Here is a 144179-nt window from a genome sequence, read left to right as displayed (position 1 = left end):
GAGCTCTTCTTCAGGTCATCATCATCATTAGACAATGACATGACAGAGAGTGAGTGACAAGTAGCTAATATTTAAATTGACTATTTTAAGTAACTTCCATATCTTTTTCCCTCAGTGACTCTACAAGGAATTGACAATTCCACTTTTAAAGGATTTTTACTGCAGGCCCGAGCAGTTAGCGGAGATGGTATTGTTGGTACTTTTCAAATCATAGATCCAAACACGCAAGGTCTTTTGTGTAACCAAGTTCAGGTATGTGGTCACATTTTAAACTAGTTTGTTGAACTCATAAATTATTTTCCTTGCATTGTGTAAAAGACATGATAAATATTTTGTTTTTGCATTAGAGGTGACACTAAATGTGATCTGGAGGCAGCTTCATGTTTTCTAAAAAGTGTTTAATTGTGCTAAATCACTTTAAAAATAAAAGATATATGCTAGTTTTTCTGTGATGTAGACTAATGTCTGTGAAAGTAATAACAAATAGGGCTGGTTTGCAAAGGTAACAATTTTTGTGGGAAATACTTTTTAAATGTTTTCAAAATATTTCAAAATTTTAAAACAGAAATTTCAGTTTTTGAAAAGCAGGAAAGTTTCTGGGTTTGAGTGCTCCCCCACTCCTCTTTCTTGGTTTCCCCCTCTCCCTTTTTGGTTTCCCCTATAAGAGGAAAAAAGGGGACAGGAGAGAAAACAAACTAACAAAAAAACTGATGGGAGGAGGGTTGAAAATGAAACCAAAGTACAAAACTATTTGATTTAAAACAAGACTAATTTTTTTTCATTTAATCAAAAAATTCTTTTGGTATTTGCCTTTGAAAAGCCTGAAAATTCTTTTGGTATTTGCCTTTGTCATTGTTGAAAAAACTTGACCCGTGGACTTTTTCAGGAATAATTACTCTATGGGCTAGTCCACACTAACCCCCCAGTTCGAACTAAGATATGCAACTTCAGCTACGTGAATAACATAGCTGAAGTCGAAGTATCTTAGTTCAAACTACAAGGTACTTACCGCGGGTCCACATGCAGCAGGCAGGCTTCCCCGTCGACTCCGCGTACTCCTCTCGCAGACCAGGAGTACCAGTGTCGACGGCAAGCACTTCCAGGATCGATTTATCGCGTCTAGACAAGACGCGATAAATCGATCCCAGAAGATCGATTGCTTACCGCTGAACCCGGAGGTAAGTATAGATGTACCCTAAGTGTAGACAAGCCCTGAGAACTGCATCTTGGGGATCCAGATTTGTGTCTCAGTGATTTCTGCATCAAATGTGCCTAGTTTGTTCTAACAGCCAGCTTTGCAAATCATCTGGGCCCAGAGAACCAAGCGGAGTATTTTTTTTTTTTGTCATGTTTCAGAGTGAGTGTAAACAATTGCACATGTTATTTTCTATTTCTGTGAAAAAACACAATTACTAGGTATGTAGCTAGTCTTGTTTTCTAGCACTGTGGCCTCCATTCAGATTCAAAGTGCTTCTTTGAACTTAGCTACCAGATATAGGTGTTACAGCATTAATGGGGAACATACCCCTGTGATTCCACCTACTTATCTTTGATTTCAGGCAATTGCAATTGAAAGAGTTTAAGGATTATCTTCAAAGAGAAGGCAGTTTGGGTGAGATGTTTTTACTGTCAAGGGAGGAGATAAATGTTTGGGAGCCACTGTAGGATTCTTGCCCCTCTGGCCATTGGACAGGGGACTTCGTATTTTTCTTTCCAGCCCAATAGCTGCTGGTCACTCAGCAATATAATGGTGTCAGAGGAAACTGCCTGCCTTCCCCCTCCCCCCATCCCGATTTTTCATACTTGCTGTCTGGTCACCCTATGGGAAGAACACTGTACTGTTCAAAGGGAATAGCTGGCTCAGAATGAAAGGATGAGTGGAAGCTCTAAAAGTCAGCCAGCTTGAACTAGTTAATATCCTGGATCACTGCTTCAATGAGAGGAGGACCTCATGATATTTCAGAGGGAAAAGTGCATTACTTTCTTTCACTTGAGCATTCACCTTGGTTTTTAATTGCAGAATTCTTCAGTGAGTCACACAGATCGCAACAGCAAGAAAAATGTAACAGCAATTTGGGTAGCACCATCAGGCACAGGAAATGTACAATTCAGGTACATTTATGATTCCTAATATACTAACATTTCATAAACAAATTAATTTGCAGAAGGAATAAAATCTGTTTGATTTTGCAAAGGATTTACCCTTAGCAATATTGTACTGACAGTGATTTGAGATTTGCCCATCATTTTTAGTACCTCCTGGCCTTTATGTTTCATTTCTAATACTTTTAAGATATGCTGGCAAGATGAGGTTTCATCTTTTCATAGTTTTGTCTTATCATAAATAGTTACTGAACAATGTTTTCCCGAACAATGAACACCCTTAAAATTAAATCCCACTTCCATCTCTGAAGGTAAATGCCTCTATCTATTTGAAAAAGTCAGTATTGATTACTGCCAGCAAGATGTCTATCATATATCTAGAAACATTACTAGTGCCTTATCAGAACATTTCCCCAAATAATGGTTCAAAACGATGTGTTTGGTGTTTGTTTTGTTTCCAGAGCAACTGTTGTTCAGAATGTGAGTGTTTTCTGGACTAATGTCAGAAGTCAAACTCTTGTGTCTTCCAGTTCCTCTGTTGACTCAGTAAGTTGTTTCATTTTGATATTATTGTGAATATATTGTTTCACAAATATACATAACAGTGAATCATATGAATGAATTTGGGGCAATTTTTCCAGGAAACTTTTGGTGAGAGGTTTTATTAGAGCTAAACTCCTTCAAAGATTATTATGTTTTCTAATCAAATACTGTAAACTAAATTTAAACTTAGATGTTTAATTTGCTTTTAGTCCATTTTAAATACCTTTATGATAATGATGGTAGTATTACTTAATTGTAAATATAACTATTATAGCAGTTGCCTCTTGGGCAAAATCTGCAATTGTCGGTCTTAATTTAAGAGAGACCGAGAAGGGTAATAGCAAAGATGTTGTAGACCAGGATTGAGGTAATTTGATAGAGTTGCATGAGGAAAGATTGTATAGCCTCTGTCTGAAACAGACCTATCTCAAACCAATTAAATTAGCTTCTCATGTACAGAAACCCTCCTGTCTGCACTCATGGCATTCCCTCAGATTTCTGTTGCTGTCACAGTCCACCTGGAGGGTCTATTCTTTAAACTGCTGCCTTAATACTCAGAGCTGATGTGCGGAACCTCCGGTCCATTTCTACCAATGCCATCCATCCAATACAGAACTAGATTAGCGGGCCCTGCTAAAGGCTCTTCTCTCTCTACTCTCTAATCCTCAGAAGGCAATCAAACATACAGGACTTAGTGTGACCATATAGTCACACAAGCTGAATTTTAAAGCTTCAAGTCATCTGTCTCCATTGCTTTTTTTTTAATGCAGCATGTCCTGGGTAATTCTGAAGGTAGGGGGTTGCATCTCACCATTGACATGTGGACCGGTGTTCAGGCAACTGACTATGTTAGCAGAAGCAGCAGCAGCACAGGCAACAGGTATGCCCTCAGTCAGCAGCATACCTCACTGTAGGGGGGTGATTTTGAACAGCCGCACACTTGCAGGGACATGGAGAACCTGTGTGCTCTCTCAGAGGAGTGGCTAAGGCCCCTCGCTCTCTCTGCTGAAGTTGTGGCAGCAAACAGTGAATTAAATATCACAAAGGCTGTGCATGTTTGTAGTTTCCAGCATGTTCCTTGCCTTGCTCTCTGCCTCAGTCTGGTTTGTAAGGGAATTTCTGAAAGGGGATGCCCAGTCCAGGCACTGCTCTCAACAACCAGGAAGATCTGCAGCCACATCAGCTGATTCTGGGAAGTGTGACACAACCTTACACAGCCACAGGCTCACTCTTTCTGCCAGGCCACCAGATGAAGCAGGAGGTGATGACCAGATGGAACACCATCTTTTACCTGCTGGAATGTCTGTACGGGCAGAGAGAAAAGCCATGCTAAAAGTGGGGAGTCATCACAATCTTGGGGGCAGCAGTTTTGGTAAGACTGTGCTTCAAGTGGCCTGGCTCAATTTGTATTTACTTATTTATTTTTGGCCGAGGGACTGACCCCTGGCAAACTCCCCCAACTTTTAAGCACTGAGAAGCTGTGCAAGTGTTGTACATCCGTGGGCCCACACAAGCATAGACAGACACCAGCCTCCACTTGTCACCCTTCTGCTGACTACTCTAGAAGCTAATCAACATCCAATGGCATTTTGGTGAGGCTATAAAGCTGGTCAGAGGGAGTGATGTGGGAATCAACCAAGAAATTCCCTTGCTGTGCCTGCTGGAGAGAGAACTGACACATGGAGACCCTCTTCCATCAACAGAGCAAAAGCACTGGGGAGTCGTGCTGTCTGCTCTTCTGGGTAATTGACATCTCCAAGCCATCAAAAAAAAGCAGCAGTATTTGATGGCAACATGTCTCAACCCCTGATTGAAAGCACCATGGCTTCCTTCATCTCAGATAACAGGGATGCTGAGGCAGCCATAACCTACTTTAAAAATCACCTGGGAAGCATGGTGGCTGAAGTCATTGCTTGTGGCTCTCCAAAACATAGGCCACAGCATCATCCCCACCAGGAGGCTCCGACACTCTTCACTGCTGGCAGTTGAAGAGGGATGTGTGACCAACATTGCATCAGCTGGCTGTCGCCCACCTCTCCTATCCACCATCACGCTGGCATTTGGAGCACCTCTTTAGTGCACCAGGCAGTATAGTCTCTGACAGGTACACGACTCTCCCCAGGGAATGAGGAGAGACTATCATTCATCCAAGTGAATAGAAACTGGCTTCCCAAGAAGCACATCCTGATGGGAAGACCCTGAGGGAAAAGAGCCACTTCTCTCCGGCCGCTGGCTGTGTGGCTGCCCCTGCTCCTCCTGAGTCCTCTGGCCCGTGCTTGCAGGGCTGCATTCCGAAAGGGGTTTTAGAGCTGCAGGCCGGGGCCCCGGGGCCCCCTTAGCCCAGGGCCCTGCAGCCCCTAAAGCCCCTGCATTCTGGGTGGCCCTGCCTGACAGGGAGGAGGGGACAGCTCCCAGAATCATGGCCATGGGAGCGGTGCTGCTGCGCTGTGCAGAGCCATCTGCACACCACCTGCACCAAACAGGAGCTGCCCCAGGTAAGTGCTCTGCACCTCCTGCCTGCTCCAGCCCTGAGCCTCCTCCCGCACCCCCACCCTGAGCGCCCTCCTGCACCCTAACTCCCTCCCAGATCCTGCACTCCCAGCCCTGAGCCCCAGGGGTAAGCCAGGGGCACCTCCCCACCACAGTATAGTATATAATGCCTTTTGTCTGCCCCCCAAAAATTTCCTTGGAACCTCACCCCCTGCATTTACATTCAATCTTATGGGAAAATTGGATTAGTTTAACATCGTTTCACTTAAAGTTGCATTTTTCAGGAACATAACTACAATGTTAAGTGAGGAGTTACTGTATTTAAAAAACAAAGTGAATGTGAAAACCACATATGGGTCGGATCCCACTAGATTAGATTTGTTAATTAGTCAGTGAGTGCCTGTCATAGAACAAGTCAGCACAGTTTTTTTTTAAATTTCTCTCACATCTGGTCTGGCACTGGTTTCAGTGTAGAAACCCCAGAGTAGGTGGGTGCAATGTACTGGGAGGATTTTGGATCACCTGTACGAGCCCATGATCAATAGTAGAATTTATGGTTGAAATTTCCTATTTGTTGTTTTAGAAATCAGTTTCCTAAATAAAACAAAGGTGTGTTTAAAATGAGAGGTTGGCTCTAGAACAGTTTCATTAAGTTGTTTTTGGGGGCATAATGAAGGAGTGATGAGCAGGGATTGGGAACACTTGCCCCCGAGGGCCAAAGCAGGAGGAAAAGACTCTAAACAAAGTGTAGTAGTTGTGGGTGTCAGTAATATCACACACACAATGCAAGTGAATACTGTATGCAGTCAGGAGTCAGCAGCAGCATCACACAGTGTTAGGGAGCAGAAAGGAGGCCCCTGCAGGACGCTAAATGAGCCATGTGGCAGCAGTGTTGTTTATACATGGAAGCCACACAGAGTTGTAACGTGTGTGGCTAAGAGCCATCTTCATACTCCAGTAATGCAGGGCAATTATGTTGGAGATGGTGTTCTAGGCCCAGTGTTGCCAACTCTCATGATTTTGTCAAGTCTCATGATAATTATTTTCTTTAAAGCCCCAGTTCTGATTATTTCAGCATTCATCCTTAAAGAAAAAGTAAGCTTCTAGACCGGGCTGGTGCAAGGAAGTTTCGCCCCCTAGACGAAACTTCCACCTTGCGCCCTCCCCCTCAGCCCCGCAGCAGCCCCCTGCCCCCCCCCCCCCCCCCCCCCCCCCCGCGGTACCCCCCCCCCCTGCCGAGGGCCCCCCCCCGTGGCAGCTCCCCTCCCCAGCCTGGGGAGCCATGCGGCAGCTTCCCACCCCCCAGTCCGGGGACCCGTGCAGCAGCTCTGACTCGGGGAACCCCTGGGCTGCCGGCGGCACGCTGACCCAGGGGAACCCCTGGGCTGCCTGCCGGCGGCTCAGACTCCCTCTCCCTCCCAGTGCAGCAGCCACTGTAAAAAAAAAAAAATGGGGGCACCGCTTTTTGGCACCCCCAAATCTTGGCGCCCTAGGCAACCACCTAGTTGGTCTAAATGGTTGCACCGGCCCTGCTTCTAGCTCTTTTGGCTATGGAGTAATGTGATCCCAGTGCACCCTAAAGACTCAAAAAGCAGAAGGAAAATAAAAAGAACTCCAGATCTATCATTTTTATGTAATCTTGTGATTTTAAAGCCAATCTCATGATTTTTGATGAGCCTGATTCATGATTTTTGAACATTTGGGGTTGGTAATACTGTAGGCCCCAAAGAACAGCAGACAAATAAAACTAACATGAATATTCACATTACTATTTAACAACTTTTTATGTTTATACTTTTTAAAATAAGAAATAAAAATTAAGGAAGGGAGTGGGGAACCATCTCCCCTGGATCCATTAGCCTTCCTCATTTAAAGGAGGACTAGAACCATTCCCCTCTACCAGGGCAGGGGGTAGATGGGTTCCAGAGGATGTAGCCTGGCTTAGCAGCTGGTCCATAGGCTCTGCCTTCTATTTCAGGAACCCCTTCAATCCTGCAGGCATTGGGCATGGAGGTGCTCTTGAGCCTCCATTGCTCTTTGGCAGGCTGTGACAGCCTGTTCCTGGCCCATGCCTGCTCCTTGCCAAGACTGAAATCTATAGCATAAACTAAAAGGTGAATCAAAACCACTTCTAGTGTGTTAAAGTCTTGTCTAAAAATTATTTGTTTTAGGGGTTACGGATAGAATGTAGGAACCTGTGAAGGAGCAATCATCTCCCATCAGGCATGTCCCCAGGTAGCAATTAGGGGAACATCCTGTAGATGCAGGACAGCTGCAAATATCCAATAAGAAGTTGCAGACCAACTGGCAGCATCTCTGAACAGGGTGTGGTGGGATGGCTGGTGCTGGGGCTACCGCTATAAAATGCCACAGAGGTCCCATGACGAAGACATCAAGGCAAATAAAGACTGCCTGAAAACAAGTCTTGCTGGGGCAAGTGGAGTTTGGTAGGCAGCTCACCTAGGAGCAGGGAAACTCCAGTTTCATACCAAGGGTGTCAGCCTTGAACAGCCAACCTGGAAAGCTTGTCCAATAGATATGGTCACGCCAACCCTGAATAAGGAAGTGGCAAGGAAGAAGAAGAAGATAAAAGAGGAAAATGTTCCAAAACAGCTGCAGAGTTACAGGCAATCCAAAAGCCAGCATCTCCCCAGAGTTACAACAACAAAATATCTGAGATACACAGTTACTCCCTATTCTAAGCATAGGGAAATATGGTTGTGTGACGGATTTGGTCACAGAGACCCCCTTGGGACTGTCACTTGTTGTGCTGAAGTTACCTCTGAGCCTGTTTCCCCTGCCAGCTTGGGACTCCGGAACCCTGCCTTGTTGAGCCAGACACACTAGCCTGCTGCAACACAGATCCAGGTCTGATCCACGCACCCAAAACTGCAGACTTTAACCAAAAACTGCTCAGCAAGTCACCTATCTCCAGCACCCAGACACCCAGTTTCCAATGGGATCCAAACCCCAAATAAATCCATTTTACTCTATATAAAGCTTATACAGGGTAAACTCATAAATTGTCCGCCCTCTATAGCACTGAGAGAGAGAGAGAGATGTACAGCTGTTTGCTCCCCCAGGTATTACCGTATTTTCCGGCGTATAAGACGACTGGGCGTATAAGACGACCCCCAACTTAAATTAGTTCCTAGAACATATCATTTAGAAAAACATTCCATCTTGATTTAAAAGATGTCAATGATGAAGAATCCGCCATGACACTTGGTAAATTGTTCCAGTGGTTAATTAACCTAAAATGNCCATTGATTTATGCAGTAAAACTTAAATCAAGTAATAGTCTGCTAAATATTTAAATACCGTATTTTCCGGCGTATAAGACGACTGGGCGTATAAGACGACTCCCAACTTTTCCAGTTAAAATATAGAGTTTGGGATATACTCGCCGTATAAGACTACCCCTCTTCCAACGCACACCAAAAAAAAATTAAAAAAACATCAGATTTGATTTCAATATGGTAATTTTAATTCAAATGCTTATGACATGCAGGTACTTAGCAGGAAAACTGTCACTTATAAACATAAGGCTGTTTGTCATCAAACATGTAAACATAAAACAGTGCAAGTGGATTAAACTTTTCCTAATTCACTCTAAAGCTGAAAGGAAGGATAAGACAATAAACCCATGGGAGCTGCCATGCTGTTTGTTTTCTAAGCTGTCAACCAAACTGGAACTGATGATGATAGGAGGAAGATAACAAACAAGAGAGAGAGAGCAAGTGCCGGGCAAGTCCCTGGCGAGTTAGCAACGCCCATCATAACTGCAAGCTACGGTATTTTTACAGGTTTTGCTGGCGTGACAGTTTCCCTTTAAAAGCCTTCAAAATCCTCCTGTTCGTCATCTGATATCATAAGTACATCAATGACATCTTTTGATACATTTGTAAGGCAGTCATCGTATGGATCGAATTCCGTATCAGATGGTGTGGTCTCAGCTTCGGCTTCCTCTTCATCTTGCCACAAGTAGTCGTCCTCCATACCATCTAATGAATTTGATATGCCACACTTCTTGAAAGACTTGATTAATGTTTCTGCATCAATATCATTCCAGGCTTTTATGACAAACTTGCACAAAACATCCAACTGTGGAGCACGCATGTTTCCTCCTTTTGTGAATGACTTTTCGCCGCTAACCATCCATTCATTCCACTGTTCTTGAATGCGATCTTTAAATGGCTTGTTTAGGCACACATCCAGTGGCTGTACCAACGATGTCAATCCTGCAGGAATAACTGCCGCATCTGTGTTTAGTCTTGCAAGCATTTGCTTGGTGCTGGGAGTTAAATGAGCCCTGAACATATCCCACACCAGTAGACTACATTTTTGAATAAGTCCACCTGGTCGCCTGCTCCATACATTATCAAGCCATAGCTTTACCCCTTCTTCATCCATCCAGCCTTTTTCATTCACATGTACAAAACAACCAACAGGGAACTTGAATTTCGGCATTGTTTTTCTTTTAAAAATAATCATTGGTCTCAGTTTGGCGCCATCAGCTGTGCATCCTAGTACCACTGTAAAACTGGACTTCTCATGTCCTGTTGTTTTAATTAAAATTGTTTTTTCACCTTTTTGATGGACAGTTTTATTTCCAACCATATCAAAATTCATTGGAGTTTCATCCATATTTCCAATACTACTTAACGCATAGCCATGTTTAGTGCGCTGTTGTATTACGTATCGATGGAAACTATTTACTTTGCTATCAAGATCTGCAGGTAATTTTGGGGCGATTTTCATCTTTTGCCTCAGTACCATATTATGCCTTCCCATGAATCTAGTACACCAGGATACAGTGGCCTTAAATCTGTTGCTGTGATCTGGGTTAGATTTGGCCCACTGAAGTGCAAACAAATGTATTTTATTTCGTGTCACTACATAACCGTTTTGGCGATGCTCATTCACCATGTCTGCTACATGTTTTTCGAGTTCTGGCCAATGTGGAGTGCCTCTTCTTAATGCACACTTACCCCTTGGCATACTCTTTAATGCTTTTTCATTTGCTTTCCAGTCCCGAACCATCTTTTCTGTTACTCCATATTGTCTTGCAGCAGCGCAGTTATTATGTTCCATGGCAAAGTTTACAACTTTAAGTTTGAAACTGGCTTCATATTTCTTTCTTCTTGCCGGTGGAGCCATGATGGGGTTTTGACTGTTGGACATTTGTATACTGTACTGTATGTACTGGTGCTATACTGTATGAACAGGTACAGATACTGGTGCTGTACTGTATGCGGTACCCAGTATACAACAACCACCCAATCACGGCAAGCGATGTACCTTACCGGCGATTGGCTGGTTGTTGTATACAAAGCCTGCTTGGATTGGTCAGCTCTCCCTGCCTGCCCAGCCCTCCCTGTCTCCAAGACTATCAGAGCGGTAGCGCAAACACGCCTCTTTCACCTGTCTGGCCCGCCCTTGTATCCTATTACCTCCTTCTCTGCCTCTCAGATCTCGCACATGCACGCCTGCGCTGCTTCACTGCAGTCCTCAGGAGCGAGATCTGAGAGGCAGAGAAGGAGGTACGGTAATAGGATACAAGGGCGGGCCAGACGGGTGAAAGAGGCGTGTTTTTCTGGGCACAGCGCCGCTCTCTCTCTTTTTTCCATACCCCGGGCGTCCCGGACGCTTGCAGCTTGCTCCGCCCTTCACTTACACCTTCCCGGTGACGCTCCCCCTCACCTCATCATCGGGCGGGGATGCGGCCGCGGCCGTTTTTGAGCTCCCCCCACCATATGCGGCGACCGCAGATTCTCCAGTCTGGCTCGGAAGTTTCAGCACCCGCCCTATAAGACGACACCCGGCGTATAAGACGACCCCCGACTTCTGAGAAGATTTTCCTGGGTTAAAAAGTAGTCTTATATGCCAGAAAATACAGTAATCAAAAATGTAAGCCTAGTAAACAGAATCATGTTGTTTATGCCTCCTGCAGCAGAGTGGGAAAAAGTACATTAAAAAAAAATTAAGACAAGTGTATAAATGTTGGTTTTACTTTTTTAGTACTTATATCAGAAAAAAATTATTAGCAAAGGAATAATCAATATATCTTCTGGAATAGGCTACATCAGAGATTTCATGCTTTTGTATATCAGTTATGAATATCTACTATTAACTATACTCTAGTTGACCCCACTGACTTCTTTCTAGTTATTCCTAATTTACATTGATATGAGTGTCCAGGGGAATGAGACCCTAAGCCAGTGGTGGGCAGCCCACGGGCGCACATGGCCCATCAGGGTAATCTGCTAGCAGACCGCGAGACAGTTTGTTTACATTGACCATCCGCAGGCATGGCCACCTGCAGCTCCCAGTTGCCATGGTTCACCATTCCCAGCCAATGGGAGCTGCGGGAAGCAGCGGCCAGCATGCCCCTGCAGCCCACGCCGCTTCCCGCAGCTCCCATTGGCTGGGACTGACGAACCACAGCCATTGGGAACTGCGGGCGGCCGTGCCTGTGGATGGTCAATGGAAACAAATTGTCTTGCGGCCCGCCAGTCGATTACCCAGATGGGCCATCTGCGGACCATGGGCCGCAGGTTGCCCGCCACTGCTCTAAGCTCTGATGTCATAGTTAACACACTGGGGAAGAGCAATATACATATTTTATTTGTGTCAAGTTAAAGAAATGACACATTTTAACTAAATGATCATAGTTTTGGGTCTAATCCTGCACATATTTGTGCATGTGAATACCTGCTCACATGAGTAATCCCATATTCACATGGGTATTTCCAATGAAGAGAATGGGATTTCTCCCTTGATTAAAATTTCTCAGGTGCATGTATTCAGAATAAGGCCCTTGAGCACTAGTAAAGAAAAACTAAAAGCCCAGCATTGTTGAATCACTGTTTACTTAAAGTTGTAACGTGGTGCAAATCCATAAACGACTCTTTACTAATAGCACATAATTTTGTAATTAGCAATTGATGAGGTAGATGCTATTTCTGCTGAACATAGAATCATAGAATATCACAGTTGGAAGGGACCTCAGGAGGTCATCTAGTCCAACCCCCTACTCAAAGCAGGACCTAATCCCCAACTAAATCATCCCAGCCAGTGCTTTGTCAAGCCTGACCTTAAAAACCTTTAAGAAAGGAGATTCCACCACCTCCCTAGATAACCCATTCCAGTGCTTCACCACCTTCCTAGATGAAGTTTTTCCTAAACCTCTCCCACTGCAACTTGAGACCATTACTCCTTGTTCTATCATCTGGTACCACTGAGAACAGTCTAGATCCATCCTCTTTGGAACCCCCTTTCAGGTAGTTGAAAGCAGCTATCATATCCCCCCTCATTCTTCTCTTCTGCAGACTAAATAATCCCAGTTCCCTCAGCCGCTCCTCATAAATCATGTGCTCCAGTCCCCTAATCATTTTGTTGCCCTCCGCTGGACTCTTTCCAATTTTTCCACATCCTCCTTGTAGTGTGGGGCCCAAAACTGGACACAGTACTCCAGATGAGGCCTCACCAATGCCGAATAGAGGGGAATGATCACATCACTCAATCTGCTGGCAATGCCCCTACTTATACAGCCCAAAATGCCAATAGCCTTTTTGGCAACAAGGGCACACTGTTGTCTCATATCCAGCTTCTCGTCCACCATAACCCCTAGGTCCTTTTCTGCAGAACTGCTGCCTAGCCACTAGGTCCCTAGTCTGTAGCAGTGCATGCGATTCTTCCATCCTAAGTGCAGGACTCTGCACTTGTCAGATTTATTTTGGCCCAATCCTCTAATTTATCTAGGTCCCTCTGTATCCTATCCCTACCTTCCAGCATATCTACCACTCCTCTCAGTTTAGTGTCATCTGCAACCTTGCTGAGGGTGCAATCCACGCCATCCTCCAGATCATTAATGAAGATATTGAACAAAACCGGCCCCAGGACTGACCCTCGGGGCACTCCGCTTGATACCGGCTGCCAACTAGACATGGAGCCATTGATCACTACCCATTGAGCCCGATGATCTAGCCAGCTTTCTATCCACCTTACAGTCCATTCATCCAGCCCATACTTCTTTAACTTGCTGGCAAGAATACTGTTTGTTTATTGCTGTATGATGAATGTTCTATGTTGGGGTCGGCAACCTTTAGCACACGGCTCGCCAGGGTAAGCACCCTGACGTTGCTCGCCAGTTTGTTTACCTGCTGCGTCCTCAGGTTCAGCCAATCGTGGCTCTCACTGGCCACGGTTTGCTGCTCTAGGCCAATGGGGGTGGCGGGAAGTGGCAGCCAGCACATCCCTTGGCCTGCGCCGCTTCCCGCAGCCCCCAGTGCCTGGGACGGCGAACCGCGATCAGCCGAACCTGTGGACACGGCCGGTAAACAAACCGGCCTGGTCCGCCAGGGTGCTTACCCTGGTGAGCCATGTGCCAAAGGTTGCCGACCCCTGTTCTATGTAATAATTACAGATATTCTGGTTTTAGGGTGATGTTCAGAGCATAATGACTTCCTTTAACAATGGAATCATCAACTGCTCTTTCATTACAAGAAATCCCATATCGACTCAGTCAAAAGCTGCCAGCAATTTGTACTTCATATTTCTGGCCCAGGGACCATCATCAGCTGGTGAGTGTTGCCTTATCATGCAATGTCCAAATGGAAGACTAACAATTGAGGTGGTGTGCGCATATATACATACATACACACACACACACATATTTTGTGGAGGTTTGAAATGTGATCAGGATAACAGATTTTTTTTGGTCTGAGAAGATAACATGCTGACATGATGGCAGCAGCTTGATACATGTGAAGCTTACACTATTGGAAAAAAATATATTCTTTCCAAGTGTATTTGTCTTTTTTTTTTATTGCTTGTATAAGAGCAACACAAAGAGACCACCTGCAAGATGACAGCCCCATGGTGATAGGCATTGTACAGACAGTCTCTGCACCAAAGAGCTTACAGTCTAAATAAACAAGAGAGGGTGGGAGAGAAAATAGAAGTTGGTAGCTTACCAAAGGTCACACAGAAATCAGTGGCAGAGCTAGGAATAGAACCCAGGACTCCTGAGTCCCATTCCCTGGCCGTACTTAATGGGTCATGCTACTGAGTTAAAATATGTACAAAAATATAAAGAAATATTAATTTAATTTATTTAAAGAGCCAACAGCTTGAATAATGGTTGCTTAATGTTTTCAGGAAAGATACAGAAGCATCCTAGGACACCCTTTATCACTCCTCAGAAAGTGAACATTTCAAGCTATGAAGCAGTAGGTGGCACCAGTTCTACACCTTCTATTATTAAGGCTCATGGTAAGAATATTTTAAAGAAAGTAACTGGATGAATCAACTATCCATTCCTTCCTTGTAAGGGGGAAAGTGTATGGTTTTTCATAGATATGCTAACACTCACATCCTTTCTTATGAAATAAGGCTCCCATTTCTAGTCCTGCAGCTTCAAATCATATTGGACTTTAAAGTCATTTATTTTTATGTATAGAAAATCGGTCACTGCTGCTGAATTTCACCCATCTTAGAGGGGTGCGATGGGGAAATTCCACATTTGGGAGAAGGAGGACATCAAACCGCTGCCATTTTTTAAAGTTGCTCAGTGGATTGGACTACTAGAATAAGTCTTAGAGTAGATGGATTACTGAGTTAGGGGGAAGGGGATAGGAGAGGAAGCCAAAGGTGCACGATGAATTTATTTATTATATTGTTCTGCAAGTGATCAGATGATTCTCTAATTTGTCACATGGGTATTTATCTCCACATGTTGGGGCGGGGGAGGGGGGGCGTATAAACTGCACACACACACACACACTGAACCAGATCCTGAGCAGATGTAAATTAGCATGGCTTTATTGAAGGTCTGTGTCTATATTATGGGAAGTAATTATCTTCTGTAGCTGACACAGTAAAAAAGGCTAAATAATAATAAAGTTGAGCAGGAACTCGTACAAGAAACTTAGAGTAAAGAATTCATATTATATAGTTGATAATCCTCTGTATCAGTTATGAGTTATTTTACAGTGATCTAGACAATTTTAAAATTGATTTTCCACCACACAACAAATTACCTTTAATTTTCCAGAGCTCATTCATAATCTGATCTTTCTTGTGTGATCTTTCAAAAATAACATGATAGTTTTAGTTCTGGGAGAAGTATTTTGAAATATAGAGCACAGTAGTTTTTAAAGGGTGTTTATAATACACTTCCAGTCTGTTTCAAGGAAGATCAGTTGCAGTCATTAAAGATAAAAAGAAGATTAATCTTTAACTAAACGATACAAAATAGAAATATATGGATTTTAGATATTCCAAAATCTATTTGAACATTTGTTTTTTCTGGTTTATGCTCCACAGAGAGCTTTGATCTTGACAACTTGGATTTCTCTATACAGAATATCTTCAATATGTTACAAAATATGACAATAACAGATTTACAACAAAGGATATCTAACTGTTTCCTAGGAATGGCACAGTTCTAGACATTAACTGTACAGCTGGATTAAAATTCAGGAAAATTATATGGTTCTTTCATGATAATGTACCTGGTCATATTAATCACCTCGATTTTTGTTATTAAATCTTCATTTTTACAGAGTAACAAAGAGACACATTTTGTGACATTGTCAAGTAAAAATCACTGCTGTGTATGTCTAGTGTAGGAAAGAAGATGGCTATAAAGAGAGGCTTAGAAAAGAAGAGAGTACCAGGGAGAGGAGAGAGATCCCCCTACAGAGACTCAGGCTCAGAAACAGGTTTAGAGAAAAGAACTGAGAGAGAGAGAAAGAGAGGTTAGAAATGTATAATGACCCAGTGGGTGACTCATTTATCACTTATACTTGTTACTCCTGGGGGCATTGTGCACCCAAAAATTAAAAGTTCTGTGTGAAAAAATTAAAAATTCTGCAAATTTTATTTGTCAAAATAATGCTACATAATATTTATCTTGGTAAATTATTTCAAAATACCTGTCAACAAGTATGTCTGTAACAATGCAGAAATACATAAAAATTCCCCCAGGAGTAGACACTTAAAGAAACCCCTATGACAACTCCTGTTTCTCTGCCCTTTTCACCCCACCCCCACAGCCCAGCTAGGGGGCCAGACACCCACAACTCCTCCCCCCCAGAGCCCAGCCATGGAACACCCCCCCGCAGCCAATAAACCCGAATCCCCTCCTCATCCAAGCCCAGTCACGGGGGCCTCCCAGGCCAGATACCCGCATCCCCCCCCCCACACACAGAGCCCAGCCATGGGCCCCCCCTTTGCCCAGATATCCACACACCACAGAGCCCAGCCAAGGCCCCCCAGCCCAGACACTCACCCTCCTCACCGCCACCCTCCAGAGCCCAGGGATCCAGAGGGAGAAACAGCCTGATGCTCGGTCCCAGGCTTGCACGGAGTTTCCTGTGCACCGCTCTCTCCTTCCCTCAGGACATGCTGGGAACTGCAGCTGTCAGGAACCCTCTAGCTCTCTCCCCCTCTCCCTGGCAGTGTCTTCTACATGCCAGCTGGGCTCTGCTGGGTCCAGTAATCCCTAGTGGCAGCCAGCAGCACTGCAGCCCATTTCTACATACACAACCTTAATTTCTGCAAAATCCTGCATTGCGCAGTGGCGCAGAATTCCCCCAGCAGCAAAGACTTGTATATAAAATACAATTACATAGCAAAGTCTGTAACTAAAAGAAAGTTGCATCAATCCTGCAACTTTTTGAGTTCTTACCATTTGTATGAGTTTTTCAAGGGCTGCAATTTCTGATAAGTTTTATACCAGTCTCTGACTCCTAGAGACAAACTGTGTTTCCACTTTTGCAAAATAAGCCATTTGGCTACAAGTGCAGCCTAAAGGAGCTAGAGTTTTTGACAATTTGTAAAGCCTCATTTCTATCTGCATCTGACCTCTGGCTTGTCTATGCAAATGTTTAGTTCACTCCAAGCTGGGGTGAGACATTAGCTGCACTAGCCTGCTGCAGTGTAACTGTTCGTGTGCACCCTGCTGATGTGAACTAACAATCTGCCCATGTGCTTTGATTTAGTTCTGTTTCAAAGAAGACTAGATCAAAGCACTCTAACAAATTGTTAACATGCCTCCCCAGAGTAGACGAAGTTACACTGTAGTAGGTTAGTGAGGGCTAGAGTCAAACCACAGCTTTCTGAAGTCTAATTGTTTGTTTAGATAACCCCTAGCGTGAGAGTTTCAGTGTTAAAGGAATATTATTAACATTTAAAATAAAGTTTGTTCTATTACACACCTCTCTCTAACAGCCTTAATAATACACCTCTACCCCAATATAACGCTGTCTTCAAGAGCCAAAAAAAATCTTACCATGTGTAACAGGGTGGTTCCCCTGCTCCTGCCTGAGGGGTTTAAATAGGGTTACCATATGTAACAAATAAAAAAAGAGGACCCTCCACGGGGCCCTGGCCCCACCCATTTCCCCACCCCCGGCCCCGCCCCAGCCCCGCCCTAACTCCGCCCTCCTCCCTCCAGATATACCGTGTTATATCTGAATTCGTGTTATATTTGGAGCGCGTTATATCAGGGGAGAGGCGTACTGTCATGTTATTGCTGGAAGAAACAGAACTGTGGAGCTTCCCTCTTAGCAATGAAAAACAAGTGTTTATTATTTAGTTTGAAAGAAAGAGAGAATGTTAGCACACTAGCTTAATTACACTAAAAGAGAGAATCCTTTAGGGAAAGACCTAAGTAGTCTGGCTTCTATCCAACAAAGCACTTGAAAACTTGAGCAGTCTCATTGAAGTCAATGGAATTACCTATATGCTCCTAGTTAAGCACATTCTTGAGGCTTTGCTGGATTGTGGCAAGAGTGCTCAGCACCTTGTAAGCTTGAAGTGCAGCATTATTGTTGTGCTAACACATACACTTGCCCGTGTTTTCTACTTGCTTAGTACTGCCTGAAGGTATGATTTCAATTTTTTTTTAATTAGGAGTGGATTGGAATTACTGTTTAGAATTTGAACATATCATCTATTCATTGTCTTGGTTTTTCATAAGGGGCCCTGATGCTGATAGCCTGGATGACCACAGGAAGTATAGGAATGATATTTGCTAGGTATTTGAAGAATGCTATCGGAAAAACTCTCCTTGGCAAAGATATTTGGTTTCAGGTATGTAAATAAATGGAACAAAAACTATCAATTACTAGTTTCAGAGTGTATTTTTCACTTCATTCATCTGATGAAGTGGGTTCTGGCCCACGAAAACTTATGCCCAAATAAATTTGTTAGTCTCTAAGGTGCCACAAGGACGCCTCGTTGTTTTTATCAATGACTATAACACCATCACTGGCAAAATGAAATGATACAATGGGCAAACGAGTAAAAAGAAACTCTGATAAGATTGTTTTCTCTATTTCTTCTATCATTTTGCAGTGGAACTGGAGAAGCCATTTCTAAACAATAACTGATCAAAGGGAAGTATGTGTGTACACACACTCTCAAAATGCATAGGTCATCCCATTTATTAGAAAAAAACATCTGGAACCTTTGTATTCCGTAAATGGTTATGAACAATGACTATATTAACAAAAACCAGGGTTGGTAGCACTCAAAACAAAGTAGAATGATTCACTAGCCTACAAAGAGACTAAATGTGTAGCAAATATTATTATAGTTTGACCAGCTCTAATGTTTGAAGAGAGTATTTAAACAATGTTGAATACCACAGAACATCACAATCATATGCATGACATTGTTTTGGTTAACAAGAAGGAGAAAATGAGATCAGTGTGCTATAGGAAATAAAAGACCAACACAGGAAAGTTCTTGCATGATATAAAGAATGCCAGGTTACACCTCTTGCTCTCCTCTTTTTGTAGGGTTTATTCCAGACTAAGGAATAGGCATGTCAATAGTGTGAGGGGGTAGAGCTGGATGACAGTGCACTCTAGTACCTCTGTGGCAGCTCTAATTTTTGCCGGGGAACCATTTTTGCACCCATATGCTCTCAGGGTTAGAGAAGGTATAACAGGTGGCTTAGAACCACCTTTGCCTCCCCTTCCTGCAGTGGTGCCAAGCTTGGATCTAAAGTTGTAAAATAATCACTCTTAACAAAAATTTTGTTTGAATTTCCACACTATTACTAAAGAAATTAAAGAGGGTCATCATAGACACATGACTTGTAATGCCTCATCGCAAGCATGGAAGTTAAGAACAAGCTCTGAATTTATTGCCTTAATTTGGTGGTTCGACCACAGCTATTAGCTGAATTGTTATAAGTTCTTTTGTATTTCATGTGTCTAAGTTATGGCTATTCACAACTGTTCAATGGAAGGTACTGCTATCAAAAGATTGTCACACACTTCTATGGGAAGTCTCATTGAAAGTTTCCTTCTCGGTGCAATAGACCTCTGTGTAGTAAAATTAATACACAGTGACTGTGCTGCCCGGAGTGTTCAGAGTGATGCATTTACTTGACATGATTCACAAGAAGCTGTTATCCTGGAGGATCTCTTAATCCCAGGGGTGTTGGTCAGACTCTTGACCATTAAATGTATTTATTTGATGTTCATGGTAGATTCAGGTTCTTGAGAAAGGAAGCTTTCATTGAAAAATCCCAGGTTATGAACTTTTTTTAAAGGAGTCTATGGAAGTCCTAGCCCAAGTCCATGTGGTTGAGAAGATAGCCTTCCCAATGCAGAACAATGTAGTGCTGTTCTTCTCAGCCTGAAATGGCAGCTAAGACAGGCATGAACTGCCTTATTTATTTAACTTATGTTGATTCTGAAGCTTAACAATGGCACTTAAGGGCCATATTTTTCAAATGTAGCCATTCCCTCTCATGCCTAATTTGGACATGTAGTTACCATGATTGTCATAGAAATTGAGCAATTGCACACCCAAGTGGTCAGTTGTCATCAGTGGGAGTTCTGCCATGAGTCAAGGCCAATATATCACCCTAAATTTGTAGGCTCTTGCTGTGGAGCACAGTTAAACATAATTCAGCCTTCTTCGTATAATGAATGTGACACTCCCATTTTACATGCTATTACTGTGTATTGGAACCAGATTTTTCCCTTTTTTGGAAAATGGTGCAGACAGAAATATGCTTATTTTCGTGCAGTTGACATAGCAGTCAAAAAGTGTTTCTCTGGTTAGAAAACCATACACATCTTGAAACCATAAAGGTGCCCAATGCATTGCTTGGGTTATATATGTATGACATGATGTGAACAGGGAGATGAAGATAATTTGAACATTGTATGGCAGAGGTGGGCAAACTACGGCCTGCAGGCCACATCCAGCACACAGGACTTTCCTGCCCGGCCCCTGAGCTCCTGGCCCGGGAGGCTAGCCCTCAGGCCCTCACCCTCAGCCTACCACACCGCTGGCGCAATGCTCTGGGTGGCCGGGCAGCGCAGCTGCAGACCCCAGCCTGACCCGGTGCTCTGTGTTGCGCTGTGGCGTGGCTGGCTCCAGCCAGGTGGTGTGGCTGTAGCACCGCCAGCCACCGGTGCTCCAGGCAGCGCGGTAAGGGGGCAGGGAGCAGGGGAGTTTGGGGTGTGGATAGGGGTTGGGGTGGTCAGGGAACAGTGGGGTTGAATGGGGGCAGGGATTCCGGGGGGCAGTCAGGAAGGAGGGGGGGATTGGATGGGGTGGTGGGGGGCAGTCAGGGGACAAGGAGCGGGGGGGGGTTGGATAGAGGGCAGGGAAGTTTGGGGTGGGGGTGTGGATAAGGGTCGGTGGTCAGAGGGCGGGGAACAGGGGGTTGAATGGGTGCAGGGGTCCCCAGGGGCAATCAGGAAGGGGGGGGTTGGATGGGGCAGCAGGGGGCAGTCAGGGGTGGGTGTTTCAGGGGCAGTCAGGGGATGGAGCGGGAGGGATGGATGAGGCAGGGGTCCTGGGTGGGGGGGACCATCAGGGAACAGGGGGGTTGGATGGAGCAGGAGTCCCAGGGGGTGCTGTCAGGGGGCAAGAAGCGGGAGAGGGGATAGGGAGCAGGGGTCGGGCCATGCCTGGTTGTTGCAGGAGGCACAGCCTCCCCTAACCAGCCTTCCATACTATTTCCAAAACCCGATGTGGCCCTCAGGCCAAAAAGTTTGCCCACCCCTGTTGTATAGCGTCATTAGCTATGTTTTTTGCTGAGTAGACTGAATTGCCTCAGAACCTGATATGCTAACCAAGGGTGGTGTTACATAGTGCTACCAGCAGATGGAGACAGAGAATATATAAACTTTACAAAGAGTACCATAGCAGCTGAACTGTACCCCATTCCTCCCTGTCTCCCAGCTGCTGGGATTATCTTCTCACCAGCTGGACTAAGCTGTTTGGTTTCTCACACTACAGTTTTCAGTTTCACAGAGATCACTTAAAGCAAAATGTTCTAATTTGGGGCTAGATTGTACAACCCTTACTCACCCAGGAAAGCACCAACCCAGATGGTCCCAGTGACTTTGGCATGAGGGTATACAATCTGTGAGGCCCTTTGGTACCCAGAGTTGGACATCTTGGGGCAGTTCTTCAGCTGGTGAAAATTATCAGAGCTCCACTGAAATCAAAGGAGCTGCGACAATTTACACCAGCTATGGATCTATTGCATAATTACTGACCCAATTTTCAGAGGTTCAAAATTGATCTTCCACAGCTCCCATTGATCTGAAAATGTTGACCTTAGTTTTGAATGTAACATACTCCATGGCATAGTTTTATTTTCTTTTCCCCTTTGCTCATAATGGAAGTCTCCATAGAAAGTAGGCTGACCATTTTTAGTATCTTTACTTCCTCGTCAGAGGCAAAATTCTCTCCTTTTGCTTTATGTAGATTTCTGAAATTATTAATTAAATGTAAGCCCTTGGTTTGATAAGTATGTTAGTTACAGATATTTTAATAGTTTGGGATAGGCTGGTAAACCCAAGAATTCAATTTCTGCTACTTAATCATGTGACCTGCTGTATGGGAGTTTTTTAGAAATTCAAATATTGGCAATAAAAGGAGTTAATTCATTGACCTGCAGAGAGACATTTTGCAAACTGTTTATAAAGAAGCTAGTTGTCAAACACTAACTAATACACTGTCTTTTGGTGGTGCCATTAAAAATGAAAGAAATTCTATGTTCAGACAAGACACACAGATAGGTGAAGCTGCATTAATCAATGGATAATCAAAGGCAGAAGTAGAATAATATTTTTCACCTCTTTAAGTGAACCTTAACCAACTTTGTCTCTAACCATACATATTAAGGTTAACAGGCTTACAACCTCTTACAAATTTCCAATATCTAACCAACTGAACTTTTTCAGTTATATACTAACATAAAAATTCTTCAACTTGTACTATTGCAACAAAATAACAAACACATTAATATATACTATGGATGAGTTTAATAACCTGTAATCTGTTTTTACTTAGATTCATTTGTCTCTGATGGTGATAACTGTCGCAGAAACAATAACTGCCTTTGTACTGGCCTTTGTAGCAGTAATGGGATGGGCTAATGTAAGTTTTACCCAGTTTCTCCCCACCAACTTTCTTGGTTAACACATTATAGAAAATATTTTCTTCTCATTTTTGTGTCTTCAAATGTAAATACAGAACTGAGTGTTCACTAAAGACCTTCCAGTGTACAACCCACTGCTGTTAGATTGTTATGCCCTTTTGCTAGTTTAAGAAAATTGTTCTTATGCAATATAATCTCTCGTCATGTTAGTCATATTCTAGACACAACACATCCTGCAGTTTGGCCGGGGGTTAGACTAGATGACCCTGGTGGTACCTTCTAACCCTATGATTCCCTTTATTTCTTGCCATTATGATGTACTGAGTAACTGATAAAGTAATTTCTCTATCTGTTCTGTCTTCAACATTTCACCTCTTAGCTCTCCTTGTTTGTTTCACATCTCAGCTATATACATGCCTTCTTTCCCTATCATGGAAATCTGCTTACCTTATTCTTGTCAGAGATCAGCCTGAATCAGAGGCTTAGAGCCAAACCCTCTGAAGCCCTGAAACTTTTGGAAAGTTTGTGTCCAAACATCACATCTATGACGGGGCTATCTATGTAATTACCCTGAATCAGAACTTCTCACAACCTGGTGAAGCTTCAGCTCTGGAATCCAGGTTGTGTAATTCATGTTGCAATTACAGGTCCTGATCCTGCAAAGGGATTACTTCACTCCTTTCTCCTGAGCAGAGTGCCACTGTTGGCAATGGGACTGCTGTGGGAGTAAAGGTGTGCACGTGCAGATCCCTTTACAGGATCAGGGCCATATAGCTACTTACCTAACTCCCTGTCTGTAATGTGTTTCTTATCTCACCATGTAACATACTGTAACACATGACCCTATTTTTACTTTTTCCTATCAAAACACAGTTTTCCTTTAACAAAAAATGCTGCTCAGCATAACCAGTATTACCTAAAGTTTGGAGGAAAAGGGTTAGGATAAGAGATTCTGATTATTATTATTCTTACTTGCATTATCAGTCTGCTTTGTTTCCCCATCTTTGTGGGGGAGTGTGGAACTTATTTCAATACTTTACATAATGTGGAGCTAAAACTATAGATTTCTGCAAGGAAAAATAAATTTAAAGATTCATTACTATACACTGGCCCTTTGATGGATTTACAGTGAAATTTAAGGGCCAGATTCTACTTCCAGTTGGACCAGAATAAATCTGGAGTGACTTCTTTGACTTCAGTGGAGTCATTCCAGTTTTATTCTGGTATAACTGAGAGCGTGATTCGGCCCTAAGTTGTCAGGAAGCATCTTTAAAAGTAGCGATTAAGAAACCAAATCCCAGACATCAATGCTATGTGCTGATCTCTTCCATAGGATGCAGAAGCCCATGCTGTCATCGGATGCATTGTCATGATTCTTTCTTTCTTTCAACCAGTGATAGCTTTTTTTCGGCCTTCTCCTCAAAGTAAAAGGTATGTACATCTAAGTGATCCAATAGAATGGACTTTTAAACCTGGGCATTTATTAAAAAGACTTACAAAGTTGGAGCGCACATTGTATATAGGATTTTTAAAGCCAAATCATGAAGTGATGATTTGCTGGAAGTTAGTTGGAGCAAAGAAGCGTGCAACGTCATGAGGAGACAGTCCTTTAAATCCAGCTGCTCACTTCTGGGATTTACGCAGGGCTTCTTTGCAACAAAATAGAAAAATAAGTGTTGTCACTATGGCTTTCACTCCCTTTTAAAGGTAATCTACATAAGAGTTTTGTATGCTTGGAGTTTGGGTGTTTTCTGCTACTTTTTGCTATTAGAAATTCACATCCTGTCTATGCTGGAAGACTGAATGGAGAACTAGTGGAATGGTGCTATCACAAGAGTCAATGAGGAAAGGAAGAGATTTTCACTGAGACTGTTTAAAACTCTTATTGTTTGGTTTTGTGAAGACCTACAGAACTCAACAACTAATTCACTATTCTGGAGAAAGAGACTTTGTTAAAGATGCAACAATCCAATCCTTTCCATATACAGCCTGGAGGTCCTCCAGCAAACTAGGGGGGCAAGCTAGACTTAGCACATGGTAAACAAACAAAATAACCCTAAAAGCCAAGCAGCAGAAACAAATACTAAGTCTTACCAGCCTTCTTCCTATATTAAAAAGAAGGGAAAGGAAACTAGTCCAATTAAAAATATCCTCCCTGCTCCACCCAGGGTCTGTGTGGTGGCAATAAGATACTTCCCCCTATTTGAGGATGATCTTCCTCTCCACCACACTGTCTGGTGAGTGTGGCTTGTCCCATTCTGTGTACCTTTCCGCTCCTCAATGCCTGCTTGCTTATCAATATCAGAAGGCTTGCCCTGCCCCCCCCCCCAACTCCAATGTGGCCAGAGTCTCAATATGACAGAGGATTAAGGTGGGTCTGACACTCCTTCACCCTTCTACATGACCAGATAAGAGCTGTGGGAACATAACCCCTAAACCCAGATTGCTACTACAGTGGCCTCTCCCTAGAACAAGTGGCATACTTTGACAAGCTGGTGCACATGATCTGCCCATGGCCGCCTTCTGATAAATCCAACCCATGCAGAATTAACAAGCTATTGCATGACTGATGATTGCTTTTGGATGTTAGGAAAGCAGCTTACCCAAGATTTTGCTGTCACTGTTTTAAGCAATGCTAATAGGTGGTAGCTGAAGTAGTCATCGGTGTACCTACCTTTGGATACAAGGTCATATTAGTTTTCATTTAGACCAAAGAGCTCTGTGAGCCTTTTAGGATCTGCAACAACTTATTTGTTATCCATAAAAGATTTTGACTCAAGTGTGTTGTTTGGCTCGTTCACTTAAACCACAAATTGGAATGATAGCTCAGATTCATCAGCTCTTGTATTTTCACTTACAAAAAATTGACATCTCACTTCATTGCATAGCTCTCTTCCAGTCCACTCTTGATAATACATCTTTCTACTACAGATGAGTCAGAGCCAAAACTCCGTATTCAGACACCCTTGAAATTTGGGGAGTGTTAATTATATTTTTCATGCATTTGAGAGAACAATGAATCTTGAAGTTTTAGGGTCACAACAAGTAATATGTGATGGATTTATCAGACTCTGGACATTCTCTACTGGTACCTACCAGATAAGAACTATAATTTGGAATTGGATTGTAAAAGGCAAGTGGGCAATCTTTGGGAGGTAAAGAGTGTGAGTGTCTAGAAGGATGAGGAGGGCAGCAGGAGGAAACTGCAAAAAGTGGGAGAAGATGAGAGGATCTTGAAAAGGCTACTTCTTGTGTACAGCATAATAAGCATTCAGTAACAGACTGCAAAAACAATTGTGTTTTGTTTTTTTTTAATGAGAAGTGCCTTTTGCAGTTCTCTACAGGGAAATCCCTCCTATGTGAGCCATCTGCCATTTCTTTCCTGGCGTTCAGTTGAAAAATGATCTAAAGGCATCTAACACCCTTAAGAACCTACAGTGTTTCCCTGAGGGATTTATTATCTCAAGAGTTTTGAAAAACTAGTCTGGCATATTATTCACTGTCTGTGTTTTTGAAATAAAATTTTACTATGTCACACTACTGTCTCATAAAAGAATAATATTTAACACATCATTTCTATTGTACCAACAGGAGATTTATTTTTAACTGGTTTCATGCTCTAAATGCTTTTGTCATAAAAGTCCTGGCCGGTGAGTTGTTTTAATATTTAAATAATGTTCATATAACTACTATAGATTCCCCTTTGGAGTGCCCATATATTCAGACTAGAACTATTGAACTGAGTTTATAATTCCATTTTTAATATTCATCTTATTGATCAATTTTTCAGAGGAGGCAGGTCTGGGAGTCAGGATAAGGACTGGTTGAAAAAATTTCATCAAAACTGTGTTTGACAAAATTGTTTTTTATTAAACTACTTTTCACAAAAAAGTAGTTTAATAAAAAAACATCTGCTTCCTACAGAATTTTTCATTTAAACACTTTGAAAGTTTTCAGTTGTCAGTTTTGGCTAAAATATGAAATAATTCAATTGAGAAATGCTACTGCAGTTCTCATCAGAGTTGTAGTTCAGTTACCTAATGTCCCCATTTTCCTCTTTCAGCTAAGCTCCCAAACTTGACTGCATCTCCCATGGTACACCAGACATGGGACTCCACTGATGCATCAAGATGAGAGATTTTTGGTGCATCACAGTAGATGCAGTCTGACCAAAGACTCCTGTCTGGAGAGGAGAATGGGGACATGAACTTAAACTACAACTTCAATGAGGTGTGCATTTCCAAATTAAAGTATTGTGGTTTTCAGCCAGTTTTCACCAGTAGGTCAAAACTATTAGTGGAAAATTTCAACAAAAACAATTTTTGTCATTTACATTGACATTTTCCATGGGGGAGGAGGGATGTCCATTTGTCAGGATTCCTGCATTCTGTTCCCAGCTCTCCCACCAATTTGCTGTGTTACCTTGAGCAAGTGTCTTAATTTCTCTGTTCTCAGTTGCCCCACTGCAAATTGCTTAAAATATTACAAAGATCCTGATTCAGAGTCCACTGAGGTCAATTGAAAGACAATGGGTGCTATATCAAGCTCTTACTTCACAAGTATTTAAACTTAATTAGCATTGAAAGGTCTTCCGATGTAAAGTGCAATAATAGTGAAGATGATGATGATTATAATTATGACTAATAATTAACGTGGGTTCTTGTGTCATCTAAAGTTAATTCTTAGCGTTCTCTATTTTGTTTGCCTTAATTATATTTTGAACATACAGGTAATGCACGGATTCAACTTGAGTCATGAATTTTTAAGCATAAAAAACGCAGCAAAAGTAAAGAAATTATAACACCTTACACATTTTTAGAACATTTAATTGAATTTGTTTTACCAAATGTTGCATTGGCATGAAACTGGAGCATATGGATGCTTTTACATATGGAAGTGATTACTTTTCTAACAGTAACCAGTACACATCATCCTCACAGGGCCATTAGAGTCAGGAGTGGCAGGGAGTGCCATGAACTGGAGATAGAAGAGTCATTAGTATCTGTGTGTGACAGGGGGGCCTCTAGGCACTTCTGAATTGCTGAATAAGCACCCATCCTACTCCCCAAGCCCTGGCTCCACATGCTGCACTTAGTGGTTAAGTGCTTTCCTGAATGAAGAAGACTCTCATCAGCTCTTCTCTCTTTCTTCCAAGTGCAATGCCCTGCTACTCCACTTGTGGCATTCACTTACCCAATCTCCATAGGATCAGAGCACTGAGGTCAGGAGCTAACTATCTGCTTTTACGGCATATCATCTTGGCTGACACACAGGGAATTAAATGGGGGCCAGGGGCAGAAGTTTCTACAGCTTGAGCTGTACCTGATTCATATCCTCTGTAGGTTGGGCACAGAGGATCTGTAAAATACACCTACTAGTAGGTTACATCACCATTATTAATGCTGCTTTCCAAGCTTCTGAATAGTATTTCCAGATCAAACAATCACACGTAAAAAATTAAAATGTCTATTGAAATTGTGAATGGAGTCCATAATGATCAGTGGTTTTATATCAAGTGTGTGTTTTGTTTTGTTGCTCTTTAGTTGCTGTCATATTTCTGGGACTACAGATGCTTGACTCATCTCCCAGCCGATGGATGGTCAAAACTATGGGAGGATTTGTAGGATGGGAGGCATTAGTGTACATAATGCTTGATGCAAATGCTTGGTTGAAAAAGAAAGGTAAAGCTCAGCCACAATTCATATGAAGAAATGTTTTTCTTTTAGCAAAGGCAAGAAGTAAAATGAAGACTCGTAATTTTCTTGGTTATATTTTTCAGAGAAATATGAAGATTCACATAGGAAGGTAATGTTGATATCACATTTTAAAACACTAATGAGGTGTAAAATGTTTTATTTTTCATACCACTGAAAATACATTTTGCATCACTTTGGGATGTGATCTTGTCAGATCTCTTGAGTTAACTGGAGTTAAGCTGAGTTAATACTCAAATGGGAAACCACCACACAAAACCCAGGTTGCTGCAGGAAGATGAATTCATAGATTTATTTTTTTTAAGGCCTGAATTATGATCACCTAGTTTAGCCTCCTATGTCAGGCCCTTAGTGCATATTTTCAAAAGACCTCCAATCTTGATTTAACGACTTCAAGTGATGTAGAATCCTTCACGTCACTTGGTAAGTTGCTCCATTGATTAATTACAATCGCTTTTACAAATTTGCACCTTATTTTCAGTCTTAATGTGTCTAGCTTTACATTTCAACCATTGGATCTTATATCTTTTCTGCTAGACTAAAGAGCACTCTACTATCATAAATCTTCTCCATATAGGTACTTAGACTGTGGTCAGGTCACCTCTTAACTTTCTCTTTGGGTTGAGTTTTCAATTGGTGGCAGTGAAGTGGCACTGCATAAGTGACAGTGAGAGCTGGGGACACTGTTGCTAGAGGTGCTGTCTTTCAGATGAGAGGCAAACTGTGATATGATCCCAAAATATCCCCTGAAACTTTTTGCAAGTGTAGAGTTTCTAACCCCAGTACCCTGTTCAAATTCTAATTTGGATAATTACAATCTGGTTACCTGTACTTAAAACCCTCAAGCATTTTCAATTAGACACACAGCTTATGCTCTTTTCTCTTTTCCCAGTCTTCTTCAGAGTGACTCCTTCTCTAAATTCCTTCTAGTGTTGCCAAGTGTGTATTGAACTTATCAATTCTATTTAATTATCAACAAACAGAAAACTGATACAGCTGCTTAGTACATACTTGGGCTGTTACTAAAACTGATGTACAAATAGAATTTAATTTTATATTTCTTTTAATAATTCTCTTTTAATGTTTTTATCCTTTCTAGGTAAAAAATGAAATGGTTCTATTTTTAATATATACATGTGGAAACCTGGCATTTTTAATAGCACTGCTTGTGGGAATTGGAAAATCCTAAAATGGACAGAACTTATCTTGGAGGAATGAAGATTATTCCGATCTTGAGACACTTCTAGAGTAAATACAAAAAAAATGAACACTGAATAGATGTGTTAGCAAGTTTTTAATTGTTTATAAATAATATTTTATGTTCTCTAATTGACACATTATCATTTTCTACACAATAATTGAAAATAATTTTTATAAATGAGATTCCATTAGCTACTTATTGGAGATGTTCTACACAGTATAGTATGATGCAGATAATTATTTCTGACATGAAAGGTAAGAAGGCAATATATAAATGCTAGGTGTTCACAGTTGTTTCATATTACACTCCTTTCTAACCTTTGTCGATGTTTCCATCTTTAACAAGAGAGGATTTGTTTGTGTAGAGAAAAAGTTGAGGACCTGATTTTCATATGACTAACTTAGACTGAACTGCACAGGCAAATCTCTGTGCCCATCAGAGTCCTGTTGGCTTCAGGATTTCAGTGAGGCTCAGTGCAGGCTCAGAGGTCCATCGGCAAGGTTCCCAGTACAAGGTCAGGGCCACAGAGCATGTCTACACAGGAGCTGGAAGGTGTAATTCCAGCTCAAGGAGATAGACCTGTGCTGTCTCTGATCAAGTTAGCACTCAAAAAAACAGAAGCATCATCATGGCTGCACAAGCAGCAGAACAAGGTAGCTACACTGAGTACATACATATGGTCTTGGACAGGATCGTACTTGGGGCCCTAGCCCATGCTGCTCTCATGCCACAGTGGCCATACTTCTTTTTTTTTTTTTTAGCATGCTAGCTTACTCAGAGCTAGTTTAGCTAAGTCTCCTCAAGCTGGAATTTAAACCTTCCAGCTCCTGTGCAGACCTATTCCCAGACTACTGTAGGCTTCTGTTCCCAGTGATATCAACCAAAAAACTCCCTCTGACTTACATGGTGCAGGATCCGACCTATAGTCAGTGCCTGGCTGTGTTCATGCTTGTTCAGATTTAATGGGTATTTCTAATATAATTCCTTGTTTTCAAATGCTCATAACTTTCTTTTTTAGTCTGAAAACAGGAACATGAGATTTAAAATGCAGCTATGTTTTGAAAATTGTAAAGGTCCCAGAACCCATGATGTACTCTATATAAGCTTCTTTTTTATTAATTGATTGTAGTTTTTATAATGCAATGTACATATGATGAATAATAAAGCAGGTCTCAAAACAGGCTAACTAGTCCATAACCTTCAGTTGTGTAGCCATATTATATAGTCATCTACTGGATAGAAAGTATATAGGGCCCAAATCCTGCTCACCTGCCTCATATGAATGGTCCCACTGAACTTCAATGGGATTTGGCCCATGATGGTTACTTTTGAATTTTTGCTGAAATATATTTATAACACTTAAGATATTAAAAACAGTGTTCAAAAGAATGACACAATGTACCTTAAACTTAGAAGAACCCATTGATTATTATGCTATAGGCCTTTGGATGAAAAATGGCTTTATGGAATTTATAGGATTGCAGCTTTTATGCAATAATATATTATCCCTTTTGTCACTGCTGAGATAATAAAGCAATATCACTGCATACAACTGTTTTATGCAGTGTTGTAGCCATGTTGGTCCTAGGATATGAGAGAGACAAGGTGGATGATGTATTATCCTTTATTGGACCAACTTCTGTTGAGAGAAACAAGCTTTTGAGTTTACACAGAGCTCTGGGTAAGGTTGAAAGCTTCTCTCTTACCAACAGAAGCTGGTCCAATAAAAGAAAATTTTACCTCCCCCATCTTGTGTCTCTACCCCTGTATTATTTTTTTAGCCAAATAGTAGGTTTGTGGTGTTATCCAAATATCTAAAGAACATGTTTATAATGTGTAATTCTTTAAAAACAAAAGCACTGTACTTCTAATTTCCATGCCAAGAAAACATGAATTTTTAAATGATCCCAAATGATGTTGCTTTATGCCTACAATCAGGGGAAAGGAATAGAACTATGAAGGTGACAGTGGCCTAAAATCTAAGAAGTAAGATGCCTTTCCACTAACCCAAATCTGAATTGAATGCAGCTGATCCCAAAGCTGAGTTCTCAGGAATACTAACCTATGGGACAGGTGCACATTTTCATCCACTTCTTTCTTACATGAAACACAGAATTATATTCAGTTTTTTCTTTGAGAATTCTGGTACTGTTTTGGGAGAAGTACAGATAGTAATTTTTCTACATATCCAGTAATCTGGCCCACATTTGCATGATATAGATGCGTTTGTCATGCCCCTCGTCTCAGACTTATGGCTACAGTTATAATTGCTGCTGTTTTTTCCATCCAGTTGTGGTACTCTATTTGAATGAATGATTGCAATAACCCATGCTGAGCCACACCTACTCATAGTCTGGACTGTGTAAGTCACCATTGTTTGATCCTTTGAAAATATAATAAGTGCCAAAACATCCTTAGATGTAGGCTATGCAAACAATACTATTATATTGTTGTGGCCAATATGGTAACAAAATGTATTTTCTGGAGTTATTGCAATGGTTCCCAAACCCCTGGTCTGTGAATCACAGAGGGTCAACAGCATACTTGGTGGTGGTTGCCAGCTGGTCACTTGGGTTTTAGGTCTCCAACTTGTTTCCAGCTGCTAATTCTAATTAAAAGATGCATTAGTTATTTTCCTAATACTGTTTTTCAGTATAAGTTATTGCTGTGGTTACATTATGTACTCATGAATGGGAGGGGAGGTGTCCACAAATAACCTTTCTTTCATAGTGCAGATCGCATTAAAGTTTGAGCCATTGACTTGATGTATTAGATGAATAGTTGGTATGAAGTGCTCCATAAAAGGGTTTGATAAGCTTACCTCAGAATCAAGATGACCTGGCCACAACAGTCATCAAGGGGGTCATTCAGGGTACTGGGTGGAGTGCTTGTTACTTGTATTAATGGCCAAACCTATTGGCAAAAATATGTACAAAGGCCTTTATGTTGGATGGCTCTGACTAGGCTACATTGCTTGCCAGAACAATCCCCACTTTTGCTACCACCATTTGAGCTCCCTGAATAAGCCCTGTTAGATACATGTTATCTAGACCTGCTCTGAATGGTATTCGATGGTATGGTGATATAATGGCAGCTTCTTGTTTACACTAGTTCAAGTCATAGTAACAGTAGGAAATTCAGGAGGAAAAGGCTAGTGCAGGCAGTGCCTTAAAGATTGACATGGGTCCTTCTTTGTCAGCAAGAGGACCTAGGCAGGGCCAGCTCCAGGGTTTTGACCGCCCCAAGCAGCCCAAAAAAAAAGGCCACAATCGCGATCTGCGGCGGCAATTCGGCAGGAGGTCCTTTGCTTCCAGCGGGAGTGAGGGACCGTCCACCAAATTGCCGCCGAATATCTGGACCTGCCGCCCCTCTCCAGAGCGCACGCCCCAAGCATCTGCTTGCCAGGCTGGTGCCTGGAGCCGGCCCTGGACCTTAGGTGAACCAGCACTGACCTAGGAGAACTGGGAAAACCAATTTACATAACACATCCATGACCCTATGTGAAAATTAAGTGCTAGGCCAGATAGTTTCCTTAGCGTGTGTGTATTTGGTGGTGACTGAGATACAGACAAGTAAGACACAGGATCAAAAATATTGGAAGCAGGATCCAGACCCAGAATCAGATTGTGAAGCTGCTGATGAAGGGTTGGGATATAGGTGTTTTGGCTGGATTAGAAAGTAGAACAGCTGGTGTGCAGATTTGCTGCTGTTTGCCATCTTTGTGCAGGGTGAACAGAATGTGTTCATTATTTTTTTTAATAAGTGATGCCCAGACACAGGAGATTTCTTATCAGTCTCTGCCCTAAAGGACAGACCCATTGTAAAGTTCCACCTTCCACCCATGAAAATGAGATAGTGATTATTTTATTTGTATTATTAGCCTTTCTAAGGTTGTCAAGGCTCCTTTCCCACTCTGAACTTTAGGGTATAGATGTGGGGGCCTGCATGAAGACTTCTAAGCTTAACTACCAGCTTAGATCTGGTCTACTACCACCACTCCCAATGTGCTAATTCCCTTCCCTGAGTAGCCTTGAGAGACTCTTCACCAATTCCCTGGTGAATACAGATCTTAAAACAAGGAGAAATTAACCATCTCTTCCCCCCCCCCTTCTCCTACCAACTCCTGGTGGATCAAGATCCAACCCCCTTGGATTTAAAACAAGGAAAAATCAATCAGGTTCTCAAAAAGAAGGCTTTTAATTAAAGAAAAAGGTAAAAATCCTCTGTAAAAATCAGGATGGAAAATAACTTTACAGACTAATCAAACTTAAAGAGCCCAGAGGACACCCCCCCCCCCCACCTTAGGTTCAAAGTTACAGCAAACAGCGGTAAACACCCTAGTACATTTACAAGCTGAGAAAACAAAAATAAAGATAAACAAAGATAACACGCCTTGCCTGGCTGTTTACTTACAAGTTTGAAATATGAGAGACTTGTTCAGAAAGATTTGGAGAGCATGGATTGATGTCTAGTCCCTCTTAGTCCCAAGAGCGAACAACCACCAAAACAAAGAGCACAAACAAAAGCCTTCCCCCTACCAAGATTTGAAAGTATCTTGTCCCCTTATTGGTCCTTTGGGTTAGGTGTCAGCCAGGTTACCTGAGCTTTTTAACCCTTTACAGGTAAAAGGATTTTGGAGTCTCTGGCCAGGAGGGATTTTATAGTATTGTACACAGGAGGGCTGTTACCGTTCCCTTTATAGTTATGACAAAGGTGCCTACTGTCATAGTCTCAGGATAACTGCATGTGTATCGCCCGACCCCCTCCATGGTCCACTCCACAAATGCCATTCAGATCTCCAGCATCACCTGTCTCTGGGCAGGGACCCTTGTCCCATTCCCTTCTAACTGGCTGCATAGCACCTTGCCTTACACGGTGATATCCCCAGAAAGCCAGTCTACCGAACACCTAGTGCCTGTGCATTGCTTTCTATCTCGAAGGGCTATGACCAGTGTATTGCCAGAAGTCAGGAGTTACTAAGCAAGCATATTTATTCTTAAGGTAAAAGCGTTACACAGAAAACATAAAAACAATAAACAGATTTAAACACACACTCAACATAGCAAGAGTTGACCATCAGTCTTATGGGGGCCGAGTAGGCCAAAGTCTTTGCAACCCTTCCACAAGAAGGTACTATCCATTTGCTGGATTAGAAAGAAGATCCTGAGTCAATTTAACTCCAGCCTTTTTATATCAAAATCCCTTTCTTTTTGTGTGGGTCTCCAGAAGACCCAATTTGAACCAGAATATGCAAGCCTTCCCAGGGATGGTACCTCTCTAGAGAGGAATACAACTTAAGCGATTCACCTTAATCATCCCCCCCACTGTTTTTGGTTCTTAGAGGAGCTGTGGTAACCCTCCCCGCTGGAACTGCATACAATCCCTGGCCCACAGTGATACATAAACCATTCATAAAGTGAATGCAATACAGTCCCCAAAGATATTGCACAGGGTTGCAATATCTGTCACACCTATATCAATGTGTGGAGGTACCATTACATAGCTTTAGAAAAACAACACTTCCTTATAGGGAGGGAAGCAACAAGTAACTATCATGGGGGTGTGTAGCATCCAGCCATGAGTTTACAAATATTAATCAGAAAATGGAAGGAAATCTTGGCTTGAGCAACTCTTCTGAGAATACCAAAGTCCACTCTAGAACACAGGACCTCAAGTGTGTTATGGGACGCAATTAACTTGTGCCAGTTACTGTCTTCATTATCTCATTATGTACAGCTCTTACAAACATTGTATGAGGGCTGTATGTACAACTCCTACAGCAGGGGGATGCTGTAATCTGGCTTTCAGATCTTGCCCTGCCACTTTCTCTTCCCTTACCTATGGAGAGCTTTTCATTCCCCCACTCAATAGTTAGCAACATCTGGCTGCCTCTGTCTTCACTCTTCCAATAGGAATCTGCAGCTGGGCCAACTGTTCTCTCACCCAGCCATCTCCTCCTCCCTCTCCTCTGGCTAAACAGAGGAGGAGGGAGAAGGATTATTACCTGTGGAATGTAGCAGATCAAACCTTCTGGTTTGGTAATAATTGCTGCATGCCAAGGAGGTTAGCAATAAAAGTTTCCTGGTGTGTGTTACTGTAGCACTGCTTGAAACAGGGTACCACCCTCCTGAATCTTCTGCAGTACTTTCCCCTTTCTTGGCATTATTACTAGTTGAGTAGTGCTCAAAAGCCCCACGCAGGATTGGTGCCCTGTTGTGCTAGACATTGTACAAAAACACAGGTAGATAGGCATCTTTTTTTTCATTTTAAATCTAAATAAATAAAATATGACATATGTCTTCTCAGACTGTAAGCTCTTTGGGCAAAGACCCTATCTAAGACTCAAGGCACCCAAACACATTCATTAATTATACAATTCAATTAATCCTAGTGTTATTCAAATAATAATGTCAACAGGAACCCGCCAGCCAGACACCTACAGAAATTCCCTTCTGCCCATTCATCCTGGTGGGGAGCACACTCTCAACCCTCTCCAAAAACCTATCAATCAGGTGTCTTTTGGAGCATGCCCAAATTCGGCCTACTTCAGAACAAGGGAGGTAGTTTGTTCCAGAATCTCAGAGCCCTCATAGAGACTATGAAGGGGTGTTCCCATTTATATAAAATATGTATATGTGAATCCTATGCACAAGTCTCTCCAACATTTTCTGATGGATTTCTTATAGGAATGATAACAGAAGTGTGTCTTGGGCATAGGATTGCCAGGTGTCTGGTTTTTGACTGGAACGCCCAGTCAAAAAGGGACCTGGTGGCTCCAGTCAGCACAGCTGAGCGGGCTATTAAAAGTCTGGTCAGTGGTGCAGCAGGGCTAAGGCAGGCTCCGTGCTGCTCCCAGAAGCAGCGGCATGTACCCACTCTGGCTCCTATGTGGAGCGGCAGCCAGGGGACTCTGCCAATGGAACCATGGCCAATGGGAGCTGCAGGGGCAGTGCTGAGGATGGAGCAGTGCACACATCCACCTGGCCACGCCTCCGCATGTCGCTGCTTCCAGGAGCTGCTTGAGGTAAGTGCCTCCCAGAGCCTGCACCCCTGATCCCCTCCCATCCCCCATCCCCCAACCCCCTATCCCAGCCCTGATCCCCTGACAGCCCTCCGAACCCAGTCCCAGCCTGGAGCACCCTCCTGCACCTCAAACCCCTCATCCTCAGCCCCACTACAAAGCCCGCATCCCCAGCTAGAGCCCTCACCCCCTCCTACACCTCAACCCCCTGAGCCAGCCCAGTGAAAATGAGCGAGTGAGTGAGGGTGGGGAGAACGAGCGACAGAGCGAGAGGGGGTGGGGCCTCGGACAAGGGGCTGGGCCTCAGGGGAGGGGCAGAGCAGGGGGCGGTGCAAGGTGTTTGGTTTTGTGCAAGTAGAAAGTTGGCAACCCTACTTGAGCAGGGATTTAAGGGAGGAGAGGTTAGTGGCTTAGGGCTCAATTCAGGGTTTGAGAGGGGTGAGGGTTGGGGAAGGAGGCATGAAGAGAGATGTGGGCAGGGCCGGCTTCCAAACAGGTGCTTGGGGCGGCAATCTACAAGGGGCGGCAGTCTGTGTGTTTTTGCTGCCCCAAGGAGTGCGCCAAATTGCCGCCGTGGAGGGCGGGGGCAGTCCGTGTGCCATTAGGGCGGCACATGCGTTTCCGCGGCGGTGGCAATTCGGCGGCAGCTTCTACGTTCAGCTGCCCACGGCGGCAATTCGGCAGCAGCTTCTGTCTTCCGGCTGTAGCTACAATTCACTGTTCATAAACATTTCCTTGTTCATTATAGGAAACATGTATCCATGGTTAAGCCACAGGACTGGAAATTAGGATGTCTATCATAGAATCATAGAATATCAGGGTTGGAAGGGACTCAGGAGGTCATCTAGTCCAACTCCCTGCTCAGAGCAGGACCTAATCCCCAACTAACTCATCCCAGCCAGGACTTTGTCAACCCTGACCTTAAAAACCTCTAAGGAAGGAGATTCCACCACCTCCCTAGGTAACCCATTTCAGTGCTTCACCACCCTCCTAGTGAAAAAGTTTTTCCTAATATCCAACCTAAACCTCCCCCACTGCAACTTGAGACCATTACTTTTTGTTCTATCATCTGGTACCACTGAGAACAATCTAGATCCATCCTCTTTGGAACCTCCTTTCAGGTAGTTGAAAGCAGCTATCAAATCCCCCCTCATTTTTCTCTTCTGCAGACTAAATAATCCCCGTTCCCTCAGCTTCTCCTCATAAGCGACCTGATGGCCTATCCTCCCTACACAATCTTCTCCAAAGACAAAATCACCCTGAGACCACATCCTAAATTTCTCCCTAAGGTGGTGTTCACCTTAACCAACCAATATACTTACCTACTTTCTATCCCAAACCTCACAAGACTCCGCACGAGACAACTCTGCATACTCTCGACATCAGGAGAGCAATCACCTTTTATTTAGACAGGACTAAACCATTTCGTAAGTCCCCATGACTCTTTGTCTCCATTACCAAAAGATCGAAAGGAACGGCTATTTCTAGGCAATGCCTGTCCAAGTGGATCTCTGACTGCATCAGATCCTGTTACCGCATCCAAAATATTCAACCGCCCGAAGGCATTAGAACTCATTCCACTCGAGCCATGTCAACATCCATTGCCTTCCTACATAACGTACCCATTCCTGACATCTGTAAAGCAGCTACATGGTCATCTGAACACGTTTGCCAAACACTATGCTATCACGCAGGATAACATGGCAGACACCATAGTTGGTCATACAGTACTCTCTATAGTACTCACTGCCGCATCTCCAAAGTCCCACCAACCATAGTGGGTACTGCTCCACATTCACCTAGAGTGGAGCACCCACAGAGACAGCACTTGAAGAAGAAGTGAAAGTTACTCACCTTGCAGTAACTGAGGTTCTTCAAGATGTGTGTCCCTGTGGGTGCTCCACTCCTCACCCTCCTCCCCTCTACTTTGAAGTACTAGTATGATTTCTCCACGGTAGAGAAGGAACTGAGGGGGGCGCGGGACACGTGCGCTCAGGCAGATTCTAACAAAACTGCGAGACACCAGCTGAGCGCATCCATCCCAACCAGGCACTGCTACCGAAGATCTCTGATCAACGGCGCCAGGACGCACCATCATGTAGAGTGGAGCACCCACAGGGACACACATCTCGAACAACCTCAGTTACTGCAAGGTGAGTAACTTTCTCTTCTTTCTACGCATCAGGATGGTTTGTTCCAGCAACCCCAATAAGAATTCTTTAAAATACAGCCAGCTCTCCTGGACTCCTTTCCCCTTCATGTTATTCGGCCAGGGGATCCTGCCCATCAGTTCCCTGAGGGAGTCAAAGTCTGCTTTTCTGAAGTCCAGAGTCCGTATTCTGCTGCTCTCCTTTCTTCCTTAACCCTGGTTCCCTTGTATGGGGCTTAAACACCATATGCATTTTATGCTTCCTGTATTATTTTACTTTTATTGACCAGTGTTGTTGGATAGCCAGAAAATGGCCTAATAACTGCAAGAGGGTAAGAGCAAAAGGAATTACAATCTTGAAACTAGGAGAGCAGGGGGTTGCCTCATTAGAGTCTGAAAATTGGGAAGAGACGAGAAAGCCTGAGAAAGAAGCAGAATAAGACATTTCCTCCAAATCCGCTGTTGCACATTGGTAAGTATTAATTTGTCTTACACTGAGGTCACTGGTGAATACTCTTTGATTAAATACATTATTAGACATGGAGTCAGACAAGCCTTAACCTAAATTACTGTAAAATGAACAGCCCAATCAACTTAATATGTGAAGTGTCTCTTTGCCTCAGTCCATTCATTTATTTTAACTTGATGTGTTGGTTTGATCATGATTAGATCTAATTAGAAAATGGGTGTCTTTTCACAATTTTTTTGACTTGTTGAAAAACAAACTTTATGGCTGAAAATCAAAAGTTTGGGGCTGAAAGTTTTCAGTTATTGCCAAAAAAAATTTATAGTCTTAATTTTTTAAACAAAAAAATTGGTTAAAAAACACTTTTAGTTAAAAAATGTGTTGTTAAAAAACTATTTAGGTGGACATTTTTCACCCAGCCCTACAGTTAGGATCTTATTCTTATGTAGACCAACTTTGGGATGTAGTTGATATTATTCCTTTTTCCAGACAGTGATCAACAGCAGCCTTTTATTGAAGACCCAGAGGTGGTTTAAGCTCTTCTCCACCTTCTCTAGGGATGGTTGGAACTTGAAGAAATTTTGCATTTTGGAAAGTTAAAAAATGTATGACTTTCTCTCTCTCCATCCTTAAAAGAGGAAGCAAACTTCAACAATGGGTGAGAATCCTCCAACTCATAACATACTAAAACAAGCAATTTACAGTGTCGTCGTAGCTGTGTTTGTCTCAGAATATGAGAGAGACAGGGTGGGTGGACCAACTTCAGTTGGTGGAAGGTACAAGCTTTTGAGGTAAACAGAGCTCTGGGAAAGGAAGCAGAGTGGCTGAGCTAAATACAAGATGATACATATTGTTAAGTAGAAGGGGTAACACATGTTGGAACTTGGAGGCAGTCACTTGAAATGAAGTGGGCAATTGGGGTCTATGCATAACATCTAACCCGCAATTTCCCACTTCATTTCAAGTGACCACCTCCAACATGTGTTACCCCTTCTGCTTCACAATGTGTCCCAACTTGCATTTAGCTCAGTTTCCTTCACCGGATCAGAAGAGCTCTGTGTAGCTCAGTAAAAGGTATTACCTCACCTACTTTGTCTCTCTCTTCAAAACAAGTGATGACTTTAATTAGGTGATGAATTGTTGTTTCTCCCATCCCTAACTTTATGCCAAGCAGAACAAGCATGTTAGAAGAAAACTGCATTAGCACAGAGACTAAACGGTCTCTCTAGATGCTGAATATCTCTGTCATTTTTTTTATAGTAAATAAGTCTTTGACTATTTTTTCCGGTCCTATTATTCAGTGTGTCCCACTGAAAACTGTTTCCTTGAGGATACCGAAACTAGAGAGGTTTAACCATATCTACTGGAAATAATCAGAATACTACAGTAGTTAGGCTTTTTCTAGAAACATTGGCCTTTTCCAGAAGCTATCGTTTTTTGCTAAATAAACATATTAGCATGCCAAGGCTGGAATGTTTCTCTTACAGAAGGAACAACATAAAGTATTCATTTATATTTATGGTTTACTCAGTCCTTGTCTCTTATGTTTCCAGCTGTTCAGCTACCCAAATTGGCCTCTTAAAAGGGAGCAACACAGTGGACAGAAAAGGGAAATGGACAGCAGCCATGAAACAGAGGGCTCGCTGTTTGTCTATCTGATTTACCAGGAGACTGTGTACTCTACGTGGGGAATACGTGTGACTTGGCAGGTAGGAATGGTGGAAAGAAACAAGAGTTTAAGGAAAACATAGATCTCCGCAATGCAACATAACACAACTTTATTCTATATAGCCATACAATCCTGTATTCCAACGCATTTTGCAGAGTTAAATATAACAAGATTAAACAATAAATAAGGGCCAAGGGAACATGAGAAATACACAAGAAACATGTTTTTTTCAGGTAAGATTTGAAAAAATGAATCTAGTCAATAAGGTGGACTTATAAAGTTGATTAAATGAAAACAACAGATTGTTTTAAAAAATCCGCAGAAAAGTCCTGTATGAAATTGTGTAGAATCTTTCTAAGTGAATATAGTTGTGAGCTGAAATAGAAAAGGTTAAACAATACAACATCACTTGTTCATTCACTATTATTTCAGTGCAGCATTTACTACATGGTGTAAGTTTGCTGTAGCTTCAGCAGACATTGGTATGGCTAAACATCTAACCAAACTGCATAATTTGCAGATTTTCTTTAATACACATGCACACACGCACACTCCTGTTCTACCTCACTAAGAAAGCTTTTCGACTTTTTATAGAGGTGACTGAGGAAACTGTATAAGGGGTTCCTTGTTTAGTAGCTGGTAACGTCACATAACACTTTCCATTAACATATTTGAAATATTTGTACAGGGCTTCATTTAAATCAATGGGACTATTTGTGGAGTATGGGACTATTTAACCTGAAAATGGATGGCTCAATCTGGCCCATAATATTCTTCGGGGGATTGGAGGAGAGCCATTTTTATGTCAGACCAATACAGAATCAGCCAGGCAATGAGCTCCATGCATGACCAAATCTTATTTTATAATGATCTTAATATCAAATTATAGTGGTTCTTGGAAGGTCACACAGCCCATGCAGCTGATTCTATTTTGCACGCACAAGAAGCATATATTTCTTCTAAAGGATACTGCTGTTGTTCAGCCATTCTACTTAATTGTCCAGCTCACAACAAGAGGAAGATCCAACCACGAACATCAAGGTATGGGACTGACTAATTACAAGGGCCAGATTTTCAAAGGTATTTAGTCATCCAAATATGTAGCTAAGCACTTCCCTGGATTTTCAAAAGAGCCTAAGCAGGTTAGGCCTCTAATGTCCATTGATTTTCATGGCAATCAGGTGCCGAACCAACTTAAGTGCTTTTGAAAATCCAAGTAGGCACCTAAATCCCTTTGACAATCTGGCCCTAAACAATCAGGGGAAGTTAATTTATTTTGAATAATGTACTTTTAACCTGCGGAGTTATTAATACTCAGAGAAGGTTTGTATGTGTATGAGGCCTGGTCTACACTACAGAGTTAGGTTGAAGGAAGCCGACTTAAGTTGACCTGTTAATGTATGTGTCTACTCAACACCATTGAAAATTATCCCTTTTGGTTTATGTACTCTTTGGCAAGGTGTTCTGGTGCCGAGATGGAGATATGCGTGCCATCTATCTCCCCACCGCAATTAGGGAACCCCATCATGGCAAAACCATCCACTATGTCCTGCACATTTCCCAGACTCTCTACCTTTCATAGCAGAAGTCGATTAATGGTCCCTTCTGACCTTAAAGTCTATGAGTCTATGAAAAGCCCTGCCAACTTGGAGCACAGCAACTCCCACAGTTGATTTTACCTACTCCAAATTGATTCCCCACTGACCGGTAACTGTCTGGCATTGCAAGCTTCCAAATAGTGATTGCTACTCGCTTCTCCACTGTCAGAGCAGCTCTCAATATGGGGTTCCTGAACTGAAGGGAAAGGGAGAGCTCTGAACAAAGTTCCTGGAAGGTGGCCTTCCGCATTTGAAAGTTCTGCAACCACTGCTTCTTGTCATTCCATACCTGCAAAATGATGCTGTCCCACCAGTCAACGCTTGTTTCATAGGACCAGAAATGGCGCTTAACAGAGAGCAGCTGCTCTGTGACTGCCAGCAGCAACTATGAATTGCTTTTTGCAATAGCTTGCAGCAGGGCTGTTCTCAGGACATTGCTACGTTCCATGCGGCAAACCCTACTTCAGCTCTGGAAATACTGCAGGAGAAGGCGCGAGGTGTTTGAGATGCTCACAGCAAGAGTGCACAACTGAGCAGGCTCCATGCTTCTGAGGTTATGGCGTTCACTTGGCAGTTTTAAGGCACGAAAACCACTGGGTTGTTTGCCATTGATATGAGGGAGGGAGGACAGTACATCATGGGATGCTGAAGCAAGGTTCCATTCTCCCCTGCGATGATGTTTTGTCCATGAGGCATTGCACAAACTTCCCAAAACACACTGCAGCAAGTTGCACTTTGGGATAGCTATCCATGATGTAGGTGCATCCAGGCAGGTGCTGCTAGTGAGGACACACTCCTTCAAGACAATAAGCATGGTGTAGCCCTGCACAAACGACTTAATTAATTCGGAGGCTCAAGGTCGAATTAGACAAAGTCGACTTAATTTTGTAGTGTACACAAGCCCTTAGTCTAATTTTTTTAGAACTTTTTTTAGAACTCATGTCAGCAGGTAGCAAATTTCCAAATATCTTTGTGATTTCTGTCTTTTTTCCCCTGAGTTTGTATACTGAGTGTCAATTTTACTATGTTACTGGTATTGCGGTAGGGCCTAGGGGCCCCAATAATGGACTAGGCCCCACTGTGCTGTCCAATTATAACCAGTTCGTGTATATTTGAATCTTAATGAACATTTGCTTGACTAAGTTGAGAACTTGGCCAGACTTTCTATGGGTATAGTTAGGGCCCTACTAAATCCGCGGCCATGAAAAACGCATCGCGGACCGTGAAATCTGGTCTCCCCCCGTGAAATCTGGTCTTTTGTGTGTTTTTACCCTATACTATACCAATTTCATGGAGGAGACCAGAGTCTTGACCCAAAAGGGAGTTGCAGGGGTCACAAGGTTATTTGGGGGGGAGGGTTGTGTATTGCCACCCTCACTTCTGCTCTGCCTTCAGAACTGGGCAGCTGGAGAGCGGCAGCTGTTGGCCAGGCTCCCAGCTCTGTAGGCAGCACCCTGCCAGCAGTAGCACAGAAGTAAGGGTGGCAATACACACGCCCTTACGTCTATGCTGCTGCCTTCAGAGCTGGGTAGCCGGAGAGTGGTGACTACTGACTGAGGACCCAGCTCTGCAGGCAGCAGTGCATAAGTAAGGATGGCAATACCATACCATGCCATCTTTACTTCTGCGCTGCTGGTGGTGGTGGCTCTGCCTTCAGAGCTGGGTTCTTGGCCAGCAGCCACCGCTCTCCAGATGCCCAGCTCTGAAGGCAGCACCGCCGCCTGCAGTAGTGCAGAAGTAAGGGTAGCAGTACCACAACTCCCCCACAATAACCTTGCGATCCCCTCACAATTCCTTTTTGGGTCAGGACCCCTACAATTACAACACTGTGAAATTTCAGATTTAAATAGCTGAAATCATGAAAATTACTATTTTTAAAATCCTATGACCATGAAATTGACCAAAATAGACATGAATTTGTTAGGGCCTTAGGTATAGTGTTTCAAGAACACACTTTTGAATTAACATGGTTTCTTAACAGAAGTATAGACAGAAGAGTGCTGTCTGGAAATATAAGCTAAAATTAAATTCTATTATATGCCATTCATTGGCTATAAATAATCCCTAAAAATGTAATAATCAGTTATAAATAAACATAAGTGAAATTACAAAAGTTCAATTACATTTTAGTTCATTGAGCACCAAAAGGGTCTAAATCAAATTTACCAGCTATTGGCTTGATCCTCAATGACATCAATTGCTATAGTCTATTTTGTTACTTAATAGTTTCTCATGCATATTTCTCATACACAGGTCATCACAATAGGGGTGGAATGCCCCATGGCTCTTCCATGAAATATGCCATCTTGGTTCTCCTGTGAAATGACCAAACTACAGAAATGTTCAGGTGGCAGATAAGAGATAAGCAGTCACTGTATAAAATAATACTTGAAGGTAAGATACACCAGCAATAGCCATGGACTCCTCATCCTGATCTGACATTCCCAAAAGAACTTCAACCAAAAGAGTGAGCTTTCATAAGACATGAAATGTGATGACCATGCCAGTAAATCAGTATTCCTGGTACTGTAAGGTTATTGGAGAAGACAAAGCCTCCTAATATGGCAGTTTCCCTGTGGATAAACAAATGTATGAGTACTAAAAGAATTGTCCTTCCAGCAACCTAGTAAATTCTGCCATCTCTGCAGGTAGCTAAATCTCATGGGAGCACCTATGATATAATCTGTGTAAAGTATGTATAGCCAGATTTATTTAATCCCATTAGATGTTTCTTTGTAACAATGATTCCAGGGGTGACCCAATAATAATTATTCTAAACCATTCAGAACTTCTAAAATATGTAAATGAATTGGCAAAGACAAGACACCAACCATCTTTTCTACTGCTGTCCCCACCAGGACAATGGATATTTGGGGATAGAGAAGGTTATCATTCAGCTGTATAGCTGATTAGAGCACACATTCAGTTCTTTGATATACATAAGTAGCATTTGGTAATTTTTCAATAGAGAATACGTGCATTGTATGTTGTCATATGGTGCTACCTTTTGATTAGTTCCACCCTTTTTTCCCAGCACACCTCCATACCCTTTCTCCCCAGGCCTTTTCTCAAAAGTACAGTTCCTGCCCTTGTATAACTGCCAAGCTCTTTGAGATGAACTCTCTATTAGAAGCAGCAGAATATGACTTGGATGTGAAGTAGAAAACAAAGCCAAGAAAAGTGCTCCCACTGTGCAAAGCCCTTAGAAACAATGAGTTGCTATCACATAAGAGATTGCAAAATAGTCTGACAACCTATAGAGAGATAATAGGTATCATTAATGCCTGGCACACCCAACTTTTCATTTCACACGCCAGGTGAATAAGATTCTTCTTTGCAACTGTAAGCAAAGCCACACCTCTACTATTCCATTTGAGTGTAGGAGGGGGCTTCCTTTTAGAAATATTACACCATATTTGGAAGCTGACACCCTCCAAATGATATGATTAGTCACTTAGAAATCCCAGTGTTGTTGTTACTAGTTTCTAAGCTCCATTTTTAGGAATCTGGTCTTAGATGGTCCCAGAGACAAGAACTGCTTCAATCCTCAATTCAGTTTGTTTTCTCTCATATTCTGTTTATTTTTACTTTCTTTTAATTTTATCAATTTTTATGCATAGTCTCATTATGGAATAACATTTCAAACATGTTTTTCTATCTCCTGAACTTCACTTATTCTTAAAAATTTTCTTTCTAGACTTTCTGAACTCATTTCACTGAGGTTTTATCACCAGCTACTTTCTTGTGTTTTTTAATCTCACTAATAAAAAATCCAGGTTAGGCCATTTTAGAGTTTGTATGTTGTGCTTTCCCTCCTGACTCAACTGTGGGGAATTAATTTTCTAAAATCCATTTGCTTTCTGTATGTTTGGCAGACAACTGCTTCAAAGAGTCCCCTTTGTGTGTGCGTGGCTTTGGGGTGTTTTTGGATTAGGGTTCAAAGTTAAAAAACTGTAAATGGTTTAGGAAGTAACTCAGAGCCGCATAGTAGAGTCAAGTGTGTGTCTCAAGCTTGCTGCTTTGTTCAGTGGCTTGGGAATGCTGCAGACAGAGCCGGCTCCAGGCACCAGCTGAGCAAGCTGCTGCTTGGGGGAGCAGATTGTTGGAGGCGGCATTCCGCCCAATCCTAGGGTGGCACAGCCGCTTTTTTTGTTGTTGTTGTTCTTGTTCCGCTCCGGCCGCCCTGTAGGGGGCGGCGGCGCAGAGAACCAGAGCACCCTGCAGGGCAGTCCTCTTCCTTCCCTCCCCACCAACCGAAGCGGAGCCCTCATGGTAGGCGGCAGGAGGCGGCACAGCAGGATGGGCCGCGTAGCCCTAGCCACCCCCTTCTCTCTCTCTCTCTCCCGCCCGCTCCCCCCTCCCCCCGAGCCGGTCCCCCTGCACCCGCGCTCCAGCTGCGCCGCAGGGGTTTTTTTTTGTTTGTTTCTTTTGCTTGGGGCGGCCAAAAAGCCAGAGCCGGCCTTGGCTGCAGAACAGCTCTCCTCTGACCTCTGAGCAAACTTGAGGGTAGCTGGAAGAGGCCCAGGGCTCCATGGCTAGAAGAATTGTTGATTCAGTGTGGGGTTATTAAGAGCAAAATGGGGGAAAGAGTGAAAGAGTGAATATCCTTGGGGTGCTGTGAGATCTACTCCTAAAAATAATTATAGGTTAAGCCTGATGAAACAGTTCAAAACAGGATGTGCTGAAGCACAGCCTTCCCTCTGCAGCTCTCCCACACGTACCTGGTGTTTGGCAAAGCTCTATCTACACCTGCATCAGGATAAACAGCTGCAAGTCCTTGGTATGAGAACACCACAAATGCTACACATTCCTTTTTAGAGTCCAGTGGTGGTTGTCATTGTTCTAAATATTGGCTATTGAGAGTTATCGTGTGAGTGTGGTGTTTCTCTCTCTCTCTCTCTCTCATATCTCCATTCTCCTCTCCCCTGTAGACCTATCAGTTGTGTACCCATAACCCTGGTAATTACACTCATGCAGCTGATAGGATAGTCAAATAACAGAAGTTAGCCCATTCTTTGAACTGAGTGTGAACTTTGCCCCCGCACTTCCTGTTTTAGTGGTTACCGGAGAAGAAATAATTATTTACTATTGTTAGCATTTCTAAAGCACTCATGGTCATAGTGTCTAGCACTATTATGTAACTTTAGGAAAGAGACAAGTTCTTTCACTTTCCCCCTTGAATTAAAGCTGTTTACTTTGGAGAAGTTAAGTCCAGGTTGTTATTTCCAGGAGTAGCATGGCCAGTTTGCAGCAATTTAATGGTTCATATTCAGGGCCGGCTCTAGGTTTTTTGCTGCCCCAAGGAAAAAAAAATTTGGCTCCCCTCCCATCCCCCCGCCCACCAGAGCCCCCCCCACCCGCACTCCCTGCTGCCCCAGCACTGGGCTCTCTCTTTCCCCCCTCCCCCACCTCCCCAAATGTGGGATCCGCTACCAGCACACGGCGGCCGAGCCCTGGCCCAGCCACGACTCTGTCCCCATGCGGGTGGAGCTGCTGGGCGGCGTGGAGCAGGAGTACTTCCAGGTGGCGGTGCGGCTGTGGGGTGGTGCGGAGAACACGGCCCCCTCCCTGGGCTTTGCAGCGCTGCTGGTGGCCAAGGTGGATCAGTTCATGCTCACCGCCCTCACCCCCGACATGCTGGCGGCCGAGGACCTGGAGAGCCCCCGGACCTGCTGCTCTTCAGCCTCACTGCACCCTGGCCCAGCCCCGGCGGGTGGGAAGGCGAGGATCTCTGGCTGCGGGGCTACCTGCTCAGCACTGACAAGCCCAGCCAGCCGTTCACCTCCTCACACACTCCGGGAGCCCCTCTCACTGCCACAGCCCGGGCTCAGCTCCAGGGGACCCCACTTCCCTCCCTCCCCAGCTCTTCACACACTCTGGGAGCCCCTCTTGCCGCCGCTGCAGCCTGGGCTCGGCTACCGGGACCCCGCTTCCCTCCCTCCCCGGCTCCTCACACACTCTGGGATCCCGGGTGCGGCGGCAGGGAGGGAGGAGGGGTCCTGCTGCCGCTCCAAGTCTCCCCAGGGCGGCACAGCATTTCCCCGAATGGGCTGTGCAGGGCGCTGCCGGGCTGGGCAGGGGGTGCGGATCCCGGCTTGCGCTGACAGGGTGAGTGCCAGGGCCGGCTCCTGGCAATGCTGCCCCAAACTAAAAAATAAAAAAAGGGGGGCCGGAGTGCCACCCCTTAGAAAGTGCCACCCCAAGCACATGTTTGGAGGGCTGGTGCCTAGAGCCAGCCCTGTTCATATTCTAGGAGCAAGCCTGACGAATAAAGCCAAGGTGGCAAGAACTCTTGGTCAGCCTCAATTCTGTTGACAGTTTGTTACACAGCTGAGAACACTTTCCTTTTCTAACCACCAAAACAGCAGAGCTAGTTGCAGTGTTGCCAAACACAACATTCAAAAGTCATGAGATTAAAAAAAAAGCTCTTTTTCTTTGCCTTCTAGTTTCTGAGTCTTTAGGGTGCACTCAGGTCAAATTTTCCAACTTGTCTTTGCAAGCATGAGGGCTAGAAACAAACTGTTTTTAAAAATGAAAGCTGAGACTCTCATATAACTGCTTGACTCTAGGATGTGGGGCTTAAAGAAAAGCACACGAAATGGTGAGATACCTGATTAAATCTTGAGAGCTGGCAACAGAGGTTTCCATTAAACAAGAGAACAGAGAAACTTGTGATGTGCACCAGCCAGGGCCATGATAAAATGGGAAACACCCAGATTCCCTACAGGTTCAAATCATCACCACACAGGTCTATGTCACACCTAGTTCCTCATGCTGCATGCCAGCAACAGTCCCCTGCAATTGCAGGTTTAACCGCACTGCTAGTCTGGGCTTGTCAAACAATGTACCATTAAAGAAGCTGCTCTCGCTGTCTTTCAAGCTGGCCCATTACAGGACCAGAGAGAACTCTCTATATATATTTTGCAGGATGGAAGGACATGGGCTTTTGTGTATGTGTGTTGAGGGAGTGGGGTTGTGCTCATTTAGTGCAGCATCTTCACCATTCAGGTGGAGTAGAGTATCCAGGAATACCATATTTGATAGGAAACTTGAAGCCCCGACAACATAAAACCAGCTACCTCCCCCTAGATCCTCTAAGTGATCTTTAGATTCTGAATCACGATAACACTGTTTACTGGGCATAGGCACACACCAGGAAAGAAGTGGGGGGAAATGAAAGGGTAAGCCACAACCTTATACCTCAGTCATACAGCACACAATTGCTAAAAATTGCCCTGAACATCCCTCTTGCTGGGCACATGGGGTAAAAAAGAACTTGAGCCCACATCCTTAAGAATTTCTTCTGGCCATTTTTGTGTGACAGGATATTACCACATGTCATGCAAGATAGAGGAGTGGGGAAGACATATGACATAGGAAAGCTGCTCTTGTTCCCAGGCCTATTAAAACCATTCCCTTTCAAGGGGTAGGAGTTGTTTTCAGGGGACCACTAAGCATGCTGTCACAACAGGGCAGAGCTTTTGCCTCTCAATGGTAGAATATTGGACCTTGAAGGTGTATCACTGAGTCCCATCAAGTCCAATAAATTCACAGATACTTTGACTGATTGGATTTTCTCAAGGAGAAATCTTCTGCCAACAGTGATTTTAAATTCAGAATGAATAGGAGACTTTGGGAGAAACATGGAGTGAAGTTCTAATATCATCACTATCAACTCCAGACCAATTGGCTGATTTTCAAGGGGTTGGAATGATTAATAATATTTGAAATTATTAATATTAATATGGGAAACCACCAAACACTAATTTAACCATAAATTCCTTTATTAAATCCAAAGGCCAAATGGTACTTATACAATTGCTCTAAACATGCCTAAAAAGCCTAAATAATAAGCAATTTGCTACATCTAAACAGTAACAAAACATGTATAAGTATTTCATCAAACAAGTGATGTCATTGTCAATTACTGACCAGCTAAAAACCAATTTGAGACAGTTCACCCTTATTTCCAGTCTTAATCCAGATAAGACTTACAATCGTCTCTCTTCCCAAGGCCTTTCCTTCCTTCCTCCTTGCTGTCCAACAGTTTTCCATTGCACCTGGGGTCACGTAGGCTTTTACACTGGTGTGTGGGTTGGGAAAGGGCCGTGTTGGCTCATTTTAAGACACATTCTCATTGTTTCATTTAAAACCATCTGCAGGCACCCCTGTCGATCAGAGGCCTTGTTTTTAGAAACTTCCCTTTATCTCAATAGTTATTCTTTGAACCAGACATCCTCTCTACTTCATTCCTTCTGGCCTTATAACTTATTATTTCAAGGCCTGCCTTCTACTTACTAGTCAGGGCCTTTCTTTATAACATATGTATTTCTTTAACCAAACTTAAGCTAACTTTAATTCTTTAATTTTATACTTATCCTACACAAGTTTTCATTAAATCCTTTTGCAAACTTCACTAGAGCAGCACAGCAAATGGGATAAGTCATTCACAGCTATTTCTCACTGACCAAGGGTATGTCTACACGGCAATGTAAGCACACGATTAGGGGGATTTGAGTCAGCTGACCTGTATTCGAGAACCCGGGGCTTGAGAGTCTGCACTGATTCTTAACCCTACTTTAAAACTTTTCTAACCCGGGCTCAAACCTGGGACTCTGGAATCCATACTGCAGCATGCAGACCCAAGTGAAACCAATCATATCCCAGACTCCCTAGGACCGTCACAAAATATTGCTGCACTCTTCAAAATCTTTGTGGAGCCAGAGGTGAGCCATTTCCTCCTGGGTTCAGTGCTTGGGAGGGGCGGGGGCTTGATTGCCAGGCAATGTAGTTGTGAATGGTTTAGGAAAAGGAGGGCAGGGGTGATTCGCAGTAAGATTCATATAAGGAAGTGATTGAAGTGTGGATTGCTGTACCTTACTGTATAGAGCAATAGTATTTGCTTACTAATTCCTAATTGTTCCTGATCATATTCCTTATTATTGCAAATCATGATTGTAGGATAGCAAATTTTCTTGATGCTGACTGTGGCAGGCCTGGCACCGCAGCGCCTCTTTGTGGCAGGGGTAGAATGGGGTGTCGGCGGCTCACCACTCTCGAGTCCTTGCGTCCGCCTCTCTGCAGGCGGTCGGTTACGGCCTCTTGGCCTTCTTCCCCACTATCATCCCTGTCTGGCGGGGTAATGCAGCCTAGCGGCCCAAGTCCCTACAACCCCCCCTTACGAGCGGGGTAGCGCGGCCTAGCAGCCCGAGTCCCTACAACCCCCCCTTACTGGCAGGGTAGCGCAGCCTAGCAGCCCGAGACCCTACAACCCCTCTCACGAGTGGGGTAGCGTGGCCTAGCAGCCGGGGTCCATATAACCCCCCTTACGAGCGGGGTAGCGCAGCCTAACGGCCGGGGTCTCTAGTATTCCTCACGGTTCAGGGGTGAGGTGGTAGGGGGACTCGGGCCCGCCCTCTCCACCGAGCCCCAACCCAGGGCCCTGGTAGTGGCAAGCTCCTCTCACCACTTGCTCGGCAGGGATCCGCCCGCAACATGTCGAGCGTCAATGCAGCTCTAATGCCGTTTGTCTATAAAGTTATACTTCCTATCATGAATGCCAGTTCATCTGCTGCGGGGGGTCCTCTGGTCTGTTCCCCTCCTGGGACATCCGCCGTCGGGGTCTCAGGGAGTGTCTCGGCTTGGCTGACTCCCGGATCCTGGCGCGCAGGTTCTCCCTCCTCCAGAGCTAGCAGCATGTGTCCTCCTCCAATGGTCAGCCCGAGTGAGCTGGCCTGCAGGCTTTTATACCAGTTCTCCCCTTGGAGCATGCCCAGCAGAGCTTCCGGGGTGTGGCTTCCTCTGCTAGGAAGGAAGGGTTAACCCCAACGGTATCAGTGCGGGGCCACTCTGTCCCATCACACTGATGTAAAAGACTTTATTTATAAACCTGTGTTAAAACAGTACAACAGTCACCTGTTGCCAGGCAGGCCAGCTGCCATCACAACAACCAAACACCGGTTACAAAAGAACATTTCCAAAACAAACAAAAGTGCATCAGCAAGTACAAACAAGACAGAAACCCCCTAGCATTCATGTCCCCAGACCCCTCATTCTCCTTTCCCTTCCTTCCCCATTTTCTGTGCACTTCGCGGTTGGGGGTGGAGATATCCACTGGAAAGGAGGTCAAGGCAGAGGGTTGCATGGGGTTTAGTTGTCCTGCCCAGACACTCAGAGGGTCTGATTGCATTGGCCACCCAGACATGGAGTTTTCCAAGCTGTTTCTGGACTGAGGGTACGTTGCAGGGGAATCAGGCTGCGGGGTGAAAGAGACAGCAGAATCTTGCAGCCATGATTGAGATGAGCTGCTCAAACAGTTCTCTCTTCAGAGCTCTATCCTTCTCCCTGAGCCACCATTCCTGTCTAGGAACTCCCTAGCAAGGGCCTGCTCCCATGCTGAAACCTTGTCCTCCAGCTGTGCAGCAAGCCTTAGACTGCCCTCCTGCCTGTGAACATGCCTTTCCTCCAGTCTTAAGTCTCTCTGCTCCTGGTACGGGACCTGCTTGTTGGCCTGCTCAAGAACCTCAACCATCAGTTCATCACAGAAACACTTCCTCTTGGAACAGTCTGTGAAGAAACATTGTGCCAAGCCTGTGGCTGAATACATGGAAACTGGAGTGCAAATCACATGAATACCAAGGACTTAGGACATTAAACTGATGATCAGTCATGAAATCTTATAATACTAAATTATGAGGGAAAATTTGCCTCTTGTCTTTCTGTTTCTATCTTCTACATTGTAAGCCTTCTGGGACAAGGACTGTTTTTATATTTGTATCTTGTACAGTGCTGAGTACAGGCTGTCACCTGACAAATAATAATAGCTGGCATAACTCAGCTAGGGTCACTGAGCCATCAAAAGGCCCCTGGCTTCTCTAGTCCTAATTCTGAAACCAGATGGATACACCTGTTTTGTAGGGGTTACCATAAAAGGAATAGTCATTGTGGCAGATGCCTTTCCAATACCCAGAATAGATTATTTAAAGGAGAAGCTGGGGCTGGTCTAGAATGTGACCATAATTGACTTAACAAAGATAGGGGGACTGGCTAGAGTCTGCTATTGTAAAATTAAACTAGATCACATGGGTTCCTGATGTTGTCTGTCAGCATGAAGAATGCGCTAGCTACATTGTGGAGGCTGATTAATGGAGTGCTGACAGGTCTGGACAAATTTGCAGTGGCCTATAACAACAACATACCCATGTACAGTCAGAGACTGGACGCTTTCTTATAACACACAAGGACAGTGCTTATCAGCAGGACTTGATGCTCAAGATAGAAAAACGTGAGTTTGGCATGGCTGAGATAGCACATATAGGACACACCGTGGGGAGTGGATAATCTAAACTGGAACCAGGAAGGTAGAGACTCTTAAAAACTGGCCCATACCCACCACTAAATGCCAGATGAAGGTTTGCGCAGGGACAGCAGCTTCTACTGCAGTTTTGTGAGTAATGCTGTCTTTATTACTGCTCCTCAAATGTGAGGAAGAAGAAAATGCTCTACAAGTCTGGATGGAAGGACAAATATGAGCAAGCATTTAAAATCCTCAAAGAAGAACTTGCAGATTTCCAATGTTCATGCTCTCAAGTTTGATCTAGAGAAGTGTTCAGGTGGATGAAGAAAGGCAGAACATCCTATCTGCTAGCAGTCAGCTCGTTCTCAGCCCGGATCCCCAGGTTGATTGCTGTTCTCCCAGTCCAATTTGCATCCTTGTGGAATTATAAAGAAGATAGTAGCTACCTGAGTGTGCATCTTATGACATCCTCAGAACCTATGAGGCCAAAGTTTGTCTCAGAATTATTGTGTATCTCCTAAGCTGAACAAGCTATTAAGTCTGGTTAAGAAGGTGGAAACTGTGAAGCACATAACAGCTGAGTTGGGAATGGTAGTAGAGGTGGTAGGGAAGCTGTAGAACTCCCAACTAGCCCAGTGCACTGAGGCCCAAGTGTGAGCAAGGAGCTACAGATGGAATGCAGCTCCTAATCCAGTGTTTCCAAACTAGCAATACCCTTTAGGGACCACAGATTACCCTAGGTGGGGTGCAGAACCGAGAAAATCAGCCATTCTCCCTAATGCCTTCTCCCTTGCAGCTGCGGGTAAAGCATCAAGTGACTACCTGAAAGTCTCCTGCCTTCCATCCCTGCTCCTACAGAAGCCCCTAATGCAGCCAGACACAGGAGCAGCTCACAGGTACTCGGTTACTGGCTTATATAGCACAGCAGCCGTCAGTCTGAAGCTTCTCCCCTCTGTTCCTGTAGCACTCAGCTCAGCCGCCAGGGCATATGTGATCTAGCCCAATGCTGCCACCAATAGATGCTCCAAATCCCAGTGGTGTGTAACCTTCTGCTATGCAGGAAACAGAGAGGGTGAGTCATAAAACAAGTCTATGTTCTCCAGGTCACAATTCTTTGCTTGCCAGTGTCCCCCTTCTCCTTCAGGTGCCCCTGCTATTCTAGTCTATTTCACATAACTTCTAATTTATTTTAAGTGAGAAATAGGTACCTGTATCAATGGTAAATACCTAATTAGGTTGTGTAATGGGCAAATAGTTAATAATTGAAGTGTTGGTATTCTTTCATTATAAGTCATATGTGGAAATAACCTTGCAGGGCAGTGTTCATATACTTAGCTGCAAGGGCGCTGGAGTTTCATATGTTGGTAATTTATACTTTGAAATTATTTTAAGTCTTTTTTAATTACCTTGTGTGAATGGAGACATAAAGTGTTGTGTCCTGTGAGTCAGTGTTATGGTTGTTTGGTGAATGCCTTGTATGCATTTGTATACATCTGGATTTATTTAAATACCAGCAAAGTAGGAATTGGATATTTTGGGCCAGATCCTCAGTTGGTGTAAATTGGCAGAGCTCTATTTATATCAGTTGATGATCTAGCCCAGTAATCTGAGGGAGCAGAAATAGATCAATGTGTTGTCGCTTGCTGTGTATATCATCCTAGAGGGTTCAGGGAAACAATGCGGGAGAGACCTGGGCACTTTATACAAATGAGACGGACATTATTGTGATAGAAACAGAAAATATTAAGCTCTCCCCTGAAAATAAACGAGTCTATAGGAGATGATCTTGACAGTGTTTATATATAATGTATATGGATATGTTAGGTTGGTGCTAGGGCTGTGTGACTAGTAGCTACATCGGTCAGGGGTGTGAAAACCTCCCATCCCAACCGACATAGCTCTGCTGACAAAACCCCCAGCAAAGACACAGCTATGCCTATGGCAGAGTGCTTCTGTGAACGTAGCTAACATCACTCAGGGAGGTGGTGTTCCTACACTGAGGCCTGGTCTACACTAGGAAATTAGGTCAGTATTACTATATCACTCAGGGGTATGAAAAATCCACACCCCTGAGCAATGCTGGAGATAGCGTTGGGAAAAATTCTCCTGTCAACCTAGCTACAGCCTCCCGGGTAGGTGGAGTACCTACGCTGAGGGGAGAAGCCCTCCTGTCAGCGTAGGTAGCATTGTCACTGTGCCGCCATAGCAGTTTATGTGTAGACAAGTCCTTACAGAAAAACTCCTGTTGGTGTACACTGCCTCTACACTGGGGGATACGCTGCAACAGCTATGCCAGAACAGGCTCCATAATGTAGACGGAGCCATATACTCATTTAGGCTCACTCAATTTTAGTGAATTGAGGTCTATTTACACCTCTTGCAAACACATTTACTACAATGGGATTGCATAGGAAATAGGTCAGAACAGAATTTGGCCCTTAAAGTCCCACCCACTTGCCAACATAAAAGTTACACCCCCTTCCCCACCCGACACCTCTCTTGTCTGCATGAGGACATGCAGGAACATTAATCCAAATTAACTAAAGATGGGAATTTAAACTGGATTGGTTAAACTGCATTAAACCCCTGTGTGGACATCTCACTCAGAATTGAAGTGGCTTTAAGTTGGTTTATTTTGCTTTGTTTCCACATAGAGGTTTAATGCGGTTTAATTAGTCCACTTTAAAAAATAATTTGGTTTAACTTTCCTGAGTGCTCCCAAGTAGACCAGCTTAATTGGGTGTAAGGAAGTCCAAATGTGTCCAAGCTGGTGTAACCACACACCAAGAGGCCAGAAGGGAGCAAAAGAAGCAACTCCTGGACCTAAAGCCTGGTCTATGTGGGAACAGTTACCACCCAAGATGACCTAGAGTCTGAACACAGTTTAACAGTCAGTGTGGGCCAGGACAAATCATGTACATCATCATGTCAGCTAATTGTGGTCAGACTCTGAGATTTGCTGACATGATTTGTCCTGATACACAGTGTGCCCCTGAATTATCTAATATGATTATTGACAACTGTATTCAAATGTGTCAACAGTTCATAGAAGGGACCAGACCTTACATGCTTTTCTCTCTTCCTTTCTGGCCCCTTAGTATGTGCTTACATCAATTTAGATTCATTTTAGAGCATGCTTCACAAGTAGGTGTAGGAAGGTTCAAGTTAAAGTAGGCTGTACACTATTTAAACTTACATCATCATCCTGCTGCTTGGCCTATAGGTTATACCGTCTTGAACTCCCTTCCACTCACACTCTCATCAGTAAAAGGCTGCAAGGAGGATTAAGGGTATGTCTACACTTGCCGGTAGATCGGCACTGCTGAAATCAATGCAGCGAGTGTTGATTTAGCAGGTCTGGTGAAGACATGCTAAATCAATGGGAGAGCACTCTCCCATCTATTTGTGTACTCCACCTCCCTGAGAAAGCGTAAGGGATGTTTGTGTACGTTAGATTGATTTACTGTGGTAGTGTAGACCAGCCCTAAGGTACTAATTGTACAGAAGTCTGCATTATTGCATAGGCATCTAACTTGTGTGTAACCTTTTATATCACCTCTGAAACTGAGCCAGTGAATCCAAAACCAAAACCAAAACCAAATTCAAACCTAGTTTTGGTTTTACAAAAACATGCCCCGCCCAATGATGATCTGCAAAAACAGAAACATATCCAATGCTGACAATTTCAGATTCCCAAGTGATTGTGCTAGGGAGACATTTGCTTTACTCTCACATAGACAGAGGCAAAGAGGGAGGAGTCACTCATGTACAGTGTCTTCATCCTAAAGTAGGCAGTGAGATACCTTTTTGCTGGCTATACTCTGATTATACATTGGGTGACTTGACTCATCTTTAGGTAGCCAACTGGTTTACAGTCTCCTGGTCAGCCTCAAATGGGGGGTGAGAGTAAAACAGAATTGGATGCTTTTTTCTCTATATATCCAGGATCATAAAGGTGTCTGTGTACATAGACAGCAACCCATAGCAGAAAAGCATGGCACTACATTCCTGAACTGAAGGTACAGATACAATTCCCTTCTGAGCCTACAGAAGAAACCCTTTATACATGAGCATCACTTCTGTTTTGTCTGGACTTAATTTCAGACAGCTCCTTGCATCCAGGTCCAAACCTCTGTTAGGCACAGAGAAAGCACCAAAACAACAGAATCCATTATTCAGTAAAACTAAATTAGCATTAGGTTCAACATCTGCAGGGTCTCATGTAATTATAGGCCTACATAAATTGCTCCTTAGTTGCCCTTCTTTCTGAAATTGCCACATAATTGTGCTCCAGAATTTAATATTTAATGTATCAAAATGATTCTAGTCCTTATGGTGGCAAATAAAACCTATTAAAATGTGAATGATATCTGCCTGAGTCTGCAGATAGCCTGAAACAAGAACTCTAAGGATAGGAAGTGCCCCTTTCATCTCAGTGGAGTGTTAAATCTGAAGCCTAATGATCCTAATTTAAATGTTAGCATTGACCATTTCACTGCTGATCATTTTAGAAAAAGCAATAAGCTAATGTGCTTCGCTACCATGGTTGGTGTGATGACAGAGCGTGAGGCAGGGTGACAGGTACTTGCTGTCAAATGTTGCTAGGTGCAGAAAGAAGAGAACCTTTCGCTGCTTTTTGTTTCTGTCATGGAGCAAAGCAGTCAGAAAGCAAGCTTCCCCAGATACTTGGGAATTCTTCTGGCATAAGAGAAATCTTGGATGGCAGAGAACTAGCTACACTCCTCCTGATCCCTGGCACAAGAGGTATTCTGGGGAAAGGTACACAGTCAGGGCACCTGTCCACTCTGGTTTCCTTTGGCTGTTGGTTGGAATGGCCCCTTGGGGTTGTAGGCAGCCAGAAGTAGATTAGAGCAATGTTTGGGTGCTTTTTGTTTTGTTTTGTTTTGTTTTTTTACTCCAGGGACTGGAGCATTCCCAGCCAGTACCCAGATCCAGGGCCATAAAGCTCCCCTGTGTCTCCACAGGTCCTGCACTGAGCACAGCTGTGACAGACCAGAGGCTCTGGCTCAATGCTTTCATAACAAAGTATCTATTTTACTAGTTCACTGTCTGTGTCTCAATTATAGGAAAAATACAATGACACACCCTCTAGAGGTGCAGCTAGCAATTCCCAGAGCCTCCCTCCTCTCACATCCTGCGTCATCTTCCCGTTTTCTCAGGTCCTCCAGTGCCAAACACTTATTTTTAAAAGCAATAGCAATAATTACCCTAATATTGGAGCTTTAGTGGACTCTCTAGATATGGCTTGAGGGATGTTGTGAGGAAACCTCCCATGTGATTGCTTCCTGTAGTGTGTCTGTCCGGTGGCTTAAAAGAAGACTAACGTTACCTGAGCTGTCAGCCTAACCTCTTTCTGAAGCATTACATTCCATTTTAAAGAAAAAAGAGAAACATCTCCCTTTTTCATTGAACAGGGAGTGAGGTTTAGATGCAGGTGTGGAAGAAGAGATGATGCCACATTCTCTTCCGAATTAAAGCAATGGAAGCCCAAATAAAGTAAAACAAAGAGTGGGACCAGAGAAGGCAATGCTCATGAAAGCCAAAATTATCAAACTTGTGTGTCTGTAGGCACATACATCCATAAAGAGTGATCTGAAAAGTGCCCAGATTTGATGCTGAGATGCTGAGCAACTGCAGCTTCAAGTAATTTCATCGATCTCAGTAACTAAATTTGGTCATTCAAGTTTGACAATTTTGGGCGAAATCTCTAGGTTTGATGCCATACAGGGGCATGGGATTGACAGAGTTCCTTCAAGACCCAACATTTTCTGAAACAGTCATAAAAAAGGGCAACAGGGAAGTAACATCAATCTGTACTATGCTACCCACAATGAATCTGACTGTCCACAGGGAGGAGCATGTGATGTAAGGGGGCACAGCGCCCTATGCCAATGCTTGAAAATTCCACTATGGACTCCCATCCTTTTTGCATGGGAGCTTCCAGAGGAGAGAAAAAGTCCTCTAGGGAAGGTGCTAGGAGTTAAATCATCAGCCCAGAGACAGGAAGTGCCAATCTGAGGGTATGTCTATACTTGACACCAGGGCCTCCCCTCCCCCTCCTTTTTTGGCTTTTACACATGTTTGCACTTTGCAATGTTTTTTGCTTTGTTTTTCGTTTTGGCTCCCCAGGGATTCCACTCGCCCCCCAACCCAAACAAACAGGAGCCCCCCTTGTTCCTTTTTTGTCTCTCTTCAAGCTTTGCTCTGTGCTGGGAGGCAGGGGTGGGGGTACTCTGGAAGGGGGGGGCAGAAGTGATGTGCCTGGGTCAGGGGCTGGGATTCTGGATCGGGGGTGTGCCTGGGGCGGAGGTCAGGACCCGACGAAGTGGGCATTCACCCACAAAAGCTTATGCTCCAATACATCTGTTAGTCTTAAAGGTGCCACAGGACTCTCTGTTGCTTTTTACAGATCCAGACTAACACGGCTACCCCTCTGATACTGGAGTAGCAAAGCAGTGGCACAGGCGAGCTGTAACTCAACTCAAGGGATTCAAGCGGGTTTGTACTCAGGGCAGCTAGCCTGAGGCACTGCTTGCTGCTGCCCATGCTACCGTGGCTACATTACTATTTTTAGTGTGCTAGCTCAATGACAGCTAGCACGAATATGTCTGTGCCAGCTGGGAATCTCACCCCTAGCTCTTAGCATAGGCATAACCTTAGAAAGATGAAGGTATCACTTTCCACCGAGCTAGGTGTTTACCAGGGAGGGTGTGATGGGGTATGCTCCCCACACTGCCCTGCAAGAGTTGGGCCACGTGAGCTGAATATCTAATTAGGCTGCAAAGAATGGGGGGAGCTTGAGGCTGTAGGCAGCTAATTAGATAGAGGCTCATCTGTGGGTGTTGGGCGGGGCTTCTACAAAAGACAGGACATTGGAAGTTGAGGGGCCTGCCGAGATGAGTTGCCTAAACTTGCTCCCTGGGAGGAGGGAATGAAGAGATTGGCAAACCCAGAGGAGTGAGGAGGGCCAGGAACAGTGCCTAATTTGTGCACCTCTAGGCTTGTCAGTTCATAGCCCCAGCACCTCTGGGCTTGCTGCATCAGGTATGAATGTAAAAAAATTGCTTGAGCTCTGGCACCTGTTTAATTACAAATTAAGGAGGTATGGCAGCAGCTCAGGAGAAGGCAGCAAGGTGCAAGGAATGGAGCATTAAAGCATCTCTGTGTAGAGGGTCCCTGAGCCAGAACCCAGAGTACAGGGTGGGCCTGGGTTCCCTTGCCAGCCACTATGGGAATGGCAGTGAAGTAGAAGACTGCCGGAGGCTGCTGGAAAGCAGGAACCTTGATGCTCCCCTCCGGAAGGGGAAACCACAACAGTGACCTGGCCAGAGGGCTGAATCACGAAGAGGGAGCAGCAGTCATGGAGCAAGAGAGGGGCTGCAGACTGGCAGAGAGAGACAAAGTGATGGTGTGCAACCATGGGATGGGGTGTTGAGCTGGCAAGCTATTCCCCAGAGTGACCAGGAGGAGGTGCCATCCTAACGTCTCCTGGGTGCTGGCAGACATGGGACTGCATTGCTACACAGCAGCAACTCATTGCCTTTTGGCAGCAGACGGTGCATTACGACTGGTATCCGTCATCGTCGTACTCCTGGGTGCTCTTTTAGCCAACCTCGGTGAGGTCGGTCAGGGGCACCTGGGCAGACATGGGAGTGACTCAGCCAGGTCATTCCCATCTTCTGCCAAGCACCCAGGAGATGACAATGGCTAGCAGTTGTAATGCAGCATCTTCTGCCGAGCACCCAGGAGATGACAATGGCTAGCAGTTATACTGCACCGTCTGCTGCCAGCCTAAGATGTAAAAGATAGATGGAGTGGATCAAAACAAGAAATAGACCCGATTTGTTTTGTATTCATTTGCTCCCCCCTCCATCCCTCCCTCCCTCCGTGAAATCAACGGCCTGCTAAATCCAGGGTTTTTAGTTCAATCCTTGAGGGGGCCATTCTGTGTGACAGTTGTTTGTGTTTCTCCTTGATGCAAAGCCACCCCCTTTGTTGATTTTAATTCCCTGTAAGCCATGTCGTCAGTTGACCCTCCCTCCATCAGAGCAACAGCAGACAATCGTTTTGCACCTTTTTTCAGCGCAGACGCCATAGGACTGGGATCATGGAGCCTGCTCAGATCACCGCGACAATTATGAGCACTGTAAACACCATGCGCATTATCCTGGAGTATATGCAGAACCAGAACCTGCAAAACCAAAGCAAAAACCAGGCGAGGATGCGACGGCAGCGTGGTGATGAGAGTGATGAGGACATAGACATGGGCATAGACTTCTCACAAAGTACAGGCCCTGGCAATGTGCAAATCATGGTGTTAATGGGGCGGGTTCATGCCATGGAACGCCGATTCTGGGCCCGGGAAACAAGCACAGACTGGTGGGACTGCATAGTGTTGCAGGTCTGGGACGATTCCCAGTGGCTGTGAAACTTCTGCATGCGTAAAGGCACTTTCATGGAACTTTGTGACTTGCTTTCCCCTGCCCTGAAGCGCCAGAATACCAAGATGAGAACAGCCCTCACAGCTGAGAAGCGAATGGTGATATCCCTCTGGAAGCTTGCAATGCCAGACAGCTACCAGTCAGTCAGGCATCAATTTGGAGTGGGCAAATATACTGTGGGGGCTGCTGTGATCCAAGTAGCCAACGCAATCAAAGAGCTGCCGATATCAAGGGTAGTGACACTGAGAAATGTGCAGGTCATAGCAGATGGCTTTGCTGCAATGGGATTCCTTAACTGTGGTGGGGCGATAGATGGAACCCATATCCCTATCTTGGCACCGGAGCACCAAGCCAGCAAGTACATAAACCGAAAGGGATACTTTTCAATGGTGCTGCAAGCCCTGGTGGATCACAAGGGACGTTTCACCAACATCAACATGGAATGGCCGGGAAAGGTACATGACGCTCGCATCTTCAGGAACTCTGGTTTGTTTCAAAAGCTGCAGGAAGGGACCTTCTTCCCAGACCAGAAAATAACTGTTGGGGATGTTGAAATGTCTATAGTTATCCTTGGGGACCCAGCCTACCCCTTAATGCCATGGCTCATGAAGCCATACACAGGCAGCCTGGACAATAGTCAGGAGCTGTTCAACTATAGGCTGAGCAAGTGCAGAATGGTGGTAGAATGTGCATTTGGACGTTTAAAAGGACGCTGGTGCAGTTTACTGACTCGGATAGACCTCAGCGAAACCAAGAGAGTAAGGGGGAGAAGTTTATGGCGGGGTGGGAGGTTTAGGCAAATCGCCTGGCCACTGATTACGCGCAGCCAGACACCAGGGCGGTTAGAAGAGTACAGGAGGGTGCGGTGCGCATTAGAGAAGCTTTGAAAACCAGTTTCATGACTGGCCAGGCTACGGTGTGAAAGTTATTTGTTTCTCCTTGATGAACACACACACCCCTTGGTTCACTCTACTTTCCTGTAAGCTAACCACCCTTCCCTCCCCCCACTTCGATCACCACTTGCAGAGGCAATAAAGTCATTGTTGCTTCACATTCATGCATTCTTTATTAATTCATCACACAAATAGGGGGATAACTGCCAAGGTAGCCCGGGAGGGGTGGGGGAGGAGGGAAGCACTGGGTGGGGTGGGGGAGGAGGGAAGGACAAGGGCACACTGCACTTTAAAACTTTAAAACTTAAAATCTTTAAAACTTATTGAATGCCAGCCTTCTGCTGCTTGGACAATCCTCTGTGGTGGAGTGACTGGGTGGCCGGAGGCCCCGCCACTGCGTTCTTGGGCGTCTGGGTGAGGAGGCTATGGAACTTGGGGAGGAGGGCAGTTGGTTACACAGGGCTGTAGCGGCGGTCTGTGCTCTTGCTGCCTTTCCTGCAGCTCAACCATATGCTGGAGCATATGAGTTTGATGCTCCAGCAGCTTGAGCATTGACTTCTGCCTTCTGTCAGCAAGCTGATGCCACCTATCATCTTCAGCCCATCACTTACTCTCTTCAGCCTGCCACCTCTCCTCACGTTCATATTGAGCTTTCCTGCACTCTGACATTGTCTGCCTCCATGCATTCTAATGTGCTCTGTCAGTGTGGGAGGAGAGCATGAGCTCAGAGAACATTTCATCCTGACTGCATTTTTTCCGCCTTCTAATCTTCGCTAGCCTCTGGGAAGGAGAAATATATGCAGCTGGTGGAGGGGAAAAAAAGGGAGAGTGGTAGTTAAAAAGACACATTTTATAGAACAATAGATACATTCTTTCACGATAAACCTTGCTGTTAACATTACATAGCACATGTGTTTTGTTACAAGGTCTCATTTTGATGGCTTCACCCCTCCCCCCGTTGAGTGGCTAACAGAGGGGAACATTTCTGTTCAGCCACGGGCAAACAGCCCAGCAGGAACGGGCACCTCTGAATGTCCTCTGTTAATAAAACCTCTGTTAATAAAACCACCCTATTTCAACCAGGTGACCATGATTGATATCACTCTCCTAAGGATAACACAGAGAGATAAAGAATGGATGTTGTTTGAATGCCAGCAAACACCGGAACCATACACTGCAAAGCTTTGTTCTGCAATGATTCCCGACTATGTGCTGCTGGCCTGGCGTGGTAAAGTGTCCTACCGTGGAGGACGGAATAAGGCTGCCCTCCCCAGAAAACTTTTACAAAGGCTTTGGGAGTACATCCAGGAGAGCTTTCTGGAGATGTCCCTGGAGGATTTCCGCTCCATCCCCAGACACGTTAACAGACTTTTTCCAGTAGTTGTACGGCCACGAATGCCAGGGCAAATTAATCATTAAACACGCTTGCTTTTAAACCATGTTTACAAAGGTACACTCACCAGAGGTCCCTTCTCCGCCTGGCGGGTCTGGGAGGCAGCCTTGGGTGGGTTTGGGGGTTACTCAGGTCCAGGGTGAGAAACAGATCCTGGCTGTTGGGGAAACTGGTTTCTCTGCTTCCTTGCTGTGAGCGATCTTCAACCTCCTCCTCCTCATCTTCCTCGTCCCCAAAACCCGCTTCCGTGTTGCGTTCTACTCCATTAACGGAGTCAAAGCACAGGGTTAGGGTATTGGTGGCTGCATCCCCTAGAATGGCATCATCATAGAAGCGGCATGTTTGGGGCTGTGACCCAGAGCGGCCGTTTGCCTCTGTTTTTTTGGTAGGCTTGCCTGAGCTCCTTAATTTTCATGCGGCACTGCCGCGAGTCCCTGTTATAGCCTCTGTCCTTCATGCCCTTGGAGACTTTTTCAAATGTTTTGGCATTTTGTTTACTGGAACGGAGTTCAGCTAGCACGGATTCATCTCCCCATACAGCGACGAGATCCCGTACCTCCCGTTCGGTCCATTCTGGAGTTCTTTTGTGATTCTGGGACTCCATGGTCACCTCTGCTGATGAGCTCTGCATGGTCACCTGTGCTGATCAGCTCGCCACGCTGGCCAAACAGGAAATGAAATTCAAAAGTTCGCGGGCCTTTTCCTGTCTACCTGACCAGTGCCTCTGAGTTGAGAGCGCTGTCCAGCGTAGTCACAATGGAGCACTCTGGGATTGCTCCCGGAGGACAATACCGTCGAATTGCATCCACACTACCCCAAATTCAACCCGGCAAAGCCGATTTCAGTGCTAATTCCCTTGTCGGAGGTGGAGTAAAGAAATCGATTTAAAGAGTCCTTTAAGTCGAAAAAAAAGAGCTTCGTCGTGTGGACGGGTCCAGGGTTAAAGCGAGGTAACGCTGCTAAATTCGACCTAAAATCATAGTGTAGACTAGGCCCACGCTTCCCTGCATGATGCAGACAGGGCTGTGATAGTGATGCCACAGTGACTCTTCAAAAACCTTCACAGTCAACACAATAATCAGGCAATTACTGTGCACTCATACCTCACCTTCTATCTGAGAAGCTCAAGTACTTCACAACCAGTCATTAAGCCTCCCACCATTCTATGAGTTGGGTATGGATCATCATCCCTATTTTACAGATGAGGAAACTGAGGCACGGAGAGATTAAGTGACTTATCCCAACTCACCCCGGAAGTGGGTGGTAGAACAGGGAATATAACTCCACTCCCTGACTCCCAGTCCTCCGTCTTAACCATAATACCATCTTTTCTCCCCATAACCATAATCACTACTGGTGTCTGACCACCAACAGTAATGCCACATACTGAAAGAGGGAGACAGTTACTGAGTGGGATTTTCAAAAGTGCTAAGCATTAGCCAAATTCTACTCCTGTTGAAGTCAGCTAATTCCTATTGACTTCAATGAGGTCAAAGTTAAGCCAGTTGAACACTGTTTAAAAATTCCACCTAAAATTTCCATCTCTGAATGAAAAAGAGCTTGTTTGGGTCTTTCTGTTTCATCTTTAGCTAATAGCTTCCTTGCAGCCTCTCCCGTGTCCTCACAGGAATACTCCTGCAGTATTTTCCTTGTCTTCCTGCACTGTGTATTCCTCAGCTTTGAACTGCCTACAATGGAAAAAATCAAAGAGGAACATTTGGTGATCTAGGCACCCCTCTATGATGAGATATCTTCTTTGGCAGCTGGAACAAATATTTCTCTTGTCTTCTTTAGATATATTTCTTTCTCCTGCTGTAGAGCTAAATAGCAGAAACTGTACTAAAAGAGAATATGAGACTGGAGGATGAAAAATGTCTCTTGTTTTACATTGTCACAACACAGCTGCATCCTCTGGACCAAATTCAGAGATGATGTGTTAGACCTCCATACACCAACCTCATATGCCCCCTTCTGCTCAGAATCCCTTAGAGCAGGGGTCTCAAACATGCGGCCCGTGGAGCTCTTCCCTGCGGCCCGCCAAGCTCCCCACGCCCCCCCACCCCGTTACTTCCTGTCACCACCAAACTCCTCTCACCCCCGCCCCTCCCGAGTTATTTTATGTGGCAGCTAAGCTTCCTGCTTGCTGCTCCCCAATGTTTGGGGGCCGGGTCTCTCCCCCGGCCCCGCCTGTCACCCCCACACGCCTCCCAAGTGTCCCCCGGGCTCACTTGCTGCCCCCTCACAGCCCCGGAGCCTGCAGCTCACGCTGACTCCGCTCTGCTCTGCCAGCTTCCGGCATCACCTGCTGCCGCAGGGTCCTAGTGCCCCCCTCCACTAGGGCCAGGGCAGGCTGCCCTTCCTCTGCCCTTCTGCCCTAGTCCTGATCCTCTCCAATGCCCCGAGCCCCTCATCACCAGCCCCACAGCCCTCACCCCTGCACCCCCTCCTATCCCCAAACTCCATCCCAGAGTCTGCACCCCCACTACCTGCCCCAGCCCAGAGCCTGCACTCAGCACCCAAATTCCCTCCCAGAGCCTGCACCCCAGACCCCCTCCCCCACCCAAACTCCCTCCCAGAGCCTTAGGCAGGTGGGGGCGGAGTTGGGAGGGGGCAGGTTCTGGGCACCACCAAAATTTCTACAAACCTGCCACCCCTGGAAGAGCCAGAGCAGGGGTGGAGTGGTGGTGCAGCCCAGAGCAGTGGTGGGGGGGGGTTTAACAGAAGTAAATCAAACTAAGTGCGTATTTTGTCCTTTGAGTGAGGTGCATTACTGAGTGTATATATTTTATTAAAACCGCTTGGAAATGACTTGTTGTAGGAGCAGCATTGATCTGTATGCTCTGTATAACGCTTAGCACTTTCCAGGAGGGAGGGGGGGAGGAGGTGGAGAAGAAATGGGGTAGGGGCGGGGCCTCATGGAAGGGGTGGAGTGGGGGCGGGGCGGGGCAGGGGCAGCGAGGGGGGGGGGTGTCGGTGATCCGGCCCTCTGGCCAATGCATTAGTCCTCATGTGGCCCTCGTGGTCATTTGAGTTTGAGACTCCTGCCTTAGAGCTACTTATATCCACTCTACTGATCTCTAAAGGTGTGTAAATTGCCATAATTTGCAGGCTGAGGAGTCAAAAGAAAAGTGTATGCTAAGGTAGGTTGAGAGCTATTATTAAGTTAAACCTTCCACCACTTTCTTTCAGCTACACAGGATGCAAGTTACACCAACTAAACTCCCTTAAATATTGATACATTAGATGAAAAGAAGTCTACTTGAGTGTAAGGGGATCTAAGTTAATGGAAGGGGACCTAATTTACACATTACCTCTGAATTAGGACATCTGTCTTTACTGTCATGCAGGTGTCAACTATTAGAAACACAATATATCCATCATCACCACCTCCAAGTAATAATGTACTGCTTCCCACATTCTCATGTTACACATCTGGTCAGTTTAGTAAAGAATAGGTTTTAAATGCCTTTATAGTCTTTTTTCTTAGTAGTCATGCATAAGTCATGGGCATAACCAATTCTTCATTTCCATGACAGTCTCTGGGTATATTCAGAGTATGCCTGCTTCCATTGTGAGCAGCATCTGTGTCAGCTACCCTGTTAACCGACACACCAATTGAACCAGAACTAAAAGCATAAACTGCTACAGATTGAGCTAAAGCCCCCTAACTGGGGGCCGAAACAACTCCGATCTAGCAGGCTACACATGCACATATACACTTTACATCAACATCATATACACAATTGTGTCTGAGTCCCCTTGGCCACAACACTGATTCAGCACTTGTGCTATTTTTCAAATGGCCTTTCCCACCCATACACTGTGGTTACAGTATCCTAGACATGATATAAAATACTTGCAAACACAAACATGCAGTGATTCTAATAGGTGTTTTGTGTAAGAAAAACCCTATAGATTGCCTATGAATGCAAAATTAATGATACCGTACGTCAATATTATGGCTTTCCTGTCTCATGGGTATAACCTTATAATCACATCCCAGTTCTGTTTCATACCCTGAGCATGGTGAATGGATGTTTAAATTGTGTATCTATGGCTGGGTGTAAAATAATCTACTGTGGTGAGGCATGGTAAATCACCTGTAAATGGTAGTTAATTAGATGTGACTTTGCCTTGCAAGACATATTACATGTGTTAGCAGTTACACCCAAATACCTAGCTTAAAAGTATGCAGAAACTACGTCAGGTCTTGAGCTGCATTATATTGCACAATGCATAAGATAAAAATGAAACAAATATCATCACCCTTACACATGCTACTCATGTCCCTTGACATCTTAGGCAGCATGTAAATATACAGCAGCAATAAGCCACAGCAGGGTGTGGTTTGGAGGGATACTGATGCATATCTCAGGTGCACCCATAGCTTTCTCATGACGCTGTTAGCATAAATTATTCCTATTAGTGTATGGCTCCTTCATTTTCAATTTAATATTTTTAAACGTTTTTAAATGAATCTTCAGAGGAATTTGTGCAGTGTGCCTTTCTACTGGGGAAAGTATATTGCAGTAGAACTAACTGAGTGCATTGTCCATTTCTATTCATTCACACTCGTGTGAAAGTTCCACTGGCATGACCTGAGTAAGAACTTTAGGATGTGGCCCATTATTATTTATATAGTGCCATAGGTGTGCATAGCACTTTAGAAAGGGAAAAGAAGAGAAGAAATGAGGATTCAATCAGTTAGACTCCCATACATTATTATCATGCATTGGCCAAAGGACTTCACCTGTGCTTTGAGCTCTTTGAAAAAACACTAGGCTCCTTGAATCGATTAAGCAACATCAGCCGTGAAACCTTGTGACATCTGATCGGTTATCAAAGAATACTACAGTTCATCTCCCACCACTGTCCTACTACCAAGGTCCTTTGTATTCCACAGAAAATAGGACCTAAATTTTGCTGCAAAGTCCCTAGATTATTTGGCGCTTTTCTGCTGTGGACTGAAAACTGAGCAGCAGCTTCATGTGGATACTAAACACTGATGTTTTTAAATGATAACCGCAGCTTTCGCCCTGTGTTTATTTTAAACAGAATTTATCTTATGCTTTCTGTTTTCAATTTTCAGTACACCAAAGATTATTTTTAATGGACAATACATGATAGCATCACAGAAGTTGTCAGAAGAATGCTGGAGGTTTTGGCAGTTGGGTAGGGGCTTTTGGCACCAGGAGCGGGGGAGGGAGAGTTTGGGAATGTATGGTAAGCACATTAGCTGGATATTTCTGCTAAAATGATCAGCAGTAACATAATTAAATGCTGACAGTTAAATTGTCATCTTTCATTAATAACCCAGTGAGAATGAAGAATTTCATGCCTCTCTTAGAACTTTTGTTTCAGACTCTCTGCAGACTCAGGAGGACAACACTATAGCAATTTACATTCTGTTTATGTTTTCAAGGTTGTCTGTACAAAGATCAGAAACAAAAAAACCCAAACCAAAAGCCTAGATTCTACATTTGGGGTGGAATACATGAAGGCCTGTCTATGACTCAGATCAAACACAAGTTCCTCTGAAATAAATCAGAAGAAGAGAGAGACAATATTCCTTATAGGATCAAGGTACTAGGTTTACAGTCACTGCCTCATGACCTAATGGCCTAAGTCTCCCCTAGCTGCCTTTGTACAATGTCTTACCAATATTATAGCAAACACAAACATGTAACTAGCCTTATCAGTATTGCTTTATAACTGATCGTGCACTGTAGTGACACTGCTAGCATTACAACTTCCCACAAAACTTTTTTTAAATATTAGATGGCACAATCCAGCTTCATTTGGCTCTTTGGGAGAAGGAGGATGCAAGGGGTACTTACTAGCATCCCCCTGATTTGAATGTTCCGTGCTGTAATACTGGGGTGAAACAGTAAAAAGCTGAACACAGGAGTCATGGAGCTAAAGTGAAATAGAATAGAATATACTGTACTTTCACTTGAGATCCTTATGAAATATTGATGTCTCTTGTATGTGTATTTTCCCATAGATTTTAGCCAATAAATGTTGCTTTAAGCCATCACCCCTCAAAAGTTTTATGTATCCCAATAGCAGTAATGGCTTTAAGGTCAGAGAAGGCATGACTCATTTGTGATCAGTATGCGTTGTTATTGCCCCATCTGGATGGGAGAATTCCATCTGTTGTGTCCTAATTTCCACAGTGGAGATGCCAGTGTCACTGATTGGCTGCTTGTCTTTCCCCACCCTGTCTGTGATTGGTGGATCCTCCCACTTCTGCCTTGATTTCTGTCTCTTTCCTTGCTCAGGTTCTTGCACTTCAGAGCTGCAGCTGTTCTACACTGACCACAGAAGGACCAGGGGTTGCTCACTGATCAGGACTCAACCAATAAGGTACATTGCTGGGATTTTGGAGGGAAGATGTACTCTGATCAGATGCTATTTGTTCTCAAAGGCTTAAGAGCAGTGGTGGGCCACCTGTGGCCTACTACTGCTTTAGAGTGTATTTATGGCTAATGAACAGGATTTAGGACTAACAAGGGAAGGAGAAGGATGTTTGAAAAGAATGAGTCTGTGAAGAGGGTGTCTGTTGGGTTTAGGGGATGCAGGATTTACCCCTAAATTGCAAGCATGGAAGGGGTCATCCAGGCTATATTTCAAAGGGAAATATTTAGATTTAATTAAAGTGACATTGTTCATTATATTTTAAGGCTTTGTTTTTAAACAATTTTAGTCTTCATTTAAGGGTTTGCCCAAGATTCTATGGGACAATGGGAATCAAGTCACCAAATTGTCTGTATCTGAACCCCCCCAGATTTAGGACAGGGGAAGGGTCAATACTGAAATAATTAAATATATCTACAAGAACTTATGTTGGTGTGAAGTTATGCTAAATTAAATGTGGCTGGAGGTTTTGAAGGCAAGGGATTAGAGACTACAGTGATGAGGGCATGTAAGTATTTAGAAGAGAATGTATCCAGAATGGGGATAGCAAAGAAAAGAATTAGAACTTTGCCATTAGATATGCGTGGTATAGATCACTGCAATCAGTGGGGGCTGACTACATGTATCTGAGGGCACAGTTAATGTTTTGTATATTAAAAAATATAGAAGCACAAAAATAACATTTTTCCCTAAAAATTTTGCCTGTTTGCATTTGACAAATATTAATTTTTAGATTTGTGTCAGAAGGATGTTTTCATGGAGAAAATTATAGCTTTATGCCAGCAAGAAATTATAATTACACTGGAATCTCTGTACTAAAACAAAATTTCCATGGGAGTTATTTTTTTTATTGGGATCTTCTGCACTTATCTCTAGTCCAGACTCAAAATTTAATAAGGTGTTAAGATAGCCACCATTTTTGCTCATTTTTAACCTAGTTCCCCAAGATGCCATGTCACAGATATATCTCCTGGCCAGAATGAATGGGCTTCCTTTTACAAGTTGCATTGCTTTTCATCTGAAGGATCAGAGGGCTGATGCAGACAGAAGTCCCTATCACTCATGGCTCAGCATGCTGCCTTTGGTCCTCTGTCTCCCTACCATCCAGAAATTGAGAACATAAGAAACTTAAGGCCAGTTTTCTTGCATGACAGACCAGAGTACATCTAACTACAAAATAGCTCCAGACAACAAATATTTTAGGGTGAATTTTCTAGTCTTAGCTAATTTAAATGCCAGGGATGCTATGCTTAAAAATAAAGCAACTAATTAGAAACCAAAACACTTCTACCTATGATATGAGTCAAACAGAAGAATCTCAACAAGACAAAGACTAGTGATTTAATAAGAACAGCTTATCGCAGCAGTTAATACAGTAGCACCACATGCTATACTTAAATTTTAATTAGAAGTGGGCTATGTCAAAATTTTCACAGGGAAGTTTGTAACCACACCCACCCCCTGAACATAATATATGCCTATCTCATAGAACAGGAAGGAACCATGAAAGGTCATTGAGTCCAGCCCCCTGCCTTCACTAGCAGGACCAAGTACTGATTTTTTTTGCTCTAGATCCCTAAGTGGCCCCCTCAAGGATTGAGCTCACAACCCTGGGTTTAGCAGACCAATGCTCAAACCACTGAGCTATCCCTCCCCCCTTAACATAATACTTACAAGATTTCCATTTAAATGGCATTTTGGGGGAGAGAGTCTCTTCTTTAAAAGACATGGTTATTTGTTTAGACATCTTCCTGGTTGCTCACCACACTTATTGATTGTGGCATTTCACAAACGTTCATTGGCTTCTCCTCATGGGATGGATTATGATGCAGACCTCACAACTGTCCATTTTGTTATCTGCTGACGGTGCCTTGTTGGCAAGGCGTTCAATTTCAGTTAAAAGTTAACCCAGTATGTTCTTGGTCCCTTGCACCAGCTTTTTATATTTTTCTTACATCTGATTCTGCCTTCCCCTTTTTACAAGGTAGTTTACTCTTTTTTCCACACATGTACAAAATCAAATATTCCTCTATTCTAAATGTCGATGCAGAAATATGGCTCAATGGAAAAAGGACAGGCATCCCTAGTAGACAGTGTTCGAAGTCCTTTAAGAAATCTTGAGCCAATTTCTCCTTTTTGATTTATTCTGTAGCCTAACATGTCACCACAAGACAACCCACCAACAAGCAGACATGAAAAATAGGGAAGGCTTTTGCATTCTGAAATCCCAAACAGTATTTATCAGCACAATTATTACTGGGACAAAGTAGAATATTCACAAGGTTTAATGACCTTATCTAATTATGTGGTGGCATGGCTCAATATTAAGATTGCTTAGACAGCTGGTCAATAAAATCTAATTTTACAGGCTTTAGCAAAATTTTGGAAAATGTCCTCTCTGTACTATTTGTGCCACCACTGGAGTGAATTACAAGAATACTTCCTTCTCCCTGAACTTTTTATCTCATTGAAGTTCTCTGCAGCATGGATGTATTTTCACTCCTGCTTCCCATCATTATTTTTTGTGAAGTTGCACGTCTGAGTGACATTTAGTCTTAACTTATCTGAGATATACACAGTAACAAAAAATCAAGCTAAGAGTTTAACAGGGGATTTAACAATAAATTTCCTGGCAACCATTTGGCAGTGGAAGGGATGGGAAGAGCCCCCACCAGTCATGATTTTTCTTAACAAGAAGCATGCTGAGGGACAGGGGCTTTTAAATTGACTATAGAGGGGCCTGAACCAAAACTCTGGAGCCACAGACCTAGGGGTTTAGTAAATGCCTCTTTCTAGTTTTGAGAGGCCATCATGAAACCAAAGAATTGGAGCCTTCAATTGAAGGAAGCTCATTGTTTAAGAAAAATATTGGTTAGGATCATTTACTGCACCTAAAAGGTTTGTTCTATTTTCTAGTCTGGGGAACAGGAACAAGTATGACAGCTGTTGATAGTGGCTGGTCTACAGTGAAAAGTTACATCAGCATAGTTACAGCTCTCAGGTGTGTGAAAAATCCACACCCCTGGAGAAGTAGTTAGGCCAGCCTAACCCCAGGTGTAGACAGCACTTAGGTTGACAAAAGAAGGGCTGGCCTGTGCTAGAAAATTAGATCACCCCAGCTACATTGCTCAGGGGTGTCAAAAATCCACTCCCCTAAGTGACATGGTTAAGCTGACCTAAGACCCTGTGTAGAATTCTTCCATTGATTTAGCTACTGCCTCTCTGGGAGGTGGACAATTACAGCGACGGGAGAACGTCTCCTGTTGCTCTTGTAAGTGTCTATGCTGAAGCGCTACAGTGGCACAGCTGCACCACTGTTCCATTTTAAGTGTAGATATAGCCATGGCAACTTCTCTATGCTTTCTGTTTTTCCACAGATGGACAGATATCCTTTCTTCGTGTTTGTGTTGTGTGGGGTATTTTTGCCAAGAATCCTTTGTTTTCCACATGAAAACTCTACAATAGATTGTGATACTATGCTACCGCACCATGGAGGTGAACCACAAAAATCCACTCCACCATATGTTATTGCTGTATCTTTTGATAAATATGATCCAGGAAACGAAATCCAAGGTAAACTATTTAACTCATTTAAAAACTGTCTCCGTGTAAAGGTGCAGGCAGTCCTTGAGCGCCCTCTTGCAGCCTGGTGTGGCCCTACAGGTGTGCCCTTCCTTAATTTCCCTAAGTGGAGCAGCAGTAGATTTCAGTTCAACAGCGCTGGGGCAAGGAGGAGCTGCCACAGATTAACAAAATGCCCTCGCATTTTAATCAGGTTTCAGGCTAGGAATCTTTACAACAAACAGTTCATCAGGACCCAGGTTCAGGGCATCCAAATTTATAGTCCTCCACACCCAAGTCTCTGAATCAGGTTAAACTTGTCTCCAAGTGCCTGAGAGAGAAACCACCAGCCAGCTTGCTTGTTTGCTGACTCCCCTGTTCTGCTTCTAGTCCTGTTCCTGTTTATATGGCTCAGCCCTCAAGATGGGTAGGGCCTCCTTAATTATCCCCAGGCTGCAGGTTGTGGGCTCTTGCCAGTCAATTAAAGGGCTAGTACCCTTTTCCCCATACACTCTTTCACTCTCCTTCTCCTACTGAATTCAGGCTGCACCAAAATTCCACCTGATTTCCTTCTGCAGCATCCCCAAAATATAGCCCTTTCTTTCATCCCCACTCATCCATACTCAGTTCATATCTTGCCGCTCCACGTGGGAAGATGTTTTTCCCTTGCCTATTGGGCAAATATGAATTCATCCCATTACACAATGTCTGTGATGAAACTAAAGTCAACTGGCAAAACTGAGCTATGCTATTATTTATTTGATTTCATTTCATTTGTTGAATACTGGTTGTGTGCTGAGCGCTGTACAGAAGAAAGGGGAACTACCCTCAACTTGCTACACTACTGCAGGAGCGTAAAATTTGCCTACAAAACTCAATATGTTAGAACTCCAAGGGTGGCTTTGTATGTTGTGCCTTTCAGAGGCTCAGCATAGAATTAGCAGCCTAGGCTTTATATCACCTTTGCACCTGCCCAGTCGTGGGCTGGGGCAGCACCTAGTGTAATTTACACATCCCTGTTTAGGTTACAGCAGCTTCCTGCTGCCATGTGAACAACAGCACTGCTCAGATTCTCACTATTACCAGCCTGAAGCATTCAACACGCATGAGTCAGACCCCGAAATTTCATGAGATTGGATGAAAAGTCATGAGATTTCTAAAAATAATACATTTTGGGTGCTTTTTATTTGCCTTCTGGTTTCTGAGTCTCTAGATCATGCTCACTTCATGTTTTCAAGCTTTTCTGAGCAACTGTGAGAGGGCTAGAAATTTTCACTTAGTTGTGGGTTTTTTTGTTTTTTGTTTTTTTTTTTCTTTCTGAGAGTTGGCAACACAATGTCCACAGTTCTGCATGCTACAGCCCCACCCCAACACATTCTTCCCGCCACCATTCCTGACCTCAGCATACCTTCTATGCCGAGGTTTGAAAGGGGATCCTCAGAAGGAGCACAATTCTGGCTCTTTCAAGGGGACAGAGCAGGGGTGAGAGTCTCTCTCTGAAGCCACAAGAAACTGGGGGCCCAGCTTAACACATCTCAAGCCTGCTCCCCAGTGCTGATCTGTGGGCCCCTCTCAGCTTGGTGGCAAGGCTCCTAAAGCAACTTCATGACTATTGACTAACTCCAACAACAAGCCTGCAACAAGCCCCCACTAAGATGAGCAGGCGGTGTGAAGGGGAGTTAGTCAGGTCAGTTTCCACTTTGAAATCCAGGCAGCTCAAAATGGAGAACAGAGCACCTGCTGTCCTACTGTGCCCCTAGAATGCCTTTGGAATCCCAGGGACTCAGTCCCATGGAGTTGAGATGGAGGGGCTTTCATGGGGGACAGGATACCAGGGGCAACATGTAGAAGAAGGGGAACATGTGGCTCATTGTGACTGGAAACATCAGGCAGAATCCATGAAGCTCTAAAAAGAGGTTTTGTTAATAGCTCTTCCAAAGATGGCAGGGCTGTTAGACTACTCAAAAGTGCTTGTGAGTTTTAAAATAATTCTCAACAACAAAATGATGGTGGATTTTAAAGGAACATTTAGGTGTGGGAGAACATTCCCATCACATTATAACATTAAGAAAGAGTAAAACAAGGAATGGGCCTTAGCAGCTACTAAGATCTTCCTTTCCTGTCTCTCTGGCCTTGCCCTTTGTTAAATCCTGCCACTGGCTCCCTATTTTCCATTACTTCAGGTTTTAAGGTTCCTACACTTGCCTTCAAGACCCTGCATAATTCTGCCTCTCCCTGCTCATCTGCTCTTATCTCTTTTTACATTGTCCCCAGCTCCACCAATGACATACTCTTTATCTGCTTCTTTTACATCCACTTCTGTGCCTTAGTCCACACTGCCCCCCCCCCCAGTGTATGGAATGCCTTCACCTGAACTGGCCTCTAGGCCACTACTCTTTCCTCCTTCAAATCCCTCTTCTACCATGACACCTACAAGAAAGTAGTTGACTAATTATGGGCAGGTTGAGGATTAATTGGAGATATAGTAAACTATGTTTTTTAATGTTTGCCCAAGTACAGTATTATCAATCACTACCTTAACCTGGACTTGTATGTTGTTCCCTGGGTCCTCTATCATTCCTCTGGCTATCTTTGTTTTTAAGACAAGTTCTTTGGGAAAGGGACCAGGCTTTCTATTATATTTGGGAAAACACCTAGTACTTTGTTGGCATTACCCAAATACATTTATTATAATAAAAACTTGTCTGTGTCCCTTTAAAGTATGGTTTCACGTTGCAAAGTGACTCTTCAAAAATGACATTGTGCAGTTCTCTGTTTACTGTCTCTCGATTCTTTCAATAAGAGTTAATGAGTAAATCAGTGTGTTTCCTAACTTGCAACTCTGCATACTCAGCAGCTTGGTATCTGAGAGCCAAGTTGGTTTTTTTCACTGAAAATAAGATTCTGCAGTTGGAACTTAGCTAACAAAACACCGGCCGCCCTACTTCTGGAACTCAGACAGAAGAGAAACCATCTCTCTCTCTCTCTCTCTCTCTCTCAATACCTCCTAGCCCCCTACACTGTAGGCTCTGCAGGCCTAACAATTAAAAGTAGAAAATCTTTGTCACTAAAGCCAGTATGTAGGACTCTGAATACACACAAGGAGCAGGTTGGATGAATAAGAAGATTTTGATTTTACAGTTCACTGTGTAGAGCATCTGTATTGCATTTTAAAGTTGTTCAAAGTTGTTTGTAAATTATATGGAGTGTTAAGTTACTTCACAAATGTATTTAGTAATATGTCACACAGATGCCTATGCTACCTTTGTTTCTTTTCCTCCTTGTCAGTGTCAGTATTGCTAATAAAAACTGCAGTTAGCCATAACATTTAAATATATATATGGAGCATAAGGCATTTCTGTAGATGCAGGATGCTTTGATCCATGGGAAATGTGATGTTAAGTATTATTTAAGACAGCTCCACAGCATGTGAAACTTACATTTCTTTAAATGACTGTTTTTTCAGTGACTCTAGAGGGAACTGCAGAGCGTGGTTTTCAAGGATTTCATCTACAGGCTCGAGAACTTGAAGGAGATACTCCTGTTGGTTCCTTTAAAATTACAGATCCAAGCACGCAAGCCCTTGCATGTCATAATGTTTCGGTATGTGCTCACTCGTTCAGATTAGTTACTTAGCTTGGTTAACTTTTACATACTTGTATTGATACTGATCAAAAGAAACATACATTTTTCATTTTGCAATACATGTAAAATTATATCAGAACTCCAGGGTTCTGGCTCGCAGAAAGAAAAGGACTCTTGTTCAGACAAATCATTAGAACTGTTCACCTGTTTATGGCCTATGATTTCCAAGCCTGTTTGCTATATGATATGTCGGACTTCATAGTGACTAGAATTCAATGTCTAGAAGACACATTTGGATGCAGATCAGTACCCTTGGATTTTTATGCACAATATTGCAGAGGATCAACTGCAAAATCAGAGTAAAATGTTTGTGGTGCATGGCCCAATTCTTAGTACTGAACTAATGTTCCAGCATGGCGCTAGGGGGCTCTGCTGTGCTGCTAGATGTGCTGTCTTTTGGATGAAGTATAGATCAAAAGTCCTGACCTCTTGTGGTGGTGAAAGATCATTTGTCATGGCTTTTTTTTTTTTTTAACAAAAATAATACAGCAGTCATGATAAATTTAGTAAAAAACCATGGGCTTAAGGGGAAATGGTGTGTAAAATCATGGGTATGGACGGAGAAGGGGGATGGATTCTGTGCACAACCCTGTGCACCAGGTCACCACGCCACTTACTCAAGTTTGGTCCGGCCACCCTCCATCATGACAGAGGGGCATCTGGGCCAAATCTGAGTGGAGCTGTGACCCCATGTACCAGGTCAGAAATCCTGGAGTGGGAAGCTAGGCCCAATCCTGCGGGACGGGAGCTGCTGCTGTGGGGTGAGTGCCAGTAGGGTTCATTCTCCAAACCCTCTTCTTCTCCCCACACCCTGGAGTCTCCCCTCTGTATGGGTGCTTTATTAAAATCATGGGCAGAAAGAAAAGTCATGGACAGAGAAATCACTCTATCTTTTCAACCACCGTGACAAATCTGCAGCCCTACCCATTGTGTTGTAGCCAAATTCCTTTACTAATATATGCAAGCACATATAGATAAAAAATGCTTTTGCATTTCATTTTTTTTTTTTTTATTACAGAATTCAGCAGTAAGCCACACAAATTCAGAGGTGAAGCACAAAGTTACAACAACTTGGATTGCACCTTCAGACACCAAGAGTATTCAATTTAGGTATATATTTGATTTTTTTGCTTTGATATTTTATTTTCATGGGACAGTTCAATATGGTTTCCTTGGGTGTACACTTTCATTCTGGCATAACCAGTCTATGCTCTCCATATATTTTCCCTGGTATTGTTTTGTTTCATTGTTTGCATTATCTTCACATTGTATTAGTATAATAAAACCACTACCATTTTTATGTAAACTTTGTTAAAAGTAACTACTGTATATGTTGCCCAGTCCTACAAACCTCTACTCACACAAATAGTTCCAAGAAGGTTCATAGCATTACTAGTGGACCCTGGCTCAGAAAGCAATTTTTACCCTTTAGGTCCCCATTCCTTATGCACATGAGAAGCCATATGCATGTGAATAGTCCCATACATGAGAGAGGCCTTTTATTGATTTCAATTGGCTTTGCCTCAAGCCCTAATACAACACTGATAAAAATATTTGCTTTTTTAATAAAATAATTTCTTTCATATTGAGTATGGGAAAAAATAATGATTAGAAGTGGGAATCCTTGAAGATTAATTTTTAAACATCACTTTATTTGTTTGTTTGTTTATCTAATTCTGGCATTTTCATAACCTGTTCTCAGCAAATATTTTTTTCATGCTCTTTTGTGGAAATGGCACAAGACACACATTGATTGAGTGAAGAGAGCAGCTAAAGCCAAATGTATGCCATATTTTATGTAACTTTAATTAGCCTGGCATATTACAAAGTTTTGATTAACAACAAAAATAACATCTGGGGCTAACAATATGTTTGCCAAGTGTTAGTCAAAATCCATTTGAAACAGCTGAGATATTCAGCTTCTGAAATCTGAAGTTTACAGTAGAAAGGCCAAATCAGTAACTCCCTTAAGTCCTTACAAGTACAAAGAGGAGCAAAAAGACACAGAAATTGAGTAACTCTTCCACAGTATGATCATCTCCTCTCCCTGGTCCAATCAAAGCCATGCTTCAGCCATAGGTCGAGACTATATGAAAGTGAGAAGGTCTGCCAAGGCCTCTCCAACACTGGTGGATATTTGAGCAGATATCCACACAGGAGTCTAAGCTTCTCCAAGCAGCTTTCATTCCTCTTCCGTGCCTTCTAACCTTCTATTTTGTTGATCCTTGGCATGATGTTGGACATTAATATAGGAATTAGAAAATAAAAAAGTTTCTAAGATTTAATTACATACTCTTGAAACTTTTTTTTCTTACACCTTTTCTTGAAGGCTGCAACATGAATTCATACTGAAAATCATACATTTTCAAATAACTCTAACAAGCGTGAGTTTTCTTAGCTGAAAGAAATCTTGTGATTCTATTTCATAATATACTGAAATATAATTTGCTAGAGAAAGTAAATTGTACTGATCTTATTTTCCCTCTAGAGCAACATTTGTTCAAGATTCAAAGAACTTCTGGGTTGGAGTTCTCAGCAAAACTGTCACTCCTAGACCTTCTCAGTCAGCCAATGTCACAGAAAGAAGGAATAAGAAGAAGGTATGTTTTGAGTTTATTTTTGTCTGAGTAGTATAAATAAATGTGGAAGACAAAATATACTTCCATGACAATGGGCCCCATCTGAGGGGTTTCAAATTGGACATCTATAAACTGAGTCAGACAAAATCGGTGGCTGCTTTGGAAAATTTGACCCTACCTACTTACTGTAACTCAAGTATTGTGAGGATTAACCATTATTATCCCATCTGACAGTAAGGAAACTGAGTCATTCTAGCCAATGAATACCATACAAGGAACAGGAGAAGGGTTAAATTACAGAGCCAGGTGATCCAAGAGGCATAAGCCACATCATAAGCCCTGTCCTCCATGGCTACCCCGGGCCATAAGGATTGGGTGACTACACTGGATGTTCTTAGAAATGAAAGTTTAAGTATTCAGTTAATTTTCATTTTCAAAGAACTCCTCATACTAAACTTTCCCATAGTGTAGGGAGGTGAGGTGAAGGAAGAATAAACCAGGGACCAGATCTTTCGCTGATGTAAATCACCATTGTTCCATTGAGTTCAATGAAGCAATACTGGTTTGCACCAGCTGCTGATCTAACCAAGAATGAACATCTTTCTCTGGCCCTTTATCTCACCAAGTAAATGGGAGTTTCTTTCCCAGGAAAAAGATAATATTCAAACAAGCTCTTTTACAAAGTAATAACTGGCTTCTGTTTTCTTTATAGGCTTCACGGATTGTGATTGAGATGGAATGTACCAAGGTAAGAACTATTTCTCTACATTTTTCCAGTGTCTTTTTTATTTTTTAATTGCATTGTGTTATTATTTGTTTTGTGGGAGCATTTAAAAAAGAATATCATCATGTGCATAAATATTTTTCTCCTGAATGTTTGGTGTGGCTCTCACAGAAAATCTTAATAAGACAGATTGACTTTTGAAGGACTGGCATTAACTTGAGGCTTTGATTATCTCAACTTTAGAATTCCCATTCTTCATACTCCTCATCCAGTAAGTTCTGGTCCGTTCATTCTATTGACACTATAGTAGGACATGGACAATGCTATTCAAACACTTTCACAAAAAGTTGACACTGCCTGTGGTTTCTACTCAAATCTGAGTGCATCAGTATCTAGTTTGTTTTTGGGGAGATACCTATCATTTCTCATATCAGACCATTACATAGAGTAGGGTGATCGAATGGAAACAAATTCCTCTGGTTCTTCACTCAAACCAAGCAGGAAAAAGTGTTTATTTTCCTGAAACAATATGGTATTTATACAAGCTCTTTAAGAAGAAGTAACTGGATTCTGCTTTTCTTACAGAAAGGAGGAACTTACTCAAGTAGTGGTGGATGTATTCAGGTAAACATTCCTTCTCCAGAGAGCACTGATTCACTACTTGCCATCCACAAATGACAAGAATTGCTTACTTACAGTTTCTCTCTCTTAAATTTGAACTGGTTACAGCAAGGAGAAATGATTACTCCCCATTCATCAGAATTTCTAAGAATGTTTCTACTTGTGATATGCAAAGCTATCACAGAAACTGACCTATATCATGTAGTATCTCTAACTCAATTTCTTCTTTCCATTTGACAATTTGCCTTTCGGTGAATAAAATCTGCCAAAACTTCTAGATATCTATTTGTCATTCCTGCTATATCCTCCAGATGTTTCTCTCTAAGGTCAGATAAGCTGACAGCAGAAAGTCTTGAGCTTATTTCCTTTATCTTCACTTTCCAGCCATAATGATTCCTTCAGGTTTTGTAGTTCCACCAATATCACTTACCTCACATATTCTGAAATCTTCCTTTCAGTATACAATAATTTCTGTATGAAACTGAATAAAATATGAGTTTTGTTTAAGAAACAAAAAGGTGACAGCTCAGTGAAGATGTCTTTTTGTTTTGCCTTTCTTGCTCCCAGCAACTATGCTATACATTTCACACACTCCAATGGTTGTGTAGTCAGATTACTAAATAGCTGCATACAATCATTTTTCATCTGAACATTACTTAGTTTGGAACACCTAAAAGAATTTACCAGCTCAGGCTCACTCCTAGTGCTGGGCATTAAATACGAGGCTGAAACTTCATATTTAGTAAGTAAATGGAATAATGCCAATATAAACCCACTGAAGATCTGGCCCAATATGTATATTTAGGTTTGTTTGTGTGGAGAGGGGAATAGGTTTAAGTTCTCTGTAGTAAAGTTTTTAATGGTGTAGTTTGGTGGAATGAAATGACCAAAAAATGTCCCCTGTGGTATTTCATTCCACAAGGTAGTTCTTTTTTTACCCCTGAAGCAGCAGTTTATATAGAACTAGTCCTTTGCAAAATTAATAATTGATTTCTGATTTGTTTACAGGGTGGATCCTCTGGTTCCTCTCAGACCAGCTATTCTATTGGTCAGGTAAGTACCCTAGTTCCTCTCTATTTATTTATAATTTTTCCCCAGTGTAGATTTTAGTATATTTGAGTATCCAAAATTATAGAGATAGAGACTGACTGATGTTATTCAACTCTGTGGTAAAATATGTCTCTGTCAGTAAGCTCAGGGATTCCAAACAGTTACTGATCCACAAATGCATGGTAATAGTCAATAATCATACAGGATCTAAGTCCTTGCAGGTTAACTTGTTGTTGCACTCAGAACTCACCATCCACATCCTCACAACAAACATGGCCACCTCTACTTTATTAACCAAACATTAAGCTGATACTGTCAACAAAACAATAAATAAATCCTTGTTTCCTTATTTGTGGTGTTAATGCTATCTGGAATTATTTAAAAAATGAAATTATTCCACGTAGCTAACTTGTTGTTTCACCCCTTTAATAGTCACTTATTTTTTTCATTCCACTTGGACAATAAAAATAGAATGTGCAGTTACTCTTTTGTTTCTAGCCATTTTCATTTTTTCCTTTTAGTTCATTCACAAAATGTTACAAAACTTTCTGACCTAACGTCCTTGACATTCACTTTAATTCAATAATATTTGCAACACCATCTCTAGTGCACAGCATATGACCCCTTCAACGTGGGACTACTTTTGTAATTGATTTCATTGTCTATTCCTATTGGCCTTTTTAAATTCCAAGTTATATATGTGTTGTTATGGAACAATTTACATCTTTTTAATCCAAGTTGTTTTGGGCACAATTATATTTGCACTTAATTTCCTTCCTAATAGATATGGGCCTTTTTAAACCCACAGGGTCAAATTCATTCTTATTTTATCTCTGTTGGCTTGAACTGAGTTATGCTGTAGATGTACTTAGTGTATTTATTAGTGCGTTATATGGGAACAGTTTCCACTCCACATACCCCATCCCCAAACCTTGTTGATTCCAGTTTATGTCCAGCTATTGTGACACTCTCTGAATAGGTATTTCTTAAGCAATACTGTTACACAGCAAATATTCCTTAATCTTCAGTTTCAAGCAATAATTCTGTTTTCTTTCTTTTCACCATGTGTATGGACTGGGGTTTGGATTGGCATGCCTTGTGTATGGATCTTTTTCCTGGATTTTGCTTACACTTAGGAAATCTTACTAACTCAGACTGACTCCTGAAGGAGACGTATTAAACTGCTACAGCCCTAGGCAGGTCACTTTCATTAGAATTTCTCTCCTCCATACCCAAAGCTCACTGAAATCAATGAGTATCTTTCCATTGACCTCATTCGGATTTGGATTAGGCTCCATATGACTAGTTCAGGTCAAATAGCCCCTCAGCATATGTAGTATTTTTTCAGTTCTGATGACTCTTCAGCAGAATCCTTCTGCTACCACTATATCAAGCCTTTCTAGTGTAAAGCAATAGATAAAGGCAGACAAGTTGGAATGTGAAACTTCTGTTACCCTTCACCTTACCACACAGGAAATTACAGGAAGGTTATCTTTCTAAAAAGCTACTGTATTCTAACAAGTCCTTCTACAAATAAATGGCTGATTTATGGTTTCTTTACAGAGTGTGCAAGGTTCCTCATTGGCTGGCAGTAGCTATATGAGCTGTTTCTCCAGAGTATTAGAGTTCGTTTATTTATTTATATAGTTGATCAGCATTTAGCTCAGTAAGCGCCTGATACAAAGTGAATTGAAATCAATTGAAATACTCCCATTGATGTCAATGGGCTTTGGTTCAGGACCTCACTGCAGTGATAGTTATCAGTTTCATTGGGTTCCTTACTTTTTGTTGTTGAGGCTCTTGCTGAAAGGTCACATTATTACAGACCGAAAGCAAGAGAATCACAGTACCTCTTTTTCTCTTGTCATCCCAGTAAATTGTTTTCTTCTATTTGTTGCATTTCAGACCTCTTTGCAGTTTGCAAAGTCACATCACTAAATTGCATGTACAACAATTGGTTTTTCTCCTCACTTGCACTTCTTGGAAATTTTACTTACCTCAGTCTTGACTCCTGAAGGCTGAGTATGGAATTTTTGTGGGCTTACATACCTCACCCTCCATTTAAAATTTTCCTTCCCCTCCTTCATACTCCCTCATGTGATTAGCTCAGCTCACTGCATTTATTCCAAACCATGGACTATTTTCCATTTTCAGCACCTTTCAGACAAACAGAACTTTTTCTCCAGTAAAATGATACCTTTATAGTGTGGGCTTGATATCTCACTATATGTAGTTAATTTACTTTTATTTTCAAAGAAATCTTTCCTTTACATCCCAATTTTATTTTTATGAATGTGTTCATTACAGTGGGTCCAGCGGGCCAACCAAGAGTAGGTCCCCATTGTGCTAGGCACTGTACAAATAGAAGTAGAAGATCCTTACTCCAAAGAGCTTACAGTCTAAAGAGACAAGACAGACACAGGATGGAGGAAGGGGTAGAGCACACAAGCAGAGTAATGTGATGGCAACAATTATTATGTTCCATGATTTTTTGTGGGGTGGTATTTAAGATGGGATCAACTACTTGGAAGGAAAGGGGAGGGGAAGGGGCCAGGGGGAGAGGACATGAGAGGAGAGGGTAAGAGAAGCAGGTGTGGGGTGAAGAGACTATGAAGGAGGAGAGGGAAGGAAGGTTGGATGAACAGTCAGTCAATGCAAGGCAGAGAATATCCAGTCAAAACTGTAGAAAGTTCTTTGAATGTCTGAAGGACCAGAGGTCCCTGCTTCTGCCTATATTGGCTGGCAGCTCTGGCTGCTTAGTGTCTCCAGTTTTCTCCCAAGCCTCATGACAAGCGGGAGGGGAGGCACCGCATGGATCCTAGAGCCCCCAGAGTCAGTATGGGGGGGGTCTCACCTTAACAGTGCTATATGCAGGAGGGTGCTGTGGGGAGGGGTGGTCCCAGCTATGTCCATTTGACTGCCTCCCTGCCAGTGCTGCTTTTGGCTGCTTCTGCCCCTATCAGCTAGAATCTCAAATTGACGGAGGGAAATTCTTCTGAGGTGAAGGGTAGGAGAATGGATGGAGACATCATGGAACGTGAAACCTGCTCTTGTCCTTCACCTCATCAGGGAGGTAGCCAGAGGGAGTTCTCTGTTCTTAAAACAGTAGCTTAGTTTAGCAAGCCATGTTGCAAGGAAATGTATTATTTCCAATTTCTTTATAATTTATCCACGTTTCACAGGACAGCAACAGCTATTCCCAAGTCAGCCTTTCTCTAGTTTGTAGAGGGTATCCCCATGATGCAACTTTTAGTAACTTCCTAGGAGGAGAATTAGTTCCCTACTTCTGTTGTGAGGGGTTTGATGAAGGGCTACATGCCTAAGGATAAAATGGTATGGAAAGTAAGAGGATGGCTGAGCTTATCCTACTGAAATGGAATTGTTCCAGGCAATCACAGCATATGTGTGTGCCACAGTTACTGACTCAAACGGTATAATAACGTCCACCTGTATATATCTACAGTCTCCACATATGGCTGAATGGCAATGCAGACTTTTGGTGCTGTAAATTGCAGCTTTCTTTTCCCGTGTTTCATAAAGCATAGAAATAAGTGGCATCTTCTTTCTTTCAGGTTGGAGTCATTCCTCCAGGAGGCAGCCAGCGTGGATGTGTCTCAGTAAGCACTTTTCTCATCTTCACTGAATTTTGTCCCAGTGTGACTATTTTAACTACAATGCTTAGCTATCAGTTACATTAGTGTTAATGTAGGAGCTTTTGTTTTATAGCAAAAGTAATGTAGAAAAACTAAGAGATGATTTTGACAATGTACTATTCAAGTAGAATAGACTCAGCTAGACTCCGCTAATCAGAAAGCAAGGATGCTGCCCAGTTCATAGACTCATAACATAACTATGCCTGTCTGTGTATTCTAATTTGCTGCTGACCTCAGAATTCAGCAGCTGTAACTCCACAATAAATATCGCTACTTTCATTTTATATTCCTTCCTGTATTAAAGAAACAGTGTCAGGTTAAAAATCTTAGACAAGTAAATCCAATTATCTGGTAAAGCGCTAAGCACACTCAGTTTCTACTGAAGTCTGTGGGTTGAGAACAGTCAGCACCTCACAGGACTGAGTGCTTGGAGAACATCTGAAATGTTCATATCATGAGAGGCTGGAATAAATAAATAAAACTCACTTCTGTATGAATTTTGAATTCAGCAGAAAGAAACTAAAATTTAGTAATCAGTGTTTACCTTTATTTTGGAAAAAAACATCCTTGCTTCTGTTACTAATGACACATAAGATTGTTACTATTAAAAGAACTTTTAAAATGTACACTACTTTTCACCATTTATGCTGGTTCTTGACATTTTACATTTCATTCACTTTGAACAATGAAAATAGAAGGCTCCATATAACTTGTATTTCTATTCAGTTTAAGCTTTCTGTTTTACATGCACCAGCAAAATACTACAATGTTGGGCTGTGTAATGGGTTCTACAAACCCCATACTGAGCATAAACAGAAGGGAGAGGAGAGTCTCTCCTGTTTACAAGCGAGCAGTCAGAGAGGCAGGCACACACAGCCACAAAGGAAACAAGGCCTGCTATAAAGGGGAGAGTAAAGAGGAGGCAGAAAGGCCTGGGACAGCAAAGAGGCAACCTGCGCCAGGCTCCCTCCACGAACACAGCCAAGAGACTATGTCCAAGAACTGCCCTGACTGAGAGCAAACTAAGGAGGGCCAGTCAGGAGAAGCAGAAGTCCCTCAAAAGACCATACCAGGAGACAGTGGCGGGCTGCAAACACAATGTGGGTGCTTTTTAAAAGCAAATTTAAATTATTTTTCTATTAAATAATCTATTTACAAAATCTGTCAAACATTTCTGTTAATACCAGCATATATTAATTTATTTAGAGCCAGAATGTGCCTAGCTCTTTTGTGGAGGTACAGTGCAGAACTGGGGGGAGGCATCAGGATCTTTTGCATCTCCCAGACTTGAGGACCAGCCAGAGTTGAGGTTCTGTGTACTTGTGCTTACTCTCCTCTAGTAATTATAACAACAGTAACAAAATAAGTGCTTTCTGTTTCCTCTACAGGGCACTGGTGGCATATACAGCAAATATGGTTGTAAAGATGTAAGTATTTGTTTGCCTCTGTATTTGATGTTTTCTCCCAAAATGCAACTCAATAACTCAACAGTTTGTTGCAAATTGTATTAGTTCCATTACAGTCATTGTGTTGCAGAGTTGGATTACTCTGGATAAAGATGAGGCAGGAGCTAGAGGATGTCTGAAGTTAGTTAGCATTATACTGGAACAAAATTGTCTCAGCTAACCAAGCACAAAGATGTTGTAGGGTTACTGACCCAAAAGTATATGCTAATTGTCAATAACCATTCCACTAATTTGTTAGTGGTCTGATATGTCAACATCCATATCTCTAAAACAAGAAAGGCAACCATAACTGTTAGTTTCTATCCCCAGTTCCATATTCTGCATAACTATTCCCTACCTTCATCTGAGATGATGCTCTTTGTATTATTCTTAGTCAATTACTGCCTGCTTTTAGGATTCCTCTTTTAAATATTGTCATCCACCCCATATTGTGTAGTATATCACACTCTCTGATCAATTTAGTCTTTCTTTTCTTGGTGGAGTTCCCTTTGCATGGCTGAAAAACATGTCCCATAATATCAGTTGATTCTTTTAGCAACACTTTTTTTTTTTTTTTTTTTTTTTTTTTTGGTATTAATCTAGAGAATGTATGTACTATCAACTTCCCTTCTTTCTTATAATTATATTGAAATGACATTATTTTCTGTTTCTATTTTGAATACCATAGAAACAAGCAAAATATTTTCACCAGAAAGGTGGCATTTTCTCTGACTTCTACTGAGAACTAAGGCCCTGATCTAGCAAAGCACTGTTTACAATGGGACTACTGCCATGCTGTGCTTAAAGTTAGGCTTATATTTACATGCTGTGCTGGATCATGACCTAAACATATGAGTGTCAACTTTAATTTCAAAAGAACACCATCCATTAAACTTACATATGATGTAATGTAGTTGAATGTTGGAAGAGTCTGATCTCTGGATTTACACCAAGGTTACTGAGTAATTTAACTGAAGTCAGAGGAGTTACTCTGAATTTATTCAGATGTAACTGAAATCAGAATTTAGCTTAATATTTGTACCTTCCCCTAGTCCTCCACACCACCCAACAAAGAATTCCATATAGCAGTGGTTCCCAAACTTGTTCCACCGCTTGCGCAGGGAAAGCCCCTGGCGGGCCGGGCCAGTTTGTGTACCTGCCGCATCCGCAGGTTTGGCCGATCGTGGCTCCCAGTGGCCGCAGTTTGCTGCTCCAGGCCAATGGGGGTTGCTGAAAGCGGCGTGGGCCGAGGGATGTACCGGCCGCCACTTCCAGCAACACCCATTGGCCTGGAGCAGCAAACCGCGGCCACTGGGAGCCGCGATCGGCCGAACCTGCAGACGTGGCAGGTACACAAACCGGCCCGGCCCGCTAGGGGCTTCCCCTGCACAAGTGGCAGAACAAGTTTGGGAACCACTGCCATATAGGTTTCATTTCCAAAAATGGTATTTTTATTGAAACACGCCATCTTAGAAAGAAATAACTATCTGTGATTTGTTTACAGACTGCTGTCTCAATTAACACCGGCATGTCCTATGGCCAGGTAGGAACACATTCTCTACTGTATTTAGAGTTTAAACTTGCTATGCAACTCAGTAATTAAACAGGTAGGCCCAAATGTTGCCCTACTGTGGGGAAATCCATGGGAGGACCTCAGAGAGGGATGTCCTGAAATTATTAGGTAATATTACTAGCCAAAATGATTTCAGCAGATGAATGCTGTATTTATGAGGCATTACATGGCTCCACCTTGTTAGTTTCCTTCTTCCTGGTTAAACTGACCCTGGGTTAGTCATTTTTTTTCTGCAAGTGGACAGCAGATATTTTCTATTTTGATTACTATTGTAAACAAACAAAATATTTTCACCAGAAAGGTTTTATCTGGTGGATACTCAGAACAAAAAGCAAAGCTCACACATAGGAGTTTCCTCTGATTCTGCTGTATGGGAAGTGTATGTGTGGGTCAGTGTGGTGGGAGGTTCCTGGAAATTGTTTTAAACTTCATAAAAGCATTTCTGTTCATATGGAGCACTCCATTGCTTCCAGCTGGCTCTGTTCCTACAGTCTTCTATGTTCTCCTGATGTTTCTACGTCTGATCAAGGGAATCAAGGCCTAACTTTCTACTATCAACGTATGACTTATCTTCCATTTCAAATAATCATTTCACTCTACCTAACATTCCACCTAGATTTGTTACTTCAACTATTTGAAACTTTCTTTTCAACATAAATTTGTTGTGTATGAAACTGGCAGAAATAACTGGGTATTGTGCTAGAAACAATGGCGACAATTGGGTTACAATAACTCTTTTCCCTCTTGTGTTCCCATTAATCTGTTCCCTGTGTTATTCATTAATTGCCTCACATAAGAATACTTTTCTTTCAAATGTTTCATGGTTTGACAATCCAAGAAGATCTTAGAGCTATTACTGTCTCCTGTCTGATAGGTACAGAATTAAATTTGGCAAACTCTTTTCTAAGTAAATAATTCGTTTCTGTATTCTTCACAGTCTGTCTCCACAGGCAGTGGTGTTAAAAAGGTAAGCACTACTTCTCTGTTGAATTTAAAGGGCCAGATTCTCTGCAGGTATAAATCGGTATAGCACCTTTAACTTGAATGAAGCTATACTAGTTTACACCAGCTGAGATGCTGGCCCAAAGCTGTTTCCCATATTATCTCTCAGTAACTGAATACTTGGTTTACTAGCTGTCAAATGCATTAAGTTCATTAGTTATATTATGGCAACTTTTCTTGATAGGTTGACTGTACTGTGGATAAAGTAGTATAGTTACAAAGCTGTCTATGCATTTATTTTTTTTATTTTTTTTTAGACATCCTAGGATGGAAGGCACTATAGTTATTGTTACAAAGGGAACTTTAGGATGAGATTGATCTAAACTCATCCCTGGTGTAAAGCCAGTGGAATTGGCACCAGGGATTAATTTGGCCCATAATATTGAAACCGAATAGTCTCAGACAAACAATTGGAGTACAAGGATGTTGTACAGGGACTGAGTCAGTATTGTATGGAAATGATCAATAAACACATACTTGGCAAATCCCTACACTCAGATTTGTGACTGGTCAGACCTCTCCATCCAAATCACCATAACTATGGCCACTTCAATTTTCTATTTATTCCAGCATTAAAAGGATACTGTCAGGTTTTTTTAAATTACCTGTTTTTAAAATCAAACAACCCAGTCCTCCCTCTCATCAGAATTCCCTTGTATATGTGATTTAAAATCACTTCCTGTCACAGTAATTACTCCACTCAAGGATACGGGCTATTTTCCTTTTTTAATTCAGTCAAAACAAACTTTTCACCAGAAAAATAACATTATGATCAAAACAACATATTACTATTGAGCTTACTTTAATTTTCAAAGGATCTCCATATTGAATTTTCCCATAGAATAGGAGTGAATAAAAGGACACAAAACAGAGTGTGCTTTGGCCTTCCATCCAAAGGACCAGTGGATATGTGAGGATATGTCTACACTGCACAGCAGCCTGCATCAGCAAGTCTCAGAGTCCAAGTCTATAGATTCGGGTTTGAGGGGCTCATGCTATAACACTAAGAACAGCTATGTAGACCTTGCAACTAGGGCTGAAGTTCAGGTTCTGAAGCCCATCCTCCACCCTAGGCTTCAGATTCCAAGCTCCAGCCCAAGCCTGAACATCTACACAACTATTTTTAGCACTGTAGCACAAGCTCCTCCAGCCTGAGTCTGTGGGCCCGGGTTGTGAGACTCACTGTTGGGGGCTGCCACTTGCTTCCCAGTGACTCACTGTTGGCCTTGGGCAAGTCACTTAGCTCTGGGTGCTTCAGTTCACCCATCTGTAAAATGGGGATAATACTTTTTTGTAATGTGGTTTCAGATATATAAAAACGCTATATTGTGTAAGTGCTAGTCATTATTATTCCATCAGACTTTTAAGTGCAGAGAAGTTTCTTTTCATGAAACAATACTGCATTTTAAATAAACCCCCATTATGAGAAAATAACTTGTTTCTGGTTTCATTACAGCCAGTGTCCTATCCCGAAAGCAACCCCTACCCACCTGTGGTAAGAATCCTTTCTCCACAACTCTTAGAGTTATGAATCTAAGTGCTTCTGAATAGCCACATGCTTAGCTCTCAGATAGTTACAGCAGTCTGGTTGTTGGGCGGAAGCTTTTGTTGAGCGGGATTATATTACTGATGCAATTGTGCATAGAGAAAGAGGCTGACTAAACAACTAAAAGTTACATCCAGATCTAAGAGATCACTGCAATGATTTGATGTTATACAGAAATGAAATTGTCTCAGTCAGGTTACAGGAATATTGTTATTGACTCACAAGTATGTGATTACGTTGTGTAATTGTATAGTGGTCTGATTCACTGCTGAACTCACTGTCCATTATATCTATCTCAAACAAGGCCACTTCATCTTCCTGTTTCTATTGCAACTTTCTTCTGTAAACTTACTTCAGTCTTTAGTTTCCAGCTGTTGTAGTTCTACTGTACCCATTCATTTTGAAATCTTTCTTTCAGACTAAAATAATTTCTGCCTAAAAGTGAATGAAATATTTAGGGCTTGTTTCAGAACGAAATGTGGCAAAAACCCCTTTTTTCCATTTGCCTCCAATAACCTTCCTTAATACTAAATCCTTCAGATTCCTCTATTCTTGGTGTAGTCAGCTGACTGAAAAGCTGCACATATCTCACAAATGATGGGTGTTAAATGTATGGACACCTCACCGTGCATCAGAATTATCCCCCACCCCCCCACACACACACCTCCACACCCCCAGTATTCTAAAGTACAAAGAGACTCCAACAGACTTCCGGGCTTTGGAACAGACTCTGTGTACTCTATAGGAAGACATAGACTACTATAATTTTAGTTGCCATTCAAATGAACAGAACTCTTTCACTGGGGAACAAAAAGAGTCATAATTTCTAGTGTGTACTCAAAACCGAATGGAGAAGTATACACACTACTTTAATTTTCAGAGACTCATCATACATGGTAAACCTTTCCATAGTGTAGATGGTGCAAAATGAAGAGACACAAAATAGGCTGTGCACTTGCCTTTGGTCTTTCACTTCACCCAGGCAATAGGGTTGTTTTTCTGAAGCAGTATTCAATCTTAAACAAACCCTTACACAAAATAATCAGGTTTCTGGTTTCTTTTACAGCGTGAAACTTTCCCATCGGTAAGCATATATTTTTTTCTTCTTCTGTATTTATAATGTGATGCTATTATGAGTGCAAATCCTATGCCTGGTTTCTCCCATATGGAAGGATGTCCATGATCCCTGCAGAAACAGTGGGCTCGATCTGTATGGAAGTGGCATAGGATTTTGGGTGGATTGCTGTTAGGAGGTGGAATGGAGCTTCACCTGAAAATGTTCATTACGCTAGATAAATTGATCAAAGGACAGATACTATACATCCATATAAGGCCCAGGCAAAAAGGGTGAGGGAGCATAAAGGTTTGTCCCCAACCTATCATGGCCCACACAAAGGCGAGGCAGAGTTCCAGTTTGTTCAAGGGCAGCTCTATCCCTATTCACGTTGCAACAAGGCTCCAACCCTGTCTCAAGCACCAACAAGCTGAGCACTGTGGCCCTGTCAGCCACAAAGGGCTGTAGTAGCAGGCACTCTAAGGCTATGTTTATACTGTGAGCTAGGGTGTGATTCCCAGCTCATGTAGACATACTTGTGCTAGCTCTCATCATGTGGCAACACAGGCTAGCTGTGCCAAGTACAACCCTACCTGAAGCCTGTGAGGTACATACTCAGTATGCATCCGAAGAAGTGAGGTTTTTACTCACGAAAGCTTATGCCCAAATAAATCTGTTAGTCTTTAAGGTGCCACCAGACTCCTTGTTGTTTTTGTAGATACAGACTAACACGGCTACCCCCTGATACTTGATACTCAGTATGACTAGCTTATGCCACTGCCTGTGCTACCATGGCTATGCTTCTATTTTTAGCACACTAGCTCAATGAGAGCTAGTGTGAGAGTGTCTACATGAGCTGGGGATCACGCCCCCTGCTCTGAGTGTAGACATACCCTAAGTTAAGCTAGGGACCTGCCAGCCTGCTTCCTGAGCATAGATGCAGAGCATAGATCAGCCACATCTGAATATCTAGCCCAGAATTATATCCAGTTCATTTTTAGTTTCAAAGAATCTCTATAGTAAACCTTTCCATAAGTATTGTGTGGTGGAAATGAGGAGACAAAATCAAATTTCACCTGCTGCTTTACTCCCTTAAGCAGGGAAGTACAAATCATTCTTTTCCTGAAAGTGTATTTCATTTAAACATGCCCAATTCAATAGCCCCTGGTTTCTTTACAGATCTTGGCCAATTCTGGACATGGCGTCAACAGCATTATCTATTCACAAGTAAGCACGCTTTCCTGATTGTGTTTACAGTTTAATCCCAACATGTTTCTAAGGCCTTGGCTACACTTACCCGCTAGTTCGACGGCTGGAAATCGAACTTCTGGGTTCGACTTATCGCGTCTAGTCTGGACGTGATAAGTCGAACCCGGAAGTGCTCGCCGTCGACTGCGGTACTCCAGCTCGCCGAGAGGAGTACCGCGGAGTCGACGGGGGAGCCTGCCTGCCGAGTGTGGACCAAGGTAAGTTCGAACTAATTCGAACTAAGGTACTTCGAACTTCAGCTACGTTATTCACGTAGCTGAAGTTGCGTACCTTAGTTCGAATTAGGGGGGTAGTGTAGACCAAGCCTAAGTGAACTGAATGCTTATTCAGCTCCAGTGGATTACTTGAATGGGAGCCTTAACTGAAAATGGACAAACTATGGACGGAGAGCTAGGGGATGTCTAAGATTATCTGACAGTGGTCTCAGCAAGTCAAGGATGCTATAAACTAGTGACTCAGACTATGCCGTTATTTTTAGTAACAATACAATCCTGATTCTTTAGTACTCTCAATATCTATGTGACCTTAAGCATCTAGGCCTGCACATCTTCCAACGCCAGATCACAAGGTGATGTAAACTGGCAAAGCTCCACTGGAGTCCATGAAGATAGATTGATTTGTACCAGCTGAGGATTCTGGCCCTCCGTTTTATTCAGTATTAAAAAGATTTTGCAGGTTACAAGTCAATTGTAACCTGAGAGTTTACAAGCTCTTTTACATGTTAATAAGTAGTTTGATTTCTCTACAGACTTCTTCCTCATATGAGATGAAAGTCCATACTCAAATGAGCATTTTCCCTTCTGTACTTATAGTTTTGTGTCAGCATGTCTCTTTGTAACTGAACAATTATTTAATTAGCAATTAGATTATGTCCATTACTTTTATTGAAGGGTTACATCACTTTTATATCCTACAAGGAGATAAATGGCTTCTGGATTATACATAGTCTTACCCACGAGGCAAACAATCACCTGCCCTCCACTCTTCTTCCCTATTATAATCAGTAAGGCCATGGCCAGATTGTCAGTTTCACTGAAGTAGCTACACCAGTTTACACAAGCTGAGAATCTGGCCCAGTGTGTTTATGACTGTCATGGCAAAAAACAGTTACTTTAAGGATATTTTAATACATTTGCCAGCCCAGTATGAAGAGAGATCCCTCCATGATTTTTTTTATTTTATTTTTTTGGTCTAATTTGGCTCTATAAATGGTCACTAGTGTGGATTATTTGGTTTCTGAAATGGTTTTAAACAATATTATGTTGTAAAGTGAAGAAGATTTTGTCTTATAATTGCACATGATTTTTATTTTAAAGTCGTATACCATGGCTTTTCCTTTTTTTAACAAAAAAAAAAAAATCTATAATTAAAGGTTTGCATTTTGCATTTGGCCATGGCAAATCTGTATTAAGACAAATCTGTGTTTGATGAACAAGATTATTTGGACCCCTTGGAAATACTATAAAATCAAACAGAACTTATTCTATAAAATGACATTTTCTCTGAAAATATAACAACTGGCACTAGATAGAGTGGTGGAATAACAGGAGGGAAAACTGAACCTCGTCTAGTTTTTCGTACTACAAGTATAGTATGGTTTCTTTTCTTGAAACAATATACTATATGAACAGTTCCTCATCAAAAAGAAATTGGCTTCTGGGCTCTTTATAGAGTGGTCACTGTTTCTCGGGCAGCAGCAATATTTATGTAAGCAACACATTAAGAACTTTGCCATTGACTTGAGCAGGAACAGTAGAATTTTGAAACTGCTTCCCCAATATTTTATCCATTGTTTAATTCTATTTTAGGTTTCCCAGAACTTTTTAGATTTATTTATGGTTTTTGTTTGGTTGGTTTTTGTTTTTGTTTTTGTTTTTGTTTTCTGAAAAATCATCTTTGTTCCCTAATAGATGCATGTAAAATGTCAGGGCCCCAAAACATCCTTTATCCATATTTTTGTGTGTGATAAGTAAAGGCAAATCAGTATATTTCACTCAGTAGAGGACATAGTCCACTTTCTCTTTGGAAAAATTACATAAATAACCAGAATTATCTTGCTGAAAGACTGTTTTCTCTTACTTAGAAAGAACCCCCACATGAAAACTTCCCGTAGATGTTCTTTGTACAAACAGTATACTCTTTTAACAAACCCCGTTTCCAGGTGATAACTGGTTTCTGATTTCTTTTAAAGAGATCACAAAAAAGCCAGTCCTATGGCCGAGTAAGCCTCTCCCACCGCAGTTTTACTTCAATGTGCTGCTTTCTAACTAAACATGTGCTTACCATTTGATTATGGTTAATTGTTATGGTTGTTGGAGCCTTGCTTAAAGAATTAAATAAATGTGATTAAAAATTGAGAGAGGTGAGTGAGACTCTGGGAAAGCTCATCTAGCTAGCCAGTTTGGGATTCCCATGTCATGTAGAGCCAATATGGCCAGCACATCACCTTCTAGTATATGTAGAACGATGTAGTACATTACTTTGCCCCCAACTCCTAAGCCCAACGTAGTAGGTGTTGCAGGAAGAAGGAACATGGCCAAAACACTGCTGTGCTCTATCAATTGCCAACTATGGAACAGTCCCTTGCAGAGATTCAGGTGTTGTCTACACTAGATCTGACACTACCACCAGTGTGTTAGAATAGACAGGACTTGCCCATTTTTACCACAGTTTACTGATATGGTGATAAAACCACTTGTGCCTGTTCTACAGTAGTGCATCATCTGGAACTAGCAGGAGGGTAACACATCCCACTGGCAGTAACGCATGAAAATTTCTAGTGTGGACATGGCTACAGTGGAGTCTTCTCCTTCCTCTAGTCTTTCCCTCCCACATATAGGCAAATAAAAATAGGTGTCTTTTTTGAGCAAGCAGTAAAATATTCAACATACAAACCCATTTACACGGAAATAAATGGTTTCTTCACAAGGTTGTCTTCATCACAGAGTGGCAATATCTTTGGTCAGGTAACCACCTTACAAACAAACAGATCCTATTTGACTAAAAATATTACATTTCTCAAAATGAAAATTGTCTTTGTATTCAATTTATTTAATATTTGGAGGAATCCCACCCATACTAAACCAATCCATAGTGCAGGGTGGATGAACAAAGGGAGGCAAACATGGAACCTCCTGTGGTCCTTCACTCCACCAAACAATTTATACGTTTCTTTTCTTGAAACAGTGTTGTATTTAAACAATCTATTTTACAAGGAAATGACTAGGTTTCTGGTTTCTTTACAGGGTGGACAGAGAGTCAATCCTTGTGATAAAGTGAGTATTCTCCCTTCCCTACTTCCTCCCACTGTATTTGTGTTTTTACCTAACTTGCCTCTTAGTCCAACTCGCAACAAAACATTTATTTACTACTTCCATTAATTGTTGTGTGGCAGCTTTTGTTGACAGGTAGCATTACTATGGCTAAAGTAATAGAGAAATCTAGAGGATGATGGTGGCTACTTAAATGATAAGTACAGGGTTCTTCCTTTTTTATGAGGTAATAACAATATCCTGGGTTAAGTGAACTCTGAGGCTGAAAATCAAGGTGTATAGAAGGAAAACAACACCTTGGCCAGAGGTGGAGTTTACTAGCCAGTATATGATTTATTACCAAGTTGAAAGATTGTTCAATTATTATTATTTATTACACTGACATTTTAAATTTGTTTTTTAAAGTTTCAATTAAATAGAAGAAAAAATACAAATTAAACCGGGCTGTAAAACTGCTGAGACACAAATTGTTTAAAAATTAATTTCCTACTCCATGTTCATATTTATTTATACTTTCCTTACCCAGGTCAGTAAGGCATTTCTCCACAATATAACTCTAATATGTGTGTTTACATTGCATTGCAAGACTGAATTGGAGTGCTTGAAAGACCGGAATTTCCTCACTGTTTTAAAAAAAATGGAGACAGGAGTAGTTGGCCCATTAGGGAGAAGATTGTTATCCAAACGTTGAATACATCCTCTGAGGAGTGACTTCAGGGCAGAAAACTTTCTATGTGGAAACCATATGTACCAAGGGGGAAATTTTCAAAGTAACATGGAATAGTTAAGTATCAGAGGGGTAGCCGTGTTAGTCTGAATCTGTAAAAAGCAACAGAGGGTCCTGTGGNAGTGTGGCACCTAAGTACTAAGGTCAATATTTTCAAATCTGGCTCTAATGATAGGCCTTCAAATCCATATCATAGGCATCTAAATAAAACTGATGACTTTCAGAGGTGATGAGCATCTCTAGCTACCACTCATGTCTATAGGAGAGGTGGGTGCTCAGCACCTCTGGAAAAATCAGGCCACTTTTCTGTAGGAGCCTTACTTCAGATAAAAATTTGAAACCTGTGTGCCTAGAGGACTTTGGGGCAGATTTTTTAAGAGTAAGGTGACCACTGACTTTCAATAAGAGATGGGAGTCTAACTATTCCATAAAAAGCAACAGAGGGTCCTGTGGTACCTTTGAGACTAACAGAAGTACTGGGAGCATAAGCTTTCGTGGGTCAGAACCTCACTTCTTGCATCTGAAGAAGTGAGGTTCTGACCCACGAAAGCTTATGCTCCCAGTACTTCTGTTAGTCTCAAAGGTGCCACAGGACCCTCTGTTGCTTTTTATGGAATAGTTAGACTCCCATCTCTTATTGAAAGTCAGTGGTCACCTTACTCTTAAAAAATCTGCCCCAAAGTCCTCTAGGCACACAGGTTTCAAATTTTTATCTGAAGTAAGGCTCCTACAGAAAAGTGGCCTGATTTTTCCAGAGGTGCTGAGCACCCACCTCTCCTATAGACATGAGTGGTAGCTAGAGATGCTCATCACCTCTGAAAGTCATCAGTTTTATTTAGATGCCTATGATATGGATTTGAAGGCCTATCATTAGAGCCAGATTTGAAAATATTGACCTTAGTACTTAGGTGCCACACTGCAGTTTATACAGGACATTTTGCAGAGCTAGACCACCATAGGGAGATTTTGGGAATTGTGCTGAAATTGTGCCTCCTAGAGCCCCCAGGGCTACAATTTACCCAGAGTGGGTCTGGAGAGAGGAGTGCAAGTTGGGACCATACCTTCTTTCCCCATTCTAAACACCAGGCAGTGTCAAAGCACTCTGGTTGTGACACATTCCCCCTGGCAATTTCTTCTAGATTGGTATGGCCTGACAGTGCCCTTCATATAGACCAATGTATAATTCACTAATTTGGCCCATAATTATCTGGGGTATTTTTGGTTTTGGTGTCCGGTGGTGATAAGTAGGAGCAAAATAAGGACTAGGCAACTCTCTGCAGGCTCTCCCCTAACTATGTAGATAAATGCAAATCGTTTTCTTTTCCTGAAATGTGGTTGTATTCAAACAACCCTGCATACACAGAAGTAACTGTTGTTGGGTTTCTTTACAGAGTTCATCCTCCTACAACATCATTATCTGTAAACTGGTAAGCACAATCTTACCACTGTGTTTAAAGATTTGTCCTGATGTGCCTCTCACAGTAACCAGAGATGTAGGGCTAGATTCTGGATGGTCCTTACACAGGCATGCAGTGGGGTGGGGGGAAGAGAGAGAGAGAGAGAGAGTTTTGAAGGATTACCGCAAAAAGAATGACGAGAATTGCTGCCCCTTCACAAAGGGGAGCACTATACCCTGAAGGGGCAGATAGGAAGGAGCATAAGTTAACCATGGCTCTGCCCTCCCCATGGTGGGACATGTGTATGATGTACCCCTTTGTAGGGGTGTAGCAGTTTGCACCTCACCCACTGCACTGGAGAAGTGTGGGAAGCTTTATGAGACAGAATGTGTCTTCACTGCTCACTATCAATGGTGAAAAGTAAAATAGGAGCTTATCCAACACTTTAACTCAAGCAAAACTCTCATCAGGTTAATATTCTGGCAAAACACTTCAGATTCCTTTGTAGTTAAATAACCTGTGTATACACATTTTTCTGACTTTCCTAGGAGATGCTATTAGCTCAGATTGACACCTAAAGAATGATCATTGAATATACACACACCTGGACACATCAATGTTCATTAGAATTTGCCTCTTCTATGTCTCTGTATAGATTCAAGGCCACTCAGTATATTTTCTCTGGAAGAGATTTGATTACCATTCAGTAAATGGTGCTCTTTCACCAGCTATGACACTTTCGTAGAAGTATACTCTCAACTTTCCATACTGTAGCCTAATGGAATAAAGACAAAGCTTGTACCCTTCTCTGTATATTCCTTCTGCCATCCAGATAAATACAGATGGAAACAGCATGGCATTTAATCAAGCCTTTTCACAACAAAATTACTGATTTATGGTTTCTTTACAGAGACAATCTTCTACCTCACAGAACAGCAATACCCAAGTCCACGTATGTACTTTTATATCCATACTATGGGGTTTTTTGTGTGTATTTTTTGTTTTGCTTTTAAGCACGGCAAGCTTCTAAGCAGCCAAAATCTTAAAACACCAATTTGGTATATTGGTGCCATTGGTGGTGAGAGCTGTAAGGGAAAAAAACATTTTTTTTTATATATCTACAGCAATCAAATTTACTTCTGTGAATATTCTAGCAAAGCATGCACGTTTGTGGTGAGCCAATACAAATGGTCCAAAGTCAAATAAAGAGCCATTGAGTTGACTGCAATTATTTGTGTTGCTCTTAAACAAGAGCAGAAGGATGCTGTGTAATTACTGACAATCAACTCTACATCCAAGTACTCCAACTCTATATCAGTTAACAGATGTATCCATGCAGTGGATAAATCCCTTTCTGGTGATTTGTTTCTCTCAGAACTCAATACATACAGATCAATAACAGCTAGAACCTCCACGGTTTCTTGTTTCTGTCTAACATTAATCTTAACTTAGATATGTATACAAATTGCTGAGGTTCATACAATTAATTTAAAAACCAAGGAACCATTTTTGACATCTCTGCTTATTCAGACTGTCCTCTTTTTACTCCTGTCCTAACTTTGTTTATTATTGAATAATTCTGGAACAGTTTCCACTTCCTCTGTTTCTTTTTCTTTCATCTTTTTGGCCTCTCCCAGTTTTTCCCAAATTAATTTCAGATCAGCACATTTTAAAAAGGAAACTCACCTATTTGCATTAGGGTCACTATTGCTTAGGGAAGCTGTCATATAGTTTCCAACCCTTTTGCAATTCTAGTCATGTCCTCTGTGTTGTTCAAATGCTAAGAATCATGCATAGTTAGATTCTTTCTTAAATGTTGTACGGACGCGATCATGTGTTTTATCCTTTCACAAAAAAATTACTGGCTTCTTTGTGAGGAGGACTGATTTCTCTAAAGCCAGGTAAACCATATTTATTTTTCTCTCAGTTTTTTCCCTGAATGTTGCTTGCAGTAGTTGAGCACTCATAAGAAAACGTACTAGTTCAGACCAGCATCTAAAGGATGGTCATTCCATTGATGGGATCATGGATATCTCATACCTCATTAAAGGCTCAGGTGCACTTAACTACACAGACTCCATATATTCACATGAATACAATTTATGAATACAATTTAAATGAACAGCACTCTTCCATCTGAAAATCAAAACAGTCTCTGCGTGCTCAAAGCACAACATAACATCGCTTTAACTTCTGCAGGTCCCATATTAAATCAGTGGAGTGGAGTCAAAGGTCACTAATACAGTGTTTTCCACCTGTTCCTTTCCTTTCACAAGTAGGAAAATACCAATAGACATCCCTCGGACAAATAGTACAGTATTTAAATATGCTTTTTTTTTTTTTTTTTTTTACAATGAAATAAATGGCTTCTGCTTCCTTTGCAGGGTCAGTCCACTTTCTCACCAGGCAGCCAAGTAAGCAATCTATTCTCCTCACTCTTAGTTATCTTCTGAGTAATCAATCGCTTCCCTACTGTTTGGATTATGTCCTTTAGTTTTGGTATAATTTGTTGTTGCAGGGTTAAATTACTCTAGGTTAATATATAGAGAGAGCTGATGGCAGGGGATACAGAATGCAGAAATCTGTTTGCAACTGGTCCAAACTAGAACCATCACAAGATAGGCAAATCACTGCACTCTTCTTCACTAGTGCCATGAAATTATGTCAGAATCTATGGGCCAAATTCTCTACTGGAGTAAATTGGCACCACTCTATTGAAGTAAATGGTGCTATGACAATTTATATCACCAAAGAATTTGGCCTTATTTGTCTCTGTCAAACATGACTTCCTTGGCTTCTTGTTTCTTCCTGTTGAATGGCATTTAAAGATCTAGTAATGCATTTTCACCAGAAGAGCAGTGATAGCTGGTGAGCTTTGGGGCAAGTGGTGCAGAGCAGGGGGAGTGGTCCCTGGAGTCTGCACAAGGGCATGTGAAGCTGGTCCCTGAAGTGTATATGTGGACTGGAGAGGAGTTAACTGTAGAGCGCTCTAAAACTGTTGCAAGCTAACTTCTCCATGTTGGCCCTGCTGGCGCACTCTAGATCAGTGGTTCTCAACCTATTTACCAGTGTGGGCCACTTTGCAGCTCTCTGTGTGTTGTGGGCTGCATCCACATACCATATATGTATGTATATAGCGTGTAGATATATATATCGCCCAGAGGATGTCACCTGGGCCGCAGCTGTGTGCTGATTGGGCCACAAGCGGCCCAAGGACCATGGGTTGAGAACCACTGCTCTAAAGGGTATCTAGAGCACGTTAACATAGTCCTGATTGAAAGGAGACTACATCAATGAGAACTAGGCATGTTTTAGTCCCCCAGCAGGGTTTAACATGGGTCAGTAAGATATGAACAGTTTAGTGACACTCTATAGTCACTGCAGCTTGTGGCTTGGGAAGTGAATCCAGTACCCTAAACCTCACTGAAAATCAGTGTTGGCTTCACCTTTGGTTAGACCTTAACTACACACGTGTCAGAAGAGTGGTGGTGGAGAACACCTTGCTACTAAATATGAATTACAAACACTGCAAATCTGTAGCAGGCTGCTATAGATTTGCTGTGTTTGCAATTCGTATTTAGTCACATCCGTGTGCTCTCTCTCGTTTTCTCTCTCTCTCTCATACATTCTGTATGTGTGGACTTGCATACTTCGAAGAGTAATATCTGTTTTCAGTGTATTCACGACCAAGGGTAGAATTTTCAGTCATCTGAGTGACTTAGGACCCTGACTCACATTTTCAAGAATTATTTAGACACTTAAGAGCCCAAATCCCATTGACTTTCAATGAGTTTTAAGCTCTTAAAGTAACCTGAGTCTCTTTTGAAAATGGGAGTTAGTTTCCTAAGTCACTCAAGTGCTTCTGAAAATTTTATCCCAGGTCCAAACCTCATTGCAGTCAATGAGACTTTCCATTGACTTCAGTGGACATTGGCTCAGGCCCTAAATGTATAAGTACCTTCTTCACTTTCATTTTGAAAGGTAAATCTTTCCATAGTGTAGGATGGCAAGATAAAGGGAGGTAAGTTGGAGAACTTACTATCCTCTGGTGCTTCTCTCCTTCAGACAGAACCATGTATATTTATCTGTTTGAAACATCATTTCTACAATGAAAATAAATTGTTGGGATTTTTTTTTCCCAGCAGGATGGATCGGCTTCCTCCGGTGTCAGTACGGGTTGTGGAGAGGTAAGTCCCTTTCCTCCTCTATATGTGAAGATTTGTCTCAATTTGCTACTTAGTATTAAAACATTTTTTATAAATTGGATTGTGCCCATTAACTGATGTAGGAGCTTTTTGTTTCCATTGTTGTGCCTGAAATTATACAGTGCAGAGAACCAGAGAGACTGACCTTGGCTACTTTACTGAATAAGAATGGCCTCAGTTAGACACTAGTATATAAATAATAGGTACAGTTAATGACCCATCCATTTTGAGAATAATCATTAACCATATAGTTCATAAGTACCTGAATTTGGATTCTCTACTCCTCCTAAATCTCAAACAAGCACAGCCATGTGTGAATATTTCTCAACTAAATGTTGCTTCATTTAACACAACTACAATCGGAGATACTCTCTCAGGCGGACTCCTCAAGAATGAGAGTTGACTTAGTAGTTTCCTGGTCAAAGACAACCCTTCATTGGAATTTAATTTCCCCATGTGCACACTTGAAATGAGCTCAGGTTCAGTAACTCTGTACTGAATAGTGAGAACCTGGCTATGTGAGGAGAAAAAGTCAAATATGAGGTCAAAGTAGTGATAGCAAAACTAGGTAAAAGAATATAGTGGAGTTAATAATGAAAAAGACAGACTGAGACTAGAAGCTTCAGGAGGAAAGATAAGTTGTTTGCAAGGAAATGAATGATTTGGGTGTCTTTTTACACAGGGTACTTCATACGACAGCAATCCCTGCCACCAGGTGAGTAACTTTTCTCCATTGTTTTTAAGGTTTGCCTTAAACTGGTTCTTAGTAATGGAATGTGTTGTCATAAATCTAATTTCTTGTTCTCAAACGGTGGAACAATGCTGCAAACAATTTCTCTGAAAAGTATGTACAAACTTCATTAGATTTAATTTAAAAAAAAAAGCGCTCACACCCCTACATAACTTTAGAGAATTTGACTTGTCACTAAAGTGCCTAAATGATTTAGGGCAAAATTTGAAGAACACCTAACTTACTTGGCAGTTTCTTTTTAATTTAATTAAATTGTAGATCCAGATCATCCCCCCCCCACCTGTAGGAGGAGGTGTGGGGAATCCTTTCACCGTGATCCCCCCCTTCCCAACACCGTTACCCCTTTGAGGCAGTGAGTTTGGCCCCTTCTGCTGGACCCAAACCCAAACTTAGCTGTGTCTCTGGCCCCTGGTTCCCTGACATTGTGACTACACTAAAGCCATACTCAACAGTATTTTTATATTTTGAAACTCGTGTTAAGCACAAGAAGAGAGGGACCCTCACTGTGCTGGGTGCTGGTGAAGAAGCAGCTCCTCAGCACCAGAGAACTGAAAGACAAGTGACCAGAGAATAGAACATTAGCAGAGACAGAGAATTCCAGGGCCCCATATTGGGAGTGGGTTGTGTCCCCTAGCGGGGGGAGCACTAGCTCACAATTCCCCTTGTGGCTCATGTCTGTGGTCAGCATTAGGGGAACCCAAACTCTCTCGCTCCACCAGATTCTTACCTGGGGCCCTGGAACTGTCAGTTCAGGCAAAAGTATCACCATCCCTGTTCCCTGGATCACTTCCTACAACATTCAATCTCTTTGGAGGCCCAATGTGGGCCCAGCTGTCAATTCACAACATGCCCTCAACTGAGAGGGGTCCAGGAACTCAACTCCTTCTTCCATGGGCAGGCGTTCTGCTTTCTCTCTGGAGCTGGCCTGCAGCTCCCTATTGAGGTTTGTTCCAGGCAGCATGGGACTTCTGCTGTCCCCCGGCAGGAACTACTTGTGCAGGTCTACTCCCTTGCACTCACCACCCCGACTGACCTGTGCTGCACCCTTTTAAGCTCCACTTACCGCATGGAAATTTATTCCAACGTGCCTCTTGGTACTGGAACACTTCACTGTAATTTGCATTTTATCCATTAGCTGTTGAGTGGGAATTTTTGTTGAAGGATGAAGTTATATAGAAAATTAGAAGTTGAATTATATTATTTGCTACTAGAGAGACAAGGTGGATGATGTAATATCTTTTACTGGATCAATTTCTGTTGGTGGAAGAAACTTGAGCTTCACGGAGCTCTTCTTTAGAGAAGGTAAACAATGTCACAGCGAAATACAAGGTGGAACAGATTGTTAAGCATAAGATGAAGTGGGCAGTTAACACCTCTGCAGTCTTAGAACAAAGGAGAGTTAGGTTACAAATTGTTGTAATGAGCTATAAAATCAGTGTCTCTGCCAGTAACCAAACTATAACATAAGAACATAAAATCCTGGGCTCAATGAAATCAGTGGCAAAACTTCCATTGACCTCAATGGGGCCAGGATTTCACCCATTTTTTGTTATACATTTTGTATTTCCCTGTAGTTAGAAAAGTCATCTTGCTGTCTGACCCAGGTATGAGCCATTATCTCCTTGAAATGCCAAAACTGACTATTACTATTGTAGATCAGAGTTCCTCCTCATGGATGAATGTTGACCATCTTGGAACCTTCTCTTCAGACAATTCATTAAAATTAGCCTCCTTGAAGCTTCCAAGTTCCCATGTGACAAACTTATGGCCATTCACTATATTAATGCAATAGAAGGACATGGAGTGCTCCATTTTTAATGCCATCCACTTAAACTGAATTTTTACTGAAAAATGATACTTTCTGTGGAGACTGTTGAAAATTGGGCATCTGAGTGCAGTGTGGAGCATTTATAAAGGGATGTTTGTTGCTCCCCAGTATTTACCTTTTTACTATTTTCAGTTTACATTTAAGTCACATAATCATCAAGTCTGCAGTATTCACCATTTCCCTAATCCATCCTTCCCCTAAATAAATATCAATAGGGTTCTTTTCCTTAATAAAATCATAGTGAACCAATCCCTTTTACTAAGAAATAATTTATTTTTGGTTTACTTTGAAGACTGGATCATTGTCCTCACAGAACTATGGCAGTAGACACATAAATAGCTCTTCATTTTGCTTGTTAAGGTCTCATTTTACTCCTTATCACAAACCTTAGACTTTAGGGACTCTTTATACTACCAAAGCTTTCTATTTGTGTGACCTTAATTTCCAAGCTACAGGCCCCAAGATCTAGTCCATTGTATTTAAGCAATCCATTTTATGAGGAAATAACTGATTTCAGGTGTCTTTACAGGGTTCACAAAGTAATTCAGGCAGCAGTAACCGTGATTGTGATCAGGTGAGTACTTTTTTTTCCTCCAGTGTGTCTAAGTTTTTGTCCCAACTTGCCTCTTAGTACCTGAGCACTAATTTATTTGTCATTCTATATATGCTCTCCTAATTTTCAACTTTCATTCAGCTGTGAAAACTACTTGCCAGGGTCACTTCTTTTTCTAGACACTACCACTTTTTTCCTCCGGCACTAGCACAGTGCTGCAGTGTTTTCATTGAAAACACCAAAGGGAATGTCTCTAAATCCCAAATAAAAACTCATGAAAATATTTGAATTAATATTGGAATTTCTAAACTATTATATATGTGACAACACTTGTATTATGTGATCTTTAACATTTATTTAATCATGGTCAAATGAAACCCTCATTAAAAAGCTTTCAGTGAAGCTACACCACTTTATGCCAGTAAAGAATTTTGGCTCAAAATGCACCAGTGTCCATTTTACTGTCATTTTCAATGATACCTCCCTGCAACTCTAGGAAGCCTTTCATTAGCCTAAGATGAGTGAATAACAGGAGACAAAATTGTGCCTGGTCCTCCCTGTTTTGCACATTGTTCAAAGAATGTACAATGCTAACAGATCAGAATGGTAAGATTTCAGATTCATTTGGAATCTATTTTACAGCAATATAAACGACTAGCCAAGATACAAGGCAGTAAAGAACCAGGCCCACGGTACGCAATCTCCTATGCTTTCATTGCACAAGAGGAGGCAAATTTCTGTAACTGTATTCTATTTAAATAAGTTCTTTAACACATAAATAATTGGTGTCTTTCCAGGTTGACTCCTTGTCATAAGGTGCTGGCCCCTTCATGGGAAGCCTGGCCCCAGAATCCTCTCAAAGAGTTAATTTCAATGGGAAGGAGCCTACCTAGGCATATAATTGAATAATAAGAAGCTAAGTTGGATAAAAGGCTATCAGGGCCAAGCTGTAGGGAGATGCTCACAGAGAGACACTACCCTATGGAACAGGAACTCTCTGAGACTGTAGGCTCTAAGCAGTAGGGCTGTGTAGCCCTACAGCCAAGGAGTGAGACTTTATTTCAAGTTTATTTTAATTTAGTAAAATAAAATCCCAGCAAGAGAATTTTGCCTTACACTCTTTGAACTTGTGGAGTTCTTAACATGTCCTGGGGAAAGGGAAACTGAGGCACAGATTGCCTGCAGCACCATACTGGGTCAGGAGTGGGTGCTATGGGGCAGGCCACCCTGTGTCACTTCTCTATGTATGAAGTTAGTGGTCAAGTAAGCTCTTTCTTTCTCCATAGTATCGAAGTTCTTGTGATGAGGTGCTTCCTACTAACTGAATGCTTTAACATCAAAGATCTGGGCCAATAGTGTGGTGTATGGGTTTTTTACTGTTCATTTGATCATTTATATAAAGACTGAAGCTATTTGATCTGTATTGACCCCCTTCAACCAGCTTTTAATGCTGCTGCACAGTTGTTCAAAATATATAATACTTCAATTTTTAGTAATCATATAGTACTCAAACCCATGTACTCTGACTGAATACTTCCCTGAGAACTCACCCTCCATATGCACACAGCACATGTGCACCTCGAGCTCTTGTGTCACCCAGAGTTAGCATTCATTTAAATCTACATATATGCCATTTAAAAAAAAAAATAGTTCTCCTCTGACTGCATTTACCCCATTAGGGCTCTGCTCCTGGGCTTTCACCTAGTGGAAGCCAGGGTAAATCTAGGCAGAATCTGTCCCAGGGAATTTTACCTTTGTGTAGGTGAATGGACCATCTTGTTACTTCTACAAGACAATAACTGTCTTCTGTTTTCTTTCACAGAGTTCATCCAATTGTGCAGGCAACAAGGTTATCGTTGCCCGGGTAAGCACACTTTCTTCATCATATTTAGAGTATTTGCTCTAGTATGCCTCTAAGAAAATGAACACTTGGTTTATATATTTGAAGAGTAATTTTACTGTAAAGAGAGTTAGTTTTAGGAGAAGACCTGATCTTGTAAGGTCTTGCTGTGGGGTTCGGGACACCCTCAGTTTCCATTCATCTTGCAGAATTGGGACATACTGAAATTAGTGGACATTAAACTGGAATAGAATTATTTCATCCAAGCAGTGCTCAGGAACGCTGTACAGTTGTCGCGATCAACAAACATGGGGGGGGTGTGGACCGGGGAATTATGTACAAATAAGCATTTATATTATACTTATGTATTATACCATTTAATTTATAGGCCCAAAGGTCTCTGGATATCAGAACTAATAAAAATATAGCCCAAAATGAGGCATTGTGCCTGAGTGTACATGTCAACATTTTCTTGGGTTACTAGCTCATTTCATTGTCTTTTCACAGGATACATCTCGTGCTCTAAGCAGAAGCAGTTACAATGGACAGGTAAAGCAACTCCTGTCATTTTTTTCCAGAATTTTGTCTGAGTAAAGCTGTTGTAATGCTAGCAGTTTTAAGGATAGACATACGCTAGGGCTATGTCTACACTACCACATATGCTGGCAAAACTTATGTTGTTCAGAGTTGTGAATATTCCACCCCCTAGCTGTCACCTAAATTAGTGTCTAAAGACAGGGGTACAAGGTCACTGGACCATATTCACCTGTTTCCATAAGATGTCTCCTGGCAAGTAGTAGTTTTTCAGGATAAAAGACCCAAGGTGATATATGCCAAGAGAGTAGTATTCAGAGTCTCTTTTATGTGATGAACCCTCAGAACAGAATAAATATTGTTAGTGACCTGAAGAGCTCAGAGGCAGATCCATCCAGTGGAGACAGAGCACTTCCTGCTACAAGTGCATTCTAGATAGAATGTTATGTGTGTATATGCATGGAGAACCCAATATGCACTATTGGCAAACAAGAGTGCAAATCTGGCCTCTAAGCCCGTATAGTACTACATTTTGGGGGAAAACGTCCAGTAAAATTATGGTGATATAATTGTTCTCACACTCCATTTTTGTTTTCTTTTACAGAATGAATCCTCTAGCACAAACAGCAGTAGTGCCAATGTCCAGGTAATAACACATTCTCTACTGAATTTAAAATCTCCTCCCAAAATGCTTCCTAGTAAATGAACGTTCAAGTTTCAGAAATTACCTCCACTTGTGGTGTAGAGTGACCATGGTTACATAGGGATTGAAGTTATTTGATGATGAACTGATTTGGAATGTCACCTTCTGATCAGATCTAAACTCCTACATGAATTATCTCATCTTCCTTAGAATCTCCATCCTTCATACTTCCACAGCTGATAAAAGCCTGTCTAATCATTATATTTACTCCATCGCAGGACATGAGCTGTCTTTCATTTTGGCTACTTTCAACAGAAAAACAAACATTCATTTTTCCTCCTGTTGTGGTGTAAATGGATCAACATCCACTGAATTTAAATTTTCAAAGAATCTTCATGTAAAGACTGCATAGTGTAAATTGCTGGAGTGAAATAGTACAAAAGAGACTCTGCATTTTCTGCTTACCCTACACTTCACTAAGCAGTTAAGCACAGACTGGGGTCTTCTCTCTCTCTTTTTTTTTTTTTTTTTTACCCTGAATGAAGTATGGCACTTAATCAAGTCTCTTCACAAGAAATTGACTCATTTCTGGTTTCTTTAAAGGGTGGAGCATTTATCTCATTGAACAACACTTCCAGTGGCCAGGTAAGACTACTTTAGGTTTCTCACTCTACTTTAGTGTGTTGTTCTAAGATAGGGTTGTGGAATGAAGGGAAACACAATAGTATTTTCACTCTCCTGTTTTTTGTTTTCATTCCATTAAGCAGGAAAGTACAAATAAAGTAAATATTTGTTCCTCAAACTGAACTATAGTTAAAGACACTTTTACACAAAAATAACTGGTTTGTACCTTTTTACAGGGATTACCTTCAGGAGGAAAGCAGTCTGGTGGAGACGTAAGTCCTGTTTTCCCCATAGTATTTACCACTTTCTTCCAGTAAAGTGAAAACATAGATATAGTTTGGATTAGCTCTGTCAGTTCTGATGTGAGAAATATGTTCAAGAATTACTTTACTCTGGATAAAAAATACATTAGAATACTGGATGTTCCTACTCTGTAATGGAGTAGTAGCACAAATGCTGCACATCACAATGGGGAGCCATTACAGTTTTAATCTATTCTGCCACTCAATAAATCAACACATGTGTAGCATAATATAGTTTTCGCTCTCTCTCAAACTAGTCATGCATAATCACCAGAGGTTCTCATTTATGATGCAGGCACACTCCAGGTCTGCATGCTCAGTCTGTAGGCACCATCTTTTCATGTAACTAATAGAGTTGTGGTTAGAACTTTATATTCCTGGTATCAGTCTAAGTGCCTTAAGTACAGAGGCTGCAGCAAACTCATGAGACGATACTCTGAGGCATGGTTGTTTGAATGGCACCTATTTAGTTGTGACATGGGATATTTCATTGAAGACTTCCTTCAATTTCAAACTATAATGACACAATAGTAATCCCATATAAGGAATCACATATGACAGAAAATTTAGAGTCATTCAACAACTTCCTTTTTCATTAACCAGAATGAAATAGCTTGGTCTCCTTGCAAAAAAATAAATAGTGGCTGCTATTTTAAAAATAGTTGGGTTTTTAATCTTACTGTAGCAGACTTTTGTGCTGTATTAAGACCACATAGCTCACAGTAGTTGGCTCATGTAATGGTGGAATTCAAACCAGTGCAGATGACCAGCACAAATAAATTTTAGGTTGCTTTTCCTCACAGACCTATAATCACAGAAGTGTTTTTTTTTTTTTTTTTTAATACATTATACTTTTTTGTCTGCTAGACTGAAGATCCCTCAGTTACGAAATTTCTGTTCTTCGTGTAGGTACTTACAGATTGTGATCAAATCATTGATAAACTAAATAGATATTGAGCTCCTCGAGTCTTTCACTGTAAGGCATATTTTCTAATCTTTTAACCAGTCTCATGCCTCTTCTCTGAACCCTCTCAAAGTTTTTTTTTTTTCAACATCCTTCTTGAATGATGGACACCAGGCCTGTGTGTAATGTAAGGTAGCTGAATGAAAGGAAACAAAATAAATGTTCTTTCATTCCATTTAGCAAGGATTTTTAGATAAAGTAGGTGAGCCTGATTCACTGCTCCATTTTGTCACATTTTATGTCCATGCAACTTTGTCTTTGAGATTACAGCAGTTTCAATCCACTTTCTCAGAGTAGAGAGTCAAACCCTCATACCAGAAATTAAAAAACATTTTACATGTGGGGAAAAATAACTGTTTCCATTTTTTTTTTTTTTTTAAACAGGGCTCACATTCCTCAGACGGTGGCCAAATAGTAAGCACTCTTTCCTTATAGCTTTTACTGTTTTCTTCCAATATGCAGCTTACATTGAAAATATGAATATAACTTTGATTAGGTCTGTTTGTGATATGAGGGCTCTATCAGAGTTCCTTTAGTCCATACAAATATCTGAGAATATTGGACATTATAGTGAAGTATAATAGTCTCATCAAATTTGAATAGAAGTATACAAAATACTGAATTTCCACTGTATTGCTTCGATTCAGCCTGCTACTTAGAAACTGAATGCATGGTTATTATTTAGATTAGGTCTAATAATTGGAATATTTCATTATTCAGAATCCTCTGCCTTTAAAGGACCACCAGTATTTCCTTTTCAGTACCAGGTAACTGAATAGGGCACCCCATTGAAACCCAGCATAAATGAGCACAACTCTACAGGAATCTCTGGCAGGCACCTCCTTAAACCAAGTCTGAATTTGATGCACAAATTCTGAGTTCTGCAGACAAGCCAAAAAGGCTAACTGTCACACACATTCCTCCCATACAGTATTTTTTGTTTACCCCACCACATAAATAACTTTATGTAACATACTAGCTAGCCATTACTTCTACCCAAACCACACAGTAAACATTTATTAATGAGAACAGATAAGTAGTACAGTTCTCTGGAATTTACCATGCTTTGAGAATCACAATGAATAAAATTATTCTTTGCTTCAGATTTATCAAATTGTTCCTCATTGCCTGGCTGTTTCTGAGAATGAATAACATGTCTTTCTGTTCTTTGTAGAGCTCTGCTGGGAAACAGTCCAGCCCTAGCCTTTTGCTGCTATTCAGTGTTTTGAGTGCCTTTGCCACCTCTTCAGTTGTGCCCAAGTGGTTTATATGAACATCTGAATACGTGACTGGAGACCACGAAGTGTATTCTGTAATAACAGACTAATTTTTTGTACAACATTCTAATCAAAGTTGAATATATAATTTGTCGGTTTGTTGTAATGTCATTATGTATCGCTAATATGACACGCTTTTGATTAGTTCTACCTTTTTTAATTTACAGAATATGCTGGTTTATTTTTCAGTATTTTAGGCATCATTTGAAAAGGAGATATTGTGCCCTAACTATATGAATTTTTATTTCTAACTGACATGATGAATACCTGATTTGAATCTGATCTAGTTGTGAATCCAACCACTCAGAAGATATCTGGAACCACATGACTATTAACCCAGGGAAAAATTAACAGCAGATTGTCATGTGTGCAAGCTGAAGGCTCTCACTTGTCATTACGTAAAATAAAGCCAATCCTGTAATTTTTTTATAAAAAAAGCCTCAATGGAACAGAAAATCAGTGTTGGAATATTACTCTTAATATATTATAGTAATTAAACTAGAGTGAAGTGTAAATCTTGCAATGCAGAAATTTCTTATTGCAGTGAAACTTTTGGATATTCCACCTCTTCCATAAAAGGCCACTGAAAGGCAGACATTCTGATACTTAGAATAGATCACCATGTGTCTCGACCAGCGGTTTTCAACCTTTTTTCACCTTTGGAAATCTTAGACATAGTCTGTGGACCACAGGTTGAAAACCACAGATCTAGGTACACTCCACCTAGAGCTTTAGTAGGGAGTGTAGCCCAGAAGAGGCTCTGGAGGGCTAATAACCTTGGAACTGATGAAAACCACCCACTCTGGGAATGTTTGAGAATTACTCCGGCTACTGAAACTGCTAGTATCTCTGTATCAGCTCTCTTTCAGCAAGTATTTTGCCTAAACTACGAGACCTGATTTATTGTCAAATTTAATTTCAAGAATGATATTGAGATCCATAAAATAGTATCGCTGTGCAGCAGACATAGTCCCAGAGAAACATCATCTTTGACTGGTAAGGATTTCAAGGAAACAAAGTTTCACATATAGCATCTTTTAGCAGTGTTTTCCCTTGGAGATCTATTCAGAAGTGTTGCCTTTGAAAGGCTGGATATGTAATCTGGGAAGATGCAGATTACCCCCAGAAAATGCAAATGCTAGTAGTTTTAAAATGTAACCTGTTCATACTCACTTTCAAGCAATAAATTCCTAGCAGCAGGTAAATGGTGTTTAATAAATTACATCTTTATTGTATAGTATTGTCTCTAACAGATGTGTACAACTGTCATTGTTCTACTAGCATGGTATGTTTTAAGATAGGTTAAATGTTAACCAAGTGCACCTAAAACACTTTAAAAAAAAAAAATCAATCCAATACCTATAGAAGTTGTGTGTAGTCCTAAAGCACTTAAAACTACATTCACACTGTAAACCTTCTGGGGTAGGTACATGGATGAAATCCTGTCCCCATTGAAATTGATGGGAATTTTGACATTGACTTCAATAGGGCCAGGATTTCACTCATTGCTGTTTTTTTCCCTATGTTCTATACAGAGCACACTGTCAGCACTCCATAAATTCTTAATATTCTCAAACCAAATCCTGAAGTCATTACTTATTCAAAATGAGTTTTGCTTGAATAAGAACTCCCAGATTTGACCCATCATGCGTATCTTTAAAACAGATTAATATATACAATAAAATAGCTATCTAAAATACAATATGCTGTGTAGTGTTCATTTGCATAACTTTATTGAAGCAGGGCAATATCTATCATTGGGTCCATACAATGTCTTGCCATTCATCACTTATCTGAGGTATAAAAAAAATAGTTTTTAAACTGTTTTTGGTATAATACTGGTGTGCAGTTTTATGTGAGTTTCATAACACACCATAACTAAGTGTGGGGGAGTGAAAATGCAAGGATTGTAGGTGTAAATAATGTGGACCTGAGAATTATGAGTTTGGGTGAAGTGATGTTTGAGAGAAAAATACCACCATTTTCCCTTATTACAAGTTGTGTTTTTTTGTTTTTGTTTTTTAAAGTATTCACTGTATGTCTTTGTCTCTAAATCAATAGGAGGAACAAAGGTAACATGGGATAGTTGGAATGAATCTTTTCAGTGAATTAATAAGAGAAAAAGAGGCTTTATATGTAATATTGTTTTTTCCTTATTCTAATAAAACTTGTTCAACTATTAGAAATTTTCTGTCATTATTTTCCATTGGCACAAGACACCCACCAATAGATTTGATCTGAGCAGTTTCTATAGTGAGCTGGGAGTTTTTGGGCTGCCACTTCTAGATCGGAAAGAAATTGAGTCAAAACTATTCTTTGGGTAAGATGAGCATCAAGAATGCAACTCTAACAACCTGAGTACATGTGTCATGAAGAAAGCTGTGGAAATCATGGGACTTCACCTTTGCTCCAAGCACTTGCCAGGATTATTGTTTTCTATAGCACTTTTCAGAAGCATTAAAGTGCTTTACAGAAGTATAGACAAAGCACATACTGTAGACATGATCATGTCATTAAATCCTCTTGTGAATAGAGTAGCCATAACCCCATACAGCAAAATTGCACAACACTTTTAGATTGGGAAGTGAAGACTATTGGATTCAATTTAAGTGAGGGGAAGTAGGTGGGCAAAAAGTAATTACCCAAACTGGAACTTGGCCATGACACCAGGGCTTATCTTTATTCTTGCAAAAACAAAACAGAAAAAGCCATGTGCTGTTTAACAAGTGGTCACATCCTTTGGTTTTGTGTCATCTGAAAAATGGCATTTTCTGTCGTAGGACATTTGCTCAGTACTACCTACCTGTTTGCCAATAGTGCATATTAGAGAAAGTTTGCAAACCTTCCCCACTGTCTGACACTGAGAGCTTCAGTGTTGACTGGCTGTTTGCTGCTTCTTTCTAGTGTCATCTAGTGTATGCTGTTAGAGAGATGGATTCTTAAAATGTCAGTATCAGCTGGCCCACAGTAGGAATGCCAACAGTGTTAATGCTGGTAGAACTGAATCAGTACTAGCAACAGTGAGGAAATCTTTCTAAAATCTCCTTTAAAGTGCACACAACTAGAAGAAAAGTGTTAGCTTGAAATCTTAGGAAATCAGTCAGACTTTGATTGCATGAAGTTTAACTGATGGCTTATGGCTGATGTTTTAAGTGTTCTTCTTTCAGCCACTGTTTTATGATTTCTTCCCATTAAATCTACAATTTGTTTCCTCCCCCTCCTCCCCCCCTCAAAAAAAAAAAAAAAACTATTTAAAGGCTGGAACCAGGTTTGCCAAACTTGGCATGTTTGTGAGGCCAGACTGGTTTTTCCTGTTCAGCGTGGAATTTCAGTTCAGTAGCTCAGGTTTCAGAGTAGCACACATGTTAGTCGGTATCTGCAAAAAGAACGAGGAGTACTTGTGGCACCTTAGAGACTAACAAATTTATTGGAGCATAAGCTTTCGTGGGCTACAGCCCACTTCATCGGATGCATATAGAATGGAACATATATATATAATATATATACACACATACAGAGAGCATGAACAGGTGGGAGTTGTCTTACCAACTCTGAGAGGCCAATTAAGTGGGGGGAAAAAACTTTTGAAGTGATAATCAAGATAGCCCAGTACAGACAGTTTGATAAGAAGTGTGAGAATACTTACAAGGGGAGATAGATTCAATGTTTGTAATGGCTCAGCCATTCCCAGTCCTTATTCAATCCTAAATTGATTGTATCTAATTTGCAAATCAATTCCAGCTCAGCAGTCTCTCGCTGGAGTTTATTTTTGAAGTTTTTCTGTTGTAAGATAGCCACCCGCAGGTCTGTCATTGGATGGCCAGACAGGTTAAAGTGTTCTCCCACTGGTTTTTGAGTATTATGATTCCTGATGTCAGATTTGTGTCCATTAATTCTTTTGCGTAGAGACTGTCCGGTTTGGCCAATGTACATGGCAGAGGGGCATTGCTGGCACATGATGGCATATATCACATTGGTAGATGTGCAGGTGAATGAGCCCCTGATGGTATGGCTGATGTGATTAGGTCCTATAATGATGTCACTTGAATAGATATGTGAACAGAGTTGGCATCGGGCTTTGTTACAAGGATAGGTTCCTGGGTCAGTGTTTTTGTTCAGTGATGTGTGGTTGCTGGTGAGTATTTGCTTTAGGTTGGGGGGTTGTTTGTAAGCGAGAACAGGTCTGTCCCCCAAGATCTGTGAGAGTGAGGGATCATCTTTCAGGATAGGTTGTAGATCTTTGATGATGCGCTGGACAGGTTTTAGTTGGGGGCTGAAGGTGACAGCTAGTGGTGTTCTGTTATTTTCTTTATTGGGCCTGTCTTGTAGGAGGTGACTTCTGGGTACTCGTCTGGCTCTGTCAGTCTGTTTTTTCACTTCAGCAGGTGGGTATTGTAGTTTTTAAGAATGCTTGATAGAGATCTTGTAGGTGCTTGTCTCTGTCTGAGGGATTTCTTTTAAAAAAAACAAAACAAAAAAAAAAACATTTCACTCTTAGTCTTAGTTACACATTTACGAAGTCTGGGATTCTCTTCCTATGCAAAAGAGCCTGTTGCTAACTGTGCCTTCAATGCTAAACCTTATTTCCTTGAATTATGATGTTGAGCATGCATAAGCACCATGTATATCACACTTTACACATGGGCAAGTGAATCATTTGAGATTATTCTGTCAAATGCTTGCTGCTGTGGAAAGCATACCACAAACTATCGTTCCTAGGAACTGGAGGTTTCCATCCAAACAGATGAACCATACACGATGGACAGAGAGAGGAAGGCTCTTCCTTAGGTTGTATTTTTTCTTTTTCACTTTAACATACTGGGGCACTGCCAGGTCACTGCGTTTACAAAGCTCTTATTCAGGGGTGAAAGTAACACTCAACACTTACCAGTATGGGGCTGGCTCCCCCAACCAGCCCATCTGTGCTGCCTGGCCTGCACCGCCAGGGGCTCCAGTGGCAATTTAAAGCACTTTAAGCAGGGTCCTTTGCCACCACAGCGCTTTTAACATTGCTGCCCCTTTTGGACCCCCTCCCTGTCAGCAGCCCTGCCAGTAGGGACCTGGCAGGGCCGCAGATGGAGGGCGCAAAAGGGGTAGACACGTTAAAGCACGGCCAGCAGCGCTTTAATGTCAGCTGGTATTGGTGGCCACTTTTTACCGGTATGCCGTACAGGCCCGTACTGGCTTACTTTCACCCCGATCTTAAAAAAAAAAAAAAATAGTGAACAGAGTTTGAGCATAGAAGTTTCTGGTTATCAGGGAATAACAGATTATAGGGGGTGCAAAGTTTGGTTTAAGATAAGGTGGCATGAAGAATACATAATCTGCAATATTCCCGATTGGGGGTAAAAGATTGATGGGTCAAAATACAGACATTGAGATATGAGGGTATGAAGTTCATAAAGTGACTATGTTCGGGTCTGGATTATAATGAGTGGATATGATGATGAGGATGGATTGACCCTCATGGGGTGAGATTTAATGTTTAGGGAGTTTATGGTTCCAGTTCATATGATCCAACGGAGAAGGTCACTTGGTCCCTTTCTCGTAGTGGGAGAAAGATGTCACTCTGGCTCACGCCTCCTGGTACTGTCGATGGCCGGTGATGTGATCGATGTAGATGTCCCTGGACCATTGGATAGCGTCTGAGACCATGAGGGGCCGCATAAGATGTGCGTAGCGTCGATCGATCACGCAGATCTGAAGCACACGCTCGTTGCAGGGGTCCCAGGTGCCCAGGGCTCCGACAATCAGGGCGTCCATCTGCACCTCATAGCCCTTCACTCTCAGGGTGTCAGCCAGGGGGGCGTACTTTTCCAGCTTACGAACTTTTACAACGTGGGTTACATTTTCTCTCCTCCTCGCTGACTTTCCATCACACTCCCAAGCCATGACCTCCCCTCTCTGCAGGGCCGGCTCTAGGCACCAGCAAAACAAGCTGGTGCTTGGGGCTGCACATTTTTAGGGGCGGCATGGCCAGCGCCAGAATGCCACCCCTAAAAATGTGCCCCAGCCGCCCTAGCTCGCCACGGCGTGCGAAACAGCTGATTCGCACGCCGCTACTCGCCCTCCCTCCCAGGCTCTCAAACCTGTGGGGGGGGAGACTCCGAGTGGCCACTGCGCACATGCTGCTTCTCCCTCTCCCTTCCTCCCTCCTAGGCTTGAGAGCCTAGGGGGAGGAGGCGGCAGGGCTGGGGATTTGGGGAAGGGGCGGAGTTGAGGCGGGCCGGGGGTGGGGTAATTAAAGAACGGTGGGGGGGCCAAAATTGTTTTTGCTTTGGGCGGCAAAAATCCTAGAGCCGGCCCTGCCTCTCTGGCTCTGAGTATTGTTCCCCTGCAGTCTCTGACTCACTGGGTTTGGCACAGCATGTGTGTGCTTGGCCTGCCCCCTCCTCTCTTATTAGTACCTGTGGGGGAAGACAGATTGTATCACCACAATGATCATGCTGTCTCTTCCAGGCACTGCCCCACACCCTGCCCCAACCCCTGTTTGACTGCTGGGTACCGACCTCACGCCCCATTGCCCCCCATCACCCCTAGATACCCTGTGCTCCAAACACCTCCACGTACACACCACGCTCCCAGCCCTTGCTCTTTTTTTTTTTTTTTTTTTGACGATGGGCAGCCCAGCCCCTTCCCGCGGCGCGGCAGCCCAGCCCCTTCCCTCGGCGCACGAGGCCAAGCCGGGGGCCGCCGGGGGCGAGCGGGCTCAGACCGAGCCGAGAGCTGAGCGAGCCGGGTCCTGGGAACGGAGCAGGCGGGGCAGCGGCTGCAGCCGGGGCCTTTGCGGAGCTGGACCGACCGGGACCGGGGCACCCGGAAGCGCCTGCACAGCGCCGGGCGGGCGGCTGCAGCGAGCGGGGCGCTGGGGACACCCCGAGCCGGCGGCGAGGGGCTGGCAGGGAGCGGGGCCGTGCTCCCAGCGAGGGAGGTGAGACGTTTCCTGGGGTCGGGGCAGGGGCTCAGCTCGGTCAGGGCTGGCACCGGGTAGCCACGTGACTGAGGGGCCGGGCATGGGATTGGGACAGCCCCGGCGAGGGGTTGGGGTGGGGAGAGGGGGCTATATGGGGGCAGGATATAGGATTAGGGTGGCCCGGAGGAGGAGAGGGGGGCTGTATGGCGGGGGCACGGGATTGGGGTAGCCTCTGGGGGCTGTATGAGGGGCAAGGCACAGGATTGGGGTAGCCTGTGGGGGGGAGAGGAGGGATGTATGGGGGAGGGGTGATGTGTGTGAGTGGGGGATAGGTTATGATATTGTGATAGAGGATAAATGATGGTTTGAGGAACAGGGAGTTGTGTTGAAATAGCCAGGGAGAAGATGATGTGAGATCAGGAAGCAAAAAAACATGGACAGCAGATGTTTCTCAGTTCCGGATGATGAAATCCCAGTTGTCACTCACCTGCCTGGGATAGTTTCTCTGATTCACACCAATATAAAATACACACACAGCTCCTTCCAAATAGCACATAAATTAAACCATATTTAACACAGTACTAGGTATATTTTATAAGAAAAATGTTGTAACATTGGAACTTTGTGTGAGGCTTTTGAGATCAAAATTTTTACAATCTACATCAAGCAAACAGAAAATGAAGACAAAGGACACAGTAGGCAAGAGTAAACAAAGATACTGAGAATTGCATTGAATGAAGTTTATAATCAATATTTTAATTGAGAATGTGGCAGATCATGGTATATAGTATGGGAAGGGAGGTCACTTGTGGAAAGCAAGGGAAAAGCAGTGACTTTTGAGGAAGAATTTGGAGGAGACTGAGAACATTTGATACTCTGAAAGAAGGATGTCATTTTGAGCAATGTGGAAAACACGTACAACAGACCATTCAACAGTTAAGCTTCCACAACAATGTTAATTCATCTACATTGTACAGAAGTATAATTTCATTTGTAATTACTGTTTTTTGCTGATAAGCACCTGTGGGTTTGCCTTCATTGGGACAGCTAGCTCAAGTGAGAGTGGCCACACTGTGAAACAACACTCGAACTACACAGAATGGTTGTATTAGCAGTTATTTGTAGTTGCTTCCCCATTACTAGCTCAGCCATCAGCAGCATTCATGATTCAACCCATAACCCTGCAAACTAGCTTGAGTTTAAAGCACAAATTAATTCAAATTGGAGGTTTGTGAATGCGGACAGGAGTTGGGATCGGGACAGTAGTTGAGTTATACTTGGGACTAACACTGTAGTGAAGACAAGCCCTATGTATGCGTTTATATTTGAGGTGGGGCCTGAACCAAAACCCGGAACTGAAGACCCTCAAATTTGGGGGAAATTCATATTAGATCCGAATTTTGCAGCTCAGGCCTGCCTCTACAGTGATATGTACAACGAATAGTACAGTGTATGTACTGTTTTTTGTTTTTTTAAAAAGAGGGAGAGAGAAATTTGATACCATATGCCTTACTGCCTATGTTGGCACACAAGGTTTGGCTTGATAACTGTTATGTCAATATAAAACTTTTGCATCAGTATGCGTGTACAGTAACTCTTAATCTCATAAACACTATTGATACTAGATTCAACTCAATGACTTCCTCAATTTCCTACGTAAAGGAACACTAAATGTTTACAGGTTCAATATTTGATCTTGCTTATTGGTCATCTAACTTGTGAGATCTTATTTCTGGGTTCTACATTTGTGTGTAAGAGGTGAGGTAGAGAAGGAGCCGCAGATTTAACTTTAAATATCTCATGCAATACTTGAGGTTTTCAATGTCAATTCTTGCTGTTCGTATATATGCATATAAGATTGTGGTATTTTTATTTATTTTTTTAAATAAAAGGTTTTCCAAGAGATTTTTCATTTGACAAATAAATAAAGATGATTTGTTTTGCAATAGCCCCTGAAAGCCCACAATCAGAATGGAGTCTCCTAAGTTCCCTGTAAGCTGCATGGCTACACAGCAGCCTATTTAGTGCTGTGCAGGAACTTAGGGAACCTGCCCTGCCAGGGCCAGGGGAAGGGTGCTGCAGGCGCCCCTCCCCGGCCCCAACTCAGCCCCAGACCTGCCGCAGCTGGGAGAGGGACACCTATCCTGCAGCCCCCGCCCTGGAGCCGCGGCGGGGAGAGGCGCCTCTCCCCGCTGAGCCCAGGTGCTGCAGCGCGGAGAGAGAGCTGGGGGGAGTCCTCTCTCCCCGCAGTAACCCTTGAGCACCTTTGTGCACCCCAGACCCCTCATCCCCAGCCCCACCCCAGAGTCTGCACCCCCAGCTGGAGTCCTCACACCCCTGCACCCCAACCCTCTGCTGCAGCCCTGAGCCCCCTCCCACACTCCGAACCCTTCAGCTCCACCCCCACCACATTAATTTTGTTATGTGCACCAATATGGAGGTGATGTGTGACACATCACCTCCATATTGGTGCACATAACAAAATTCATTCTGCACATGTGTGGGAAAAATTAGAAGGAACACTGGTCCCCATGCTGCTAGGTTTTCTACAAATACTGGAAGAGACAGCCGTTGCCCCAAAGAAGTTACAGTAGTATTTGAAACTAGACACAGGCAAGAGAGCATATCATTGGACTCCTTGTCAGACATCAGTGATATTGGAGTGTCAGTGGCATACCATCCCTATCCTTGAAGGGGCCCCAACTCTTAGCCACAGAAGACTATCTAATTGAAGCAGAGTTGAGAAGGATTCATAGAGAGAGGGAATTTTTAGCAAATAAGTTTTCTTATGTAACTAGCCTGTGGAGAATATTTTAAAAATGCATTTTCTGACATTTAGTCATAGCAGCATGCTTGTAAATGGGGAAAATGTAGTATTGTGCTCTGAGAGTTCAGTAGCTGTGCTGGAACAATCATCATGTTTTTTGTACTGGATGCATTTTATATTCCCATCATGAAAATATTCAGTTGCAGGTTGTTGTTTTTAAACTCCTTAACTGGATAGAAAAAGTAGAAAAGCTGCCCTTAGGAAAGCGCCTATTGAAAACAAAGCTTTGTTGACTGAGCAGGTTGTTCAGCTTCAACAAGTGGAGAGGGGAGAAACTTTGCTTGAGCATTTTTTATTTAATGTGAAAACATTGCTGAAGAAGGATGTACCAAGAGAAATACAACCTGTTTTACGGTATTGTCTGTAAAGTGCCTTACAAAGAGAATGAGTCACAAACAGAAGAACAAAAGAAGGTGACTAGGTGAGATTTGAAATGATAAAATGATTTAATGGCTTGGATGGAAGAGGTTCCAGCTGTATGAAGAGGTGCAGTTGAAAGTGTGCCTGACAACCATGGAGAGTTAATAGGAGGGGACAGAGGGGAAACCAATGTTAAAAGTGCGGTTTGAGAGAGGAGCTGGTCTGTGGAGAGGTTTTAAAACAAGAAGCATAGTAATTGGGATTAGTCCAAGTGAAATTATTTACAAAACAATTGTGACTTTGCACACACAGTGTAGAGAACAGGAGTACTTGTGGCACCTTAGACTACATATTGGAAAAAATGTCATTTTTCTGACTCTTACTATTTAGCAAAGCTTATGACATTTAGGAAGTGTTAGTGGATATCTAAATTCCAGCACATAAACTAGTTCAACAATACTTTTTGGTAGACTTTTAGTTATTAAGAATTTCTGTGCATTCTAATTGCCATCTGTGTCCTGCTTCCCACTCACAGAATATTTTACTACCTTAGATATTCTTTAGGGCTGTTGATTAATTGCAGTTAACTCACGCAATTAACTAAAAAAAATTAACTGCGATTAAAAAATTAATCGCGATTAATCGCACTGTTAAACAATAGAATACCAATTGAAATTTATTAAATATTTTTGGATGTTTTTCTACATTTTCAAATATATTGATTTCTATTACAACACAGAATACAAAGCGTACAGTGCTCACTTTATATTATTTTTATTACAAATATTTGCACTGTAAAAATGATAAACAAAATAAATAGTATTTTTCAATTCACTTCATACACATACTGTAGTGCAATCTCTATCGTGAAAGTGTAACTTACAAATGTAGATTTTTCTTGTTGTATATTACTGCACTCAAAAACAAAACAATGGAAAACTTTAGAGCCTACAAGTCCACTCAGTCCAACTTCTTGTTCAGCCAATCGCTAAGACAAACAAGTTTGTTTACATTTATGGGAGATAATGCTGCCTTTTTCTTATTTACAATGTCACCTGAAAGTGAGAACAGGCATTCACATGGCATTTTTGTAGCCAGCGTTGCAAGGTATTTACGTGCCAGATACGCTAAACATTCATGTGGCCCTTCATGCTTCAGCCACCATTCCAGAGGACATGCTTCCATGCTGATGATGATCATTAAAAAAATTGTGTGTTAATTAAATTTGTGACTGAACTCCTTCGGGGAGAATTGTATGTCCCCTGCTCTGTTTTACCCACATTCTGCCATATATTTTATGTTATAGCAGTCTCAGATGATGACCCAACACATGTTGTTTGATTTACGAACACTGTTACTACAGATTTGACAAAATGCAAAGAAGGTACCAATGTGAGATTTCTAAAAATAGCTACAGCACTCGACCCAAGGTTTAAGACTCTGAAGTGCTGTCCAAAATCTGAGATGGACGAGTTGTGGAGCATGCTTTCAGAAGTCTTAAAAGAGCAACACTCAGATGCGGAAACTACAGAATCTGAACCACCAAAAAAGAAAATCAACCTTCTGCTGGTGGCATCTGACTCAGATGATGAAAATGAACATGCATCGGTCCGCTCTGCTTTGGATCATTATTGAGCAGAACCCGTCATGAGCATGGATGCATATCCTCTGGAATGGTGGTTGAAGCATGAAGGGACATATGAATCTTTAGTGCATCTGGCACGTAAATATCTTGCCACGCCAGTTACAACAGTGCCATGCGAATGCCTGTTCTCACTTTCAGGTGACATTGTAAACAAGAGGTGGGCAGCATTATCTCCTACAAATGTAACCGAACTTGCTTGTCTGAGCAATTGGCTGAAGTAGGACCAAGTGGACTTGTAGGCTCTAAAGTTGTACGTTGTTTTATTTTTGAATGCAGTTATTTTTTTGTACGTAGTTCGACATTTGTATGTTCAACTTTCATGATAAAAAGATTGCACTACAGTACTTCTATTAGGTGAATTGAAAATACTATTTTGTTTTTTACAGTGCAAATATTTGTAATCAAAAATAAATATAGTGAGCACTGTACACTTTGTAGTCTGTGTTGTAATTGAAATCAATATATTTGAAAATGGAGAAAACATCCAAACTATTTAAATAAATGGTATTCTATTATTGTTTAACAGTGCAATTAATCACGATTAATTTTTTTAATCACTTAACAGCCCTAATGTACTTTATTGAACCCTTAGATCTTGTGCAGAAAGACTTTCTGATACACTCAGCTGCTGAAAAAGATTTAAGGAATAGAACCATCATACATAAAATTTTAGTTTTGTTATTTTAAATAGCCCGTATTCATGTTATCTAATATGGGCGGAAGAGTAAAATGTCAGAGTTGGACTGGAGTTTAGGAAGAAAGAGAAGGCACATATGACATTGTACAGAGAAATAGCATTTGAAAATGGATGCTTCAAACTGTATGTACCAGAAGCTTCATACTTTGTGCATTGCATCAGTTTTTAATAGAATTCAGATAGGTTTGCTTCCACTCAGTTTTTCTTCTTCTTTTTCCGTTCCTTGTTTGCCAAAGTCTTGTTAATAACATTTCCCTCTGTAGTATATTTGTCAACTGTGGCATTAAGAACTCAAACAACAAGGAGTCCGGTGGCACCTTAAAGACCAACAGATTTATTTGGTCATAAGCTTTCATGGGTAAAAAAACCCTCACTTCTTCTGTTGCATCTGAAGAAGTGAGGTTTTTTACCCACGAAAGCTTATGCTCAAATAAATCTGTTAGTCTTTAAGGTGCCACCGGACTCCTTGTTGTTAGTCTGTATCCGCAAAAACATGGCTACCCCCTGATTATTAACAACTCAGTTCGTGTACCTCTTTTGTCTTCCATTTTCCGGAAATGCAAACATAGATGGTATGCACAAACCTGTTTAACTTGAAAGAATTTACAAACTTTTTCGCCTTTTTTTATTAACTCTCTTTAATATCTTGTGGTGGGGTGCAGAACTTGAACCATAGTTAAACTTGCCCTCTGCTTTACTCAGGTCCTGAATCTGCAGTTCTCTACAATCTCACTTTTTGCAGAAATGCAGGTGTCTTGATTAAATGTTTTCCTGTTTGATATTTTTTCTGTGCAAAAACACACTGATAGTCAAATGCACTAACATTCCACTGGAGCAGAACATCTTGTCACTCAACGCTTATGTTCTAAAAGAGCCTCAACCCTGGAAATGTCAAATGAATTTAGTTTTTAGCCATCCTGAGTGCAGCAGATAATTGTCACTGTGAAGGCTGAAAATGTAACAATAGGAACAATTTGAGACTGTTTTATTTATTTTAAAATGTAACTTTCAGTAAAACAAAAAAGAAAAATAGATAGGATAGTAACAAAAGATATTTTCTTGCCAAACATTTTTGTGAATCAGTACGAAGTAGTTTAAACATTTACTCCAGCTCTCTGTTACGGCACATGAAACAGTGTTAACACACACTTTGTGTTTACTCTATGCTGTCGTTTGTGATCTACAGCCACAGACTAAGACCCTAATCTTGCAAGCTGTTACTGGTGGGCGAAAACGTGTAGCTGCATGGTGTCCCAGGTTCTGCCCACATGGTGTGTGTTGCAGGATTAGAGTCTAAAATGGAAATAAATATGCCTTCACTATTCTTTTTTTTTAAAATGTCCCTGGTTCAATCAATACTGGAGCATTTTGAGGATGCATCAGTGATTGCCAATGTTAAGTGCACCCTTATGTGTAGACAGAATTTTATGAAGATGTCACCAGCAGACTGAATTAGAGAGGTGCTGACCTACTGTAGTTTACATTGCCTGGGTCCCTAAGGACTTTATCCTCAAAAATAGAGTGTGGCTGCAATTCCTGAGGAGGCCTTTGTAAGATGTAGACTCTAAAATTGTGAATTATTATATATAAATCCGAGGGCCTGACTGAAAATTACAGTTAAAGGAACTGCAAATGGATGATAGTTAATAATAAAAGTAAGGAAATAATTATGTATTATAGGAAGAAGAAAGCAAGAATATTCATAATCTTTATAGGGCTGCTTTTGAGTACTGTATTAGTCATTTTATAACTGAGAACAAGACACTCAGATTCTTCTCAACTTGTAGTGATAATAGTCTCACTTTTACGAACCCTTAATATCAGAATGTGAAAATCACTGTTGCATTGGAATTTGTAACAAATTCATTATTTAAATCTACTTTTATAATGTTTTGGGGACTCAAGAATACAAAATAGAGTTACTGCTACTAAACCTACATGCTCTGTTTTGAGTTTTTCACAACTGCCACACAGGTTTTGTGTCTTTGTAATCTTGCTACATCCAATTTAATGTTTCTGATTTCAGTAAGACTATGACATTTTGTTACTTGGCTGAGAAAATATGAATCAATGGTAGTACAGTAACTTCTCACTTAACGTCCTCCCACTTAACGTCCTTTCAAAGTTACATCGCTGCTCCATTCGGGAACATGCTCGTTTAAAGTTGTGCAATGCTCCCTTAAAACGTTGCTTGGCTGCCTGCTCTGTCCACTGCTTGTAAGATTCTGTGGAAGAGCGGTGACTTTACAAGGGAGCATTGCACAAGTTCCTCTTAGGACGTGGGGCGGGGGGGGAGCAGGAATGTGGCTGCTCCAGAGTGGGGGTGGGAAGAGGTGGGCCTGGAGTGGAGCGGGGACAGGAAGAGGTGGGCCTGGAGCTTCCCCCGGCAAAGTTGGTGCCTGTTCTTCCCTGGGGAAGCTGCTGCTGCGAAAGTGTTTCCTAGCGTCCTTGCCTGCAGCGAGCTGTGCCTGTGTGGGGTAAGCCAGGGGCACTTCCCAACCACAGTACAGTACAGTGCTGTACAGTATATAATGCCTTTTGTCTGCCCATAAAAAATTTCCTTGGAACCTAACCCCCCGCATTTACATTAAATCTTATGGGAAAAATGGATTTGTTTAACATCGTTTCACTTAAAGTTGCATTTTTCAGGAACATAACTACAATGTTAAGTGAGGAGTTACTGCAGTAGTATGATGTTTAGTGTTGGTAGCTCAGTTAATTGGCAGGAAACTTCATGGTAAATCAGTTAGTTTTATTTAGTGTTGTTATAGTCATTTGTAACTTTAACTGGCCCCTTTCTGCTTCCCACAACTTGTTAGCATGAGTGATTACTTGCATTGCACTTTGCCTGTTCATCTGTGTAATATAGAATCATAGAACTGGAAGGGACCTCGAGAGGTCATCTAGTCCAGTCCCCTGCTCTCAAGACAGGACTAAGTATTATCTAGACCAGGGGTCGGCAACGTTTGGCACGCTGCTCGCCAGGGTAAGCACCCTAGCAGGCTGGGCCAGTTTATTTACCTGCTGACGCGGCAGGTTCGGCTGATTGCGGCCCCCACTCGCCGTCCTAGGCCAATGGGGGCGGCGGGAAGCGGCACGGGTGAGGGATGTGCTGGCTGCGGCTTCCCACCGCCCCCATTGGCCCGGGACAGCGAACCATGGCCAGTGGGGGGCCGCGATCGGCCGAACCTGCCGCATCAGCAGGTAAATAAACTGGCCGGGCCTGCTAGGGTGCTTACCCTGGCGAGCCGCGTGCCAAACGTTGCCGACCCCTGATCTAGACCATCCCTGACATGTTTGTCCAACCTGCGCTTAAAAATCCCCAATGATGGAGATTCCACAACCTCCCCAGGCAATTTATTCCAGTGCTTAACCACTCTGACAGTTAGGAAGTTTTTCCTAATGTCCAACCTAAGCCGCCATTGCTGCAATTTAAGCCCATTGCTTCTTGTCCTATTCTCAGAGGTTAAGAAGAACAATTTTTCTCCCTCCTCTTTGAAACAACCTTTTATGTACTTGAAAACTGTTATCATGTACCCCCTCAATCTTCTCTTCTCCAGACTAAACAAACCCAATTTTTTTTCAATCTTCCATCATAGTTCATGTTTTCTAGACCTTTAATCATTTTTGTTGATCTTCTCTAGACTTTCTCCAATTTGTCCACCTCTTTCCTGAAATGTGGCGCCCAGAACTGGACACTTCAGTTGAGGTCTAATCAGTGCGGAGTAGAGCGGAAGTATTATTTTTCATCTTACTTACAATACTCCTGCTAATACATCCCAGAATAATGTTTGCTTTTTTTGCAACAGTGTTACACTGTTGACTCATATTTAGCTTGTGATCCACTATGACCCCCAGATACCTTTCTGCAGTACTCCTTCCTAGGCAGTCATTTCCCATTTTGTATGTGTGCAACTGATTGTTCCTTCCTAAGGTACTTTGCATTTGTCCTTATTGAATTTCATCCTATTTACTTAGACCATTTCTCCAGATCATTTTGAATTTTAATCCTATCCTCCAAAGCACTTGCAACCCCTCCCAGCTTGGTATCGTCCACAAATTTTATAAGTATATGCTCTGTGCCATTATCTAAATCATTGATAAATATATTGAACAGAACCAGATCCAGAACTGATCCCTGTGGGACCCCGCTCGTTATGTCCTTCCAGCATGACTGCGAACCACTGATAACTACTCTCTCTAGGAATGATTTTCCAACCAGTTATGCACCCACCTTATAGTAGCTCCATCTAAGTTGTATTTCCCTAGTTTGTTTATGAGAAGGTCATGCGAGACAGTATCAAAAGCCTACTAAAATCAAGGTATACCACCACATCTACCACTTCTCCCCATCCACAAGGCTTGTTACCATGTCAAAGAAAGCTATCAGGTTGGTTTGATACAAACTGTTCTTGACAAATCCATGCTGACTGTTATTTATCGCCTCATTATCTTCTAGGTTTTTGAAAATTCATTTCTTAATTATTTGCTCCATTATCTTTCCGGGTGCAGAAGTTAAGCTGACTGGTCTATAATAGCTGGGGTTGTCTTTATTTCTCTTTTTATAGATGGGCACTATATTTGCCCTTTTCCGCTTTTCTGGAATCTCTCCCATCTTCCATGACTTTTCAGAGATAATTGCTAATGGCTCAGATATCTCCTCAGTCAGCTCCTTGAGTATTCTAGGATGCATTTCATCAGGCCCTGGTGATTTGAAGACATCTAACTTGTCTAAGTAATTTTTGACTTGTTCTTTCCCTATTTTAGACTCTGATCCTATCTCATTTTCACTGGTATTCACTATGTTAGACGTCCAATCGCCACCAACCTTCTTGGTGAAAACCAAAACGAAGTCATTAAGCACCTCTGCCATTTCCACATTTTCTGTTATTGTCTTCCCCCCTCATTGAGTAATGGGCCTACTCTGTATTTGGTCTTCCTCTTCTAATGTATTTGTAAAATGTTTTCTTGTTACCCTTTATGTCCCTAGCTAGTTTGATCTCATTTTGTGTCTTGGCTTTTCTAATTTTGTCCCTACATACTTGTGTTATTTGTTTATATTCATCCTTTGTAATTCGATGGAGTTTCCACTTTTTGTAGGATTCTTTTTTGAGTTTTAGATCATTGAAGATCTCCTGGTTAAGCCAGGGTGGTTTCTTGCCATACTTCCTATCTTTTGCAGTGGGATAGTTTGCTCTTGTGCCCTTAATAATGTCTCTTTAGAAAACTCAGGTAGTTGGTAGGTGAAATCCCACTGGAAGCAAGTCTAAAGGGAAAAACAATTGAAGACAGTTGGCAGTTTTTCAGAGTCTGCCCTCTTGAAATCCATTGTCTTTATTGTTCTGTTCTCCCTCCTACCATTCCTTAGAATCATGAACTCTACCATTTCATGATCACTTTCACCCAATCCAAACAGCAAAAATTAAGATGTTTGTACACCAATGCGAGGAGCCTAGGTAACAAAATGGAGGAACTAGAGTTACTGGTGCAGGAAGTGAAACCAAATATTATAGGGATAACAGAAACATGGTGGAAAGTAGTCATGACTGGAGTACAGGTATTGAAGGGTATGTGCTGTTTAGGAAAGACGGAAATAAAGGCAAAGTTGGTGGAATAGCATTGTGTATATCAATGATGAGGTACACTGTAAAGAAATAAGAAGTGATGGAATGGATAAGACAGAGTCTGTCTGGGCAAAAATCACATTGGGGAAGAAAGCTACTAGGGCCTCCCCTGGGATAGTGCTTGGGGTGTGCTATAGACCACCGGAATCTGATTTGGATATGGATAGAGACCTCTTTAATGTTTTTAATGAAGTAAATAATAATGGGAATTGTGTGATCATGGGAGACTTTAACTTCCCAGATATAGACTGGAGGACAAATGCTAGTAATAATGATAGGGCTCAGATTTTCCCGGATGCGATAGCTGATGGATTCCTTCACCAAGTAGTTGCTGAACCAACAAGAGTGGATGACAACCTTGGTTCGAGCGATCATGAGCTAATTCAGTTCAAACTAAATGGAAGAATAAACAAAAATAGATCTGTGACTAGGGTTTTTGATTTCAAAAGGGCTAACTTTAAAAAATTAAGGAAATTAGTTAGGGAAGTGGATTGGACTGAAGGCGGAGGAGGCCTGGAATTAGTTCAAGTCAAAGTTGCAGAAACTACACCTCTACCCCGATATAACACGAATTTGGATATAAAGCAGTAAAGCAGCGCTCCGGGGGAGGCGGGGCTGCACACTCCGGTGGATCAAGGCAAGTTCGATATAACGCAGTAAGATTTTTTGGCTCCCGAGTACAGTGTTATAATCGGGGTAGAGGTGTATCAGAAGCCTGCCTCCCAAGAAAGGGGGGAAAATTCATAGGCAGGAGTTGTAGACCAAACTGGAGGAGCAAGCATCTCAGAGAGGTGATTAAGAAAAAGCAGAAAGCCTACAAGGAGTGGAAGATGAGAGGGATCAACCAGGAAAGCTACCTTATTGAGGTCAGAACATGTAGGGATAAAATGAGAAAGGCCAAAAGCCATGTAGAGTTGGACCTTGCAAAGGGAATTAAAACCAATCGTAAAAGGTTCTATAACCATATAAATAAGAAGAAAACAAAGAAAGAAGAAGTGGGACTGCTAAACCCTGAGGATGGAGTGAAGGTTAAGGATAATCTAGGCATGGCCCAATATCTAAACAAATACTTTGCCTCAGACTTTAATGAGGCTAATGAGGAGCTTAGGGATAATGGCAGGATGACAAATGGGAATAAGGATATGGAGGTAGATATTACCATATCCGAGGTAGAAGCTAAACTCGAACAGCTTAATGGGACTAAATTGGGGGCTCAGATAATCTTCATCCAAGAATATTAAATATTAAACATGAAATTGCAAGCCCATTAGCAAGTTTTTTTAAATTAATTTGTAAACTCAGTGGTTGTATCGTATGACTGGAGAATTGCTAACAAAGTTTCTATTTTTAAGAAAGGGGAAAAAATTGATCTGAGTAACTACAGGCCTGTTACTTTGACATCTTTAGTATGCAAGGTCTTAGACAAATTTTTGAAGGAGAAAGTAGTTAAGGACGTTGAGGTCAATGGTAATTGGGACAAAATACAACGTGGTTTTACAAAAGGAAGATTGTGCCAAACCAACCTGAGCTCCTTCTTTGAGAAGGTAACAGATTTTTTAGACAAAGGAAATGCTGTGGATCTAATTTACCTCGATTTCAATAAGGCATTTGATACGGTTCCACATGGGGAATTACTAGTTAAATTGGAAAAGATGGGGATCAATATGAAAATTGAAAGGTGGATAAGGAACTGGTTAAAGGGGAGACTACAACGGGTCAAACTGAAAATGAACTGTCAGGCTGGAGAGAGGTTACTAGTGGAGTTCATCAGGGATCGGTTTGGGGATCAATCTTATTTAATCTTTTTATTACTGACCTTGGCATAAAAAGTAGGAGTGTGGTAATAAAGTTTGCGGATGACACAAAGCTGGGAAGTATTGCCAATACCGAGAAGGACCAGGATATCATACAGGAAGATCTGGATGACCTTGCACTTTTCACTATTAAATTACATCCTATTACTATTACTCCAATTTACAAGTTCATGCATTTAGGGATTAATAACAAGAATTTTTGTTATAAGCTGGGGACTCATCAGTTGGAAGTAACTGAGGAGGAGAAGGACCTCGGCGTATTGGTTGATCACAGGATGACTATGATCTGCCACTGTGGTGTGGCTGTGAAAAAAGCTAATGTGGTCTTGGGATGCATCAGGCGAGGTATTTCCAGTAGGGATAGGGAGGTGTTAGTACCGTTATACAAGCCACTGGTGAGACCTCATCTGGAATACTGTGTGCAGTTCTGGTCTCCCGTGTTTAAGAAGGATGAATTCAAACTGGAACAGGTACAGAAAAGGGCTACTAGGATGATCCGAGGAATGGAAAACCTGTCTTATGAAAGGAGACTCAAAGAGCTTGGCTTGTTTAGCCTAACCAAAAGAAGGCTGAGGGGAGATATGATTGCTCTCTATAAATATGTCAGAGGGATAAATACCAGGGAGGGAGAGGAATTATTTAAGCTCAGTACCAATGTGGACACAAGAACAAATGGATATAAACTGGCCATCAGGAAGTTTAGACTTGAAATTAGACAAAGGTTTCTAATCATTAGAGGAGTGAAGTTATGGAACAGCCTTCCAAGGCGAGCAGTGGGGGCGAAAGTCATATTTGGCTTCAAGACTAAGCTTGATAAGTTTATGGAGGGGATGGTATGATGGAATAGCCTAATTTTGGCAATTAATTGATCTTTGATTATTAGTGGTAAATATGCCCAATGGCCTGTGATGGGATGTTAGATGGGGTGGGATCTGAGTCACTACAGAGAATTCTTTCCTGGGTGTCTGGCTGGTGAGTCTTGCCCACATGCTCAGGGTTTAGCTGGGGTTTATTTGGGGTTGGGAAGGAATTTCCCTCCAGGGCAGATTGGCAGAGGCCCTGGAGTTTTTCGCCTTCCTCTGTAGCGTGGGGCACGGGTCACTTGCTGGAGGATTCTCTGCACCTTGAAGTCTTTAAACCAGGGGTCAGCAATCTTTCAGAAGTGGTGTGCCGAGTCTTCATTTATTCACTCTGATTTAAGGTTTTGTGTGCCAGTAATACATTTTAACATTTTTAGACAGTCTCTTTCTATAAGTCTATAATATATAACTAAACTATTTTTGTATGTAAAGTAAATAAGTTTTTTAAAATGTTTAATAAGCTTCATTTAAAATTAAATTAAAATGCAGAGTCCCCCTCCCCCCCCCCCCCGACTGGTGGTGAGGACCCAGGCAGTGTGAGTGCCACTGAAAATCAGCTCGTGTGCTGCCTTTGGCACGCGTGCCATAGGTTGCCTACCCCTGCTTTAAATTATGATTTGAGAATTTCAATAGCTGAGACATAGGTTAGGGGGTTATTACAGGAGTGCGTGGGTGAGATTTTGTGACCTGCATTGTGCAGGAGGTCAGACTAGACGATCATGATGGTCCCTTCTGACCTTAAAGTCTATGAGTCTAAGTTGCCTTCCACTTTCAAATTCTCAACCAGTTCCTCCCTATTTGTCAAAATCAAATCAAGAACAGCCTCTCCCCTAATAGCTTTCTCCACCTTCTGAAATAAAAAATTGTCTCCAATACATTCCAAGAACTTGTTGGATAATCTGTGCCCTGCTGTGTTATTTTCCCAACAGATGTCTGGGTAGTTGAAGTTCCCCATCACCACCAAGTCCTGTGTTTTGGATTATTTTGTTAGTTGTTTAAAAAAAGCCTCATCCACCTCTTCTTCCTGGTTTGGTGGTCTGTAGTAGACCCCTACCACGACATCACCCTTGTTTTTTACCACTTTTATCCTTACCCAGAGACTTTCAACAAGTCTGTCCCTTATTCTGTCTCAACCTCAGTCCAAGTGTATACATTTTTAATATATAAGGCAACACCTTCTCCCTTTTTTCCCCTTCCTGTCCTTCCTGAGCAAGCTGCACCCTTCTATACCACTATTCCAATCATGCGTATAATGTTGTCATGCGTATATAATGTTGTCACAATGCTTTCTCTATTATCTTTTAATTTGGGCACTCCTTGTTTCAGTATTCTCTTCTTGCACTCACCACTTCTCTTTTTAATATTCCTGAAACAGTGTTTCTCAGACTGTACAGCTGGCCTTTCTGGAGAAGTTTCACAAAATGATGTGTAGGTGAGCTGTAGTAGGTGTGGGAAGAGGAATACAACAATTCAGCTTGAACTATTCAAATCTAATGGAGGATATTGAATAATTTTGGATAATCAGAACACTGTCAGTGTGACTGATAGACACAGGAGCAAGGAGCTCAGAGTCAGATGACTGAAATTTGGATAATCATGGTCAACTGTAGTCGGTGTTTAGTTCTTGCCAAAAATAGAACCCAGGATTATTTTGTACTGACTCCTCCATATATGATATCTCTCTCCATAGCGGCCCAATTGAAAATGACCCAGCAAAAAAGGATCAGCCTGCCTGCATTCACATCATTGAGATATATTTCCCAAAACAATTTATCTCCTAATTTCCCCCCACAAAATACTTATGTAACAATAAAAACAGGTTTGCAGCAGGAGAGGCCTCACTACTTTTTCAGCGTTTCAGAAAGAAATGCTGTGAGAGCTAGCAGAGCTGAGCGCAGAGTATTGGGCTTCCTGATAGACAGTAGGCCAAATGTTTATTCCTGTGGAAAATGTAAGTAAATAAACTTTGTTTCGGGGGTTTTCTGTGACGATCAGGGTAGGACTGAATCTTATTCCTTCATAAGCTGTATAGCACCAGTGAAGGTGCTCACATTGCTACTGCAGCAACTGCCACAGCCTTTGCACTCTCCTCCAGTTGAAGTTGGCAAGTCATGGAATCCTTTCAAAATCCTTTGAGTGGTATGGTATGGGGAGTCATCACATATCATTGTTCTATGGCACGCAGGAGGGACTAAGTTCTCCTGTGCAGCATCTCTGTAGCTGGGACTCGCACTCAGGGTATGTCTACACTACGGGATTAATCCGAATTTAGATAATTCGGATTTGAGATACAGGTTGTATAAAGTCGAAATGAGTGCGGCCACACTAGCACAGTAATTCGGTGGTGTGCGTCCAAGTACCGGGGCTAGCGTCGATTTCTGCACCGTTGCACTGTGGGTAGCAAATCCATAGCTATCCCATAGTTCCCGCAGTCTCCCGCGCCCATTGGGATTGTGGGTTAAGATCCCAGTGCCTGATGGGACAAAAAACATCGTCGCAGGTGGTTCTGGGTACAGTCTCACTTCCTCCCTCCCTCCCTCCCTGCATGAAAGCAACGGACGGCAAACAACCATTTTCGCGCCTTTTTTCTTGGGTGGGTGAACACTGCAGACTCCATACCACGGCAAGCACGGAGCCCGCTGAGGTCAAGACAGCACTCATGAATATTGCAAACACCTCGCGCGTTCTCGTGGAGTTTATGCTCAGCCAGGACCAGAAAAACGAGGAGAGGAGGCAGCGGCGGCGGCAGCATGATGAGGACATGGACACAGACACGGATACAGAATTCAGTGAAACCACAGGCCCCGGTGCTTTGGAGATCATGTTGTTAATGGGGCAGATTCTATCCATGGAACGCCGATTCTGGGCCCGGGAAACAAGCACAGACTGGTGGGACCGCATAGTGTTGCAGGTCTGGGACGATTCCCAGTGGCTGCGGAACTTTCGCATGCGTAAGGGCACTTTCATGGAACTTTGTGACTTGCTGTCCCCTGCCCTGAAACGCCAGAATACCAAGATGAGAGCAGCCCTCACAGTTGAGAAGCGCGTGGCGATAGCCCTGTGGAAGCTTGCAACGCCAGACAGCTACCGGTCAGTCGGGAATCAATTTGGAGTGGGCAAATCTACTGTGGGGGCTGCTGTGATGCAAGTAGCCAAAGCAATCACTCAGGTGCTGCTACGAAAGTTAGTGACTCTGGGAAATGTGCAGGCTATAGTGGATGGTTTTGCTGCAATGGGATTCCCTAACTGTGGTGGGGCAATAGACGGAACCCATATCCCTATCTTGGCACCGGAGCACCAAGCCACCGAGTACATAAACCGCAAGGGGTACTTTTCAATGGTGCTGCAAGCACTTGTGGATCACAAGGGACGTTTCACCAACATCAACGCGGGCTGGGCGGGAAGGGTTCATGACGCTCGCGTCTTCAGGAACACTACTCTGTTTAAAGGGCTGCAGCAAGGGACTTACTTTCCGGACCAGAAAATAACCGTTGGGGATGTTGAAATGCCCATAGTTATTCTTGGGGACCCAGCCTACCCCTTAATGCCATGGCTTATGAAGCCATACACAGGCAGCCTGGACAGGAGTCAGGAGCTGTTTAACTACAGGCTAAGCAAGTGCAGAATGGTGGTAGAATGTGCATTTGGCCATTTAAAAGGCCGCTGGCGTTCATTATTGACTCGCTCTGACCTCAGCCAAAGAAATCTCCCCATTGTTATTTCTGCTTGCTGTGTGCTCCACAATCTCTGTGAAAGTAAGGGGGAGACCTTTATGGCGGGGTGGGAGGCTGAGGCAAATCGCCTGGCTGCTGATTACGCGCAGCCAGACACCAGGGCGATTAGAAGATCACACCATGAAGCGCTGTGCATCAGAGAAGCTTTGAAAACCAGTTTCATGGCTGGCCAGGCTACCGTGTGAAATATCTGTTTGTTTCTCCTTCATGAATACCCTCCCCCTTTACTGACTGATTTTCTGTAAGGAACCCACCCTGCCCCTTCCCCCAGCTTTCTTTCAAACCAAATAAAGTCACTATCATTTAAAAATCATTTATTCTTTATTAATAGATTAGAAAAAGAGGGAGGGAACCCGGGTGGTATTTGGGAGGAGGATTGCTGGGAAGGAAAAAGCCACAAAGAAAAGGTTAAAAAAATGACAGCCTTTTGCTTGGGCTGTCTACTGGGGTGGAATGGGAAGGTGTACGGAGCCTCCCCCCCCCCGCGTTCTTACACGTCTGGGTGAGGAGGATACGGAACATGGGGAGGGGGGAGGGTGGAACAGGGGCTGAAGCGGCAGTCTGTTTTCCAGCAGCCGTTCCTGAACCTCCACCAGACGCCGGAGCAGCCCCAGCGTTGCATCCTTCATCCTCTGGTCTTCCTGCCGCCATCTCTCATCTCGATCGTCTCTCCTCTCCTCACGTTGGTCCCTCCTCTCCTCACGTTGGTCCCTCCTGTCCTCACGTTCACTGACTTCTTTCCTATACTTTGAAACTGTTTCCTTCCACTCATTCAGATGAGCTCTGTCACTCCTGGATTGCATAATTTCAGAAAACATGTCCTCCCGCGTCTTCTTCTTACGACGCCTTATCTGTGATAACCTTCGGGATGGAGGAGGGAGGCTTGAGGAATTTGCAGCTGCTGTAGGGAGGGGAAAAAAGAGAGAATTGTTTTAAAAGCTACATTTTGCAGAACAATGCTTATACTCTTTCACGGTGACCAACACTGTTCACATTACATAGCACATGTGATTTCTGTGCAAGGTCGCATTTTGCCTCTTAATGCTGAGTGCCTGTGGCTTTGCTGCTAGAGATCAATCACAGGTCTGGGCAACAGAATTCGGCTTGCATGCGGCCATGGTAAGCTTCAGCGCCGTCCGTGCTTTCCAACATACCAAGCATAGCTTGTAGAGTGCTGCAGAAGCCTGGCCAATCTCAGCCAGTTGGGGGGGGGGGCAGTGTGGTGGTGCTTGTCTGGGCCCCTTCAGGCAAGTAGAGTGCTGCGGTTTTTCTGTTAACATTCAGCAGCACCAGAAAACAAACTAACCCTGCAGGAAGATCCCTGCAGGCACCAAACTACCCACCCCCCCGCCGCCGACCCCCCCCCTCCTCCATGAATTCTCTGGGATGATCACGGTACCCTCCCCCCACCGCGTGGCTGGTAACAGGGAAGATCCCTGCTAGCCAAACGCGAAAAACTCAGGGCCAATTTCCCATCTGCGCTTGGCTAACTGCAGGGAAGGATTTATTTTCCGCCACAGGCAAACAGCCCAGTAGGAACGGCCACCTCTGTCCCCTTAATTAAGTTCCCGTATTTCAACCAGGTTACCAGGAGTGATATCACTCTCCTGAGGATTACACAACAAGATAAAGAACGGATGTTGCTTGAATGCCAGCAAACACCGGGACCATACGCTGCCAGGCTTTGTCAGGCAATGATACCAGATTACTTGCTGCAAGCATGGCGTGGTCAAGTGTCCTACCATGGAGGAGGGAATAAAGATGCACTGCCCAGAAACCTTCTGGCAAGGCTTTCGGAGTACCTCCAGGAGAGCTTCATTGAGATGTCCCTGGAGGATTTCCGCTCCATCCCCATACACGTTAACAGACTTTTCCAGTAGCTACAGACTTTTCCAGTAGCTGAACTGACCGCGAATGCAAAGTCAGGCAAAGTAATCATTAAAAACCGTTTGCTTTTAAAACAAGTTTTATATTTTAAAAGGTAAACTCACCTGAGGTCCCTTCCATGGGGTCAGAGTCTTGGGTACTGGCTTGGGAGGCTTGGGAGGGTACTTCAGTCGGGGTGATAAAAAGATCCTGGCTGTTGGGGAGAAGGGAGTGCTGTGTGCTCTCTGCAAGCTCATCCTCCTCCTCCTCCTCCTCTACCCCATCAGCAGAATCCTCAGGCGTCGAGACTATCCCCGACCCAGAATCCACGAACACAGGTGGGGTAGTGGTGGCAGCCCCCCCTAGAATTGCATGCAGCTCGGCGTAGTAGCGGCATGTCCGCGGCTCTGACCCGGAGCGACCGTTTGCCTCCTTTGTTTTTTGATAGGCTTGTCTGAGCTCCTTGACCTTCACGCGGCACTGCTCAGAGTCCCTATTGTGGCCTCTCTCCATCATGCCCTTGGAAATTTTTTCAAAAGTTTTTGCATTTCGTCTTTTAGAACGAAGTTCTGCAAGCACTGAATCCTCTCCCCATACAGCGATCAGATCCAGTACCTCCCTCACGGTCCATGCTGGTGCTCTTTTTCGATTATCAGCCTGCATGGTTACCTGTGCTGATGAGGTATCTGTGGTCACCTGTGCTCTCTACGCTGGGCAAACAGGAAATGAAGTTCAAATGTTCGCGGGGCTTTTCCTGTCTACCTGGCCAGTGCATCCGAGTTCGGATTGCTGTCCAGAGCGGTCACAATGATGCACTGTGGGATAGCTCCCGGAGGCCAATACCATCGAATTGCGGCCACACTAACCCTAATTCGAATTGCTAAAATCGATTTTGGCGCTACTCCGCTCGTTGGGGTGGAGTACAGAAATCGATTTAAAGGGCCCTTTACATCGAATTAAATGGCGTCGTTGTGTGGACGGTTACAGGGTTAATTCGAATTAAAGCTGATAAATCCGAATTAAAGTCGTAGTGTAGACCAGGCCTCAGTGCTGGTTTAATGCTCTTGGAGCTTTCTGCAGATATTCTACAGGAATTGACCTTTAGTGAGCAAACAATGTATAGCTCACTAAAACTGGATAGAGTACATATAAAACACTTGATGAGGCCATACTACTCAGACATGAAACTGCTGTTGAGTCCCTCCTTCCTAAAGGATGTTGGGGGCCTTTTGAAGGGCCACTTCTGGGAAATTCTGTGGAGGATTCCAGCCTCTTGATGCTCCTGCAAAACGAGTTGCGGGGGTGGGAGTGGGGGGGGCTACTGAGATCAATGCAGTGTATGGCAAAGGAAGAAAGGTATGATTTTAACACTTGTTAAAATCCTAGTGTAGATAATGCATTTTTAGTTTTAGCATGTTCGTTGGTCGAGGTAAACCCTGGCGGGAGCCTGGTTTTCCTCAACCAGCTAACATATGAAAATTGCAAATTGCCTTGTGTATGCTAGGATGTTACACAGTATTAAAAACACACTTTTCCCCTCATGAAGGCAAAGTATCTATGCCACCAAATTCCTAGCTTTGATTAGCCCCTCCCTCTGCCTTAGGTGCTGCTGGCAGCCACTGCTATTTTAATGTCTTGCAACTGAGCACTCTGGCTCCAGCCTAGCAACTCACCGACGCATATGCTTGACTCCAAGCATGTGAGTAGTTCCACTGAAGCCAATGAAACTATTCAGATGCTCAAAAGTTCAGTACCCATTTATGTGTTTCAATGGATCCAAGTCCAAGTTTGCACTGAGTTGTACAAGTTGATATATGATCCTTCTGGAAAAAAGCAAGAAGAAAGACACAAAGCAAAGCTAATAAACTTACTGGGGAGTTGCAAAGGTGAATGAGTGGGTGATTTATTGGAATATGTAAGTTCAATTGTTACACAATTCCTGGCATGTGACTTATCTGATATACAGCACCAGCCCTACCACCTAGAATTCAATGTGATTATTGTGTACAAACCTGTGTTGCTGAACACTGCTGAGGCCACTTTTCATGGAATCTATCCTAAATTCAACTCTTAACTCCGAGAACAATCTTTCCTCTACATCACTACAAAACTTAGGGGTTTTGTTTGTTTGTTTGTTTGTTTGTTTTTGTGTGCATCATTTGTAAAACTCTGTGGCTTCTTCAGGGAATTATGAAATGCAAATATGACGTTCTACTGCTACTACCTTTTTGAGGCACTTTATCCAGTTTAAAAATCTGCTTGGAAGGAGTGGGGTAGGGTGAGAGAGAGAGAATTGGTTGAAAAAAATAACGCAAGGATTTGTGACCAATTTTAAGGAGGCAAGCTTAAATAAATAATGTTACCATCTTAAAATTTCTGTCTTCCGGAATCATGGCAGCTAATGAACAGAAGATTGTACTACAAAACAACATTTCTGTATGTATTTTTCACATTTGTCTAGTGTATGTTTTGTTTTAATGGAAAAGCTTTTGTGATGGTATTTGTGATGCTGAATATTGACTTGACAATCATCATGGCTAAACCATTAGTGCTATTTTTAAATTACTTAATAAAATGATGTGTTTCAATAAATGGAAATGGGCAGTATTTACTGATACTATGACCCATTTTAAAGGTCATCTCAGAGCACTGTTCAAAACTCCATTTTTAGGGATGACCTATATTTCAATATTGCTTTGCTATTTCCCAGAATACAGAATACAGAATTTCTGCAAAGGTCTTTTATTCTAATTTATATGTATTTATTTCAAAGGAATTTGTTCAGAAGCATTTTGATTGTGAGTTTTAAAAGTTTTGAAAAAAAACTTATCTTTAAATGTATTTTAGGAGAAACACATATTCTCTTTAACCATCTAATGGTGATTGTGTAGCCAGATCCCAAATACACCTTGTTAAAAGAAAGGGTGGGTACGGTAGAAGGTAAGAGGAATTGTTTGGTGTGAATGAAAATGAGAATTGGCAAAACTCTCATATTAATATGCAAGATCACTTTCATCCAAAAAAAGAAGAAGAAAATATGGTGGCTTGGAATTCATACAATGTAATATGAAATTAATTTCATACAATACTACTGGGTTTCAGCCCTAAGATCTGCTGGCTGAAGAAGCAATCTAATACAACGTGGACACGCTGTAATCCCACACCTATGAAAATAAAAAGGGGAAATATTAGGTCTCTTCTATACTAGGAAAATTAGCACCTCTGTTTGTTTCACCATCAGTGTAGCTTCAGTATGCCAGCAACAGTGAAGGCTGTAGTGTAGACAGGAGTCAGGTGTTCGTCAACTGTATAGCCTCCACCATTGCTACCACAGGTGGAAAGTTATCCAAGTTTTCTTTGTGTAGACAGCCTAAGAATAATGTGCTTATCTCATGAACTCAAATGCTGCCTTCTACACCATTCCAGGTATCAAAAACTCCAAGTGCAGAAATCTTCAGCTTTACCTTAACATCTTCTCTAAAATAGTACATCTCCAATGCATTGAAGATATAAAAATGTTCGAGTAGCATAAAACTGAATTTAATATAGAATTATGTAAATAAATGATATTGTAGTAACTATCATTCATTTTCATATTTAGTTAAATGCAAAAACTGAGTTATTTATCTAAAACTGCTAAAAAAATCTTCAGGCTACCGTACCCGATTGCCACAGCGTTGAGGTCAGACTTGCTGCAAAGAACATAGGGCTTTTATATTGCTCAATTCTGGTTGATGATCAACCAGATAATTTTCAACACCAGTAGTCTTGTATTACCTCTTACTCCAGAAGTTTTTCTACTTGATTTATTCTAGTAAATAGCACAAACAGTACAAATGGGCTTTTACAAAAATGTATGCAGACAGATACTACATGCTACAAATAATCTTAGCGCCCAGAGAACAGAAATGCAGTTAATCTCGATCTGTGGCTGAATGGTTACAAATCTTGTCAAATTTTTGTTGTTTCCTTAGGTACCCACATTTTATAGCTACTTTACATACTTACCTGGAAAAAATCCATCTAAACTCTGAGACACCATATCTGTATAAGACAGAATTATATTAATAATACAGCTGTGCAGATCTGGGAAAGAATAACTAGTTTTATAAAATATATTTTGGCACAGAACTGCAGTCATTTTAAAATAGCTTTAATTTCAGGTGCAAATTTTCAAAGGTACTTGCATATTTTCTACATGTTCAGCTTTACACAGGATGCCTGATACTTGCAAGTCAAGATTTATATATCACCTGTGTGTGCATGTGAACCTCTCCACCTTGTGCATGCATTGGGCATTGCATATATCAAGCACAGAAACTTAAAAATGTGGACCAGAATGACTTATCTTGAATTT

At 42.4% G+C, this 144179-nt stretch overlaps 4 protein-coding genes across 17 annotated transcripts in view; all 4 read left to right on the top strand.

Annotated features, from left to right (window-relative positions):
- Positions 1 to 4635, top strand: part of LOC117882096 (putative ferric-chelate reductase 1) — a 14547-nt gene extending 9912 nt beyond the window's left edge. Inside the window, exons 3-7 of the mRNA XM_034780077.1 lie at positions 116 to 252; positions 2021 to 2112; positions 2565 to 2649; positions 3417 to 3526; positions 4407 to 4635. Coding sequence (XP_034635968.1) covers positions 116 to 252; positions 2021 to 2112; positions 2565 to 2649; positions 3417 to 3526; positions 4407 to 4635 — 653 coding nt within the window. The remainder of the gene's footprint in view (positions 1 to 115; positions 253 to 2020; positions 2113 to 2564; positions 2650 to 3416; positions 3527 to 4406) is intronic.
- An 8870-nt stretch (positions 4636 to 13505) lies between these two features.
- On the top strand, positions 13506 to 31088 carry LOC117882212 (putative ferric-chelate reductase 1). 2 transcript variants are annotated; one of them, XM_034780279.1, is made up of 9 exons: positions 13506 to 13721; positions 14299 to 14412; positions 18125 to 18237; positions 22477 to 22563; positions 23898 to 23995; positions 26156 to 26214; positions 28108 to 28245; positions 28344 to 28369; positions 29378 to 31088. In XM_034780279.1, the coding sequence occupies exons 1-9, from the start codon at positions 13598 to 13600 to the stop codon at positions 29465 to 29467; spliced, it is 849 nt and encodes a 282-aa protein (XP_034636170.1). In that variant the 5' UTR covers positions 13506 to 13597; the 3' UTR covers positions 29468 to 31088. The 2 variants fall into 2 exon arrangements, with proteins under 2 accessions (XP_034636170.1, XP_034636171.1); XM_034780280.1 differs by lacking the exon at positions 22477 to 22563.
- Positions 31089 to 38790: 7702 nt separating this feature from the next.
- Positions 38791 to 115634, top strand: LOC117881863. 12 transcript variants are annotated; one of them, XM_034779621.1, is made up of 34 exons: positions 38791 to 39773; positions 40669 to 40824; positions 44636 to 44776; positions 54475 to 54750; positions 69849 to 70009; positions 70708 to 70792; positions 74221 to 74416; positions 77871 to 78007; positions 79068 to 79159; positions 80538 to 80649; positions 81341 to 81376; positions 81938 to 81976; positions 82982 to 83026; positions 86596 to 86640; positions 88065 to 88103; positions 89626 to 89664; positions 90632 to 90661; positions 92153 to 92191; positions 93309 to 93326; positions 94476 to 94523; positions 97811 to 97840; positions 99956 to 99991; positions 100872 to 100913; positions 102346 to 102375; positions 104104 to 104148; positions 104849 to 104881; positions 107275 to 107319; positions 109121 to 109162; positions 109646 to 109687; positions 110277 to 110318; positions 110919 to 110960; positions 111176 to 111211; positions 112590 to 112619; positions 113380 to 115634. In XM_034779621.1, the coding sequence occupies exons 7-34, from the start codon at positions 74221 to 74223 to the stop codon at positions 113476 to 113478; spliced, it is 1509 nt and encodes a 502-aa protein (XP_034635512.1). In that variant the 5' UTR covers positions 38791 to 39773; positions 40669 to 40824; positions 44636 to 44776; positions 54475 to 54750; positions 69849 to 70009; positions 70708 to 70792; the 3' UTR covers positions 113479 to 115634. The 12 variants fall into 12 exon arrangements, with proteins under 12 accessions (XP_034635512.1, XP_034635513.1, XP_034635516.1 ...); XM_034779622.1 differs by lacking the exon at positions 69849 to 70009 and adding an exon at positions 41674 to 41825; XM_034779625.1 differs by lacking the exon at positions 54475 to 54750.
- Positions 115635 to 120150: 4516 nt separating this feature from the next.
- The window catches only part of SLC35A3 (solute carrier family 35 member A3), a 36945-nt gene continuing 12916 nt past the window's right edge, over positions 120151 to 144179 (top strand). The window contains exon 1 of one of the 2 annotated variants that reach the window (XM_034779535.1): positions 120151 to 120413. Coding sequence is in view for 1 of the 2 variants with exons in the window: in XM_034779534.1 (XP_034635425.1) it covers positions 142214 to 142258 (45 nt within the window). In the remaining variant the exon portion in view is untranslated. Of the gene's footprint in view, positions 120414 to 141996; positions 142259 to 144179 lie in introns of those variants that run through there. The other variant, XM_034779534.1, reaches the window with a different exon arrangement.

The sequence above is a fragment of the Trachemys scripta genome, chromosome 8, assembly GCF_013100865.1.
Source record: "Trachemys scripta elegans isolate TJP31775 chromosome 8, CAS_Tse_1.0, whole genome shotgun sequence".
Classification (NCBI taxonomy): Eukaryota; Metazoa; Chordata; order Testudines; family Emydidae; genus Trachemys; species Trachemys scripta.
The sequence above is the reverse complement of the archived record's forward strand: the minus strand, read 5'-3'. Positions and strand labels throughout refer to the sequence as shown.

Excerpts from the sequence above, each read along its gene's own strand:
- LOC117882212 (XM_034780279.1), top strand. The coding sequence starts at position 13,598 with ATGACTTCCTTTAACAATGGAATCATCAACTGCTCTTTCATTACAAGA. Across the intron at positions 26,215-28,107 it reads TGTCATAAAAGTCCTGGCCG|TTGCTGTCATATTTCTGGGA; the intron begins GTGAGTTGTTTT and ends GTTGCTCTTTAG. Across the intron at positions 28,246-28,343 it reads TGCTTGGTTGAAAAAGAAAG|AGAAATATGAAGATTCACAT; the intron begins GTAAAGCTCAGC and ends TATATTTTTCAG.
- LOC117881863 (XM_034779630.1), top strand. The coding sequence starts at position 74,221 with ATGGACAGATATCCTTTCTTCGTGTTTGTGTTGTGTGGGGTATTTTTG. Across the intron at positions 74,417-77,870 it reads TCCAGGAAACGAAATCCAAG|TGACTCTAGAGGGAACTGCA; the intron begins GTAAACTATTTA and ends CTGTTTTTTCAG. Across the intron at positions 94,524-97,810 it reads ACAGCATTATCTATTCACAA|GGTGGACAGAGAGTCAATCC; the intron begins GTAAGCACGCTT and ends GTTTCTTTACAG.